The 144,179-nt window shown below is 40.9% G+C and overlaps 3 protein-coding genes, 1 long non-coding RNA gene and 1 other non-coding gene across 9 annotated transcripts; 3 read left to right on the top strand and 2 right to left on the bottom strand.

The window, feature by feature from the left end:
• The first annotated feature begins 46,907 nt into the window (after nucleotides 1-46,907).
• ZBED5 (zinc finger BED-type containing 5) lies at nucleotides 46,908-52,299 on the top strand. Of its 5 annotated transcripts, none has more exons than XM_032853477.1 (2): nucleotides 46,908-47,026; nucleotides 48,817-52,299. In XM_032853477.1, exon 2 carries the CDS (start codon nucleotides 50,142-50,144, stop codon nucleotides 52,224-52,226), a length of 2,085 nt encoding a protein of 694 aa, XP_032709368.1. In that variant the 5' UTR covers nucleotides 46,908-47,026; nucleotides 48,817-50,141; the 3' UTR covers nucleotides 52,227-52,299. The 5 variants fall into 5 exon arrangements, with proteins under 5 accessions (XP_032709368.1, XP_032709365.1, XP_032709367.1 ...); XM_032853474.1 differs by lacking the exon at nucleotides 46,908-47,026 and adding an exon at nucleotides 47,035-47,252; XM_032853476.1 differs by lacking the exon at nucleotides 46,908-47,026 and adding an exon at nucleotides 47,035-47,406.
• A 29,970-nt stretch (nucleotides 52,300-82,269) lies between these two features.
• LOC116865205 lies at nucleotides 82,270-83,794 on the bottom strand. The gene is made up of 2 exons (XR_004382160.1): nucleotides 83,260-83,794; nucleotides 82,270-82,776 (listed from the first exon to the last, which is right to left on the bottom strand). It is a non-coding gene; the product is annotated as an uncharacterized LOC116865205 (long non-coding RNA).
• Nucleotides 83,795-84,685: 891 nt separating this feature from the next.
• EIF4G2 (eukaryotic translation initiation factor 4 gamma 2) lies at nucleotides 84,686-95,591 on the top strand. Its single transcript, XM_032852728.1, has 22 exons — nucleotides 84,686-84,839; nucleotides 85,129-85,255; nucleotides 85,576-85,641; nucleotides 86,284-86,424; nucleotides 87,020-87,122; nucleotides 87,906-88,037; nucleotides 88,126-88,192; nucleotides 88,279-88,430; nucleotides 88,807-88,917; nucleotides 89,107-89,190; nucleotides 89,274-89,372; nucleotides 89,872-90,013; nucleotides 90,122-90,282; nucleotides 90,645-90,758; nucleotides 91,305-91,430; nucleotides 91,536-91,640; nucleotides 91,733-91,948; nucleotides 92,033-92,291; nucleotides 92,623-92,827; nucleotides 92,951-93,162; nucleotides 93,243-93,364; nucleotides 94,765-95,591. Exons 1-22 carry the CDS (start codon nucleotides 84,686-84,688, stop codon nucleotides 94,828-94,830), a joined length of 2,964 nt encoding a protein of 987 aa, XP_032708619.1. The 3' UTR covers nucleotides 94,831-95,591.
• On the top strand, nucleotides 90,811-90,953 carry LOC116865441. Its single transcript, XR_004382183.1, has one exon. It is a non-coding gene; the product is annotated as a small nucleolar RNA SNORD97 (small nucleolar RNA).
• Nucleotides 95,592-112,106: 16,515 nt separating the features above from the next.
• On the bottom strand, nucleotides 112,107-141,356 carry CTR9 (CTR9 homolog, Paf1/RNA polymerase II complex component). Its single transcript, XM_032853473.1, has 25 exons — nucleotides 141,130-141,356; nucleotides 139,755-139,853; nucleotides 137,294-137,533; nucleotides 135,951-136,068; nucleotides 135,276-135,365; nucleotides 131,888-132,036; nucleotides 130,065-130,172; nucleotides 126,762-126,869; nucleotides 126,386-126,622; nucleotides 126,060-126,149; nucleotides 125,819-125,947; nucleotides 125,532-125,715; nucleotides 123,882-123,970; nucleotides 123,206-123,391; nucleotides 123,005-123,092; nucleotides 122,675-122,823; nucleotides 120,834-120,950; nucleotides 120,499-120,644; nucleotides 119,328-119,399; nucleotides 118,714-118,849; nucleotides 118,412-118,558; nucleotides 117,841-117,998; nucleotides 116,635-116,731; nucleotides 115,892-116,004; nucleotides 112,107-113,196 (listed from the first exon to the last, which is right to left on the bottom strand). Exons 1-25 carry the CDS (start codon nucleotides 141,172-141,174, stop codon nucleotides 112,770-112,772), a joined length of 3,522 nt encoding a protein of 1,173 aa, XP_032709364.1. The 5' UTR covers nucleotides 141,175-141,356; the 3' UTR covers nucleotides 112,107-112,769.
• Between the last annotated feature and the right edge of the window lie 2,823 nt (nucleotides 141,357-144,179).

Genomic DNA, 144,179 nt, shown 5'->3' with positions numbered 1-144,179 from the left:
CAGTCAAGCCATACCAAAAACTGTTCGACTATATTAGGCCCTGAAAAAAAGACATTTTAAAGGTTGAAGCATGGAGTATAGGAAAAAAAAAGTTAAGCAGCCACAATGTGTCACTGTGTCCAGAGCTCCTCTATGCAGGCAGTCAGAGCCTTCCCATGGATTTCATACCAACATAAATTCCGGATGGACTAAAGAGACACTCCTCAAACTATATGAAAAACTAGAAGAATAGTAAATGTACTATGTAGATAACCAGTGGGACAAGAGGATTTTTTTAAAAAGCAAAGAAGGAGGATAAAAGAATTGATGGATTAGACCATGTACAAATTTAAACTTCTAGGCATAAAAAAGCATAGAAATAAGAGACAAAAGTATTTAGAACAAAGAACATAAACATGAAGCTTTTTAAATATCTAGATCTCAGACCAATTGATTTAAAAAATACTTTGAGGGGCGCCTGGGTGGCTCAGTGGGTTAAGCCTCTGCCTTCGACTCAGGTCATGATCTCAGGGTCCTGGGATCCAGCCCCACATCAGGCTCTCTGCTCGTCAGGGAGCCTGCTTTCTCCTCTCTCTGCCTGCCTTTCTGCCTACTTGTGATCTGTCAAATAAATAAATAAAATATTTTTTAAAAATGCTTTGAACCCCAAACTAAAAAGCCTGAATCAATAATTCATCAACAAAGAATTATAACCAGCAAGCAAACCCATGAAAAAAATGTTCATTCTCCTCTGCAAACAAATGAAAATTATAAGTTATCTATCCCCCTACCTGATTAGCAAAGATATCATGATTGTTTTATTTGGGGCTGGTGAGATGTGGTGGAATGGCTACTAACACATATCTGATGGTTCTGAAAATTTGTGTAAATCCTTTGATAGAAATTTGCCATAAAAAGACTAAATAGAGTAACCCTACACCTGGGAATCTATTCCAAGAAAGAGCAAAAACACTTGTCATAGAATTATTTATAATCATAAAAAAACCCTCAGTTTCCAAAAAAAAAATAAGGAAAGGCGTAAGTAAAATATGAGATAGTCACTCAATAAAACATTACGTAGCCAATAAAAATGTTTGCTCAGACTATGTACTAACATTGAAAACAGGCTATGATATTATATTCAGTGAAAAAATCAGAATTTCAAATTGAATATACAGTATGATTAGAACTGTAAAAATTGCTTATTCTTAAAAAGAAGGACATGTTGGTTGTGTTTACCTTCCAATAGGCAAACCATGAGTTGTATTTTCTCTCCTTTCTGTTTTTCTGGACTATATTTGATTATTGCCTTATGAATGAGTATTCTTAGGTTGAATAGTATGAATGAGTATTGTAGACTCCCCCAAAGATGACCGTGTCCTGATCCCCAGAACCTGTGAATACACACCTCAAACGATGATAAAAGGGACTTTGTAGATGTAATTAAGGATCTCAAGACAGGGCAATGATCCTGGATGTCTGTGTAATCTTGTGTAATCACAGGGGTCCCTCTGAGAGGAAGGCAATGTGATGACAGAAGCAGGAGGTCGTGGTTAGAGGGAGAGATTTGAAGAGGCTGCCCTGCGGGCTCTGAAGATGGAGAAAGAGGCCATGAGTCCCGGAATGCAGACAGCCTCAAGATGCTGGAAAAGGCAAGGAAACGGATTTTCCCCTAGAGTTTCCAGAAGAAACACAGAGCTGTTAACACCTTGATTTTAGGACTTCTGATCTCCAGAACCCTAAGATAATAAATTTGTGATGTCTTAATTTGTGGCAGTTAGTTAAAAAGGCAACAGAAAATGAATATAAATATATACCATTTTTATAGTGGAAACAAGCTTTATTTGGTTACAGGAAGCTTTAAAAATAATGTGTGGGTTAATATTTGTAGTTTAGTACGACTTCATCATTTAGAAGTTGCAAAATATAAAAGCAATAAAGCTTAATATGTTTCTGATGAACGTGTCTCATCTCTTCATTCTCCCTGTCAACACAGAAATGCCTCACTACAGAGCTATAAACATTGGATTGGGGGTAATTTGCTCAATAATGAAATCTAGTACACAAATGTCTGAGAAGCAGACAACAAGCGGTAGGAAAGAAAAGCTAAAAAAAAAAAAAAAGGATAAAGCTGATGAATCATAAATAAAACACCCCCTGAGTTGAGCAACTCCAGATTTATGCAAATTCAACATTGCCCAAAATTTTCCAAAAGGCACATACTACAATTTGAAAGAAATAGAAAAGTATAAGGTAGTTCATGGGCAATGGAAATTCAGAATAGTATTATCTCATCACTTGCTTTCAGCCTGTTTTCCCTTCAGTCCAGTCTCTTATTTCATTCAGGTCTCCTGGTTGACAGCCCCTGCTCCTGCTGTTTCCATCTCTGTGTTTTAATCACCCGACTGACTATCTGGTTCCTGGCCTTCAGCAATTCCTCCAACATCCCCTCTCCTCAACACTCTGGCTTTACTCTACCCATTTTCTCCATTGGGCACTATTTCTGGTCTTAACTATCTCACCTCTGAAGACCCAGCCTCCAGTCTGGGGCTCTAGGAGACGAAGGTGAGGAGGCGGATAATCTCAGACCAGTAGGCAAAAAATCTTTGCAATAAAAGTAAAGAGAAAGGAAGGAAGGAAGGAGAGAGTGGGGTGTAGGGGAAGAGAGGAGGAAGGGAGAGAAAGGAAAGGAAAAAGGAAAAAGAGGGGACAGAACTAAACAGTCAGCAGTCACCTTAGGGGAAAAAATATTCAGAAGGCTTGGAAACCATTCCATCATACATGAAATGTTTTGACAAATACTAATTTTAGGTAAATGGCTCATTAGCTGTCTTGGCTTATGGGCAAACTGGTTTTAGTGAGTTGGCCTATTTTCCAAGCATGCCCCAGCACCACACACCTATGCGTACCACATGGAAGTTTCTGTGTATCCTGAACGTGGAGAAAAGTGCCTTCAGGCCCTCATAGTGTGGAGACAGTCTGCTCAGATCCCTTACTTATTTGGTTCTGCCTGCCACTCATCAGGGAGCCTTCTCATTATAATTTGGCTTCCCACGTAGATTTTCCGACTAGGAGAGAACAGACTGACCCGTGAGCGTGAGGACTCTGGTCCCAATGGCAATTAGTCTGCATGGAAATTAATAAATCAACATTATCTTGGGAATTTGACTGACATGTCTGTTCTCTGGAGTCTAAAAAATTTTCCTGCTCTCAAAAAAAGTTACGTTCATGTCTTAGTTAAAGCCTTTTGAGTTGCAATTCAAAGAAACTTTACCTAGCACCAATACGATGTGAGGCTTTATTATAAGATGAGAGTGATGTGTCATGGAACTCCGGGCTAGAAAGGACAGGACAAGAAAGCAGTCAGGACTGAGGCTCCTACTTCACCCTGGGTCTGCATCTTACACTCCCGCTGCCGCTCCCTTTCTTTCTCACACTCAGACTACATGGACTCTCATTTCTATCTCCCTCTTCACACCTGCTTCATTTCCCCCTCTCCACTTACAGATTGGCTTCCTCTGCTTCTCAGACATGCAGCTGAGAAAAACTGCTTCTCACCTGCCTCAGTGCCAGCAGCCAAGACAGACAGCTGTGAATCCCAAGTCTAAATTCCCACAAGGAGAATCTGACTGGCCCAGTTTGGGTCAGATTTCCACCCTGACCAAATTCTCTGTGTTTGGGGGTTGGGGGATCCTGGGAGCGAGAGGACAGGGTCATGCCCAGCTCCATGAAGTTGAGAGCCATTTTCAGAAGGAGAAGGAAGATTATGGAGGAGACGAGCATCCCCCAAATTGCCACAGGACTGCATACTCTGAGAGAAGTGTTTCAGGATATAGAGTTTTTTATACTCTAGAATATGACCATGTACCTCACCTACCGCATCCCCAGCGGCGTCCAAAGCAGCTTCCTGTAATCAAATACGCCAATAATTTTACAATGAAGACATGAATATTCATACAAAATAAGAAATAGGGATTATAGATAGCCTCCCATTAGTTCAAACCAGGTTTTGCCTCTAAAGCAGCGATGAAAATGCCTTTGGTGTTCAGAGCTTCTGGATTTCAAAATCACAGATGATGGATTTAGACTGCACTCTGGGCTTACAAAGCTGAGAACCGGACAGTGACGGTATCAAGACACTTCCTCCAAAAGGTCCCCTAGGTCATTGCTCTGCCAACTGTAGTCTCTGGACCAGTGGCATCAACGTCACCTGGGAACTTGTTGGAAATGCTAGATCTTAGGACCCATCCCAGATATATTGAATCAGAATTCGCATTTTAAAGAGATCCCCAGTGTCTTAATCTGTTCCGGCAGCTATCACAAAATGCTGTAGACTGAATGTCTAAGAAACAACAAATTTATTTCTCACCGTTCTGGAGGCTGGGAAGTCCAAGTTGAAAACCCCAGCAGATCAAGTATCTGGTAAAGGCCTGCTTCCTGGCTCTTAGTCTTTTGGGTGTCCTCACTGCCTGAAAGGGTTCATGAACTCTGTGGGGGATCTCTTGATAATGTCATTAATACCATTCATGAGGGTGCCATCCTCATGACTGAAACAACTCCCAAAAGGCCCCACTTCCTAATGCCATCACGTTGGGGCTCAGGTTTCAACATATGGACTTTGAGGGGCCTTCAACATTCAGTAGCAGCCAGGTACTCTGTATGCAAATTAAAGTTTGAGAAGCATTGCTCTACATGGCGGTCAGCCTCCCTAAATCACCAGTCTGCAACACACATTTGGCGGTTTTTTGGTTTTGTTGTTGTTGTTGTTTTAAAGATTTTTATTTATTCATTTAAGAGAGAGAGCAGGAATAGGAACAAGAGGCAGAGAGAGAGAGAGAAGCAGACTCCCTGCTGAGATAGGAGACTGATGTGGGGCTCCATCCCTGGACCCCAGAACCTCACAACCTGAGCCAAAGACAAACCATCTGAGCCACATAGGACCCCAGCAACACACATTTGTATAATCATCCCTTCTTATTCATTTTTTTTGACAATAGCTCCATAGAAAAACGTGTATCCATTTTCACAGTTAACAAACCATAATTTTTACAATAACAAAGAGCTCCAAATCTGTGCCGTAACCACTCACCACTCTGTTCAACAGATGCACAGGCTCTCTCACTGCCACCCAGCATCACTCAGTGAACACTTCTTCCTACACAAATATTTAAGCTTGTACACCTGGGTAGAGGCTTCTTTTTAATGAAACTATATCAGAGAATATTTGTATAATCCTTCATGAAAATGGATCTGATATGATATAAAGCAGCTAGAGCTATAATTAAGAAATTATTCAATGAAGAGTACAAGCAAGTAAAACACAGAGCAGTAGCCAGAGTATTCATTCTTTCTTCCTCTTGCAAATGGATAGAATTTTCTAGAAGGACATACAATACAGAGCCCATACCCAGAATGTTTTTGCAATATGGCAACAGCCTTTTGACTTTATACCTGCACGTGGTTGTTTTGGAATTCATAAGGATAGTAAGAAGAGTAAATACAGTTTTCTCAGTAAGATTTAGTCATTGAATTTACTTTCAGCTTCTTTGGGAGTAGAAGAAACCTTCAAATTCCAAAGAAAATTAAAAAGTTATAAGCACAGAAGTGCCTCTCAGACTGTAATTACTTCCTGCCTGCCAGAAGCATCAAGAAGAAAATCATTAAAAGAACCAACTTGTGGGGGTGCCTGGGTAGCTCAGCTGATCAAGCGTCTGCCTTCAGCTTAGGTCATGATCCCAGGTCCTGGGATCAAACCCCTCGTCGGGCTTCTTGCTCAGCGGGGTGTCTCCTTCTCCCTCTGCCTCCCTGTTCCTCTCCTGGCTAGTGCTCTCTCTCTCTCCCTCTGAAATAAATAAGTAAAATCTTAAAAGAGAGAGAGAGAGAGAGAAACAACTTGTGAAATCGGGAGCTTTTAGGAAAACTCAATCATGGTGGAAAAAACCCTGAGAATCTGCTATAAGTAAGTGATCCTTCAGCAAACTACTGTCAGTGAAGGGTAAGTGACCCAAGAACAAGAAGCAGAAGCATTCCACTGGATGCTTATCTACCCTGAGTCTCAAAGGGCATGGTGTGTTTTTGCCACACCACCTGTCTGCCACAGCTTCTAGCAGTTTTTCAAAGCAGTTTGTGACCCTGTTCAAGGGGAAGCACTAATCTGCTTTAATTCTGAGCTATTTATATTTCCCACACCTTTTTGTGCTTGTACCACATCCTCTGCAGAGATCTCTCTCTTTTTTTTTTTTTTTTAGGATTTATTTATTTATCTGTCAGAGAGAGAGAAAGGAGAGAGAGCACAAGCAGGGGGAGCAGCAGGCAGAGGGAGAAGCAGGCTTCCAGGTGAGCAAGGAGGTCCACGTGGGGCTTGATTCCAGGACCCTGGGATCGTGACCTGAGCCAAAGGCAGATGCTTAACTGACTGAGCCACCCAGGCATCCCATCTTTCTTTCTTTTTTAAAAGATTTTATTTTTAGTTAATCTCTACACCCAACATGGGGCTTAAACTCACAACCCTGAGATCAGGAGTCACATGCTCTACCAACTGAGCCAGGCAGGCACCCAGAGATTTCTTTTATAAGTTCACTCTTCTGAATGTCTTCCGTGTGCAAGATGCTGGGAAAACCACACTGAACAAGGTGAAAGAAGTTTCTTTTCACCATTTGGCATCCAGCTCTTGCCCACACTTCAAGCCTTAGCTCAGGTCTCAGATCCTCCAGGAAGGCTAACATACACCCTTCATTTTTGACCTCTTGATGCTTACTACTTATCTCGGCAATTTTATAGTGAAACTATCAGTTTACGTGTCTTCTTCCCTGCTATAAACAACATGCAGGCTCAAGCTAACTTTGTGCTCCCTGATGTACAGCTCCTGGTGCACAGTATGGGTTCAATGAACATTTGTTGAACTGAAAAAAAGAAAAAAGAAGAAGAAGAAGAAAAGAAAAAGTTCAAGATCAATTTTTTTTTCCTACAAAATGGAAACAAATGGTCCATTCTCTACTGATTTCCTGAGAGTACTGAAAAAGTCGCCACAGGATAGAAACTATTACGAGACTCTATACAGAATGAAGATAAATTTCACAGTTAGATGATTTATCTTCCTACTAATCTCTAAGATCTGAGTCAACAACAAAAAAATGCCAAGGATGATGGTACTGCTGGTAAACGTGACAGCTACAGAAGAAGCCTTATGCTTGAGACCTGGTGCTGTCAAATGACCCAAATTGTATGTTTTCATGTGAAACGGATCCAGGAACAGGGTCTGGGATCCTGCAGAGTGTGTCCCTCCAGCTCTGGGGAGAAAGACCTCTGGGGGCATGACCTGTGCTCCCTTTCACTTTTTACCTGCTCCTAAGCCATCACCCCCCATGGCAGGTGGCAGTGTTCTTTGAAGGCTTGATGCAGTAAGACTTCAAACATAATCTCCGAATCTCCAATCTCCACATCTCCGAACAAGACTCCAAAAATGGGTTGATGAAATATTTCAGTAGAGATAGCTAGGAAAAAACCAGCACTTTGCCAAAGCTAAGCTTTTTTGACAGAAAAAGGGAGAGAAATGGCTGAAATTCAGAGGGCAACCCCTTAAGGGAATAGGGTAATGTTTGTTCATTTAAAAAAAAATTGGGGGTGCCTGGGTGGTTCAGTCGGTTAAACGTCTGGCTTCGGCTCAGGTCATGGTCCCAGGGTCATGGGATCAAGTCCTGCATCAGGCTCCCTGCTCAGCAGGGAGTCTGCCTCTCCTTCGGCCCCTCTCCTGTGCTCATGCTCTCTCTCTCCCTCTCACTTGCTCTCTCTCTGTGTGTCAAATAAATAAATGAAATCTTTTTTTTTTAAAATTGACCACCCTACCGAAATGTTGACCAAATATAATGAAGCCTTTAAAATTAATTTCCAGTTTACAGAAAGTGTCAGGCTCTGTTAAAAAAATAAAAATTAAATGAGGGGTTCCTGGGTGGCACAGTCAGTTAAGCATCCAACTCCTGGTTTCAGCTCAGGCAGTGATCTCAGGGTTGAGACGGAACACTGCGTTGGACCCGCGCTGAGGGCAGAGTCTACTGAAGTTTCTCTCTCCCTCTTCCTCTGCTCCTCCCTGCCTCATGAGTGTGCGCACTTTCTCTTTCAAATAAATAAATAAATCTTTTTAAAAAATTAAGTGATGGCATATGGAAGTGATCAGATAAATCAGAAGGTGAGACATACTACATGACAACTAGGCCAATGTGATTTTTAAAACATGTCGGGAGGGGGATTATTTTAGACTAAGAGAGATTAAAATCCATAACAACTGGGCACCTCGGTGGCTCAGTGGGTTAAGCCTCTGCCTTTGGCTCAGGTCATGATCTCAGGGTTCTGGGATTGAGTCCCGCATTGGGCTCTCTGCTCAGCAGGGAGCCCACTTCTCCTCTCTCTCTGCCTGTGTCTCTGCCTACTTGTGATCTCTCTCTCTCTCTGTCAAATAAATAAATAAAATATTTTTTTAAAAATCCTTAACAACTAAGTACAATGCATGAACTCTGATTGGATCCTGCTTCTAAAGTCTCAATTAAAAGTTCATGCTTTTGTGGCAGTACCAGGCTGTCTTGGTGATCACAGCTTTGTAGTAAAGCTTGAAGTCAGGCAACATGATGCCCCCAGCTTTGTTTTTCTTTTTCAACATTTCCTTAGCAATTTGGGGTCTCTTCTGATTCCATACAAATTTTAGGATTGTTTGTTCCAGCTCTTTGAAAAATACCAGTGGAATTTTGATCGGAATGGCATTAAAAGTATAGATTGCTCTAGGCAGTATAGACATTTTAACAATGTTTACTCTTCTGATCCAAGAGCATGGAATGGTCTTCCATCTTTTTGTGTCTTCTTCAATTTCTTTCATGAGTGTTCTGTAGTTCCTCGAGTACAGATCCTTTACCTCTTTGATTAGGTTTATTCCCAGGTATCTTATGGTTCTTGGTGCTATAGTAAATAGAATCAATTCTCTAATTTCCCTTTCTATATTTTCATTGTTAGTGTATAAGAAAGCAACTGGTTTCTGTGCATTGATTTTGTATCCTGCCACATTACTGAATTGCTATGTGAGTTCTAGTAGTTTGGGGGTGGAGTCTTTTGGGTTTTCCATGTAAAGTATTATATCATCTGTGAAGAGAGAGAGTTTGACTTCTTTGCCAATTTGAATACATTTTATTACTTTTTGTTGTCTGATTGTTGTTGCTAGGACTTCTACTACTATGTTGAACAAGAGTGGTGAGAGTGGGCATCCTTGTCATGTTCCTGATCTCAACGGAAAGGCTGTCAGCTTTTCCCCCTTGAGAATGATATTTGCTGTGGGTTTTTCGTAGATAGATTTTATGAAGTTGAGAAATGTTCCCTTTATCTCTATACTTTAAAGAGTTTTAATCAGGGATGGATGCTGTATTTTGTCAAATGCTTTTTCTGCATCAAATGAGAGGACCATGTGGTTCTTCTCTCTTCTATGGATTTGTCCTGTCACATTGATTGATTTGTGAATGTTGAACCACCATTGCATCCCAGGGATAAATCCCACCCGGTCATGGTGGATAATCTTTTTAATGTACTGTTGGATCCTATTAGCTAGGATCTTGTTGAGAATCTAGTGGAACAGAGTAGAGAGTCTAGATATGGACCCTCAACTCTATGGTCAAATAATCTTTGACAAAGCAGGAAAAAATATACAGTGGAAAAAAGGCAGTCTCTTCAATAAATGGTGCTGAGAAAATTGGACAGCTATGCGTAGAAGAATGAAACTCAACCATTCTCCTACACCATACACAAAGATAAACTCGAAATGGATAAAAGACCTCAATGTGAGGCAGGAATCTATCTCCTAGAGGAGAACATAGGCAGTAACCTCTTTGACATCATCCACAGCAACTTCTTTCAAAACATGTCTCCAAAGGCAAAGGAAACAAAAGCAAAAATGAACTTTTGGAACTTCTTCAAGATCAAAAACTTCTGCATAGCAAAGGAAACAGTCAACAAAACAAAGAAGCAACCCATGGAATGGGAGAAGATATTCTCAAATGACACTACAGACAAAGGGCTGATATCCAAGATCTATAAAGAACTCCTCAAACTCAACACTCAAAAAAACAGATAATCATGTCAAAAAATGGGCAGAAGACATGAACAGACACTTCTCCAAAGAAGACATACGAATGACTAACAGACACATGAAAACATCATCATTAGCCATCAGGGAGATTCAAATCAAAACCACATTGAGATACCACCTTACACCAGTTAGAATGGCCAAAATTAACAAGACAAGAAACAACAAGTATTGGTGAGGATGTGGAGAAAGGAGAACCCTCTTACCACTGTTGGTGGAATGCAAGTTGGTGAAGCCACTTTGGAAAATAGTGTGGAGATTCCTTAAGAAATTAAAAATTGAGCTACACTATGACCCTGAAATTGCACTACTGGGTATTTACCCCAAAGATATAGATGTGGTGCGAAGAAGGGCCATAGGTACCCCAATGTTCATAGCAGCAATGGCCATAATCGCCAAACTGTGGAAAGAGCCAAGATGCCCTTTGGCAGATGACTGGGTAAAGAAGATATGGTCCATATATACAATGGAATATCATGCCTCCATCAGAAAGGATGAATACCCAACTTTTGTATCAACATGGATGGGACTGGAGGAGATTATGCTGAGTGAAATAAATTATCATTTGGTTTCACTTACTTGTGGAGCATAAGGAACAACATGGAGACATTAGGAGAAGGAAAGGAAAAGTGAGTTGGGAGAAATCAGAGGGGGAGACGAAGCATGAGAGACTGTGGACAATGAAAAACAAACTGAGGGTTTTAGAAGGGAGGGGAGTGGGGGTTGGGTGAGCCTGGTGGTGGGTATTAAGGAGGGTACGTATTGCATGGAGCACTGGATGTGGTACATAAACAAGGAATCTTAGAACACTGAAAAAATAAAATTAAATTAAAAAAAAAAAGGAAGGCAAAATGAATAAAGTAATTTAAAGAATTTTAAAAATTAAAAATAAATAAAAAGTTCCTGCTGGAGACAATGGGGAAAATTAAATGTGATTTATGTTAGATTATATCAGCAAATTATTATTAATTTTCTTAGATGTGATCATGGTATCCTTCTGTAGAAGAGCATCCTTATTCTTAGGAGATGCAAACTGAACACTGAAGTGTTTAGGACGAAAAGCCTACAGTTTACTTTGAAGTGCTTCATATCTAAGATTTCCTGTTAAAGTAAATATGACAAAATGTTACAATCACTTTAATTCAAGATCAAGCGCATGCAAGTGTCACCATTCTGTTGGTTTTTTTTTTTCAACTTTTCTGTATGCTTGAAGGTTTCTGTAATAAGCAGTTGAGAAAAATATCTTGAAAAGAGAACAGATGAAGATCTCCAGATCCATTGAACATTGGAGTTGCCATGGGTGCGAGTTCGAGGGTCTGGAAAAGGAATGCAGTAAAGCTTCTAGGACTTAAAGGGGCTGCAGGAAGCTGAGAGTGAGCATCAGGAGGCTGTTCCAGCTGGGCCCCAGGGAGCATGGTCAGTTGGCAGGACCAGGTTGCCACGTGGGAGCTCAGTCCAGAATTCAGCGGATGTTTGCCTGTGTGGATGAGCCCCTTCTGCTGCACTCATTGTCCTCAAGTGAAGGCATGCCACCAACAGGTGCCTCTACGTAGCCACATGTGGTCCAGCAACAACAGCGCCCACCCTTGTCTTAGCATTTTTCTTAGCCCAAGAGATCTACCTAATGGAAAAAATCCTTTTTGCAACAGCTCAGGACACTCATAAGCCCCACCAAAGGAAAGATGGGACTCCAGTGGCTATACTGGAGTAGGACTGAGTGGAACCATTTCAAACAAAAGTAATTAATACCCACCCACATGACACATAGAAAAACCCAAACATGGTCCTGAAGGAAACTAACAGAGAATGGCTCAGAAAACAAGACAAAACAAAACTTGTCACCGGGGCAAACACCCCTTCAGTTCCCAGCCGTCTAGGACAGTGATAAATGAAGCATGGGAGGAAACGGGGATTGCAGTCAGTTCGGCTACTCCAGAAGTGGAGAGTGAGTTAGCAAACTTCCACACAGAAACATTACATTCCGTAGGTTCCAAGGTTCTCTTGCCTCCTGTTTTCTCAGTCTTCTTGTTCTCCGAAAATGTGGTTAAATCCAAAATACAGGCTACAATCATGATGATTTCACGGATTCTTCATGCATTTCATAAACAAGCCAAAAGCAGGAGGTGAGCAGCCCCAACATACAGGCAATCTGTAAGCTCTGCTTGAACTATTTTTTTTTATAATTTTATTTTTTATAAACATATATATTTGCTTGAACTATTTTAAATTAAATGACATTAACAAATGAGTAATCATCAGAATAAACCACATAATAATATCATTATTAACAAATCAAAACATACATAACCCAAAGGTTGCTGACCTGCACCAGCCAATAGGTACAGCTAGGGTCATGGCCACATCAATGTCTGACTCTCAGTGGCCCAGCCCCCAATCCAGCCCGTGAAGAATTACAATCTTATGAACTTTTCCTTCAGGACTTTACAGGAGTCTCCAAGGGACTTCACATAGGAACATGAATCAGCTCAGGCCTCCTGTGCTGCAGTGATGCAAAATGAGCTGTCCCTGTGCCCTCCCCCAGCCCTGAGATCTGGAATCCCTGCCTGCTTCACGTCATCCCAGCGCCTAAAAAGCCCACCACTGTCCCTGCACTGACGCTGCTGAGCAGGATGAAGACCCTCTCTCTGACACCAGTTTGATGAGACACTGAGGCCCACCACGGTGCTACTCCACTCCCCAGTCACTGCCACGGGGAAGAGGAGAATAGCCCCCGTCGTCCTGCTGGAACGTCCTTGACAGCTTTGCATGGGTCCCAAAGCATTACAGAGCTTCCTAGTTTTCTAATTTTTTTTTTTTTAACCTGGCCCTTTCTCCCGGGTTGCTGCTCCCCTGGGGCGGGGAGCGCTGGGTGTGGATCCCTAACCCAGCCTGCATTTTCCCTTTCACTAATCCCCGCCCCCCCACCTCTTGAGGGTCCAAATTGCCTTCCTGAAAACTGGCTTAGGTCAGAACCCAAACCATCAGCTGTGACCCTGAGTGCTTGACCCCCATTTGTGGACGTGGTTTAAGTCTCCTTCCCCAGAAGTTCTCCAGTTCCCAGGTAAAGTCATCGGTTACAAAAAAACACTTGGGAGGAAGAGTGTTGCCCAACCACACATTCCAAATGTTGCACACTCTCTCAGCTCCTGGCCAGCTGAGATTCAGATACAGATACACAATGCATTTTCTTTCTTATTTACAAAAGGCGCTTTGCAGTTATAAACAGCACCTACAAACTTGTAACTGTAACTGTAGAGCTGTAACAACACAACACAAGAAAGCAGATATATCTATTCAGACTTTCCCCCTTCATTTCTCATAGTGCTGGGGAAAATGTTGGCTTTAAAAACAAAATAAAACAACCTATTGCTTAAAAGTTTCTGGGACTTATCTCTCTGAAAAGAAGCAGACGTGGATGATGCTGGACAAGATGCTAAGTGAAATAAGCCAAACACAAAAGGACAAATGTTGGATGATTTCACTTATATGAAGTACCCGGAGTGATCAGATTCATAGGGACAGAATAGAATAGAATGGCAGTTGCTAGAAGTGGGAGGAAGGGGAATGGGGAAATACTGCTTCATGAGTACAGAGTTGCAGTTTGAAAGTTATTAAAAAAGAAAGAAAGAAAGAAAGAGAGAAAGAAAGAAAGAAAGAAAGAAAGAAAGAAAGAAAGAAAAGAAAGAAAGCAAGCAAGCTTTCATTTATTTGTCAGAGAGAGCACAAGCAGGGGGAGCAGCAGAGGGAGAAGCAAACTCCCCACCAAGCAGGGAGCCCCATGTGGGACTCAATCCCAGGACCCTGAGATCATGAGCTGAGCCGAAAGGTAGATGCTTAACCGACTGAGCCACCCAAGCATCCTCTTATAGAGCTCTCTTAAAAACAAAAACCAGGCAGCTGCAAAGGTGTTGTGAACGGAGTCAAGGCGTTGGTCCAGCTTGGGTCCAGAGTGAAACAATTTGCCAAAAATACTGAAGAAGCATTCCCCACTGACAAGGCTAAGTTGAGTGTGAAGAAGGCTGAAGAGAAGAAACACCAATTTTTTTTCTTTTTTTTCTTTCTTTTTCCTTTGGCATGGTGTATAGTAATGATTACCCCTCTCAGAAATGTAGCATTTTAGCTTTCAAAGCATTTCCACAAGTGATCTAATTTGCTGTCATAACAAGCCTGGGAAGTGAAGGGCTGGGGTTCAGACTCCAGAGCTACAAAGGGGGAAGCCACCCTGTCCCACAGATGCTCTCAGCTTCCTCAGGGAATTGACTCCCCCCACACACATTTGCCAAGGAGGAAGCTAATGCTCCGAGAGGTGAACTGACTCTCCCCGAATCTGCCATCACCGAGCAGAGTGGAGACCTGACCCTAAGTCTCTCAACTTACTGCTTCGTCTTCTTCCTGCAAGCATGAATGACAACAGAATGAAACTGAAAAAGTTAAAAAAAAAAAAATTCCTAACTGTGTCAAAGCATGGAAAAACCCCTCGTCTACATTAAAACTCAAGAGAAAACAGGATATAATTTGGGGATATATTTTAGGCTTTATAAAAATCCTCCCACCCCCGCCTCTGAGTAGGAAAGTGGGTAAAAACAGAATCCGGGGTGAGAAGTCATCTGATTCATCCATGATGGGGTGGAGAAGAATCTGTAAGCAAACACCCCGCATTTATTTCCAGTACTGTGTCTCATTCTGCCAGCTTTGGCAGCCAGCCCACGCCGTTTGCTCCAAGGGCCCCACTTTGGAGTCATGGTCACATCGCTATTCAGGGATGATAAAAATGGCCTAAAACCTTCGGCCGGCGTGAAACTAGGATTTAAAAGGACAGACATGTGCACAGGGCAGATTAAGCTGTCTGGCTGCTGCAGCACATCAAGGGTTAAGCCTCCAGATGTGTGCTGAGGCCTCGCCTGGCAGGGCCTAGGACCCCCCCCCCCACAGCACATCCTCCCAGGCTGTTCCAGGAAGCAGCTGGAGTCGAGGGCAAGAGAAAGCACGTGGCCTCAGAGGTGAACCAGGGACAGCCTCAGAGGTGCCAAGGATTCCTCTGAGCAGCCAAGTGTACGCTGACAGACAGGTCTGTGTGTGCTGGAAAAGCAAGTTCCACCCCTCAGACGAACCACTCGCTGAGGAATTCACCCACGAGGGGAAATGAGTTAATGACCGGGGTGGTCCACCTTCTGCCTGGATGCGTCATCAAATCAGCTTGTAAGGCCTGGCTGCGAGAATGCGTGTGCTCACCCAAATGTTGTTCTGTGGGGCTCCAAACATCTCCGAGAGGGATCGCTGATGGAGGAGAAAGTTCTGGGGCTTTCTCTGTGCCAGGAACAGGGCCAGTGGCCTGAGCCTGACAGCTGGTCCAGGAGTGGTCAGATCTGCAAAGGAGAAGGCCAAAGCTGCCAGCTGCATCTGCTCCACATCTGGGGCTGGTGACTCATGGGCCCCTCTCTCCCGAAAACCACATTCTCAGGCAGGCCTCAGCATGCAGGCCCCACCACACCGAGGTCCCAGTGCTCAGACTTGTTCCTCCACCCTCATACCCATTGAGGTTTGTCCTTATCTCCAATACTCGCCTTGCCTTCCTCTGCCCCACAGACTCAGCTGGCCCGCCAGCTCCAGGTCCAGGGCAAAGGGTGCCCAGACCATCTCAGACCCACCCCAGACTACTGAGTCCTGGCCCTTTAAATTTAGCAGACCCATACCCACCATGCCCCAGCTGGCCCACCACAAGCCGCACCTGTTCTAGGCCAATCCTGTTTACCCTGGAACTACTATTTTTGCTCTCACCTCCCCGTTCTCAGATTCCTGGCTCCATATCCCAGCTGCCATTGCTGCTTCTGGCCCCTTCACTTTGGTGACCCTGTGGGCTTCCCTTTTTAGACCACAACCTCTCACATGTTTCTGACTCAACTCTCTCGGCAGTGCTGGCTTGCCTCCTGGTCTCAGGTGAGGACTCCGTGATTCAGCCCCAGCCCCTGGATCCTCTTCCTTCAGCCAGATCATTCCCAGGACAGGCAGAGGGTGAGGATTTTCTCCTATGGTCCCTGTCTGCTTCTGACCCTCGGCCTTACTTTGACCTCCAATTGTAGTAGTTGGGGGTTCCCCGATCAAGCCCCTGGCAGCTGGCCCCAACTTGAGTGCTAATTCCTGGAATCCCTCCCTCACCAGGAACAGCTCTGCCCTGGGCTCAGCTTCTGATTTCATGCGGGCTTTGCCTGGATCCACCAGGCCCACCCCTCCCCCACCACCGCCCCAACTGTCTCACTGCCATCAGAGGGAGGCTCCCCGACCTCTGGGGGAGGGGAGGTCTGAGAGAAGAGGGCAACACTGCCTCCTGCAGAGCCCTGACAGCACACGGATGGTTCGGATGTTTCGTATTCAGAAAGGGGAGGCTCACGCCTGTCTGCAAACATTTCTGTCTACAAGTTTGGGGTGACTGACGAGGGGAAACGTAATGAGGCATCAGAAGGCAAGGTACTTGCCATCTTGGGGGCCTTGTTTCCTACTCACTAAATTCTGTGTCTGGGCTAGGGGAGGGTATGTCGTTCCCAGTATCTCAAACAAGCATCCAGTTCTAAGTCCCTGGAAGTTAAGAGTGGCCCCCCTATGGTTCAGAGCCTTTTCTTTGCCTGCCAGACTGCAGTCTGACTTGAGCTGCATGTCTGTCATGGACATTCTCCACCAATGAATGAATGAGTTCAAGGTTCCCCTACTCCCAGCCTCTCTGTTCCCTCACTCCAGAAGGTGCAGAGACACAACGGCCAGAGCCAGCCTCTGCTCCTCTCTTCTACCTCTCCAGACCCTCATCATCCCCTTCCCTAAAGGCTGAGGGACCCAAAGACCAACTTCCGCTAAAAGCTCAGCTGGACATTTGGTTTTCTTTTCTATAAGCCGGCTTTCCTTTATGAGGATGCACTGTGATAGAATGAGGAAGAGCGAGATTTGGGCACCTGATCCCAGGGCGATTCCTGTTATGCCATTTACTAGTGATGTGACCCTAGACAAGAAATTTAACTTCCCTATGCCTGTTTCCCATCTCTAAAGTTGGGATACTAACAGTCCCTCCCTCACTGCATTGTCATGAGGATTATAAGGGTTCATTCATAGAAGAGTAGTACCTTGTATATAATAAATGGTGATGCTGTAAGCTCTTATTTATTGATCACTCTACGTCAGGCCTTATTCAAAATACTTAATATTCAATAATTCATGTTCCCTATGCAAAGTAAAACAAGAGCAGGATAATGCCATAATTCTAATGTACATTTTAATTAAACATTAATAATAATTAAATATATTTTATTTAATATTGATTTAAAATATTGTTAATTAAACATGCGTCCATCAGCAGGAGTTAAAACGCATTATCAACACTTATCACGATGCCTGTTTCCCCAAAGAATCACATTGTTTTTATTTTTTTAGTGCCCTCTCTATTGGCCCGGATAAGGTTTATACATAAAAAATACTCACACCTGGTCAAAAAATAAACTGAGTTTTAAAAAGTTAGGGAATGTCCCCATCTGAATACAAACCTAGTGTGTAAAGATGAAAAAATGAAGCACTTGGGAAACAGAGATTCCAATTGGGCCCTGATATGGACACAAGCTTGTGTCATGGTGTGTTGGACTATAAACACAGTTCTGTGTGTCTCTTTTAATCTACCGGGTTTATAATTTAATAAATTATATTAAATAATATTTTAATGTTGCTGTATAGTCTTTGAAGTTATCATTTCAAAGACTGCAGGATAACCCTAGTTAATTACCATAACTGAACTGACCTCATTATCACATATTGGCAGGGTTTTTTTTACCATTATAAATAATCCTGTAGTACACATTTTGGCGCAAGCTACTTTTTCTTTCTTTTAGATTATTTCTTAGGCTAAGACTCAGACTTGGGGTTATGGGATCAAAGAAGCTATTTAAAAGTCTAATTGCCTCCATCCTCCCATACATCCCTGCTCAGTTAGTACAGAATTCCACTGGAGGGAGGAAACACTCCTGGGGAAGAGTGAAGAAGGAGATAGGAATTAGCATTTGCTATTGAATGCCAGGCATAGTGCTGGCTTCAGACTCAATGTTCCATGTACCACGATCCTGACCTGCCCAGACCCGGCATCATTGATGTTGCTATGGCCATTTATGAAGACATTTGCCAAGCAGTATGCTAGAAGTTTTGTTCATTCGATCTCATTTAGTACCCCCAACCATGCTCTGGGGAAGTTATTATCTCCATTTTACAGAAGAGGAAACAGGAACTCAGGAAGATTAAGCAAGGGTTGCACAGCTAGCGAACAGAAGAATCTGGGTCCAAGTCTGTGCTCTGTGTGCTCTGCCACATGGTGCTCCAGCCTCCCTCCGCCCCCCAGCCCTGTATTTACAGATGGGATTTTTCACTCTCTGCTCTCTATGGACGGGGAGAATGCTGGAGATGGAGACAGGAGAAGGTCAAGATGCAGAACTGCTCTGAAGACTGAATCTTCCTAGCCCTCTGCCCACAAACTATTTCCCTTTTCTTTCTTGCTGGTGAAAAGCATAATAATAAAGGACACGTACATTGTTCCAAAGAGAGGGCTGTAAATAGAGGACACACCACCTATCAAAGATGCTGACTTATCAAGCATCCTTTGAGGCAAAGTATCTCTCAGAACAGGTGTTTCTGAAGCTGAGCACGTGACCTGAGCTTTATGTTAAAATAGTTCTCCCACGGAATTATGTGACCTGGCCCAGCATTTATAAACTTTGCTCACATTTCAGTAACTCAATTAAATCTTCTAACCTCAGGGACACTGAGCTGGCTCAGTCAGTAGAGTGTGTAACTCTTGATCTCAGGTTTGTAAGTTTGAGCTCCATATTGGGTATAGAGATTGCTTAAGCTAAGATCTTTTTAAAAATAAAAAAAGGGGTGCCTGGGTGGCTCAGTTAAATGGCTGCTTTCGGCTCAGGTAATGATATCACGGTCCTGAGATCGAGCCCCACATTGGGGTCCCTGCTCAGTGGAGAGTCTGCTTCTCCCTCTCCCTCTGCCTGCTGCTCTGCCTACTTGTACTCTGTATCTCTGTGTCAAATAAATAAAGCCTTTAAAAAAATTAAAATAAACTTAAAAAGCAAATAATCTAACCTCAGTCTAGATTCATTCTAGCCTTTTACCCTATCAAAGGAGACCTCCTTTGAAATAGTGCCTCGTATTTTGAAATAGTGCCTCTCCCATACTGAATACTGTCACAAACACATTGGATTCATAGAATTCCAGATGTCCCATGATGCATCTGGGTCAGGAATACCCTGGCTATCTCAGGACTGCCAAGGAACAAGCTACAGCTACAGAGCATTGTGGAAAGACAGGGGCTGGCAACCGCAAAGTCAAAGAGAGCAGATTTAATGAAATGAATAGGTTAGAAGCAGCTGCTGGGTGTGGCAGGAGATCATCTGCTTGGTTCCAGCAGCTAAGTTGTGCAGTACACTAACCTGCACAGACTGTGTATTCATCAGGCCTCTTTCGAATGCAAGTGTGGAAATATGACTGGCTGAGAGAGGGGAGGTTATTGGCGCCTAACTGAAAATCCTAGGGGTAGTCGTCAAGTGTAACTGGATCCAAGCTTGTCATCACTTAAATTTTTAAAAAGTAATGCATCACTTAAGTGGTGTCATTGGGAATGTGTCCCCATCTCTTCGTTTTACTGTCCTCTCTCTGGAGTGATGACAAGAGGACCCCCAGTAGCTCCAAGCTTCTTTTCCACAGAGATCCCAGTGGAAGGAGAGTACCTATTTCCTACTTGTTCCATCCGAAGTTCCAGGATTGGCTGTCAGTTGGCCTGAATTGGCTCATGGGCTGAACATTTCAGCTTGACCTTCAAATCCATTCTCCACCCTTCTCCCTGCTCCGAAGCTGAGAGGCTGGTCCGTGTGGATACATCAGTAGCTTCTTTCCCCTATGCTCTCCTTTGGGCATTGTCGTTGGAAGACCAGCAGGAGACTTAAGGAAGAGAAAAGAATGAGATGAGGGCGTTCATTCCCTCCAGTTCCCTTAGCAAGAGTATGTATGGATTAGCTACATCTCATGGTCAATAGTCACAGGTCCTGCCTCAGCTTTCTCTGCTCACCCTTCTCCCTTTGAGCTCGAGTAATGGCTCCTCAATCATGTCTCTACAGCCTACGTGTTGTACCAACACTCTGCTCTGATTAAGCCCAGGAACTGTACTTTCTCTTAGGGTTTTCTTATACTCTGCCCACACCTCTGTGGGCAGGTTATTTGATAATCCAGTTTGAGAGTTTCATATGTTTGTAGGATCCTGACTAACACAGCTAACATGCCCATGCCTACGTCAAATCCATGTTTCTTATTGGACAGGCCTGAGTCACATGCTTACCCATGAAACCAAGGTCTGAAATCAGCTCCATTCACTGGAGTGGAGGAGGGGTAGTCTGCCAAAGGGACAGGCAAGAAAAACCTATGGTCACTATGTTGAGCAAAGTAGATAAGAAGGAATTTTACTCATGAGCAAGTGTCAAGACTACTCATGTTTCTTCAGAAGCAGTACTCACATATAAATAAGGATGAGATTCAGAGAGTAAATGCATGCTGAAACAGCAATGAGCATGCCTTTCATCCTTGTACGCTCAAACCAATGCCTCCAAAAGAGCTGGCTACTCATTTTCTGATCTCTGGGCCTGTTGACAACTCTCTTCTGGAACAAATTGAAATTTCTATCATTGATTCGTGTTGAAATGTCATGAAACAGCTTAGGCCTTGGCTCGCTGAGCAATAAAGCAGGTCCTCTTGGCAGCCTAAATGAGCTGCCCCTGACAGCAGGACAGGGGACAAGGCATTAAACATTGCCAAGAATGGGCAATTTGGAAGCTGCCTGGTGACAGAAATGACAAGGCCAAAATCATAACCACTTTGAAAAAAAATGACATCAGTTGAAGGATAAACATAAAACAGGGCAAAAGCAACCTCATCACAGAGCTATAAATGCTTCGATGAACATTTAGCCTGATAATCCATGAAACCCCTATATTTTAGCAGAGAATTCTTTTCAGATGGATTAACCCCCATTATCATGACTGGTTCTGCCTTGCAGGTAGATGGATGAGTTGCCTTGCAGTTAAAACCATGAACCACCACTCCAGTGAATCTCTGTCCTTTACCATTACCCAGAAAACTAGTAACAGAGGTTAGTTACCACATCCTCCAACTCCATGTTTTGATGTGCCTTTTTAATGGACACGTTGACATTTAATGACATGTAAAGGATATTTGGTTTTCCTGGTCAGTTTCCTCAACAAAGCCCAGATGCTGTTTTGGTTGGAGTTCAGGAAGATACATTTGCCAGCAAGACAGGCCTCCTGAGCCAGTCATGTGCCTCTCCTAGTCACACTCATAATTCCTTTGTGCTACAATCCCATAACAGTTCTCTTCATCCATAAGGACACTTGGATATCAGCTCTCTGGAGGGAAGGGGATCTAAAGAACCAATTTGCTTCAGTGCCTCTGGAGTCCAGGAAATGAAGAGTTTGGGGCCCAGAGAGAGAAGAAATCCAAGGGCTCGAGCCAGTGGAATCCCTTAGCCATACTTGGGCCCTATGGCTATAATGGAAAGATCATGGCATTAGAGGCAAACAGACCAGGTTCAAGTCCTAGTATGTGACCTTGAGCAAGCCATACCTTTGTGGGTTTGTTTCCTTCCCATCTTGTATTATTGTTTCCAAGACACTAATGATATGATAAGCATTAAAAATAAAGAATGAGTTCTCTGAGCCAAGGCAGATCTGACTGGTACTTCCAATGGCATTCCTGCTTTGAAGAACCCATTTAAACAGAAGTGATCAGTAAACTTAGAGGACAGAATAGAGTAGGGGAAGAATGGCATAAAGGTTTCCTCTCACCAGCTATCTCTGTTTGATTTGTAGTAGCTCCCTGGAATGCCATATTCACAAGGATTCTGAGGTCATATCTGGGTTCAGTGGAGAAGAATGTCCTGATCAATGGGTACAAGAGGAGAGTGTGGCACCATGCACAACATCCTTGTTTTGGAGATTGAGAGCATCGAGCTTGAAAGTCAACTCTTTTTTTTTTTTTTAAGATTTTATTTATTTATTTGACAGAGATCACAAGTAGGCAGAGAGGCAGGCAGAGAGAGAGGAGGAAGCAGGCTCCCCGCCGAGCAGAGAGCCTGATACACGATCCCAGGGTCCTGCAGATCCCAGGAGCAAAGTAGCTAAGATCCCTTAGCAAGGGAACTGATCCTGCAGTTCCCTGATCCTGCAGATCCCAGGACCCTGGGATCGTGACCTGAGCCAAAGGCAGAGGCTTTAACCCACTGAGCCACTCAGGCGTCCCTTGAAAGTCAATTCTTAGAGGAAGTCATGGGTCTTAGCTCTTCCTTCAATGTCAGTGAAAAACAAAATTCCAGTGGGTTATAAACAGAAACATTTATTTCTCACTTTACAGAGCATCAAGTTATGGGTTAGATTGGTTCTGTTCTATATTTCCTCTTATTCCAGGACCCAGCCAGAAGGAGCTGCCCTCATTTCGGATGTGCTGTGCTCATGGCAAAAAGCAGAAACTCAAATGGCCAAGCCAAATCAGACAATCACATTTAAAACTTCTCCTCAGACATAATGTAAGTCATATTATTCACATCTCATTGGCCAAAGCAAGCCCTATGGCCAAGCTTCAAGTCAGTGGGGGAAGGGATATATAATATTCCTGGCAAGGAAAGAGTGAAAAACAGCAATCAATGCACTCTACCAGATGGTGTTTGAGAAAGATACTTTCAGTATACAGATGCTGTATCTGTTTTTTCTTATTTATTTTCTACAATACGCATGTAATATACGTGTAATTTTTTAAAAAGTGAAAAGTTGTAAAATGCTAGTGTATCTTATGAATATTGGGATTCCCCAAGGAGGGAGTAAACTGATACCTGGAGAGAGGAGGGTGCCTATGCTGATGGAAGTAGAGGGAGGGGGGAAATGCACAAAGCTGGGAGTTCTTCAGAGAATATGTGAGTGAGTTTATAGGAGGAGATAGCAAGGAAACTAAGTACACAACAAGCAGATCCACAAGGGAAGCCCAAGCAAAGCATCAACAGCAAGTGGATAAGAAAGTGGACTGTGTCATTTGGATAAGCAAATCAGCTCAAGACTGCCGAAGGCACAAACGTCTCAGAAGAAGGAGATGAAGTGATGAATGAATGTTAATGATATCTGGAAAATAAGGACTATGGAATACTGGTTAAAAAAAAAAAATACAGGTGGGGCACCTGGGTGGCTTAGTGGGTTAAGCCGCTGCCTTCGGCTCAGGTCATGATCTCAGGGTCCTGGGATCGAGTCCCGCATCGGGCTCTCTGCTCATCAGGGAGCCTGCTTCCCTCTCTCTCTCTGCCTGCCTCTCTGTCTACTTGTGATCTCTGTCTGTCAAATAAATAAATAAAATCTTAAAAAAAAAATACAGGTGTCTTCTAAGATAGCAGTTTCAACAGGGAGTCAGGCATTATTAAATCATTGAATATTTATCGAGTACCTACTAGGCAGTGGGTACCATGCCAGATACTGCAGATACAGTGGTCCACAACAGAAAAGACACCATTTCTACACTCTCAGAGCTCAGAGTTGATTGGTAGAAATGGGCAACAATCAAGGGGGGCCTGGCTGGGTCAGTCAGTAGAGCATGCAACCCTTTTCTTTTCTTTTCTTTCTTTTTTTTTTAATATTTTATTTATTTGAGAGAGAAAGAGCATGAGAGAGAGAGAGCATGAGAAGGGGGAGGGTCAGAGGGAGAAGCAAACTCCCTGACAAGCAGGTAGCCTGATGTGGGACTTGATCCCGGGACTCCAGGATCATGACCTGAGCCGAAGGCAGTTGCTTAACCAACTGAGCCACCCAGGTGCCCCAGAGCATGCAACTCTTGGATCTCAGTGTTGTAGATTCAAGCCCCACATTGGGTATAGAGATTACTTAAAAATAATAATAATAAAGCTGGCACAACAACTCTGGAAACCAGCATGGAGTTTCCTCAAAAAGTTGAAAATAGAGCTACCCTATGACCCAGCAATCGCACTACTGGGTTTTTACCCTAAAGATACAAATGTAGTGATCCAAAGGGGCATATGCACCTGAATATTTATAGCAGCAATGTCCACAATAGCCAAACTATGGAAAGAACCTAGATGTCCATCAACAGATGAATGGATAAAGAAGATGTGGTATAAATATACAGTGGAATACTATGCAGCCATCATAAATGAAATATTGCCATTTGCAATGACATGGATGGAACTAGAGGGTATAATGCTGAGCGAAATAAGTCAATCAGAGAAAGACAATTATCATATGATCTCCCTGACATGAAGAATTTGAGAGGCAACTTGGGGGGGTTGGGGAATAGTGAAGGAAAAAAATGAAACAAAATGGCATCGGGAGGGAGACAAACCATAAGAGACTCTTAATCTCACAAAACAAACTGAGGGTTGCTGGGGGAATGGGGGTAGGGAGAGGGTGGTTGGGTTATGGACACTGGGGAGGGTATGTGCTATGATGAGTGCTGTGAAGTGTGTAAACCTGGCAATTCACAGACCTGTACCCCTGGGACTAATAATGCAGTATATATTAATAAAAATAAATAATAATAGTAATAATAAAATAAAATCTTTTAAAAAAAGAAAAAAAAAGAAATGGGCAACAATTAAATCTCAAATGGATACTTAAGCTTCTTTCAACCTGATAACACTTCCCCAGTGTGTTCACTTTCTATCATTCAAAACAACTACTTCCCATGTTCTCCTTCTTCAAATCCATGACTCCCAATACCTCTACCTCTACACATAGCAGATAACCATCCATTATATCTCATTTTTTTTAAAAGCAACTAACAGTTCTCTCTAATCTTTCTACCAACAAAATACCAACCTACCCACTCAATCCACATTCTCTTTGCTTCTGCTTTCTTATGATGGGAATCTCTGCCCAATCTTGATCCCATCCGCTTTTGCATTCAGTCTTCACTCTTGCAGTTATGGTTTTTCCGTCCTGCATTCTCCTTCCCTGCCGCATCATTTGCATCGTTAACACAAACATGTTGTAGTTGGAAAAGGGAGAAGGAAGAATTTTCCCTTCCAAGAAGAATTTGGAAATGGATGAGAATTCATTTTGGCTGTCATAATGAGCAGAGAGCCCTTGTGGCATTTAGCTGGGGCCAGAGATGCTGTGTTCTATCTTATTTAAAAAGAAAAACTCCCTTGAACCTCACAACTTCCACCAGCTATTACCAACTACTCAAATCCTCCACAAAAGAACTTCTTAATAGAGTTATCTGGATACACTGTCTCCACTCCTTCATCTCACAATCTCTGGCCATTCATTCCAGGCACGTTTCTGGCCCCACCACTCCCCAGAGACTACTCTTATCAGAATTACCAATGACCCCCACATTGCCAATGCAGACGTCACTGCTTGGTCCTCATCTTATTTGATGTCACACAGCATTTGACCCAACTAACTACTCCTTCTTCCTTGAAAGTTTACCTAAAATAGATATCTCTAACAAGACCAAACAAAACACTTTTGATCTATTCTTCACCCCAAGCAAAAAACCAGTCGACAAAACAAAAAAAGACCTGCTACTACTCTTCCTTTTGTCTCAGGAAGGGCTATACAGATATTCAAGCCAAAACACAGAAACAACAAACTAACAAATAAAAACCCCCCAAAACTACACTAAGCTATTTTCTACTATTCCCCACATAAATCCATCAGCAAGTCCTATCCACTCTATGTCTAAGATATACCTCCAAAGTCTATACATCTCCCCATCACTATTGCCCCACTGGTCCAAGCCATTGACATTCCGCCCCTTTCTCTGCCTTCTACTTGTGCCTGTCTCTGATCCATTCTTCATTCAGCTCCCAGAGTGAACTTTTTTTTTTAAAGATTTTATTTATTTATTTGACAGAGAGAAATCACAAGGAGGCAGAGAGGCAGGCGGAGAGAGAGGGGGAAGCAGGCTCTCCACTGAGCAGAGAGCCCGATGCGGGGCTCGATCCCAGGACCCTGAGATCATGACCTGAGCCGAAGGCAGAGGCTTAACCCACTGAGCCACCCAGGCGCCCCAGAGTGAACTTTTTAAAATGTAACTCCTATGCTTGAAACCCTCCACTAAAATTTCATTTCATTAAGAATAAGTTATACATTTCTTATCCTTATCCTATCTTACAAAGCCCCTATGTGATCTGACATTTGCCTACCTTTCTGATTCCACTTGATACTCAAATGTAAGCCACACTGGCCTTATTTCCATCCTTGAAATATCCATCCCATTCGTATTTTTTGTGTAGCAAATGTTAAGGATTTATTGCATAATGCAATTATGCTTAGAGCAGATGTTAGTGGGTAATGATATAGGTTGCATATCTAGTTTACAACTCTAGATCAGAAAGAGCCTCTGATCAGAAAGACAAAGGAGGATATTATATATTGATAAAGGAGGCAATTCATCAAGGAGATGTAATAGATATAAACACATACACACCTAACAACAGAAACCCAAAATATATGAAGCAAAACTGACAGAATTGAAGAGTAGATAGTTCTACAGTAATAGTTGGAGACTTCATACCCCACTTCCAATAATGCATAGAACAATTAGAAGACCAACTGAGAAATAGAGGACTTGAACACCATAAACCCACTAGACCTAACAGACAAATGCAGAACATTCCACCCAACAACAGCCAAAAAACACATTTTCTTTTTTTTCCTTAAGATTTTATTTATTTGACAGTGGGAGAGAGCACAAGCGAGCACAAGCAGGGAGAAAGGCAGGCAGAGGAAGAGGGAGAAGCAGATTCTTGGCTGGGCAGTGAGCCTGACTCAGGGCTGGATCCCAGGACCCTGGGATCACAACCTGAGCCAAAAGCTGATACTTAATTGATTAAATCACCCAAGTGCCACAACACATTTTCTCAAATACACAGGAAACAGCCTTCAGGATAGATCATATGCTAGGCCACAAAATAATAAATTTAAAAGAATTTAAATCATAAAATATCTTTTCCAACCACAGTGGAATGAAACTAGAAATAAATAACAAAAACTAGTCTGGAGAAATCACAAATACATAGTCATTAAACATACTCTAAAAATCAATGGGTCAAGGAAGAAGTTCCTGGCAAAATTTAGAAAATTCTGTTCTCACATAGCAACCCAGTAATTATAGTACCTACTTACTATCTTAATATCCTAGAGAAAGTAATTGTATGATGTCAAGGAAAAGCTATAAATCTCTATACAAATAGGCTTTTGCTGCATAAGGAACCACCACAAAACTGTCTTGGAACAATAAGCATTTTTTCCCCCAAGTTCACAGGTCTTCAGATTGGTTGAGACAGGCTGCTTTAGGCTGTATATATGCAGGGAAGCCGGGACAGTCAGGCTGAAGGCTTAACAGCTACCTGGGGACATTTTCTTCTCACACAAATCACAAAATCTCCCAGAGCAACGAGCAATGATGCACACAGTTCCTCTTAAGGCTTAGGCTCAAATGTTGTGTTATCACTTCTGCCCACATACCATTTGCTTTAACGAAAGCAAATCAAACAGCCAAGTCCATCATCAGTGAAAAAGAGAAGAATATTTACCCCTATCATAAGGGTTAGAAGCAGGGGTGGTGGGGGGGTGATGGAAGGGGGGCGCCTGGGTGGCTCAGTCATTAGGCGTCTGCCTTCGGCTCAGGTTGTGATCCCGGGTCTTGGGTTTGAGACCTGCACTGGGCTCCCTGCTTGGCAGGAAGGCTGCTTCATCCTCTCCCACTCCCCCTGCTTGTGTTTCCTCTCCTGTCTCTCTGTCAAATAAATAAATAATTTTTTTTTTTTTTAAAAACAAGGGTTAGAGGGGAGGGAATGAAGAGTCACTGAACAATAGCCTACTCTTCCACAGCCCCCCTTTGGAGAAGAGTGTCAACTGTGGTGCTATTGTTATTGCTTGTGGGCACTAAACAATAATGTCTTCTTACTAGCCATGTTGGATGTATCATGAATGAATGACTAATACTCATATTCCTGCTGTATCTGCTACTGTTGAAAGCCACATAGAAATATGAAATTCTTCAAAGCCATTTTACCCAGATTCAGTCAACACGTGTTGACTTACTAATTTATTCTTAGTGGAGCAACATTATCATCTCGAGAACTTGTACTTCAATACAATTTCTTTTCCAGTCCTCAACGATATCTTCTAAGATGTCCGTACGATATATCAAAGCCCTAAAAGTTAATCTGACACCATCAATGGGAACAGAATGAATATACCTTCTTTGAAAATCTTCCTAAAAGAAAAATCCCTTTGACTCGTGGAAAACTTCAACTTTCTGGAGGAATCTTAATGAGCTTTATCCCTATTAAAGTAAAACATATCCAGTGTAAATACAATATAGAGTCTGACCTTCCCTGGCCTTGAAGACCTTGACACACTGCTAATATTTTCACATGCAAAAAAATGATGAAGCCGAGGGTGAATGAGGACGTTATCCTGAATTCTGCACTGTTCAGCTGACAATACACAGCCTCTATCCTGTAACCTCCCTTCCAATAAACATCTCTCCCACAAGATTTTCATCTTATTTGTTTGATTTACAGCTCAGTGGAAAGAAAGATATTTTTATCTTAATTTCATGCCAGAAAATATGAAGTCATGAAAACATACTGAAAAGGATAGACATTTTTTAAATGGGATCTTAAGGGCCAGGCCCAAAGCCTGTTGCCAAATTCAATGAAGAATTGTTTGGAGTAAGAAGAGAACATTGCTCTGGGACTGGGCCAACTAGAAAGGCTGATACACTGTGACATCTCTGGCATGTATAACCTCCCTGCCCTTGAAATGAACTCTGGAGGGAGGCAGCACAGCCAAAGTCGGCAAAGAAGTGAAGAGTGAAACTCCAAGTCCTAGAGTACCCAAAACCTCACCGTGCAAGTCAATCTAGTTGGGGGAAAGATCCATCTAAGTTAGTGAAAAGTCAGAATTCCCATTATTTCCAAATGCAAGGAGTGCTTCTGGGTTTAAAATATTGACAAACAAAATCAAAGTTTTTTCCACTTCCTCCAAATGCCATTGAAATAACAAAGATATAAAAAGAAAAACAAAGTGGTACTAGAAAAACTGAGAGGAATGCTATCACCACCAAAGAAATTTTGATGAATTTCTGAAAGATACGAAGCAGATAGGATAAATATAACTTGGTGTATGCTTTGTAAATTATACCTTGATATAAATATTTGACTTACTGATCAAACTGATAAAGAGGCAATTAATGTCAGAGTTGAGCGCCCAATACAGGCAGAAGACGATAGGAAGAGACTTCCCCCAAAAGAGTCATAGAAAAAAAATCATCACAGCAAGGACATAAAGAAGAGGAGGCTGAGGAAAGCTCAAAATAATTACATTAAAAGACTTAAATTTTAGGGGCACCTGGCTGGCTCAGTCAGTACACCATGTGACTCTTGATCTGGGGGTTGTGACTTCAAGCCTCATCTTGGGTGTAGAGATTACTTAAAAACAAAATCTTTTTAAAAAATTTAATGAGGTTATTATTGTTATTTAAAAATAAATATTTTTAAAAGATTTTATTTATTTATTTGAGAGAGAGGAAGAGTGAGAGGGAACATGAGAGGGGAGAGTGTCAGAGGGAGAAGCAGACTCCCTGCTGAGCAGGGAGCCTGATGCCGGACTTGATCCTGGGATTCTGGTATCAGGACCTGAGCCTCAAGCAGTTGCTTAACCAACTGAACCATCCAGGTACCCCATAAATAAATATTTTTTAAATTTCTCTTATTTTAATTTCTAACATAAGAACTACCAATAGATATAACCCACACACAAATGCTCTTTGGGATCCTCAATAATTTTTAAAAGTATAAAGTGGTCTAGACACCAAAATTTTGGAGAATCAATGCTATATTCTCATGTTTGCCATCTGTTTCTTTCTTTCTTTCTTTTTGTAATTGTATTTTATTTTACTTTTTAGGTTTTATTTATTTATTTGACAGAGAGAGCGAGATTGCACAAGCAGGGGGAGCAGTACAGGGAGAAGGAGAAGCAGGCTCCCCACCAAGCAGGGAGCCCGACATGGGGCTCGATTCCAGGACCCTGGGATCATGACCTGAGCCGAAGGCAGATGCTTAACCATCTGAACCACCCAGGAGCCCCAGTCTTATTTTTTTAAGAGTTTCTTTTTAAATAATCTCTATAGCCAATATGGGGCTTGAACTCACAATCCCAAGATCAAGAGTTGCACGTTGTACTGACTGAGCCAGCCTGGTGCCCCACCATTAATTTCTACCTGCTGAGGTGAAAAAAAGGATGAAGAGGTGGAAAAGTGAACACTGATAGTGTCCTAGCTGCCACCAAAGTGAAAGAGAGGAGACACATCCTATCAGTGATGTTCCTTAACTTTATCTCCTCATATCTTTCATAAGTCTAAAGGCCTGAGGAACACGGACACCCAATGATCCATCAGTAGATTCTGGAAAACTCACAGCTTGAGAGTAGGCTTGGGGAGGCAAGGGGAGGGTTTCCATACAATCTATTCACTCATGGAACTTGTGGCCTGACCCCATAGGAATTTGAGGAAAAGGTGGTGGTGGGAGGGACATTAAATAAATAACTTATAATAAAAAAGGAAAAAAATCACCTGATTTCAGTTTATGACTCCCCATCCTTAAGCAAACATACTAGGTGTTTGTACACTGTGACAGCCACTTTCTTCATTTAGAAATTATAAGTTCGGGCCTGGCTGTAAAGATGAGGAGCAGTGATATGCAGGGTTTGAAGGCACAGGCACAGCCTCACGACAAGCACCCAGATTCTCTCAGATGATTATGGTTAAGCATTTAGTCATCTATTGGTTCAGCAAGAGTTCAGTATATTAACCAAGGCTTCCTGAATTTTGGATCAGGAAAGGGTTGGTATCCAATTTTTTTAAAGTTGAGATATAAATGTATCTGCTGTAAGATTGCTGTCCTTCATCTACTACAAATTTTCTTTTCCTTTTAGAAATGCCTTGTTATTCTCAGTCTAGTAAACAAATTATTACTAAGTCAGTGAAAAGGTAAAAGCAATTCAATTAATGTTTCTATACTTCAAAAAAAACCCATAAATCATTCTACTAAAATTTTCAGTAAAATGACTTCACTCTCCAAAGGTCCAACATAGTTTCTTTGATGAGTGATAGAATTAACCATTTTCTCCATTTCAATTCTGGTGACTTAATTTGGAATTTTAAGAAGCACATATTTGATAAAGTTCTAAGTCCTGGGAGAACTAGAAAAATGGCTAATGGTCCTAACTGATAACACACTTCCTTAGTTTCTTCCACAATTTCCCCCATTTCTCATTTTTATTCCTGGTAACTAGAAGTTAGGGTTTGAGAACACCAGGCCCTGGTCTGCAATCTTTGAAATTCCCACCTCCCTAAAGTGATTTGTCAATGATACAGCAGCCAGTGGTAAAAATATTACAGGTCTGGAATGCAAACACTTCTCACTTCCTATGGTAATCCCAGCAAAGTAAGACTCCACATGTGTTTATGAGAGAAAAAGTGGTAAAGGGACACAATTAAAGGGTGATTGAAGGGTGATGTTATGTCCATCTCAATGCCAATTATCTTCCACTATCATTCTTGGGCTACAGAGGACAGACACCATAGAGCAGTCCCAGATCCTAGCATCTTCTTCACTAATGTGTTTCTTAATGATTTAGGGGGAAAAAGCTTCCTTTGGGACTTGTTGGGACACCAACAAGAAGATGATACCAGTTAAGTAGGAAAAACTCACTTTGGTGTCTCTTTCTTTCTTACACCACTACCACCACCGTCCCAACACGTCTGACACCAGAAGTGAGGGTTTATTCCCGCACCAAGCTAGTCTGTGACACTAGCTGTGTGTCCTGAAATTTAATTCAATTCTGACACCATTTATCTGGACACAGCATCAGATCCCACAGGTTAGGAGCCCACTTCCACATGACTGTCCCCCTCTTCAGATGGCAATCATAAGTAGTAGGTCCTCAAGTTATGCACAACTCTGTCTGACTTGACTAGAAATCATCCATGACCTCCTCCCTTTTGGATTCAGTTATTTACTAGAACAGCTCACAGAACTCAGGGAAACATGTTTCCCACTTTATTGCATAAGAAAGAATATGATGAAGGATACTGATGAACAGTTAAATGAAGACGCACATAGGGCAGGGTGTGAGAGGGCCTTGAGCACAGGAGCTTCTGTCCTCATGTATAACCTTCCCAGTACATAGATGTGTGTTTGTCAACCTGGAAGCTCCCTGAACCACTTTCTTTTGAGTGTGTGTGTGTGTGTATGTGTTTAAAGATTTATTTGAGAGACAGAGAGAGAGCCTGTGAGCAGGGGCAAAGGGAGAGGAAGAGAGAGAATCCTCAAGCAAAGTTCACACTGAATGTGGAGCCCAGTGTGGAGTTCAGTCCCAGGACCCTGAGATCATGACCTGAGCCAAAATCAAGAACTGATTGAGCCTCCTTTTGCATTTTTATGGAGGCTTAATTACATGGGCATGGCTGATTAAATCATTGGCCACTGGTGATTGAACTCATTCTCCAAACCCTCTACTTTCCCTGAAAGTAGAGGGCTAGGGCTCTAATCACACCTCTAGTCACACAGTTGTTTCCCTTGTAGGGAAACAACTAGCCCCCATTTGTAGGTGCTTTCCCAAAACCACCTCATTAACATAAATCTAGGTGTGGTTGAAAGGGGGTTGTTACAGATATCAAAACACCTTTATTGCTCTTATCACGTAGAAAATTCCAAGAGTTTTAGGAGCCCTGTACTATAAACATGGATGAAAACTAAATATATATTGCTTTTATAAGTCACAATATCACAGCAGGGACATTCTGGCACCAGATTTCACTGAATGTGCGCCATCACTGAGTCTAAAATATAACCATCCAAGCCAACTATTAGAGCCATTTCCAGCTTTACCTAACCCATACCTAACCCACTTTAAATCCAGAAGATCTGATAAATGTACCTATATCAATATATTAATCCTGATACAAAACTATATTTTGTTCTTTTTGGCTTAACATCCTTAGAATCTATTCTCACACATATTTCTTGGGTTTCCACCAATATGAATTGCAAACTCCTGGATTTATTTTGTACTTATAAATTAGGCACAGTAAGAAATTCACAACAATAACTAATAATAAAATAGAATAATTATAACAATATACTGTAACAAAAGTTATATGAATGTGGCTTCTGTGTGTGTCTTTCTCTCTAAATTTCTTATTGAATTGTACTTACCCTTCTTTGTATGATGATGCGAGATGATAAAATGCCTACACGATGAGACAAAGTGAGGCATTGTGATTTAGCATTAGGCTACTACTTACCTACCGACAATACATTAGAAGGCAGATCACCTGCTTCTGGACCCCAGTTGACCAGTAATAACTGATACCATGGAAAGCAAATTGTGGATAAAACGGGACTACTGTACACTGAAAATCCTAAATTGAAACCTACATAATGGTTCTAAATAAATGGGAAAACACAAAATATCCCAGAACGTGAAGACTAAATAATATGAAAAATGTTAATTCTCCTACATTTAACCTATTAAGTCTAAGCCCAACCCAAATCCTAACATTATCATATATGAAAAGCTTGTTCTAATGTTATTATTGAGAAAAATGCACAAGATAGAGCCCTATAATTTGGGGGGGAAATAATGAGGGGAAACTTTCTATACCAGAGATCAAGATAGATGATAAAGTTGTGTAAATAATTAAAATAAAATAATACAATATTGATGTAGAAATAAGCAAATAGCTTTATCTAGAAAGAGAATTAAGAATTGTAAATGTTTAAAAAAAAAAAAAGAATTGTAAATGTTTGGGGCACCTGGATGGCTCAGTCAGTTAAGCGTCTGCCTTCGGCTCAGGTCCTGATCTCAGGGTTCTGGGATAGAGTCCGGTATCAAGCTCCCTGCTCATTGGGGAGCCTGCTTCTCGCTCTCCCTTGAACTGTCTCCCCCACTTATGCTCTCTCTCTGAAACAAATAAATAAAATCTGAAAAAAAAAAAAAAAGAATTGTAACTGTTTGATCATTCTGAAAGATGGCATCTCCTATCATTAGGATGAGAATGAACTAGCTAGCATATGACTTGAAACAATTGGCTAAATGTTTGGGAAAATATTGAAGTAAATCCCTTTCTCACAGCTATTCAGAATATACTTCATAGGAATTAAAGAGCACTTGGTGCTTTAAAAAGTACTAGAAAAAAATAAAAAATAATTTTGTTTATAATCTTGGGTAGAAGCGATGAAAGAACGTCCTTCTTCAGGAAGACACAAGTCCCAGAAGCCATCAGTGGAAAGACCAATTTCATAAAAATTAAAAACTTTTCCTCAGCAAAAAAACATTAACAATGTATTAAAAGAAAAACAGTAAGCTGGGAAAAAACATGCTTAATACAGAATTCATAATCATAATGTTTTAATAGATTTTACATATCAGTAAGAAAGAGAAAACTTCCCAATAGGGAAAATCAGAAAGCTTCTGAACAGCAAATCACAGAAGAGTAAATATGGTTGATAAACTTATAAAGAGATGCTTAGCCTCATTAATAATCAAGGAAAAGCAAATTAAAAATCAGAGTTCTAATCTATCAAATTGCAAAATTTAGAAAGACTGATAATATATAAAACAATGTTGGCACAAGGATGGGAGATAGGTACTCTCCTGAGCTGTTTGTAGAAATGTAAATTGGTGTAGGCTCTTGGGGGCACAATGTAACAGGTACATACATTTGAAGGCTTAAAGTTTAAACTAATGACTCTACATTAGGACTCTAACCCACAAAAGTGCACATGTAGATGCACAAAGATGTATAAACAAGGACATGTATTGTAGCATTGTTTCTAATATGAAGGATTAGACAACAACTAAAAGTCTTTCCATAAAGGAACAACCAAATAAATTGGAATACTTTGCAACTGTTAAAATTAAAGAAATAGAATTTTATATGCTGACATGAAAATGTCTTCAAGGCATATTGATAAGGCCAAAACATGTTGCAGAGTGATTTGTAAAATATGTAGATCAAACATACATCTGTATGTATACATATATATCTGTGTACACAACAAACTTTTAACTGTGATCAACTTTAATGAGTGAGGGGAATGGGGGTTGGGAAGAGATAAAGTAAGATCATACTTGTATTTTTTTGTTGAATTTTCAATTAAAAATTATAATAAGAATAATTTTGGGTCACCTGGCTGGCTCAGTCAGTGGAGCATGTAACTCTTGATCACAAGGTTGAAAGTTCAAGACCCATCTTGGGTGTAGAGATTACTTAAAAATAAAAATCTTAAAAAAAAAAGAATAAATTTTTTGTGAAATGTTTATAATTACAGGTTTTTTAAAAATACATATGACATGGGAAACACTCAAAGCTTCTCAGAGCATTGGTACTGCATAAAAGAAAGACACTGATATCATCGTTATTATCAGTGTCCTTACCCTTCACAACTGTCAACACTGATACGCCTTTGTCAGAGAAATTTAAATGAGATTTACAAACAGAGGTTCATTTATTCAGAAAGCACACCTTGGAAGCAAGGCTATAATTCCAAAATACAGACATAAGAAATGACTTGCCTAGATTTTCAAACAAGTCAGGAAATGATCCAGAGCCAGGATTCCACTCATGTACGAATAAATATATACACTAGCTCCCAGCCCAGCACCATAAATAACCCCATCCCCTGGCATTTCAGTCTCTCCCTGAGTAACTGAGTGTTTAACTGACTTGCAAACCTTCACTTTGGCTTTAAAAATTGCCTATGTCTGGCATTCTTTTTAAAGGGATGGCTTTTAAAGTTTAACATCAACCTTCCAAAGAAAGCAAGAGAGTAAGATTAGTGTTCACCTTCCATAAGAGGACAACTCTAGAAGAACATAGTGTTTTTCCAAATGACGGCTTGGGTTGTGTTATTTAGCCTAAGATCGATAACTTAGCAGGGATACTCTGTAACTGCATTATCTTAATTCTGAAAACTTTCTGAAGAAATGGATTGATCCAAGCATTGCCTCTGCCAATAACCATATGTATGACCTTGCACAACTCCATCAACTCCTCTGAAGTTCAGATTCCTCATTTCTAAAGTGGGAGGAAGAGTATCTTCCTGCTTCACTACGTGGGTTGTGTTGAGGCTCAAATAAGAGAGATTGTGACATATGAAGTTCCAGATAAACCGTTATTAACGTACGAAACCTGAACTCTCAATGCAAGTATATTTCCTGCCTCACTCCTTCAATTCCAGAATGCGAGGGGACGTTTGATTTGCCATATTCAATCCTCTCGATTTGGGCTGAATAAATTTGTTTTTTTCTAGACCAACAGGTCTCCACTACAATGTCTACGAAAAGAGCGACGTTTGTAAGGCAGCATTTGCTTGTAAGGTATGTCACAATTGAAAGGGACAAAGTGACGTAAGCCTTTTAAATTAAATTAAATTGGATTATACTAAAGCTGTTACTCACTGCAGTATCTGCCATATTCCTTTTCTGAGTAGACCGCCTCCTCTTTCAGCTTCTGCTGCTCACATAATGCTTCCTCAACCACAGCCAGAGCCAGATTGAAAGGTGGGTGGTTGGGCAGTTGCCCAAGTCCTTATACTATAAGGGGTACTGAAAAATCACTGGAATAATTAGTAACTATAGAAACAGCGAAGGTTTTCACAGGCAAATTCTTACACAGGTGGAGGAATAGAAATTTGCCCTTGCTGGAAATATAGAACAAGAAAGAGGAAACTAAAAACAATAGTATTATCTAACAGCTATTCAATGCTTATTACATACCAGGCATATTATCAAGTGCTTTACATGTACGATTTCATTTAAACCCAGCAATTATTTGTTTGTATGTTATTGTTTTTAAACCCATTTCTCAGATGAGGAAATTGAGATGTGCCCAAGATAGTGCAAGTAGCAGAGAGTGGAGGGGCCCTATGAAACCAATCTTCTTCTAGGACCTATAGTCACTATGCCTCACAGCACCCCACCCCCAAGTCTAGCTGAGTCTGTCATATGCTTTTGTGTCTTGGATTTATGAAAGAATGATTAGATTAAATTGATCAGGCAGACTAGTGCTGTTGGCCAGGAACCAGTGATCAATTTTAGAATACAAATTCCAAACTTTTTAATATGTCTTCCAAGAACATGTCTGGTTCAGAAAATTTGCAAGTGAAAAGAGAATAGAACCCTTGAAAAACCATGAAATATATTGCCAAATTGCTTCAAAATATTGACATTCCTTAGGGACCTGTTTGTAATTTTAACTGATTGAAAATGAAGTTTCTCTTCACCCCCCATCAAATAAGGGTTGAACAAATATTTTAAGAATACTCTAGTATTCTTTTTTTGAAAGGTGCCTCACTTAGAATTCAATTGTAAATAAGAGATTTCACTATAGCTAACTTAAACAGAAAGTGATTTTCCAGGAGGTATTAGAGATTTATAAAATCAATGGAAGGACCAGGAGAACAGAGTTGAAACTATGCTTTCAGGAACAACTTCCAGAACTGGTCCACCATGGGCACCATGCTCCTGCCACACTTACAGAGTTGGGAAATCAGGAAGCCATCTCCATAGCTGTTGGCTATGACATTATCTGAATCAGCAAAGTGGATATGCTGCTCTGTCCCTCATCACCTATGAAATTTAGGGATGGAACACTGGAGCCAGAGCTGGCTCAGAAAAACCAATATCTGCCAGTATAAATAACGAAAGTGCTAGAAATATAGCCTCCACCTCAGAATGTTCACTTTTAACTTGCCTATCTCATTAAAGTACATCTGTTTTATGGAAACTAGGTTTCATGATCAAGGAAAAAGTAGGTTTCGGTCCAAGCTGTAAGGACTTCTGGAAAATATTGTCTCTAGGTTTCCAGCCTCAAGCAATAAGACTTGCTGGAAGGGAGTTATAATTGAGTCGAGTGCTTCAATTTGTGATGTCTGCCACAATTAGACGCCAACTTATTAGGGCCAGCCTAGAGCATCCACCCATCTTGTTCCACCCCTGGCAACAGTTTAGGGTAGGAATTCAATTTAAGGGCAGCCCACCCATGGGCTGGCCAGTGGTAGGTGACTTGATGAAAAAAACATAACTTGGGACCAGATTCTTCCCTCAGGGTTTTGGAAATGGGACACTGAAGGACTGAGACAATGAACTGAGGGCTTTAGTGATTTTAGGTAAAGTAGATTAGAGTCAGAATGATGATGGGCCATGTGCAAGCAAACAGCAATATTTATACACACATTCACTGAGAAATATGGAGGCAAATACCAAAAGATATGGCATAAAATGTTACAAGTGGTTGGTTGCATGGGAAGGAGCTAAAGAATTACTGTTGTTATGATTTATAATCCTTTCAGGCTATTTGAAATTGTAAACTCTATGCTTAGCATAAAAATTATAATGAAAATAAAAACAGGGGCACCTGAGTGGCTCAGTGGGTTAAGCCTCTGCCTTCTGCTCAGGTCATGATCTCAGGGTTCTGGGATTGAGTCCCACATCGGGCTCTCTGCTCAGCAGGGAGCCTACTTCCCTTCCTCTCTCTCTGCCTGCCTCTCTGTCTACTTGTGATCCCTGCCAAATAAATAAATAAAACCTTTTTAAAATAAAAATAAAAACAACAAAATAAATACCTCTAACTTTGGCCTTTAAGCCAGAACAACTAACCTAGATATTACATGATCACTGGCGAAAGAAACGGGGGGAGCTCCAGACAATCCAATCCTTACTTGCCTCACTTCCCACCTGGGCTTGAGCACCACTCACATAAGGCTTCTTGCTCAGCAGGGAGCCTGCTCTTCCCTCTTCCTGCCCCTCCTCCTGCTTATGCTCATGTGCTCTTTGACAAATAAATAAAATCTTTAAAAAAAAAAAAAAGTTGAAAAATTGAAACCAGTTTAGTGAGAACCTTGAATGCCAAGCCAAGGAGTTTATCACCCCAGCAACAAGGATAGCTTTGAGTAAGGGAATGACTTTAATGTGTGTAAATAGAGTGCTTATCTGCATGCAAGATAAATTTGATAGAGACTGATAGTAGCCAATAGATTGATTGGGAGATTAATAATATGATCCTGAACTAAATGGATGGCAGTGGAATTGGAGAGAAAAGGTTGAACAAAGAGATATAACAGTGGAGGACTTCTTGGCAGCTGATCAGATATGAGGGGCAAAGAGAGTAAATTTAGTGGGTAGTTACTTTTCCAGAATCTCTTTCTTCTAGGGACTACCTCTCAAACATTCCTTGAGATTCTGGTGGTCAATCAGAGTAAATTCATGTTCTCAAAACTCAAGGAGGTAAGTGTCCCAAGTTGACCTCTTAGAGTACTCCTTCCCTTGATAGTATTTGGTTCACAGGTATGGCCCAAACAGAATGAAAGACCTTTCCAGAAACCTTTCCCCCAGTGTTATTATGGAAGATACTATCTTTCATCATAAGTTTTGGGATGACAGAGGCATTACACCTGCCATTCAGAGAAGGCTTATTAAAACATAGAGTCCAATAGAGCCCCGACAACATCATTTGAGCCATTGAGCCCATCCATACCTGTTCCAATGGACTTTTTAATAATGTGAGCCAAAAAAACAACTTTTTCACTTATGGGTTGGATTTCTATCATTTGCAACAGAAAGAGGATTTTTTAAAGATCTTATTTATTTATTTGACAGAGAGAGAGAGATCACAAGTAGGCGGAGAGGCAGGCAGAGGCAGAGGGGGAAGCAGGCTCCCTGCTGAGCAGAGAGCCCAATGTGGGCTTGATCCCAGGACCCTGAGAGCATGACCTGGGCTGAAGGCAGAGGCTTAGCCCACTGAGCCACCAAGGCACCCCCAGAAAGAGGATTTTTAACAGAGAATTTAAAAGGGCTTGATTTGCAATACTTACAGTATATCTGCCAAATGAACAGTTTTATGTCCAGTACAATGGGAGGTAAAAAGGAATTCTAAAACATGCCCCATACAACTGAAGATCTTATTCCAGTTTTGTCACCAATTATCAATGTGACATCAAAGTCATGTAATAGATCTTGGATTGATTCTTCTCTTTTATGAAACTGAAGGAAAGGGGGATTGATTACATTGTCTTATTTTTAAAAGATTTTTGCAAATCAATCAATGTTAGAACAAATCAATAAGAGAAGAGAGAAGAACCACATGGTCCTCTCAATTAATGCAGAATAAACATTTGACAAAATCCAGCATCAGTTCCTGATTAAAATGCTTCAAAGTATATAGATAGAGGGAACATTCCTGAACTTCATAAAATCTATCTATGAAAGACCCACAGCAAATATCATCCTCAATGGGAAAAAGTACACAGCCTTCCCGTTGAGATCAGGAACATGACAAGGATGCCCACTCTCACCACTCTTGTTCTATATAGTATTAGAAGTCCTAGCAACAGCAATCAGACAACAAAGAGAAATAAAAGGTATCCAAGTTGGCAATGAAGAAGTCAAACTCTCTCTCTTCGCAGATGACATGATACTTTATATGGAAAACCCAAAAGACTCCACCCCCAAACTACTAGAAGTCATACAGCAATTCAGTAACGTGGCAGGATACAAAGTCAATGTACAGAAATCAGTGGCTTTCTTATACACAACAATGAAAATACAGAAAAGGAAATTAGAGAATCGATTCCACTTACTATAGCACCAAGAACCATAAGATACCTGGGAATAAACCTAATCAAAGAGGTAAAGGATCTGTACTCGAGGAACTACAGAACACTCATGAAAGAAATTGAAGAAGACACAAAAAGATGTAAGACCATTCCATGCTCTTGGATCAGAAGAGTAAACATTGTTAAAATGTCTATACTGCCTAGAGCAATCTATACTTTTAATGCCATTCCGATCAAAATTCCACTGGTATTTTTCAAAGAGCTGGAACAAACAATCCTAAAATTTGTATGGAATCAGAAGAGACTCCAAATTGCTAAGGAAATGTTGAAAAACAAAAATAAAACTGGCGGCATCATGTTACCTGATTTCAAGCTTTACTACAAAGCTGTGATCACCAAGACAGCATGGTACTGGCATAAAAACAGACACATAGACCAGTGGAACAGAGTAGAGAGCCCAGATATGGACCCTCAACTCTATGGTCAAATAATCTTCGACAAAGCAGGAAAAAATACACAGTGGAAAAAAGACAGTCTCTTCAATAAATGGTGCTGGGAAAATTGAACTGCTATATGTAGAAGAATGAAATTCGACCATTCTCTTACACCGTACACAAAGATAAACTCGAAATGGATAAAAGACCTCATCATGAGACAGGAATCCATCAGAATCCTAGAGGAGAACATAGGCAGTAACTGCTTCAATATCAGCCACAGCAACTTCTTTCAAGATATGTTTCCAAAGGCAAAGGAAACAAAAGCGAAGATGAACTTTTGGGACTTCATCAAGATCAAAAGCTTCTGCACAGCAAAGGAAACAGTCAACAAAACAAAGAGGCAACCCATGGAATGGGAGAAGATATTTGCAAATGACAGTACAGACAAAAGGTTGATATCCAGGATCTATAAAGAACTTCTCAAACTCAACACACACAAAACAGATGATCATGTCAAGAAATGGGCAGAAGACATGAACAGACACTTCTCCAATGAAGACATATAAATGGCTATCAGAAACATGAAAAAATGTTCATCATCACTAGCCATCAGGGAGATTCAAATTAAAACCACATTGAGATACCACCTTACACCACTTAGAATGACCAAAATTAGCAAGACAGGAAACAACGCGTGTTGGAGAGGATGTGGAGAAAGGGGAACCCTCTTATGCTGTTGGTGGGAATGCAAGTTGGTGCAGCCACTTTGGAGAACAGTGTGGAGATTCCTCAAGAAATTAAAAATAGAACTTCCCTATGACCCTGCAATTGCACTACTGGGTATTTACCCCAAAGATACATATGTAGTGAAAAGAAGGGCCATCTGTACCCCAACGTTTATAGCAGCAATGGCCACGGTCGCCAAACTGTGGAAAGAATCAAGATGCCCTTCAGTGGACGAATGGATAAGGAAGACATGGTCCATATACACTATGGAGTGTTATGCTTCCATCAGAAAGGATGAATACCCAACTTTTGTATCAACATGGACGGGACTGGAAGAGATTATGCTGAGTGAAATATGTCAAGCAGAGAGAGTCAATTATCATATGGTTTCACTTATTTGTGGAGCATAACAAATAGCATGGAGGACAAGGGGAGATGGAGAGGAGAAGGGAGTTGAGGGAAATTGGAAGGGGAGGTGAACCATGAGAGACTATGGACTCTGAAAAACAATCTGAGGGTTTTGAAGGGGCAGGGGGTGGGAGGTTGGGGGAGCCAGGTGGTGGGTACTATGGAGGGCACGTATTGCATGGAGCACTGGGTGTGGTGCAAAAACAATAAATTCTGTTACGCTGAAAAGAAATTAAAAAAAAAAGATTTTCTTCAGCTCTAAAGTTTTATGTTTCTATACCATCATAGAAGAGAATTAGTGAGTCACTGAAGATACTAAAATATAGAATATTGGTATACAAAACCAATTAAATGGAGAGAGACTGGAAGCCAGCAAGACTATAGTAATAATTTAGAAGGAACATTTCTGGACCTTGGTGTAGAGAACATGCAAGAGCAATGGAGGGAAGGGAATGCACCTAAGCAACATTCAAAGAAAGTAACCATTTTTTTATTAACATATAATGTATTATTAGCCCCAGGGGTACAGGTCTGTGAATCATCAGGCTTACACAGAAAGTAACAATTTGATGTCTGTATATATGGAGTATGAAGGTGAGTCAAGAGTGGCTACTATTGACTCCAAGTTTGCTTATAATATTATAAGAATAATAAAATCTTTAACATAAATGAGGTCATGGGGAAGGTACAAGTATTAGAGAGAATTACTAAAGTTTTAAATATGCTTAGGGGCGCCTGGGTGGCTCAGTGGGTTAAGCCTCTGCCTTCAGCTCAGGTCATGATCTCAGAGTCCTGGGATCAAGCCCCGAATCTGGCTTTCTGCTCTCTCCCTCTTTGCCTGCCTCTCTGCCTACTTGTGATCTCTCTCTGTCAAATAAATAAAATCTTAAAAAAATAATAAATATGCTTAATCTGAGCTGTTGGTATATATTCAAAGAAAAAGCCTACAGACTTGAAAATCAGGAACTGAAGATCAAGTGGGAAGTCAGTTATGTAAGTGTTATATTTTGTGAATCATTGAATATAGAAGGAATAGTCAAAGTCCTAGGAGAGAATAAAAGCTACAATAAACATTGATAATTGGCATGATTTGTTTATTAATAGGCAAAATATATTAAAATTGTAAACTCTTAAAAAAAATAAATTGTAAACTCATTTAAGCCTTTAAGCTCAATTTATAAATGTTGTTCATCTATTTATAAATCTCCTCATCTTAGCCTAAAAATATGGACAATCACTTTCACTTATTCTCTATGATTTAATTAATTCACAGGCTTAACAGACTAAATACTTCCTAAATATTTAACATAATTTGCATGCTCAAGTAGTCAGGTTTTCTTAGCAATTTTAAACTACAATTAGAAATATATCCATTAGGGGCTCCTGGGTGGCTCAGTTGTTAAGCATCGTCTTTGGCTCAGGTCATGATCCCAGAATCCTGGGATCGAGCGAGGCCTGCACTGGACTCCCTGCTTGTCAGGAACCCTCCTTCTCCTTCTCCCACTCCCCCTGCTTATGTTCCCGCTCTTGCTGTGTCTATCAAAAAAACAAATAAAATCTTAAAAAAAAAAAATATATATATATATATATATACACAAAATATATATACAAATATATATATACACAAAATATATACACAAAATATATATACAAAATATATATACTATATATATACATATATATATATATATATATATACACACACACACACACATATATGTATCTAATAGCTAGCTGGTGAAATCTTTATAAGCACCCATGTAACTCTTGTAAATATAATACCAATAAATCAATCTCTTACATATGGTCATTAAATTCTCTTAAGTGTTTCATACATCTTAAAAGCTGACAAAATACACATCACAATAATGATAAATTTCACAAAAATAATGAAAACTGTACTAATTTACCACCTTTATAATAAAGGTTATACACAGTGCCAGACATGGAGATGTACTACTGAGATCCTTTTTTAAGAAGGACTTGCTGCCCTGCTCAGGAGCAAGTGTAAGATCAGCAGATGGGCCCCAGCTGTCAGCTCACTCAGGCCTGCCTTGGCTGCCATCTTCCCTGGCCAGGGCAGCCCACATATACTGAAAGATGGAGGAGTATGATGGGCAGGGGGTGGGACACTCTGACCTACATTACTGGCTCCAGAGCTTCCTGTCTCATCACACGCTTCTGGTAAATCTAACTGCAAAGCAAATTAACTCATGCAACCAAATCAAATAGAATTGCTATCTCAGACCTCTTATAGCAACAGGAGCTGCAAATTTGGGGTATCAGTTGAAATTCTTGCCACTGCTTCCAGTGATGATTTTACTTGAGCCCCATGCAACAAACGGAGTTCCTTTTAAAAATAAGGCTCTACCTACTTACCCCATATTTTTCTATAGTCTTATTCACATTTGTTTTCTAATGCGAGTTTGCAAGTGCATGTGCACACACACCATCTAGACCCACAGGGTTATAGTTCCTACAACCAGCATCGCACATAACCTAAGCTCTGGTACCAATTAGATTTGGGAACTTGAGCAAGTTATTATCAATCTGCTCAATTTCCTTATCTGTAAAATAGGAACAATCATCTGATAGGGTTGTTGTGTGTGAAGAGTAAATGAGCTAATTAACCTTAAAAAGTGTGTAGAACAGCCCCTGGCTTGTACTATGTACTCAGTAAATGTTAGCTATTATCATTATTGGTCTGAGTACTACATTGTTTATATATATTCTAACCTGACTCATCGACCCACATTACATGATAATTTATTGACTAAGCAATTACAGAAAAAAACTCTTATGTTTCAAGTCCTTAATTATCAGACTCTTCAGATGTTTAAGACATAGGTTAAGTCCTAGACTTTAGTTGAACTTGTTTAAGCGCTATTTTCCCCATCAACTGAATGTTTTAGATTTTCTCAGTTCTTGAAGATGGAAATCAGATGTGAAGATTAAATGGAGAACTTATATGTAAAAGTTTATTCTGAAATATAAAACATATGAAATTATGGGATACTCTTCCAATGTTATTATCGAGTTAGACAACTCCTGCAATGACAAAAGGAAACTCTTTGCTCTTCAAATAGACCTGTATTGCCCTTCCCAAAAATGATTCCCACCTTTTTTTTTTTTTAAGATCTTATTTTTTTATTTGAGAGAGAAAGCACAAGTAGGCAGAGCGGCAGGCAGAGAGCAGGGAGCCCAATACAAGAATCGATCCCAAGACCCTGGGATCATGACCTGAGCCAAAGAAAGCCACTTACCCACTGAGCCACCGAGGTTTCCCCGATTCCCATCCTACCTTTGACCATGAAGTTCAAACTTGAAACTTTATTTGATTCCACAGAAATAATTTTTTAAATAATAAAATAAACTAATAATAGCTTATTATAGGTTAAAAATCTGAAGACGTTGAACTGGCTTAAAAATATTTAGGACCAAATGCTGTCTTCTATTATCGTCCTGGAAGATAATCTATACCTTCCTCCTGAAAATTTTAAGGGGTAAGCTTCTTCCTACACCTAAGAGATTTGTTCACATATGGAAGAAGCGTGTTTAAGAAAAACAGAAGCTGCCCTTGCTTTTGACCACAAGCCGGGGATTTTGTCTTTGAGTGCAGTGCCTGAAAACATGACCCAATATTCACTTAGCTATTTTCAGGGGCTGAAAAAGGCAAAAATATTACAGTGGGACCTACTGTTCAATGCTACTCGTACTTAAATTAGACGCGTATATATTTTAAGGGGCCAATTTGGAAAACCCAGCTCGTGGTCTCCACGACAGATCGCCAAGGGGAAAACAACACAGCCCGCAACCTCTGCTATGCTGTTTTTCCTAACAGCCGAGGGGCGTGGGAGAGCAGCAGGCTTAAAGCGTCCGAACGCGACAGAGAGCAGACGGTGTAGTCCTGCGGGCTGGCCCGCGCGTGCAGGCGGCCTAAGCCCCCCCTCCCGGAGGGTGCCAAGCCGACCCGCCGTAGGACACAGCGGAGACGCCGCTATCCCTACACACTCCTACACGGCGGCCCCGATCGCATCCGGGGTCACCCGAGAGCTCCCGCGCGAAGCTCAGCTTGCCCGAGGGCCCCCTACACAGCAGCGTCGGGAGGGACGGGGAAAGGAGAAGGCGTCTCCTGCCCCACTCCAGAAAGAAAACCAGGGAGAGAGAGGGGGCAGCTGCGAAACCTGAGCCTGGGGTGCGGCTCGGAAAACAAAGAGGTCGTGAAAGCAGCCGCAGTCGCGGCTCTGCGCGCGCCTTAGGGGTAACTGCGAATCACACAAATCACCGCCGCCCGGGCAGAACGCCAGTGCTACAAGCATGCAGATTCCTGGAGGCCAGTCCAGCCTCACGGGACAACTAACTCTGTCTGGCAGTACCCGGGAACCTGCATTCTAAACAAGCAACCGGGCTACAAGGAACCCAGGGAAGTTTGAAAACAATCGCTTCAGGTCCTGCACCAGCTGAGACTCCCCGCAAGCCCGAATCCAGCACCACGGCGGCCGCCGGGGCGCGCATCAACCGAGCTTGGTCCTTTCCTTTGGTCCCGCCCCCACTGCTCCGCGTGGATTGGTGGCGGAGAGCAGCTCTGGAGCTGATTGGGCGGCAGAGGAGCCGCTCGTGGAGACTGTAAGTTCGTTTGCTCCAGAGTGCTAAATTTATCTTCAGAGGAGCGACCGCGCCAGCCGCGAACCGGATCTCTATGGAGGTGGCATAGGCGGTATCCCTGAGCTGAGAGCATCACCCTGTCCCCGAATCCTTCCTCCCTCTGTTTTGTTTTTCATTCCCCCCTCCCTCCCTCTCCCCTTCCAGTCCGCGACGACTGGCTCTTGACCCCGTTCAGGCCTCGGTGAAGGTGAGGACCAGAGCCGCCACGGCGGCTGAGCGGTGCGCTCTGAAATGGCCGCTGCCTTGAGCTGTTTAAAATGGCGGCCGCAGACTCAGCTGGGGACCGCGGCGCTGCCCAGCAGCCCAGCCGCAGCGAAGACCGGTCTCCATCACTGATGGAGGTGACGTAGAGAGATAGTGTTGGGTGCTGAGGAAACCGCCCGGGGACGCGAGAGTAGAGTTTTGGAGGCGAGGGTGGGCGAGCCCCCAGATGTGGCGGGTCTGCTGGCAGCGCGCACCTGTGACAAGGAGGCATAGCTGGCCCAGGCAGCACATCGAAGTGACCGTTTAAAGAAGCATGTAGGTGCTGGAAAGGGCAACCACCCCCACCTTTGTCTGGGCTTTCTGACTGGACTGCACTCTTAACCCGGCCCTCCTGTCCCTGAGGGTGTTGTTCACAGCTGGAACAGCCCGAAGGTGGGGGTGAAGGGATGGTGTTACCTGTCAGTTTAACCCAGAGGAGAGACAAAAGAACAGGGTTTCTCCCCACCCCTCACCCCCTGCCAGCCTTTTCGGGTAATGGAATAGAAACTTGACTCTCGAGGGAGTCTAGACTCTTTGTCCTCGAGAGATTCGGGGAAGCACCTCTAGAAGAGGTGGGGATGAGGCCTTCCGTGAGGAAAACAAAGCTTCTTACTCCATTGTGTCCTCCTCCGGTAGCCAGGGAGAGGGCTTCTAACCCCAACCAGCAGCTCCACGAAGTTCTCTGTTGCTAAATTAAAATCGGGATTGTGGAAATGAAAATCTACTGCTCTTTTGCTCCCAGTAATGGAGTAGGGCTTTCTACTGCTGCAGTTTGAAACCCTCGACTGTCTGGCAGTTGTAATCCATTTCTCTCTGCCACCCGTTAATGCTTGGGAAATTTTAAAGTATTCAGGCACACACAAGGAATGGCTAGGTGTGTGGGCTCTGCAGCGCCAACTTTTTGGGTTCTGTTCTTAGTTTTTCACTTACAAGATGTATTAAGTTAGCAGATGACTTCTCAGTCCATTAGTTCATCTCTTAAATTCGGTCAATACTAGGCCCTGACTCTGGAGTTTAAGGATTAAATGAGATAATCTGTATGAGGGATCTAGCAGTTACAAGCATAGTAAACAACGATCATTCTATAAACATTAGTAACCTAACAGGAAATTGGCTGAGGGGACAAAAATGGCTATAGCAAAAATGCATACTTCATACAACACTTCCCAGTATAACTCTATTTTAGATTACTTTCAATGCTTGGTTTTAGAGACATTAAAATGTGGCCACTTTTAAAAGTTAGGTTTAGTTTTTGAAAGTGTTACGTGTTTCTATGAAGTCCGTGGTTGGGAGAGTGTCTCAAAACGATGATAGAACAAGAGTATTAAGTGAGATGAAAATATTAGCATTTTTACTGTGCTAGGCATCTTCTGTGTCAGTCCACTGCACTGCAGTGAAGAATCATTTGCACTGCCTGGATCTAAAATAAATTGTAATGAAGGATCATCTTAGGGGTTTATAGTTAGTTCTGCTTTTACAGTGTCTAATTTTAATTTTTCTCATTCTAGGCTTTTGGTTACTCCCTTTCCACCCCATCCCTTAATTTTATTCTTTTGAAGAGTCTGCATGTCAAGCTGCCAAGGTGGAGAGTGTGATTGCAGAAGGGAGTACTCCTCATTTCAGGTATCTTACCATCTAGCTATTAATAGGAAAACCATTTGCTGTAGGATGTGACATGAAAATTCAAAGCTTACTCTGTAGCCAAATCATAAAATATGAACCAAAAGCAGATATATTTGGATATACACTAAATATGTATGCCTTAGCTTGCAAAGTTACTAGTCTTCTTTAAAGGATTTAAAATTTGCATTACCCTTCTTTTAATTATGATTTTAAAAACTATATGAGGAATAAACCTATTAAAATAAGAGTTTATTTTTTTTTAGGTCCTGATAAGTCTTCACCTATAGTATAACAGAATGTACTATAATAGAATAATCAGTAAAATATACATTACTTTCAATGGGTCTTAATTTGGATGATATAAATATTTATGTGATTTTAATTCCAGAGAATTAGTAGCTAACTTTTGGTCTACATTGTATTTTTCAGTGTTAGCACAGTATTTAGGATATAGAATTCGATGTCTTCCAAAACTTTGAACTGTGTTTGTGTGTCTTTAATATAGTTTATCAAAATAGTCACTAGTCCTGGTAGGAGGCTTCAGATGTATAATAGTATCAATAGTGAATGTATCTAGTGGCAGTAAGTATCTGGAAGCTAAAAGCTATATGCCATGAGAAGGGGTTGGTAAATTATGGCCCATGCTGTCTGTTTTTGTAAATAGAGATTTACTGGACCACAGGTGTGTCCATTCTTTTTGTATTATCTATGTCTGCTACCATGCTGCAACTACAAGGTTGAATAGTTGCAACAAAGACCATATGGCCCATAAAGTCAAAAATATTTACTGTATTGCTCTTTACAGAAAAAGTTTGCCAACCCCTGCCGTGGGACATATTCCTCAAGGTCCCTTCGTTAAAAATATACTTACCAACTCTTCATTATTTCTTAGCCCAGTGATTCCCAAGATGTGTTTTATAGAACATTAATACTCTCTACGTTAATAAGTGTTCTGAGAAAAAGATCAATGCTAACAATAGTTTTCTTTATAGTTTATTTTCAAATATAAGTTTAAGACTACTAAACTCATTTCTATAGCTTTATTTTTATGTGATAATCTACGTTTAAGAAAAGGTGTGCCATACCTGAGAGCACCAGGAAGTCGCTTGAGAAATCACCTGATACACGAACGTGTGATGTTCCATCTGCGCATTGATGCATAGGCAGCATTTACAAATTAACTGATGTGTTGCTCTGTATCATCTCTTTGATGATTGCTCATCTTCTGTGTATCCTGTTGTATAATTTCAACACATTTGTGATACTCGATGTTTATTCTAAATTAACCATGTTTTGTACCACAAACACATTGCCTATGGATCTGTTGTTGAAACAAGGAAGTCTTAAACAAGAAGTAGAATCTTTCTGTTACCAAATTGTGTCTGAATCAAAGGATCAAAAGGTTGGAATATTACAAAGCGAGGATGAACAGTTGCAGCCTTCAGTTTCTAAAAAATCAGAAGGTGAGCTTTCCAGGGTCAAATTTATGTCCAATTCCAACAAAATAACAACATTTAGTAAGAAACCAAAAAGAAGAAAATATGATGAAAGTTACTTGTCTTTTGGATTTACTTACTTTGGAAATAGAGATGCACCTCATGCTCAGTGTGTGTTATGTAAGAAAATTTTATCAAATAGTTCTTTGGCCCCTAGTAAACTTCGAAGACATTTGGAAACTAAACATGCTGCCTACAAAGACAAAGACATAAGCTTTTTCAAGCAACATCTTGATTCACCTGAAAATAACAAACCTCCAACACCTAAAATTGTCAATACAGATAATGAAAGTGCTACAGAGGCATCATACAATGTAAGTTACCATATAGCCCTGAGTGGAGAGGCTCATACTATTGGAGAATTGCTTATCAAGCCTTGTGCAAAAGATGTTGTGATGCGAATGTTTGATGAACAATACAGTAAAAAAATAGATGCAGTACAACTATCAAATAGTACTGTTGCACGTCGAATTAAGGATCTTGCTGCTGACATTGAAGAAGAGCTTGTTTGTAGACTGAAAATTTGTGATGGGTTTTCACTGCAGCTAGATGAATCAGCTGATGTTTCAGGCCTGGCTGTGCTGCTTGTGTTTGTTCGTTATAGGTTTAATAAATCTATTGAGGAAGACCTACTCTTATGTGAATCTTTGCAAAGTAATGCTACTGGTGAAGAAATTTTCAACTGCATCAACAGTTTTATGCAGAAACATGAAATAGAATGGGAAAAATGTGTTGATGTTTGTAGCGATGCTTCTAGGGCAATGGACGGGAAAATTGCTGAGGCTGTCACCTTGATAAAATATGTGGCTCCCGAAAGCACCAGTAGTCACTGCCTATTATATAGACATGCACTAGCGGTTAAAATAATGCCTACATCTCTGAAAAATGTGCTAGATCAGGCAGTACAAATCATCAATTACATTAAAGCTCGACCACATCAATCCAGGCTACTAAAAATTTTATGTGAGGAAATGGGTGCCCAGCACACAGCGCTTCTTCTGAATACAGAGGTGAGGTGGCTTTCCCGAGGTAAAGTTCTTGTAAGACTTTTTGAGCTTCGTCGTGAACTATTGGTTTTCATGGATTCTGCTTTTCGACTATCTGATTGTTTAACAAATTCATCTTGGCTGCTAAGACTTGCATATCTTGCAGATATTTTTACTAAATTAAATGAGGTTAATCTTTCAATGCAAGGAAAAAATGTAACAGTTTTTACAGTTTTTGATAAAATGTCATCATTGTTAAGAAAATTAGAGTTTTGGGCTTCATCTGTAGAAGAAGAAAATTTTGATTGTTTTCCTACACTCAGTGACTTTTTGACTGAAATTAATTCTACAGTTGATAAAGATATTTGTAGTGCCATTGTGCAGCACCTAAGGGGTTTGCGCTCTACTCTGTTAAAATATTTTCCTGTAACAAATGACAATAACACTTGGGTTAGAAATCCATTTACAGTAACTGTTAAACCAGTCTCATTAGTAGCACGGGACTATGAGAGCCTGATTGATTTAACATCTGATTCTCAAGTGAAACAAAATTTCAGTGAACTTTCACTAAATGATTTTTGGAGTAGCCTAATTCAAGAGTACCCAAGCATTGCGAGGCGTGCAGTTCGTGTACTTCTTCCTTTTGCTACAATGCACCTGTGTGAAACAGGATTTTCATATTATGCCGCAACAAAAACGAAATACAGAAAAAGACTTGATGCTGCACCTCATATGCGGATTCGACTTAGCAACATTACACCTAATATTAAACGGATATGTGATAAAAAGACACAAAAACACTGTTCTCATTAAAATTAAGAGGGTTTTGCATGTCTCTTGATAACCAAATACAAGATGAAAATAAAAGATGATTTCATCTCTGCTATTTCGGGGTTTTAAATAAAATGATTCATATTTTTTATACTTAGATTTTAAGCTAAAGAATCAGAAGTTTTAAGTATGTATTATTATTGGTATTTCTTCTTCACATTGTGATTTCAAAGAATCCATGGTCTTAACTGTGGGAAATGTTGATCCACAAGACTTAATGTATATGTCTTAGCATAATGTATCTCTTTAGGATCTAATCACTATGAATCCTGCTAAACCCCCAGCTCTCCAATCACATGGAATGCCTTGCCATTCCCTGAACACATCACACTGTTTCATGCTTTCAGGTCTCAAAAAATATTCCTTCCCTTTGCTTCCTGACAAACTCCTATTTGCTTTTGAATAGTTTGACCTAATTTATCATTGGTACTTTGATTCTCTATGTCTTTCTGTTTTGGCCCTATTTTTTGTGCGTATCCCAGCTGTGAACTCTTGGTGGCCTCATGATTCCCAGTGTTAAATGGACTAAGCTCTTACAAGGTCTTACTCAGCTCTGTGTGCCCATTGCCTAGCAAAAGGCCTTATTAAAGTAAAATTCCCAGTAAAGGAAAAAATTTTGGTGAATCAACAAAAAATGGAATAGGATATGGTAGTTTATATTTGTATATCTGCATGTGTAGAGAATGTTAGTTACCCTTTGTCGTTTTGGCTCATTTATTCTTTTACCTAGAATTCAGGTCGTTAGGCAGAACTCACTAAATAATATCACATCTTTTTTATCTAAGCTCAGCTATTGGGGGAGGGAAGTATGAAGAATGTTACCAGATATTTTTGTTGTTTCTCAGTTCTATGTAGAGTATTGTAAATTCCATATACTGTAGACAAATGAGGTTTTACTGTACTTGGAGAAAATAATTAGATATGAAACCCCTATCAATTTATCCTTAGAATTCTATGAAGAAGTTCTGACTTTGCTGTCCTTATGATCTCTGCATCACATCACATATCTCAGGTCACCAGCTCAGTGTCATATATTTTGTGTTTCTCCTATGTAAGTAGCTAGTATATATTTAATCTCACTTATTCAAACCCAGTTCCCATTTTGGAGAGTAGAAGGACCTCCCCGCACTAAGGCAGAATGTGGTAGCATGACTACATTGGGGTGCATGCTCCTCTATGTAGCTAGCTGTTTAACATTGGGTAGTTTGAGCCTTCCTGTACCTCAGTTTTCACATCTGTAAAATTATGCCTTCTTTGAGGGTTATTAGTAGGATTAAATGAGTATGTATCTAAAATTCTTAACAGGTCATAAGAAAAGACACACAACGTGTATTAGTTCTCTTCTATATCCAATCATGTCCTGTTTAAACTTCACTTACACATTCACTTCTAGTCTGGGTTTTTGTTCTCTGGCATCTTAACAGTCCTCCAGTCCATGGGACCTGACCTAATCTAAGGCAGCAAGATTAAGCATTTCTAGCCCAGGTTTTATCACGTTATTAATCACCCATTTTATCTTACTGGATGCTTGTATGTTCTCAGTAATCTTTACAGCAATCCTGTGGGATTAAGTAATTTTTGAATTTGCCTAAGGTCACACATGAAGTAGCAGAATGTAATTTAAAATGTTGGGGTCCCTGACCGGCTCAGTCAGTACAGCATATAATTCTTGATTTCAGGGTCTGTGAGTTCAAGGCGCACATTGGATGTAGAGCCTACTAAGCAAAACAAAACAAAGAACAGTGTTTTCCCATAGATGGTACTTTTTATGGTCATTGCCTTTCAAACTTTATAAAGAGCATCAAACAGTGACTTTGGAGCATAGCTAAAACTCCCTACTAAAGTCTGGACATTTCTTTGAAATCCTGTATTTTCTTCTCTAGATTCACCTAAAATTAGCTGTTTACTTCAAAATATGACGGCTTACTTTAATATAAAACTGTGTAAAAATAGGGATTAAGTTGCCGTCAAGGAAAATTATTCTCAAGAAAGATTCCTAATTGCTCTTACATGCAGTACTTTTTGTCAACTAATCCTAGAATTAAATTTACCCTAATTTGAGAGGCACACATAATGCCATAATATCCCTGTCTGGCTAATATGTCAAGTTTGATAATGAGACTCATGATTACTGAACCTGAGCCCTTAAGTTATTTGTTCAGGGTATCATCCTCTTGAGCTACAAGACCTCTCTTTCTTTCCAGTTCTTTACTTGGAACCTCCTTCTCTGAGGCTCTAGATCCTTGAGTTAAACCCAAGTCTGTTGACTGGGATCCTGCTATCTGATAATAAACCACTTTATTGCCAACACTACCCAACTTGATTCTCAATGCCAATTTCTCATCTGTTCTGTAACCTCTCAGATTAACCTATGGATACCATGTATGGCTAGTTGAGAGTGGACTTTTAGCACCTGAAGGTGGGCCTGGGACCTGTTGGATGATGGGCAAATGTAGTTCCAGATAGCAACTTATTTATTACCCTAACCTACTGTAGGTACCATGACTGAATCCCAGAACAGAAGATTCTTATCCTTCATATTTAAACCCTACCTATCCTTCAGACTTTGCCTTTCTTAAATAAAAGCAAAGCAAATCTTGAGCACTGTCAGTACTCCCTAAGACTCCAGATACTAGAGGCTCTTTCTGGAGCTAGAGGGAAGTCTCTTATAAATCCTTTCACCCAAAAGAGGAAACGACTCTTAAAGGAAGAGATTTGGGGACTAAAAAAAGACTCTTAGGGCATCCTGAAATGACAGCTACCCTTTCTGCCTATGCATGAAACATAGTTCACCTAGTGCTATCTAACCCAAAAGGACTTTTCCACTTTGAATCTAAAGTAACTGAAATTGTAGGGTTCCTAGCTGGCTCAGTCAGTAGAGGATGCGACTCTGTCTCAGGGTCATGAGTTTGAGCACCACATTGGACATACAGTTTACTTAAAAAATACTAGTAATGAAAATTAAGGTAATTGAAATTGCCTTGATTTCTTAATGAGGATTGCTTCCTGGTACCACACACATATAAATCCACTGTCATTTTTTGTATCTAGGACTTCTTTAGAATCATTCATAGAACTTAGTAAGCTTCTAATCGTACAAAAAGTGCTCAGTGATTGAATTCCCTACCTTAAAAGGTAAAGTATTAAGTGAAATACAATTTATACTGTAACATTATAAAAATCAGCTTTAAAGTTCTTTGGCTGCCTTAAACATACAGAGCAATAACTGTTCTTTGCCTATCAAAGACCACAGAAGTGACATTTTGTAAGTAAGCTCCCATGTTTTCTTAAAAATGCAGTATTCCAAAAATATAATTTACCTACAGTTCTTGAAAGAATCCCTCAACAGTGTAAATCTAGGTGCCTCTGGAATTTACTCATGTTCAGTACTTTCATTTTTTTTAAAGTTGGTATAGCTACACTATTAATTAGTACAATGGAAAGAATTCTGAAGCAGGTGTCAAGAGACTTGGGTTCTGCAACTAATTAACTACCTTAGATGAGTTGATCCTCTGTAGTCCTTAGTTTTTGATTAAACTAAAATGAGCTCTAAATTTCTTGTCAAATAAGATCTAAATTTTTTAAGATTTTATTTATTTATTTGGCAGAGCAATCACAAGTAGGCAGAGAGGCAGGCAGAGAGAGAGTAGGAAGTAGGCTCCCCGCTAAGCAGAGAGCCCGACGTGGGGCTCGATCCCAGGACCCCGGGATCATGACCCAAGCCGAAGGCAGAGGCTTTAACCCACTGAGCCACCCAGGCGCCCCTAAGATCTAAATTTAAACCTCGATAAAGATTTGCTCAGTTATTTGGAATATGGGGGTTTTTTCCCTAGCAGTCAAGCTTTTTTTTTTTTTTTTTTACTTATACTTTTTTTTTTTTTTAATTTCTTTTCAGCGTAACAGAATTCATTGTTTATGCACCACACCCAGTGCTCCATGCCTTATGTGCCCTCCATAATACCCACCACCTGGCCCCCCCCACCCTCCCCCCCCCGCCCCTTCAAAACCCTCAGATTGTTTTTCAGAGTCTATAGTCTCTCATGGTTCATCTCCCCCTTCCAATTTCCCTCAACTCCCTTCTCTCCATCTCCCTATGTCCTCCATGTTATTTGTTGTGCTCCACAAATAAGTGAAACCATATGATGATTGACTCTCTCTGCTTGACATATTTCACTCAGCATAATCTCTTCCAGTCCATGTTCATACAAAAGTTGGGTATTCATCCTTTATGATGGAGAAGCCAAGCTTTTCAATGAATCTTTAACTATAATACTTTTGCCAACCAAATGATAAAAATTTATATATTGCCCCACCATGGAAACTTAACTGGGAAGGGAATGAAGTGCTTTTTTTTGGAAGGGAGGTATACTTTGAAATTGAGAAAACATTGGAAGAATTAAAATATGCTTGGTTATGACTGTATTGGGATCCAGTATAGATTAAATAATTAAGTGTCAGGCAGGCTGCAATAGAAATTGTTGACCCTATCCCCAGCATCTATTTTCCTCTTCCAAACTGTATCAGTTTTCTTTCAGGTATCCATTTTTTCCTTACATAATCCGTGTACTTAAGCGACAGCTAACTAACTCCACTACAGTTTAGGGAGTGAACCTACTTTGCCTAAGATGGTGGCTTTCAAACATTTTTGACCCCAATTCATAATAAGAAACAGATTTTACATTATGATCCAGATGTGTATGTGTGAGCACCAGTTTCATAAAATAGTATATGTGCAATGCAATCTCAAATCTATTTAATCTTTTAAATGATGATTAGGACCCAAAGATTAATTTCATGATGCATTCTTGGGTCACGGTCCACCATTTGAAAAACATTGGTCAGTGTAATGCCATTGCACTTACAAAAATTGTTCAGAAGCCTGGATCAAAGTTTATTAAGGCATAGTATTACTCTGACCACACAAATTGGTCCAGAGTATCATGTGACCCAGTACAGTCTAGTGAAAAGCAAGGGCAGATTGTTTATTATATGGACTTTGAGAAAAGATATTTCCTCAGCTAAGAAAATAAAGGTCCTATGTACTTGGGAGACCTAGAATTGCATCTCTCTAGCTTAAAGATAAACCCAACACAGAAGAAGGGAGAGCCAAAAACTTAGTAAGAAATTAAACCAGAACCCTGACTGAACCATGCTTCATCACTATCCTGCCTGTAATTTTTTTGTTATGTAGGCTAATAAATGCCCTTTATTGTTTAAGATAGTTTACATTGGATTTTCTATTAATATTGGCACAATCATCATAACATAGTAGTCTAAAGGGAAAGCAATATAAAACTAGAAATTATTGGTCACCTTAACCACAATGATGAGATGAGTGCCATCCCAAATGGATAGCCTGATCTCTGGTTATTTAGCCATCTACCATAGTTTTATCATTCAGAATTCTGGGTAGTATTTTATAGATGAGAAACAAAATCCATGCATATATTGACATTATTAGGTATCATCAAATGCCATTTATTTATCTTAGTGGGACAGCTTGATAAATGTATTTTACTTACTAGCTAAGATTAGGCTAGTTGTGAATCAGGTATGTGATTTAAATTAGAAATTAACTTGAGAACAAACTTGTTTATTTTTCCTTTAATTTGTTGAAGACCCTGGTAAATACGGTATGTTTTTTTTTTTAAGTTTAATAAGAGAGTATTAACTGAGTTAATCTGAGAAGTCTTAAAGAAAGTGATATTTGAGCTGAAGCCTGAGCGATAAGGAGCCTCTCAAATGAAGGATTGGGAGAAGAATATTCCAGATGGAGAGAAAGCAAATGCAAGCACCGTGTATCAGAAAGAGCTTGGTATGTTTGAAGAACAGAAAGATTAGAATGTATGGAATAAAGAGCACCATGAGCATGATGGAAGTCAAAGATGTAGGAATGAATCAGATTTCTTACGGTATTAGAGGCCAGTATAAGGAGTATGGATTTTATTTCAAGTACAATGGGAAGCCACTGTGGTTCTCAAACAGGAGAAGGGGTTGGAGTTAGGTTATCATCTCCAAGGGGTATTTGTAAATATGTCGGAGGGCACTGAGGGAAGAGCTATTGTCATCATTAGTAAAGACAATATCCACTCTGTAGGACCCTATCTTTTGAAGAGCTCAAAGTTAGGTGATACTGGGCACTTCATACACTTCCGAGGAGACCCAGGACTTTAGAGACCCCGTTAGAAAATGTACGTATTTGTTGAAGGATTCTCCATTTCCAGTCTTAAGACCAGGGAACATATGTTGGACTTCTTTTCATCCCATATATCTCCATGCTAGGTTTTGTGGCACAAATTTGCCAACTATCTAAATTTGGAAGCCTGTAAAATTTAATGGTGATAATATTTTGTCATAAGTAAGTGTAATACATTAACCAAAGGTCCATGATGTATAAAAATGCACAGATTTGGCCTTAAATATATTTTTATTGAGTGAAGAGATGATATTAGGTCTTTAAGCCTCATCTAGTAAACTCTTCATGCTACCACCATGTCCTTTTTGCTGTTACCTTTCCCCTGTCCCTCAAGGAAGAGACTTCCAGAATTTTTGGTAGAAGAGCAAAAGGGACTCACCCTTGGGAATTTCACTGTTGGAATTATTTTTAAACTTAATTTTGAACTCCATTCCACCAGATGATTTCAGGATTTCTTATAAAGTAGTAGCGCCTACCTCCCTGCCCAAAATATGCAGGGAAACTCTAGTCTTAATGATAGAGCACCAGATTGGTTTGGGAATAACAGAATAAGATTTTGTTCCAAGGCTTTTCACCATGCTACAAAAACTATATCCTATTTTTAAAGTTTTATTTATTTAAGTAATCTCTACACCCAATGCAGGGCTTGAGCTCGCAACTTCAAGATCAAGAGTCACATGCTCTTCTGACTGGGCCAGCAAGGTGCCTCCAAAAACAATACTTTAAAAATCACTGTTGGAGGACACCTGGATGGCTTAGTCATTTAAGCATCCAAATCCTGATTTTGGCTCAGCTCATGATCTCAGGGTGGTGACATAGAGCCCAAGATTGGGCTCTGTTCTGGGTGTGGAGCCTGCTTAAGATTCTCTTGTTGCCCTCTCCCTATGCCCTCCCACTCTTGCGCACGCATGCTCTCTCGTTCCCTCTCTTTAAAAAAAAAAAAAAAAAAAAGTCACTGGGGTCAGCAGTCTGGCTCGGTGGTGGAGCATGCAACTCTTGATCTTGGGGTGGTGAGTTCGAGTTCCACATTGGATATAGAGATGATTTAAAAAGAAATTATTTTTTTAAAGATCGCTCTTGATGGCAATTTCCAGAGCACTTCATAAGTGTTAAGCAATTCTGTGGTAGGTTATATAACCATGATACAGCTATGGAATAATTAATTGCTAACGTAGAGTACTTTGGGTTTACAGAAGGCCCTTTAAAATGCAAATTTTTTATTCTACATAAATGAAAAGGTTAAACATCATCTTTTATAAGAATAGGAAGTCTTGTATATTGTCAAAGCCTCAAATAGTTTTGGAAGCTCCCATGTTCACTCAGCAACATTCATTCACTATCTTTATTTAAGGAGGCAGCAGTAAAGATCACTCTAGAACACGTCTACTTTAACAGCAATTCACTTTCAAGTACCCATTCCAGCTTTTAAATATAAATATGGTCTATCAAAGCACCATAAATTGACCAGACAGTTGTCATTGGGAACTAAGCCAATAGCCCTTTCCCGGAAAGCTTTGGAAAGAAATTTTTCTCTGACACACTGTGTACTTGTTCTAGAAAACAAGGTACTCTCAAGGCTTCAGTGTCAAGTCAGGTACAATACAGATAGAGCTCTAGTCTGTTGTGAGCTTGATGTTCTGAGTCTTACTAATTTTACAGTAAATTGATTACCACTTAGGAGGTTCTCAGTGTTCCTGAAATCATCTAATAAGTCCAGCACTCCTTAATTAGGGCAACACCAATAAATCGTACTTGTTTCGCTTAATTTTGTACTCTAAAAAAGCAGACTCTTATCAACTAAACTCTGCCAAAATGAGAGATGAATAGAGCTTATGAAAGAAAGGCCTGAAGTTCAAACTTTATTTTCTTAAACCCTGTTATGAAAACCACTAAAGAATTGTTTGGTATATGCATGGAGCATACATATCTAATATTTAGCCAGTCAAACACTGAAACAACCGTGGCTCTACTCATGGAGATAGTGTGTCAGATTCCACAGTTAAGAGCTCAATCCTATAAGACGGATCTTCAGACACCAATAGCAAGTCCACGTTGTCAACCTAGCAGCTGGCTAAAGATCATATATTCCCACAACCCTCTCCTCCAGTTCAATTACTTTGCTAGAGAGCTCACAGAGCTCAGAGAAACATTTACTTACCTTTACCAGTTTATTATAGAAGGATGTAAGTAAGGAACAGCCAGATGGAAGAGATGCACAGGGCAAGGTATATAGGTTGGAGCAAGGAGCTTCCACGCTCTCTTGCGCAGCCCGTTCTCCCCACATCTTAATGTGTTTACTTACCCAGAAGCTGTTTGTTCACAAGTTTTTACAGAGATTTAATCTGTAGCCTTCCCCTACTTCTCCCTTCCCAGAGGTCAGTAGGTGGGTGTGAAAGTTCCAATCTTGACTACTAGGTCTTTCTGGTGACCAGCCCCATCCTGAGGCTATCTGGGGGCCCTATCTAAGTCACTTCCTTAACATAAACTGAGAAGGGACTCCTAATGAAGGACAAAAGAATTTCCTGAGTTTTAGGAACTCTATGGCAGAAACCCAGGATTGAAACCACATATTTCTTATGCCACAGTTTTAATCATGTTCCTACTCTGAGAAATAAGATATGTATGTAGCACCACTATAAAATGCTATAGCATTATTAAAAATCATTATTTTAATGTCAGTAGTGTTATAACAAGACATTACCCGGTAGAGATAAAATTTAGTGGACTTGAGTTAATAGTTACCTTTTTAAATGTAACTATTATCACACCAGTCAAAATGGCTAAAATCAGTTAAAGTCACGTGTTGGCAAGGATCTGGAGAAAGGGGAACCCTCTTTTACTATTGATGGGAATGCAGGCTGGTGCAGCCACTCTGGAAAACAGTATGGAGGTTCCTCAAAAAGTTGAAAGTAGAGCTACCCTACAACCCAGCAACTGCATTACTAGGGATTTACACCAAAGATACAAATGTAGTGATCTGAAGGGACACCTGCACCCCAATGTTTATAGCAACAAAGTCCACGATAGCCAAACTATGGAAAGAGCCCACATGTCTATTGACATGAAGGGGTAAAGAAGATGTGGTGTATATATACACAATGGGATATTACTCAACCATCAAAAAAATGAAATCTTGCTATTTGCAAATGATGTGGATGGAACTAGAGAGTATTATATTAAGCGAAATAAGTCAACCAGAGAAAGAAAATTATATGATCTCACTGATATGTGGAATATAAGAAACAAAACAGGATCATAGGGGAAGAGAGGTAAAAAGAAAACAAGTTGAAACCAGAGAGGGAGACAAACCACAACAGACTCTTAATCATAGGAAATAAACTGAGGGTTGCTGGAGGGGAAGGTGGTGGAGGGATGGGGTAACTGGGTAATAGACATTGAGGAGGGCATGTGATGTAATGAGCATTGGGTATTACATAAGACTGATGAATCACTGACCTGTACCTCTGAAACCAATAATACATGTTAATTAATTGAATTTAATTTTTAAAAAAGAATAAATGGCAGAAATGGGAGGAAAAAAGTTTAGGACGATAGTTTTTCAAATTTTTAAAAGGGAAACATAAGTTGAAAGTTTGCAATTCTAGTGCTGTAATAGTATCTAACCTGGAGAATAAGTCCTAATACTTAGTAAATGTTAATATATGCTAGACACTCTTCTAAGTATTTCACACATATTTTATGAAATGTTTATCACAAGGGTATGAGTGATGTCCTGGTTACTATTCCTGCACAATAAAAACCCAAAACTTAATGGTGGTAAAATAAATATGTATATATTTTTTAAGGATTTTAAATTTTGCTGTTTTTATAGCAGGATTTTGGCTCTTACATGCATTTTATAATTTTAAGAGGGTGGTGTGTATTATAGGCACTATTTTCCAGAGATCTTCAACTATAGAACTTCTTTTTTTAATCTTCTCTTTTTTTAATTATGTTCAATTAGCCAACATATAGTACATCATTAGTTTTTGATATAGTAATCAATGATTCATTAGTTGTTATAACACCCAGTGCGCATCACATGTGCCCTCCTTAATACCCAGTTACCCCATCCCCCATCCCACTCCACCCCAAAAATATATATTAGGTGCCAAATGCTTTATATTATTATTTCATTTAATTATGATACCTCTGTGAGGTAGGCTATCAACTCCATTTTTAGAGATGAGGAAGCTAGGGCTTTGCATTGTCTGCTATATAACAAATTATTACCTCATAATTTCTATAAGTCAGGAATCTAGGTATAGTTTAGCTTCAGACTCTGCTTCAGTCTTCCACAGGCTGCAGTGAAGTTACTGGTCAGGGCTACAGTCATGTCAGGGCTCCAGTCGAGAAACATCCCTTCCAAACTCACTCATGTTGGCAGGGTTCAGTTTCTCACAGGCTGTTGGACTGAGTGGGAGACTGCCCTCAGCTTTTTAACACATGGACCTTTCTATAGGGCTGCTTACAACATGCCAGCTGGCTTCATCAAAGTGAGCAAGTGAGACAGTGCCAGCCAGTGAGACAGAAGTCACAAACTTTTACAATCTAATTTTGGAAGTATTATCCTATCACTTTCCTTGTCTTCTCTCCATTAAAAGCAAGTCACTAAATGAAAAGGTTGCAGGCTCTCACCAGTCACTGAATCTGTTAGCACCTTGATCTTGGATTTCCCAGCCTCCAGAACTGTTAAGAAATGAATTTCTAGGGGCGCCTGGGTGGCTCAGTGGGTTAAAGCCTCTGCCTTCAGCTCGGGTCCTGATCCCAGGGTCCTGGGATCGAGCCCCGCGTCGGGCTCTCTGCTCAGCGGGGAGCCTGCTTCCTCCTCTCTCTCTGCCTACTTGTAATTTCTGTCTGTCAAATAAATAAATAAAATCTTTAAAAAAAAAAAAGAAAGAAATGAATTTCTATTGATTTTTAATGACCAAAAACAAGCTACTAGATCCAGCCCACATCCAAGAGGAGAGAGTATTACAACAGAAACGGACTCATAAACACAGAGAACCAACTGGTGGTTGCCCAAGAAGAGGGGTTTTAGGGGAATGGGAAAAATAAGTGAAGGAGATTAAGAGATACAAACTTCTAATTATAAGTCACAGGGATGAAAAGTAAAGCATAGGGAATATATCCCCCACCCTTACCCCCCAAAAAAGTATTACACAGAGGCATGAGTATCAGGAGGCAGAGAGCACCGTGAGCCATTTTAGAAGACTGCCCTCCCACAGGCTCAAGAGTGTTTGAGTTGCTTATCCAGTCTGATAAAGCCAGTAAGTAGCAAACGAGTCCAAATCACATCTACCAGACAAAGCCCACAGTGTTCTATTACTCTTTTCCCATTGAATACATAATAATAATGTAGGGTTAGCATAAACTTGTCTAGAAATGAATCATTCTAAAGTGTTAAAATTATCTATTCTCTAAGAATAAGCCATTTCCATCCTAATGGTTTCCCCTAGGATTGTTCATCCTAATCACTTTCTTCATACATAGGACGAGATAAACTTTTTTCATTTTTGGTCCATTGCACCATAAATTTCAAATTTTAGTAATATCAGAATGTTTATCATCTAAAAAGGACATGAAGTGTAAGTCACCTCTCAAGACTACATAAAGAAAATAATCTGGTGGGCACACTAGTGTCATTGATAGACCTTTGGACAGCATATCTTTTATTTGTTCATTTATTCAGTTTAGTAGGAATGGACACAGACTTGTAAATAGCAATAAAGGTGTATACAAGAAACTTTGTAAATTCAGAGAAGAAATATGGTTAAAGAATTACGAATCGAAGAAGAAAATGTACTTTGAGTCTTAATGTATGAATCTCAATTTGCCGGGTAAACCAAGGCACAGAATTGTAAAAACAAACAAAAAAACCCAATCAAGATTATTAAAGATTTTTGGAGCCCAGGATTGCCAGCAGATTTGGAATTTTGAGGACTCCCTGAAAGTCAGAGGGCATATGAAATAAGAGCAAGAGTCAGGCTTCAGAGCCAATGGATAACAGGGAGCTGGGGTGTAGGGGAAGGGCACAGTGTTCTAGAGCAACCAGAAGGGAATGGAATTTGAAAACTCTGGTTGAGTTGGCTTCTCCTTCCATTCATTCTTCAAAGTTAGGGGTACTCTGGAATGGTATTTGCCCCTAAACTAGCTCAGTGACTCTAGAAACTTGTAGCAGATGAACCAGGCAGTACCCCAGGAGGCTATATCCAAGAAAAGAAGCCTCATTTCACATCCAGAATATTAGTTACTGTGCCCTCCCTCACAATCACCAGAGCGAACTATGGCAGAGGAACAGCATCATGCACAGAGAACAAGGAATACCAAGACAAAGAACCACCAAATACCGAAGGAAGATGAATACAAAATCAAGAACCACCAAATATCCAAGGAAAACCAACGCTGTGAAAGGTTGACACCAATCAACAGAAGAACTAACACCCAAGCAAATAGTTATTAGACAAAGCAGAAGAGGATCTTAGAAATAATAATTATTTACTGCATAATAGGTGTGGTATCAGGCATTGTTCTAATAAACACCTTACATGTACTTTAAAATTTGAATCCTTATGCAGAATATGCCCAGAGAAATATGAGAGCCTGTGAGAGAATATTGTTTCTAAATTTCCTGAAAAAAGGTTGAGTTAAAGATTGTTAAAATTAAAAAATTAAAGCATGGTCTAAGCTGCAAGTGGACTTTGATGAAGAACAAATTAGCAAAACTGAAAGAATAAGTGGAAAAATTATTCCAAAAGAACAAAGATACTGAAGGAGAGGTCGTTTAAGATGAAAGAAAAATCCAGAGATTCCAATATTTCTCTCACAGTTCCAAAGAAGAGATGAGAGAGAATTTTAAGGCAGCATTAACTGAAGAAATAATAGAAGAAAATCCTGGTATAAATAGTGTAATTTAGAAAAAATATTTAATGACATTTATATTTTTAAAAAAGGTCAAACATTAAGTAAGTGCATCTTATTTTTTATTGCCAGGTTGCATCTAAAATTTTAACACTTTATGTATTTCTAAATTGTAATACATATGTTTTTATGACAATTGTGCTTTTTAGCTTTTTATTTTGAAATAAATTTAGACCTATAGAAAAGCTGCAAACATAGTACCAATGCCCTTCACCTAGCTTCTTATAACGTTAACATCTTATATTCACCATATTAAAATTACACAAATTAATAAATTAATATCAATACAATACCATTAATTAAACTGCAAATATACCTTATATCAAGTAAGATGAAAACATGTCAATGGGTATGATTAATGTATATAGATATATAAAAAACAGAACAAAGGAGATGGGTAGCTACTATATCCTCATTTCTATAACTGGTCTTGAGGCTTTTTTTTGTAACATCTATCATTATTTCATATTCATTTTGCCAGCATGTACAGCTGGTTGAGGTTGTCACATGATGCGGTAATTTTCATTCTTCAGGAATGAGTCCTTGGTGCTTCTGCTTGAATTTGATTACTATAGTTTCCTGTTTTCCACTGTACATAGCAATGCTAGGAGGTGACCGAAAGCATCTCCTGGGTTTCAAGACATTCTCATCCTTGCTCCTATAATGTAGCAGCAGTCATACTTTCCCTTGGTATCAAGGGTAAGTTGTCCCAGCCTACACTATAACCTCTTTTTCCCCCTATTGTTCTGTTAAGAAAAGCCCAAAAATAATCAATTTGTAGTATAAACTTCCAGTTATGTGGAACCATTGTTTTCTGGGGAACATATTCCTCCCTTGGATACTGAGCTCTTTAAATGGTCAAACCTCAAAATTATGGGAATTGGAAGCAAAACATTTTATGAGTAGATCAATAGGTATGAGCGGGAGGTGTCTATCCCACTCAAGGGTCCCCAGCTCCTGTGCTGCAGATAAGGGAGAAACAACACTCTGTGTTAGTTGCTAGTTCACAGTAATACTGTAGAACAGGAGTTGGCAAACTTTCTCCTACAAAGGGCCAGATAGTAAATATTCTAGGGTTTAAGGATCACATATGGTATCTGTCACATATTCTTTGTTTTTGTCTAAAACAAAAAATGTAAAAGCCAGGGTACATGGGTGGCTTAGTCAGGCATGTGCCTTTGGCTCAGGTCACAATCCCAAGGTCCTGGGTTGAAACCCCATGTTGGGCTCCCTACTCAGTGGGGAGCCTGCTTCTCCCTCTGCCCCTCCCTCCTGCTCATGTTCTCTCTGTCTCTCTCTCTCTCAAATAAGTAAAATGTAAAATGTAAACAAGTGTAAAAGCAATTCTTAAAAACTACAAAAACAGGATGTGGGCCAGATTTAGCCCTCAGATTCTAATTTACTAATCTCTGCTGTAGGCCAGTAATTTGCAAATTTTTCCCTCTCTGATGACATTGGAACTGAGTCTTCAGAAGACCACTCAAGAGTTCTAAACGCAATCCGCTACTGAATGATGAGGATATACAATAAGACCAGTGAGTCTTGTGTGCATAGTATTCTGGGTCACAAGGGATTAACATCATTGTCCATGTCTTCCCTTTTCCCACCTACCAGTGCAGTTTTATGCTAGGAAATAACTGTATGTCCCTTTGGGGAAAGGCTGAGAGATTCACACATCATTCTTTTGATGTTATCACAAGATCCTTTCTCATAGGTACCTAGCATATTCTGTCTTCGAGGGCCTCTAGGTTTGTGAACTTTCCAGAACTAGGAAATGGGTGAAAGCTACTGCATTACTCTTAGTGGTATCTCTAGCCACTGTTTTCCCAACCTAGGGATTGTTCAGTCACACAAATATGTATGACCTTAGCCAGCTATCCTTCTATTTTAATACTGGAAACTCTATACATAAAGTTAACCACCACCAAAGATCTCCGTAGGTCAAAACCTTTCAAGTACTACTCTTGTACAACGTTTTATTGGTAATTGTGCCCACTGTGTCTATAGCCGTTACGTTCTGCTACCTGACCTTGATTAGAAAACCCATTTGAATGGCAACACATGCAACCTTCATCCCCAGAAGACAGCTATTACAGTAACATTCAAGGATGCTTGTGCTGGACTCATCAATCTATTTGTTCATGCTATAGAGTGAAGAGAGGGTGTGCTCTAGTTCCTTTTGGGGTTATAATTAGGGGTGGATGAGCCAATACAAATAACAACCCTTTTTAATATTTCTTTCTTCACAAACCTTTTCCTGGATTTCATACTTCTGTCTTTTATGGCCTGCAGTTGGAAGCCATACATCATCATTTCTGTAATATCCTATAGGTTATAAAGGTCAGCCATATTCATTGTTGGAAGGGACTACCAGGGGCATTTAATACTAACAGGTACAAATCACTGAGATCTTCTTGGAGATTGGTTACTATAAGGTCTCTAGAGTTTCCAAGGAAGATAGACCGGGGCAAGAAGGGAGCTACTTCTCCAGGCAAGGGACACTCAGTGAAGTTTGGCAGCACAGGATACCATTTTTGTTTGGAATACAACTCTCTGTCAGTACTGAAACTTCCACATCAGAGATCAAGTGAAGCTGTTAATTCTACCTCTATCATAACATAGCATTTTACTAAAGATTCTGTTTCTAATTTTTGGTGTGTTAGGCCTGCGGCTCTAAGAGATTAAGGATGTATGGGGTACCTGGGTGGTTCAGTGGGTTAAACATCTGCCTTTGGCTTGGGTCGTGATCTCAAGGTCCTAGGATCAAGCCCCACCACAGGCTCTCTGCTCAGCTGGGAGCCTGCTTCTCCCTCTCCCTCTGCCTGGTGCTGTGCCTGTTTGTGTGCTCGCTCTCCCTCTCTCTCTCTCTCTCTCAAATAAATAAATCTTTTTTTTTTTAAGTGATAAAGGATGTTTTTAGGGCAGTCATAGAAAACCCCTGGTTTTTTAAACATATCCTGAGCTAAAAATGTGAAATCTTGAGCCTATAATTTTCTTTAGGTTTTTCTAGCACAATTAGACGTAATCCCTACCCTTGTATTCCTTATGCGTTTCATAATAATCTGATTTAGCAGCCATTTGGTCCACCAAAGTCTTACTTTTGATAGGCAGTTAATTCTAGATAACACCAGATGATAATTTTGGTACTTTTTTTTAAGAAAGAGCAAGGGAGGGGCAGAGAGAGAAAGAGAATCTTAAGCAGGCTCCATGTGCAGTGCAAGCCTGATACAGGGCTCTATCTCAGAACCCAGAGATCATGACCTGAGTTGAAATCAAGAGTTGGACACTTTACTGGCTGAGCCACTCAGGGTCCCCAAATGATGATTTTTTTAAAGCAAAAATGGAATATACTTTCTAATGTAACTGAAAAGTCTACAGATAGACCTGGATCCACACTCTATAACATCTATAAGAATCTGTCCCTTGCCTTCACTTGACTCTGCCTTCCTCTGTTGTCTTTATTCTCAGGGAGACTTTTTCCATGTGATGGCAGAAGTGGTCTTTGCCTTATATTTTACTAGTTTACTAGTCCATAGGTGATAATTTAAATAACTGTTTCTTTTCTGTGTATCTTGGACTACCAGTCTCCGCTAATAGTAACCAGATTCTCACTGCCTTCAGATACATCCAAGTCAGATAAGGCATCCCACATTCCTATTTCCTGGAAAATCATTCATTAACAACTGTTCTTATTACTGTATCAGTGTTCAGTTGCATAACACAGAATCATCTAATTTAGGCAAAAAGAGATTTAAAATGAGGAAGTGAGTGCTTACAAAATCATTGAAAAAAGTAGAGGAGCAACTTCTAGGCCCAACTCCTTGGAATAACCTTCAGCCTTTACAACCATTCCATTTCCACCATGATTAGAAATGTCCCCTCTACTGTGGCTCTGGGAAGCTGCTGCCATTGTTATGGAACCGCATTACTATTGCTGCTGCTGCTGCTGCTGCTGCTATTACAGGAAACTGCTAACTCCAGAATCACATACATCACCTCTGCCAAATCCACACAAGCAAATTAGATTCCATGTTTCTTTCCTTTTTCCTCACATGGCTCAGTTCTGAATTCATTTCTCACAAGATCCATTGAACTGAATCACATCTGGAATCCTAACTGAAAAGGAGTCTGGGAAATGTCACATACTAGCTTTCCAGGTTTTTCAGATTAGAAAGAGGTTGAGCATCAAGCCATAGCTCTCATAGCATTTTGTTCACATCAAGTATTATTATTATTCTGTAGAATTGGAAGTTGTGCATTCATCAGCACCTCCCTCAACCATAATCCCATAATTAAATACAATACTATTCTACAAATTTGCATTAAATGTTTGCTAGGAATCTTTGTATGTATAGGTAAAGACTCATCCTTATACAATTCCTCTTTCAGCCAGAGCCTACTCATTTCCCCCATCCCTACCCCGTACTGAAACTGAAATTTCATTCACATCACTTCTTTTCTTATCACACCTTAGAAGACACTGTGGTGATTGGAAAGGCCAGAGTTTTGGGGGGCAGACAAATTTGGGTTTGAATTTTGGCTTAGCTACATACTATCTGTATAACCTTGGGCAAGTTATTAACTTCTCTAAACCTTGGCTATACTATGAAGATAGTAATTCGAAATTGCTCAAAGAACTAAATGAGGTAATGTTTTTAAAGTACTTGGCACAGAAAATAAATAAAATCTTTAAAAAAAAATAAAGTACTTGGCACATAGTAGACGCTAAGAAATATATATTTAATAATATATGTTATATTATATATATATTAAAATGTCTTCCCTTATCTCATATCTGTAACTTTAGAGTTGAAAGAGTTATCTAGCCCAGCTCCCTAACACCCATGAATAAGCCCAAACCTAAAAGAAGGGGTTTCACATCTGTGTCTGCCTGCCCCAGTTCTTCATGACTTGACCTGTTCATTCCCTATATGTTGACACAGGTGTACAGTAGATCCCTGATACTTGTTTCAGTAGATTTTTATCTTCCCTTTGAGTGAGACTTAGTATGAAATTATCTTCCCTATTCAGTTGGCCCATAAATAGCCATCTAGTCCTGATCATTGGATATTTAGTCTCAAGGACAGTTGAACCCATAATGTCTCATACTGAAAGGGAAGTTTTTGCCTGGCATTCTGGAGTCCAAGACACTCCTCCTAGATATTAGAATGTGTAATCTTGATGTCAATTACTTATTTCCTCATGACAGTAGATCAGCCCATCTTTGGCTACTGAATCTCCCCTGTATTGCTGAACCTGCATATGCCATGAGCAAGGCTCCACATGCTATCAGGGTCTAATGTAGTGGTTCTCCGCTGGAGGGTGACTTGCCTCCCTGGGGACATTTGATAATGCTAGGAGACATTTTTGGTTGTCATAACTGAGGGGAATGTTGCTGCTGGATGTGACAAGTAGAGGCCAGGATTGCTGCTAAAAATCCTAAAATACACAGGACAACCTCCTATAACAAAGAATTATCTGGCCCAAAATGTCAGTAGTGTTAAAGTTGATAAATCATGGTCTAATTTTAAGCCCCAGGCTTGTACTCTAAGCCCTGTCTTGAGGTGTCATAACTCACCAATAAGTTCTAAAATAGGACATCTCCACCATGGCTTTAGTCCTTATCATTACTGCCCATAGCAATTTCTTCCTCTGCCTTCTGTAAGGCTTTATTCATTTGTAGTCTCCTGACGAACTGATTGTATTTCTTTCATTTTTATACATTGTCTCTCTAGGCTATGAGCTCTTCTGGACAATAACCCTGTCTCCCACATTCTATACTCCTATTGCGTATAACAGTTTTAATTAATCCATAAAAATAATAAGAGAGCCTGGATTCAGACCAAATCTTTCAGAGTGCTCCCACTGTCTCTAGACAAAGACCCCCCCCCCCGCCCCGCAAAAAAAAGGGTTCTTACCTTATTGAAATATTCAACCTACTTGATGTCAAAAGAATAAAATCTTAACTTCATGGATCTCCATCTATTCCCACTTATTCTTGAGAGTTCTTGGTTTTTATTTTGGCTTTTGATTTCTTTCCACTGAGAATTTCTGTTCGGCTTATGTCTAATTGCTCTATCCACAAATGCCCCTAGCAACTTGTACTTCCTCTTTCATAACACATCACATTTGAATTTCTTTTTCAGCGTCTTTCTTCCCCAAAAGACTTTTAGCTACATGAAAGGAGAGACCATTTCTGCCTTCATTATCATATCCCTAGCACTCTTAGAACAATGCCTGGCATATAGTAGGTAATTTCCTTGTTAGTGCCTTTGAGGTGTTTTGTTTTTCCCAAAATGAGTTTTATTAAAACATAATGGGTTCCAAAAGGAAGTTCAGCAAAGAAACTATAAAAAGGAAAATTCCAATTTAGAAAGTACAACCTTGTGTTCTAACACAGGTTAATTGATGACCAGACTCATGGTATCTGTTCCATAGCCTCCTTGAGGGTGCCACTCACCTCCTTTGTCCCCTTCCTTCCTTGAGGTCTCAGACTTGTAAGTCCTGGGGGAAATTGCATATGAATGGCTTATCAGGCCATTTTAGAAGAACTATTGCCCTTATTCTTCACTTGTCCAAACTGCCCTATCAGTGGTTTATCTGTGCATCTACTTATAGATTCTGTGGATTTACATGTAGCAATTAGACCAAGGGTGATTGCAGGCCCCTTTAGTCAGTGAAGGAAAAAAAAAAAAAAAAAATCATGTACTTACTCTTATCTACCCAGGACAATTTCTAATTAAGTGTTTCCTTCGATTGTTATACTGCATAAAATTTAAAAACTCCAAGTCAAGTTAAATTTCATATATTCCTTCTCCTTCTAGTCTTTCTGTCATAAGATTGATTTGAGGGAGATTGATTCTTTAAAAAACCATGTTCATTTTTACTTGTTAGTATTTATATTATTCCTTTGATCAAAAGGAACAAGGCTTTTTAGGAGCAGAATTTGAGGAATGAAGGTAAGAGGAAGCTTTTGAAACTCCCTGTTTGAGCATACTTATCAACTTCTGGCTCCATCTCCCCTTTCTCCCATCCCAGTTTTTGTTCTTGGCTTCTAAACCCTCCTTCTCTTTCCCTTTCCCTCTCCACTTCTCCCCCCACCCCACTTTCCCCCCTTTTTCTCTCTCCTTTTCCAATTTCTGTACAACATAAAAGTAGCCAGACAAGTGGTCTGAAAGACCCTTCGAAGATCTAAAATCTACTAATTCACTATCCACTAACCAAGCTGTGGATCTGAGCAAGTTTGTCCATCCCTCTCCGTAAGCTTGCAGAGGCCCTTTCTGATCCCCAGGGCTTACTATCAGCCAACTCCTATCTATGGTAATTCCCCAGCCTAGTGGCACACTGCCTCCTCTTATTTCTTGGGTCAGGCTGGTACCTAACTTTGCTTTAATTTAGCATGGAGTTACCCCGAGGCAATATACGTGGTGGTATAGCTTTTGAGATTTAGAACCCATGCTACCTAATCTCAAATTCTGATTCTCCCACCTTGTTTCTCTGTGCCTCAGCTTCCTTCTCTGTGAAAGAGAGAAAAGTATCCACTACCTCCTAGGACTGGTGTACACTTGTAAAATATTTAGAACATAGCTTTGTAAGCACAGTGTTGTTAATTATTATTATGACTTGACCCATGGTGGTGTTGGGAAGAGACCTGTGTTACTTCTACCACACTAATAATTCAGCACATGTTTATTGAATGACCACAGTGTGCCAGACACGGCTAGGCAGAACACAGAGTTGAAGCAGAAATTAACATTAAACATTGCATTTGTTTCTCAATGAGCTGCATTTGGTCTACAGATGATAATGATGGAAAAAGGTAGCTGTTCATTTAGATAGGCCCTCAAGGTTTTCTTCATTGATTCTTATATGCAAGAAAGAATATTTATCCTTTGCCTTCTAGCATTATCTTATATTCTGTCTTCTTTAAGAGCTTAGAAGTACGTTTTATAATCATAGATCTTGATCTCCCTTAAATTTACCAGGGATTGTCAAAATTATATCTTTTCCTATTTTCCTGTAATTAAAAATAAACAATACTTTCTCTTTCCCAAATCATCTGTTCTCCAAGTTCTCAAAAATCATTACTTTGGACCTTGAAATGACTCTGGTCCTTTTTTTTAACCCCTCTGGTTTTGATTTGGTGGTGTGTCAGTATATATGTGTTTGCCCTTTGGCTCTAGTGAGATTTGGAAAGGTGAGCTGAATTAGAGAGATGTGAGTGAATTTACCATTGAATAATTGTACTTATTTAATTCTCACCAGTTATTTCCCGATCCAGCTGGATTTTATCTCTGCCTTGCAATCACAGGGAATGAAGGCAGAAAGCAGACAAACTTAAAATATTCTGTCCAGAAGAGAGTAAGAATCCTTTCTAAAACAAAATACGTAGTTCTAATTTAAATGATGGTTGGGGGGGGGATCTAAAAAGGGATATAGTGAATTACCTAAAAATAAGAACAATCCCTTTTTTTCTGGTTTATCATTCTACATCTCAAACCGAGATTTGTGTTGACTTGTGCACTCCGAAAGTTACTCTCTCTTTTAAGGGAGGGGAGGAGTCATGGACCGGCTCTGAGTTCAGCTGCAGGGATGTACAAATGAAGATGCGCAGGGCCGTGAGACAAAGAGTGAAGTCTCTGAGGCAGCATTGTGTAACTGGATCAACGTTGGTTCACTATGATACTTTGCTTTCTGTTTTGAGTTCCTTGGTTCACAAATGTTCTTTCTCTCCACCCTTTATCTAAATCAGCCACAATAAAATATAACTCAACCAGAGAACAGTATATTTATAGCCAAGGAAAGGTAAGTATTTGGTGCAGGAGCAACCAAAATTCACTTTGTTATGCCTAGGTCTGCAGCACTATCTTCAAATTTCTTTCCCTTTTATAATTGGCTCTCTATTCTTTTTCTATAGAGCATATCATTATCCAATCATTGAGGATATAAGTTATTTTTAGTAAGTCATTAATATTATCTTTAGGAGCACAAAAACTCTCCTACCGTAAGTATGGATAGTATGGCTACTATACTTTGAGCAGTTTTTACATGAACCAGAGCAGTCACATTTAATGAATTTATAATCTGATGGGTAAAAATATACACTTTTACATTTCAATTTCATTGCCAAAATTTAAGTTTCAAAACACACACACGCAAAGTACACAGCTAGTTAAGCTATAAAAACTCCTTTACCTGACATCACAGAACTTTCCCATTTCTCATTTTCTCAGATCTTTCCCATGTTCACTAATATTTTTAGTCTAAAATTAGAGGCCATGATGAGTACTAGAGTACTCCAGGTCCAGATGTGCTGGAATTCTTAACAGTATTCATAAATCTTTGAAATTTTCACTCCATCATTGAAATAGTCCTTCAGGGTTATACTACAGTCTGTGGCAAAATTTCTAGTAATATAGAGTATTTAAACATACAGCAAGTACAGCTCTGGTTTTCTGCCTAACCCTGCAGAAGGATCAGAGATCCTGAATTCCCAACCCAGGAAACATATGAGACAAACAACTTTAAAAGAAGGAAGAGTACTGGGCCGGGAAACTGAATACCCTAGTTTCTAGACCATGCCTGGGGCAACTTCAGGGGCAAGACCCTAAGTATAGATCTTGGAGTGCCTCGGTTGCATCATCTGTAGAATTGTAATATTACTACCTATCCTTTACCATCCCCCTCAAAGATTCTGTAATCCGACTACTCAGAAAAATAGTACTGCACAGCTATGAAGTATTATTACCATTATGCGTATTGTCATCACACTTATACCGGGTCCTTATCATGATTGGTGCTTCTTTCACCAGAAAAAGATTTATAAAGAGAAACATTTATTCATATAGCATATCTCTAGGAAAATTCTGTAATTCTCAGTACTTTTAAGTAACTTACGTAACTTTTCAAACAAGTTGGTAGATGAACTCCACTCCAGTACATATAAATATATACACAAGTTCTCAGAGTAACAGCATGAATTAACCCATCCTCTGGCATTTAAAACTCACCACCCTAGTAATTGTGTGTTTAAATGTCTTGCATATCTGTAGTTCCACTTTAAAAATTACCTAAGACCAGGTATTCTTTTTAAATGACCAGCTTTTAAAGTTAACCATCAACCTTCCACAGAAAGTAAGAAAATGTGATTGATCTCTAGGAAGACAACTCTACCTGGTCAGAATAGTTTTCCAAATAGCTGCTATATCAGTCAGGGTTCTCCAGACAAACAGAACCAGCGAAATTTGTATTTATATACAGAGAGAGATTTATTTTAAGGAATTGGGTCATGTGATTGTTGAGACTTGGTGAGTCCAAAATCTGACGGGGCAAGCTGGAGACCAAGGGAGGAGTTGCAGTTTGAGTCCAAAGCAGTCTTTTGGCAGAATTCCTTATTTGGGAGAGGTTACTCCTTTTTCTATTAAGGCTTTCAACTGATTGAATTAGGCGCACCCACATTATGGAAGGTAATCTGCTTTTCTCCAAGTCTACTACTTGAAATGTTGATTTCATACAAAAAGCACCTTCACAGAAATATCCGGAATGTTTGACCAAGTAACTGGGCACCATGGCTTTGGCAAGTTGATACATAAAATTAACTATTACAAGTAGAGTTCCAAGAATTTAGTTCTGCACTAAAAAGCTATGAGCAATTTAGTGGACTGAAAGTGACCCCCTCCCCCAAAAGATAGGTCCATGTCCTAATCCCTGAAACCTGTGACTATTACTTTATGTAGCAAAAAATGAACTTAAGGATTTTTTTTTTTTTAAGATTTTATTTATTTGACAGCACAAGCAGGGGGAGTGGCAGGCAGAGGGAGGAGGAGAAGCAGGCTCCCTGCTGAGCAGAGAGCCCTACACGGGGCTCCATCCCAGGACCCTGGAATCGTGACCTGAGCCCAAGGCAGACGCTTAACGAATTGAGCCACCAGGCACCACAAGTTAAGGATCTTGAGAAGAGTTTATTCTCAATTATCTGAGTGCAATCATATGTATCATAAGAGAAAGTCAGAGAAGGTTTTGTGACACAGAGGAGAAGGCAATGTGAAGACAGAGCAGAGGGAGATGCAGCCACAAGCCAAAGAATGCCAACAACCACCAGAAGCTGGAAAAGGCAAGAGATGGATTCTAGAGCATTCTCTAGAACCTCTCTAGGAAGTACAGTCTTGCCAACACTTTGATTTCAGACTTCAGACCTCCAGAAGTACAAGGAAGTTAATTTATGTTGTTTTCAACCACCCACTTTAGGACAGTTTATTAGAGCAACCACAGGACACTATGCAAGCATCTTAAACATTGCATGCAAAAGTGACCAAAAAAAGGGATGTCTGGGTGGCACAGTCGCTTAAACATCTGTCTTCTGCTCAGGTCACGATCTCAGGGTCCTGGGATTGAGTCCCCCATGGGGCTCCTTCCTCAGTGGGGAGCCTACTTTTCTGCTTGCCGCTCACCCTGCTTGTGCTTGCTCTCTCCCTCTCTCTCTGACAAATAAATACAATCTATAAATAAATAAGTGACCCCCCCCAAAAAAAGGAATATCCCCTTTGTAGTTAGTTAGTAATGTTGCTGTAAAAGAGAGAGAGCTTGGTGTACTTGGGAAAGTATGAAATCCTACCACAGTCTAACTTAATTACATTGGAAAAGTCACCTAACTTTCAATTTCCCTATCTTTAAAATGGGGGAAATGACACTTCCCTACCTACCCACATGATTTGTACTGAGACTCAAGTGAGAGGAATATATATTCTTATATTCAATAAATACTGATATTTACCATATGCCAAAAACTATTCAAAAGCACTGTATCTAAGGGATATAACAGTGAAAATGATAGGATTCCTGCTGTCATGCAGCTTACATAGTAATGCAGTAAGCAGACAATATACAGGAAAAATGTAAAATCATTTCATATAGTGAAAGGACTATAAAAAATAAATGGAATCATAATGATAGAATGGCTGGAAAAGACAATATTATATAGGGTGATCAGGAGGGAAGGCTTTTCTAAAGAGGTGACCACAAGTTGATAAAGCTGAGTCCTAAATTATGAAAAAGAGCCAGCCATGGAAAAAAAAACTGGAAAAGAGCTTTTTGGACAGTGGCACTTGAAAAAGAAGTAGCTGTAGCTTTTGCATGTTTGAAGAAAAGAAAACTTTGCAGGAACTTGAAATGTGTGAGGAACAGAAAAAAAGACCAGTTTGATTGAAGTGTAGAGGACAAGGAGAAACATGGTAGATGAAGCCAGAGTGATATTCAAGGGCTGAATCATGTAAAGCTATCTAAGCCACAATGAGAAGTTTGGATTTCACAGTGAATATAATGTATATCCATGAACAAAAGGTTTTAAACATGGAAGGGGTATTATCTGATTTTCAGTTTTAAGAAATGACTGGCTTCTGGGTAGAGAATGTGTTAGAGAGCAAGAGATGAGTAATCCAAGCTAGAGATAATGGTGGTTAGGTTAAAGTGACAGCAATGTAGACAAGAGAAGTGGACCAATTCAAGAAATATTTTGGAGATAGTGCCAGTAGAACTTTGATGCATTGGATATGGGACAAGAGTAATCAGAATTAAGACTAATTCTTAGGGTTTTAGCCTTAGCAACTGGCAGATGGTGAACAATGGAGGAAAAACTATTCTGAACATGTTAAATTTGAAATGCCTTTCAGAAACCCATGGGGAAATTTCAGTAGGCAATTTGATTTTTATATCTATAGCTTGCATGGGGGGAGGGCTGAATCAGAGATGGAGTTATGAATGTGGAAATCATCATTATGTAAATGGTATTTGAAGTCATAGGATAGGGGGAAAGTAATCAGAGGGAAGAGAAGAAGGTCCAGAATAAATCCTTAGGTACTTTAATATTTAGAGGTCAAGCAGAGGAGGAGAAGCCAGAAAAGACAGCTGAATTGGTGAAGGAGACAATGAGGTGGGAGGAAATCCTGGAAAATGTAAAGTTACCAAGGCCAAGAGAAAAATGAATAAATGTCAACAGGATACTATGCATAAATATTTTCTCAGCTCCTGCTGTGTACAAAGAACTCTACTGGAAATGCAAAAGAAATGTTCCTATCTCAAGGACCTTTTGATTTTAAAATGGAGATAAAAATAAGCCCCATAAAAATAATAAGAGTACATAACCTTCTAACTGATTTCCCCATCTTCAGGTTTGCCTTTCAATCTATTCTACTCCAGGCACAAGGTTGATTTCCCTAAAACAACACTCCAATCAGTTAAAACTGATCAGCTTTAAGCTAAAAGTCATCAAAGTTCTGATCAGCTCAGGAACTTTCTTTGCCCATATGGAAGTGCCAAATCATCATCTGACACTCAAGGAACGATGGCCACAGCCTCATGAAACCTTAGAGCACTTTTTCGTGGTGGCTCCCTTTAGCATTCATTCTATCCTTTCCTGTCCTTGTATGTAATTGGTGTATGTATCTTCTGTCTAGATTGTGAGCTCCTTAAAGACAGATAGAGCCCAAGCTCCAGGTCTAATATGTTAACTCAGTAGCTTTTTTTTTTTCTGCCAAGTAGACAAAGACCTCCAAATTTTAGTCATATGATATAGAACACTGGTATAATAACAAAGCAAAATTTGAGTACCATAGAACTAGTTATGGATAACTAGGAATGGAGGAGGGATGTCCCTAGGAACAGGGAAATCGTCTAAAACAAGTTTGCAAAGGGCCTTTTATGCCAAACTAAGGAGTTTGGATGTTACTCTGTTATGGGAAACCTTACTGAGGTTTTTGAACAGGGCAATTATATTCTCCTATCTGTGCTTCAGAAATTAATTGATAGAGGGTTTAAATGAGGGTGGCCTCAAAATTGGGAGCAATGGAGAATCAGGACAGTGAATTTTTTGAGGCAGCAATACCGGTTTAACTGGCTCTGTGAGAGAAGATTGGGTGTCTGGGAGTGGTGAAAAATGAAGCCATCAGAGAGGTAGGGTAGGGCCCGAATATGAAAGGCTTGAAAGCTAGGGAAAAGCATTATGAACTGGGATCCTTGAGTTCTAATGCTTGTTTCCCTACTTAGGGAAAGTCCTTTACCTTTTCTAGAACCCAGTTTCCTTTTCTTGGGTTTTCTTCAGCTGTAAAATTTTCATTTCCTATAAAACTCTGACCTGTTATAACAGTTATTCTCAAACCTTAACTGTACATTGGAATCACATGGAGAGCTTTAAAAGTGGTTGATGCTGTGGGTTAAGCATCTGCCTTCAGCTCAGGTCATGATCCCAGGGCCCTGGGATTGAGCCCCGCATCGCATCGGGCTCTCTGCTCAGCAGGGAGCCTGCTTCCTCCTCTCTCTCTGCCTGCCTCTCTACCTACTTGTGCTCTCTGTCAAATAAATAAATAAAATCTTCAAAAAAAAAAAAAAAAAAAGTGGTTGATGCCTGGGTCCCACTCTGAGAGATTCAGATTTATCTGTTCCTGGATGCACCCTGGACATTATTTTAAAAGGTCCTCAGGGGGGTGCCTGGCAGGTTCAGTCTAGAGTGTGCAACTTTTTTATCTCAGGGTCATGAGTTCAACACCCCACATTGGCTTAGAAATTACTTAAAAATAACATCATTAAATAAATAATAATAAAAGGTCTGTGCAGTGAAGGTTGAGATCAACTGATAGAAAATAGTGAAGCTCTTTTTTTTTAAGATTTTATTTATCTGACAGAGAGAAACATGGAGAGAAGGAATACAAGCAGGGGGAGTAGGAAAGGGAGAAGCAGGCATCCTGCAGAGCAGGATGGCCCATGTGGTGCTCAATCCCAGGAGCCTGGGATCACCAACCAGAGCCAAAGGCAGACACTTAATGACTGAGCCACCCGGGCTCCCCAAAGCACCAATATTCTTGAGCATGGTTAATATGTTGTAAAAAAAAAAAAAAAAGTGTTTTAAGGAGGACTAATATGAGTATACAGAGTAAAAGATTATAGGAGACCAACTGGAAATTTTCAATAATTTAGGAGAAAAATATACTAAGGCCTACATTAGCATGTATGCAATGATATTGTAAGGAAGAAGATGAATTTAGGGGAAGTAACACAAGGACTTAGTATTTAATTGAATATTCATTTGTTACTTGTGGAAAATAAAAGGCATTTTGTAGTAGGGTGAAATCTGTGTTCCTGATCAAAAGGAAAGAGAAAATGTAGTCAAGTTTCTGGTATAGAATAATAGTGGAATCCTTAGCAAAACTACAGTACTTGCAAACAGTTGGTTAATCAATATTATTGATAATATGGTAACAGACATTAAGTAATTATTACGTCTGGGACTATGTGCTTTATATAATTATCTCATTTAATCTGTATAACTCTATAAATACTTTTATTCCCATTTTACACATTTAGAAACTAATAGGAGAGAGCAGTTAAATAATTTGCCCAACATTACACAGTAAGAAGTAGAGAAGGTAGCTGAACAAGTCTGACTCCTTTTCCCTATAATAGGATGATGATCAATTACATACCAAATTGAGTTTGAACAAATAACTCAGAAAAGCAAAATGGCTTGTAGAGGCCAGACAGGAACATAAATGAATGGGTCAAGTCAGATTTAACTGTGTGAAATGAAAACATTTAAATAAGGGAGTCACTACTCAGCTATACTTAAATGTTGCCCTGTTGGAATTTCAGGCCCAGTATTGCCGTATTTTAAGATTTTTCATGAAAAGATGTATATCTAGACTTCTGTGTAAAATCTCCTAAAATTCAAATGTCAACTAATTCAAATGTTTAAAATTACCATGTGGCCCAAATGAAATATTGGCTGCAAGTTTGCATCGCTGATCAGTAATAGGCTGTTAGAAATTAAGAGCTGAACTTCGAGATGTGAGCTGGAGATGTATGATTATGGGGAATCCTTAAGCTGTTGTGGAGTTGTATGTGTAGGAATAATAACAAACATTTGACATGATTAGTTAAAAGAATGCAACAATATATGAGTTAACAAGTCAGTCAGGATTCTAAGAGTTTTGCAGTCTTACAGAAAACTGACATAAAATGGAAATGTTAAAACTAGCAGATTGAAGTGGGTGTATTTAAAATTCAATTTTCTATAAACTAAAAGCTAAATTCCAGATAATGACTTGAATTTTCATACATCTAGGATGTGATGGAAACATTTCAAAACTGTGAATATCTCTCCTACTGATTGAAAGATAATTGAAAGATTATGTTTTATCCATAGTTCCACCTTTTTATATTGGGTTACTTTTTCCCAGCCCAGTTTCTCACACACACACTGCAAAGTCCACAGCAGCCGCGTTCACAATGATCAAAGATTAAGTAAAACCTTTTTTATTTTTGAGTTTCAGACTCCTCAAAAGACCACCTTGGTTTTAGAGCTCGGTAAATATTCTCTTTGAAATCTAGTGGTTTTGAGCATTATTCCATCAGATTAATGTGTTATCAGTTATGAAGAATGTAAACCAGTTATTTAAAAATAAAGTATCACATATATGAAAGCATTTTTGCAAACTGTAGAGCCCTGTAATAATATTATAAAGAAATGCTGTTCAGGTGTTATTTTGAAGCGGCAGGGGTCCTGAAATTACAAAGTGAAACCTCTCGTATCTGGAACACAATTTTCACCCTTCCCCAAAATGTCTTATTTTCCACATGTAACTAACTCCAGGAATGAGGTATTTTCCACTTGTTTAAGTTCAAGCTATTAAGTCAATAGCAATAACTGTAGTAATATGAGGGGCAGTGAACCCCCTCATATATGACAAAGATGTAAAAGATGCTGGAATTGTGTTAGAAATCTTCAGAGACGCACCACACCCCTCTATTATCAGGTTTTAAAACGTCCTAGGACAAACTGCAACTTTCATGAAGACTGTATTACCGGCTAGGTGCTTTCAACACCAAGAGCTGTTTTGACATGTCAAACACAGGCTGGTCTTTGAAAATCCAGCCCTTTATTGGACACTTGCTTTAAAAGATATGCATGTTAAAACAGTTTCTTGCTTTTGATACACAATGTATCAAGAACTGCATGTTCAAAATGAAGATGGGGAAATTTCTGCTAAGTATATGGAAATATGACTCCATTTTTGTATAGCCGGGACTCCATTTTTATGTAGCTAAAATGTCGCAAACGATGGAACACTTCATTTTAAGGTAGCCCTCCTTTAAAATATTACCTGAGGAGTAAAAATAGTTCATCTGCTGGCTTTGAAAAGCCTAATCCTATTTTGTTATGGTGGACCTTACATAAAATGGAAATACACAGCTGACAGTCTTCAACGCGCTTAAAAACAAAACCCCAAAAACAAAAACCAGCAGCTATCAATTAAAATCCTCCAAATGCCCGCGCTCCGCAAACACTTCTTCCAAAGAAGTCTGGTATGGTCTGGGTATTCCTCCGTGACCGCTGGCCGGACATTCCTTCGGGAAAAGCTGCTTCTCCTGTGAAGTACAAAGACCATAAACCCCTTCCTTTTATCCTTTTCTCATTCACTCTGCAGGGGGTGGAATAAATAGGGAGCTGAATGAAGCCTTCTTTACCCATCTGGGTGCACCGTCTAGTTTCCTGAACCCTATCCTCCCGGCTCACCCACCTAAAGCTGCCGACGCTGAGCACCTGGAGACTGATAGTTATTCCAGGCACTGCACCCCGGGGGCGCCAGGCCTCAACCCTACAGGCCCGTCCCGGGGAGGCCCGCCCTGCGAGAGGCAACCACGGCGCCTTGGGGGCGCCAGGAAGATCAATGCTCTGACACGCCACGGACAGGAATCTGGTAGGGTAGGGTAAAGGCGAATCCCTCGCACCACCCCACCCCCCATGCCCGCTGAGAAAATGAGGTAGAGGGGAAGGGGGGTGTGCAACTCGAGCATGTTGTAGAGTCAGGGAACAAAGACACAGGAGGAAGATGAGACATCCACATCAACGCAGACTCAGAAGGGCTCTCCGACTTTACGCAAGTGGCCCGCAACTCGACAGTGCTCAGCTCCCCTTACGCCACCAGCTTGGCCTCAGAGCCTTCGCGAATATGGCTTTGCGCACTGCGGCGGGGCTGCGCTGCAACCGAGCTTGGCCCTGTGGCTCCTCCCCGCCGCCCTGCGCGGATTGGTGGCAGACAGCAGTCAGGCTGCTGATTGGGCGACGAAGGAGCCATTCGGGGCGGCTCTGGTGGGTTCGGCTGCCCCAGAGTGATAAGTTCGGCTTCAGACACGCCTCAGCGCCAGCAGTGAGTTGGAGCTCTATGGAGGTGGCGGCGAGTACCGGGTGGTGGCTGCAGCAGCGACTCCTCTGAGCTGAGCGTTTCCAAGCCGTTCCGACTCCTTCCTCCCCCTTCCCTCCCCCTTTTTTGTTTTCCGTTCCCCTCTCCCCTCCCTTCCCTGTCCCCGACGACCGGATCCTGAGGAGGCAGCTGCGGCGGCAGCTGCTGGGTTCTCGGTGAAGGTGAGTAGAGCCGCCGCCGCCGCCGCCGCCGCCGCAGCCGAATAGAGCGCTCTAAAATGGCCGCCGTGTCCTGACCGCTTCTTCTCGAGCGGTACAAAATGGCGGCCGCAGGCGGAGACGGGCGGGGCGACTCTTGGCGTTTTTTTCCGCTCTTTGGGCACCTAGAAATTTTTCACCTTTGTTCTCCTTTCCCGTTGCTCTCGGAGTAGAAGGAAACTGGTAGCAATGGCGGCCCCTAGCCTTAGTCGTGGCTGTCGGTGGCCGGGGTCCGGGCGGGCCGAGGCGCTGGTGTGCTCGGACGGGGAGAGAGCGTGGCGGGGCAGCGCGCGCTGCGGCGGGGAGCGACGTGCCGGCCGGCGAGGAGGGCCCGGCCGTTGGCGCGGGACCAGCCGAGGCGCAGGAGTCCTGGAGCCCGGCCTCCCGGCGGGGAGGCGGTATGTTGAGGCCCCCAGTGTCGGCGGGGAGCGGGCCCCGCCTGGACGGGAGAGGGGAGAGAAAGCAAGAATTTGCGTCCTTTTGTCAGCTGGGAAGGAAACGGAGAGGCGGCTGTCAGTCCCTCGGGGATTTATGGGGAGGGAGGGGGTCCGCTCGGAGGCGGCGGGTGGGAAGGAGGCCGCCTTCCTGCCTGGAGAACAAAGAGCCGGGCGCTAGGCCGGCGGGGGCGGCCTCCGCTCCTCCCCGCCGAGGCTTGCCCGCAGCGGCTTCGCGGGGAGGTTGTCGGAAGCACTTCCCTAACTCCAGCCTGGGTGGGAGGAATCCAGTGCTCTTTTGTTCCCAGGAAGGGGGAAATGGGGCGGAGGTTCCTGCTGCCATGTTGTTGCCCGTGTCTTCCGCCTTCTGAGTGCCAGCCACTGTACACCCATGTCCCTCTCGCATCTTCCCAGATGCCCTCTGTGCGGGGGAGTTGAAAGAATGGGCAGTGAAGAAAACTGCTCGGCAGTGTTTAGTTATTTCTTACTAGTCCGCAGGGCTCGTCGTCAAGGCAGTGAAAGCTTAGGACATAATGTGCTCATGTTGATGGAGTTAGATTTTCTGTTACCGATCTTAGTGCTCAGTTCTCAAGAAGGTAGAATGTGGCTCTCTGAAAAGATTTGTTCGCAGTCAGATGTTCTCCTGTTCCTGTGAAAGGCTCTTTGCATCTTTGAACATAAAAGGAATTTTCAGGTGGCTAAACAAAATAAAATTTTACTGTCCACTTGTGTTTGAGTACATTCTATTTTAGTCTTAGGAGATCTGCAATGCAGTGAAAGTTCAGTCAACTGCAGTGCCAAGATCTAAAATAAATTACAGTTGAAGGAAGGTTTATAGGTTCGTTTATTAGCAGTGTCTAATTTTGGTACTCTTTCTCATTCTAGGTTTTTCATTTCTCCCATCCTCTTCCCTCCCCACCCCATCCATTAATATTATTCTTTTGAAGATTCTTCGTTGTCAAGCCGCCAAAGTGGAGAGTGCGATTGCAGAAGGGGGTGCTTCTCGTTTCAGGTATGTGTAGATTTATTTTTGGTAGTTGTTATGAAGAGTCCTAATCACAAGATTAAAAGAATTACCACACCAAATAATTCTGAATGTGTTGCAGGTTTAATGTATAATATACTGTGTACTTTTTAAAAGTTTTTAAATTTTCATTATTTTTGCCATCTGGAGGATAAATGTCATTTCCAGTTGGCCCAAGTTCAGTCTTCCATCTGTGGTGTTATTTCTGAAATACTTCTGAAATAATTAAGGATATCCGTTAGTAGCCCTTTTTAGGTGAGATAATTGGCATCTACTTTTTAAAAAAAAACAAATTTTTTTTTAAATAGTGCTTCTTCGGGCGGAGGAGGAAGTAGGGGTGCACCTCAGCACTATCCCAAGACTGCTGGCAACAGGTATAGTAAGTGTGTAGTAACAGTGAGCTTTATAAGGCAGATTTAGATTAAGTCTTTTCTCATGCATAAGAGTACAGCAGCAGATACTACTAGGAATCCTAATCCTACTGGGCACAGTTTCTGCTGCATATCCTTAATTTAGAATATTAGTTCTTGATTGTTCTTTTTGCTAAATCATCTGAATTAGCGCTCTCAGACTGCTGTTTATCCCCTTAACTCTTTGGATTATTTTCACTAATGTTATTTCTGAAATCAGTTATTATCAGCTGTTACCATACTAATCCGTAGGAAAGCCCTATGCATGCAGCATGGTCATAAGACATTAGAAGATATTCTAAAGGTGTGGCTCTTGGGGCAGCAGCATTGGCATCATCTGGGAGTTAATAAGAATGCAAATTATCTGGCCCTTGCCCAGCTCCACTAAAACAAAACTGGGGGTAGGTCCAGCCATCTGTTTTAATAAGCCCTTAGGTGATTCTGATGCATACTGTTGGAGAATCACTGATTGTGAGTTGCTTAGTTGTACAGGAAGTTGAAAAAAATGTAAACTTTTTATTTAGAAAGATGTCTGATCGGTATGACGTTTGATATGTGACAGTAAGGTTTTAAGTTGTTTTGATTATAAATATCAATTTTTACTAGCGAGTTCCTGGGGAAAACCCCAGGGCAAAACGCTCAGAAATGGATTCCTGCACGAAGCACTAGACGAGATGACAACTCCGCAGCAAACAACTCCGCAAATGAAAAAGAACGACATGATGCAATCTTCAGGAAAGTAAGAGGGTAAGTGTGTTAGATCCCTTTTGTCTTTTTACTAAAAGGTGGGGAGATGAGTTGGCCATGGTTTTCTTGTGTATATGCTGTATTATCCAGAAGGCAGTGTTCATGTCCAAAGTGTGTATTTTAATGAATTCCAGTGGTGTTTTGTTTTTGTTTTTGTTTTTTCGGTTTTATCTTAAACCAAAGACTGCAGCATATAGGTTTAGGTTTAAGTTTCTTGAGGCTTAAGAGTTGCTTACAGTCAGTCATTGGGTTAAAATCCACAAGCCTTTTGTCCTGATGTTTCCCATGCCTGGTGTGTAACCCACTGAAGCATGGAACATATGGTATTTAGTTCCTGGAATTTAGCCTTGATGATGAGATTCTTGTTTTCTGGGTTTTGAGGTAGCGAGAAAGAATTGTCAAACAGCTGGGGACCCCCAACCAGGTACAGATATGATCTAAATAATAGAGGTTTATTTTAACATACTCTTGGCTACATGGGTAAAAAGATCTTAGATAGTCAATGATGGAAGAAAAAATTAACATAATTTAAAAGTTGTTTTTCAACTCTTAATTCTTTGTTGCCTGACACTTAGTGCAATTCCTTTCTCCCCAGCATACTAAATAAGCTTACTCCTGAAAAGTTTGACAAGCTATGCCTTGAGCTCCTCAATGTGGGTGTAGAGTCTAAACTCATCCTTAAAGGGGTCATACTGCTGGTAAGTTAAAAGTTGGCTTAACTGAAAGAAAAATAGTTAACAGATCCAAGGGTTTTTTGGTACACTTGAATTGTTGCTTAAAACTCAGATGTGAGCTAGATACATTTATTTTTGAATTGTGGTGGTGCTTTTAAAAAAAGAACCACTAAGTTTTGAAAGCATCAGATTTAAGAGGTGGATGTTTATTTTTATATTGAAGTATAGTTAGACATACAGTGTTAACATTAGTTTCAGGTGTACAACTAGTGATCTGATAATTTGATACATTACACAGTGCTTATAGCAAGTGTGGTTGTCCTGACATAAAAGGTGCATTTTAAATTGTTCATGCTAAAAAATACATATATGTTCATACTATGTGTGGAGAGTTAGGGGCTAAGCACAGGCTAATCAGGTTTTGGGGGGTGGTGTTATGTTTTTCTGTGGAAAGCCTCCTTTGGTCTTGGAAATGAATCGTAGAGTAAGTTGATAGTAAGATTCCAGTGTGTGTTTATAGTTTCAATATCCAAGATATTTTCAACTCTTGGTGGTGTGGTGTGACTTATATGAAATCTGTACAGTTGGACTTTTTGGTACCATCTTTGAGCTAATATTTAAGTGCTTGTATTTTTCTGGGGTGTGTGCTAATTATTTAACATGCATAAGGTAGATAGGCCGAGATCTTTTACGACATGTAAGTTCTTATGACATTTAAGATCCTTAAGACTTGCAAGGAAGTATTAAGTTAAAGCAAGGGTTCTTTCAAAAAGTAGTATTTAGTTTTAAAAATGTCATTTTCTGTAGATTGTGGACAAAGCCCTAGAAGAGCCAAAGTATAGCTCACTGTATGCTCAGCTATGTCTGCGATTGGCAGAAGATGCACCAAACTTTGATGGCCCAGCAGCAGAGGGTCAACCAGGACAGAAGCAAAGCACAGTAAGTGGTGGTGTTGCTTGCTAACTTTTTAAAGTTGATTTGAAAGATTTCATTAACAAAACCTGCCAAATGTCTTTGTTTCCTACAGACATTCAGACGCCTCCTAATTTCCAAATTACAAGATGAATTTGAAAACCGAACCAGAAATGTTGATGGTGAGAGTTTATATTTGTTACGTGGTACTGTGTATTTTCAACTTTATTCTGGAAGTTGACTTTTTTCCTTTGTTGTATATTTTCAGTCTATGATAAGCGTGAAAATCCCCTCCTCCCCGAGGAGGAGGAACAGAGAGCCATTGCTAAGATCAAGATGTTGGGGAACATCAAATTCATTGGAGAACTTGGAAAGCTTGATCTTATTCATGAATCTATCCTTCATAAGTGCATCAAAACAGTAAGTATGGGAATTTCGGTTTAGATCAGCCACTGGGTACACATCATTGTATGGGGGAAAGTCCCATTATAATTGCTTCGTGCCATTGTAGAATGTTGGAGGGCTTGTTAAATATTCCAGATGGCTAGCAGAACTTACTTAAATGTTATAAATAGGTATTTAAAGTACACCACAGTGTATTTTGTAAACTAGGGGTAGAATTACCTACCTCTGTTAAAATTGCTTTAATTTGGAAGGACTTCTTGTATAGTGGCCAAATAGTACTGTTCTTAGTACTGTGTATGAGTGTGCTCCATCAGTGCACACATGAGGACAAGTGTTAAAACTATAAACCAAACAAGATTTTGTCAACCTGTGGCATTTATTTCTTTGGTAGCTTTTGGAAAAGAAGAAGAGAGTCCAACTCAAAGATATGGGAGAGGATTTGGAGTGCCTCTGTCAGATAATGAGGACAGTGGGACCTAGATTAGACCATGAACGAGCCAAGGTATGTGTGTGGCTGACGAAAGTGATATAAGTAGCCTGTCTTAATTTTATTTAAATCAAAATAATTGTTTTTGTGATGTAGGGGATTGTCCTATTCTTGATTATAAAGGAAGAAGTCTTTAAAAGGTTTAAGTAATAGTACATATCTGCCATAACACTTTTTTCTAATTAGGTATTTCTGTTTTATTAGTCCTTAATGGATCAGTACTTTGCCCGAATGTGCTCGTTGATGTTAAGTAAGGAATTGCCAGCGAGGATTCGTTTCCTGCTGCAGGTAGAACTGGTTTAAATATGTTGATAAGCTTATTTCTTCTCTTCGGGAATATTAAAACTTACTAAAACTTTTTTAAATTAAAGGATACCGTAGAGTTGCGAGAACACCATTGGGTTCCTCGCAAGGCTTTTCTTGACAATGGACCAAAGACGATCAATCAAATCCGTCAAGACGCAGTAAAAGTAAGAGGCTGGTGGTTTTGCTCCTCTTTTTTTTTTTTTTTTTTTTTTTAAATTTTATTTATTTATTTATTTTTAAAGATTTTATTTATTTGAGAGAGAGGAGAGCATGAGAGGCGAGAAGGTCAGAAGGAGAAGCAGACTCCCCGTGGAGCTGGGAGCCGCATACGGGACTTGATCCAGGGACTCCGGGATGTGACCTGAGCTGAAGGCAGTTGCTTAACCAACTGAGCCACCCAGGCACCCTGGGGTTTTTGTTTTTTTAATCGGGTGGTTAAGTTTATGAAACTGCAACGATCGTGTTAACATTTGAGTGAGACTCCTCTCACTGGTGGAGCTTAGTGTCTTTAGTTCCTTGTATAGTGTTATGGGAAGAAGTTATATATAGAAATTACATAATTAGCACTCTAGTAGTCTAGAAGTTGTTTTTCTCAGTATAAGGATTTTAGTTTCAGGTAAAATAGTGTCTGGAATCAGGTGTTTATTTGCTTTATTTTTAAAGGATCTAGGAGTGTTTATTCCTGCTCCTATGGCTCAAGGAATGAGAAGTGACTTCTTTCTGGAGGGACCGTTCATGCCACCCAGGATGAAAATGGATAGGGACCCACTTGGAGGACTTGCCGATATGTTTGGACAAATGCCAGGTGATTTTTAACTGAAACTGGTTTTAGTTTACCAAAAACAAAAAACCCTTCACCATTTTAATAGTAGCAGAGTTGTAAAGAATTGTTTGTTCATCTATGTATTTTAAGGTAGCGGAATTGGTACTGGTCCAGGAGTTATACAGGATAGATTTTCACCCACCATGGGGCGTCATCGTTCCAATCAACTCTTCAATGGCCATGGGGGACACATCATGCCTCCCACACAATCGCAGTTTGGAGAGATGGGAGGCAAGTTCATGAAAAGCCAGGTAAGAAAACATGAAAATGCTTAGGTAACAAGTATTAAATCCAGTAATGTATGTGATTTACTTTTTGCTCTTTTAAAGATTCAAATATTTTACAGTCATGTATGTTTTTCTAGACCAAATACATATGTATGACAGTTATTTAAAATTGGGTAAGATGCTTATCTTTAAGTTTAGTAAAATTGAAGCACTTTTATTTGACAGTTAGGCTAGATTTTTATTCTTCCCTTGTTTTCATCTTTTGCTTCCTCTGGGCAAGTTCAGTTTAAACTTTTCCTTATGGCTTGGCTCATCCCTTTGGTACTTGATTACCATAATTGTGGACCCCTTTTTATCTAGACTTTCTTTCTCCCTTTCTAAAATAGGGGCTAAGCCAGCTCTACCATAACCAGAGTCAGGGACTCTTATCCCAGCTGCAAGGACAGTCGAAGGATATGCCACCTCGGTTTTCTAAGAAAGGACAGCTTAATGCAGATGAGGTACATTTGCCTATGTTACTTATATACCAAAGTTTGTCAATTTAGAAATCTATTGCCCGATGATTATAAATAAGACGCGTTATTAAGAGGACTTGATGCTGGAGTTCTTCACCTTCTTCTTTCTTTTCTGTACTACTTTTTCTTTCTTTGGATGTCCAGCGTCCTGTGAGCGAAGATTATGAGATATGAGGGCAAGTCTCTTAAGTCTTGAGTTAGAGCAAAGAAAATGGTTGTCGAGATTTTGATTGTGATTTTCCTGTAAATGAACTAATTTTCTGATTTTTAATACTTTAGTGATGCTTCGCCTAGGAGAATTCTAGTACAAATATAATTTGTAACAGTAATCTTACTTTCGTCTGGATCAGATCTTTAGTGTTCTTGCTTGAAGTTATGTTAACATGGAGCAACTTTTTTAGCCACCAGTCTCAAATTTCTGTCTTAGGTTCTGGGATGTTTGTTTATGCTGAATTAATTGTAGGATGTTGGATTTAATGTTTGCCATCTCCATGTTGTCAATTTTTTGTTGTGATCTGTTTTTAATTCTAGATTAGCCTGAGGCCTGCTCAGTCGTTCCTAATGAATAAAAATCAAGTGCCAAAGCTTCAGCCCCAGATAACTATGATTCCTCCTAGTGCACAACCACCTCGCACTCAAACGCCGCCTCTGGGACAGGTAGGTCTATAATACAACAACATTTTCTCTTGTTAGAGTACTTTCTGAAGACGTTTTACTGTCTTCTTTTTAACTTCATGAGGGTTTTTGTTGTTGTTGTTTAAGACCCCTCAGCTTGGTCTCAAAACTAATCCACCACTTATCCAGGAAAAGCCTGCTAAGACCAGTAAAAAGCCACCACCATCAAAGGAAGAACTACTTAAACTAACTGTAAGTTTCAAATAATCCCATAGTTTAATTCATGGAGTGTATCTATCTGAACTAGGGAAATACTAAAGGTACTTGGATTATATTCTTTTCAGGAAACTGTTGTGACTGAATATCTGAATAGTGGGAATGCAAATGAAGCGGTCAATGGTGTACGAGAAATGAGGGCTCCTAAACACTTTCTTCCTGAGATGTTAAGCAAAGTAATTATCCTGTCACTAGACAGAAGTGATGAAGATAAAGAAAAAGCAAGTTCTTTGATCAGTTTGCTCAAACAAGAAGGGATAGCCACAAGTGACAACTTCATGCAGGTAAATGCTTGTCTGATTCTGTGAGGACTCTTCTGCATTTATATGTGAGGACTGATAAACTGACTGTTGTGTATTCCTTCTAAGGCTTTCCTGAATGTATTGGACCAGTGCCCCAAACTGGAGGTTGACATCCCTTTGGTGAAATCATATTTAGCACAGTTTGCAGCTCGTGCCATCATTTCAGAGCTGGTGAGCATTTCAGAACTAGCTCAACCACTGGAAAGTGGCACCCATTTTCCTCTCTTCTTACTTTGTCTTCAGCAATTAGCTAAATTACAAGATCGAGAATGGTTAACAGAACTTTTTCAACAAAGCAAGGTCAATATGCAGAAAATGCTCCCAGGTAAGAGAATGCTGGGGATTTTTTTTTTTTGTTTTGAATAGTAAGTCTAGAGAGTTTTACTTAGTACTTTGAGTGGATTTATGTAGATCTTCACAGTTTTTATTATCCTGTCCAGCTAGTGATAAGCATTACCACAGACTAGAGGTCACCTTTTGTAAAAAGTGATTATGATTTAATGACTATTTGAGCCAAATACTAAGTGTTGCCTTTGCTGGGTTTATTTTTATGTTAATCTCGTACATTTGGGAAATAATTGGTGAAGCTGTTCTCTAGACAGGCCAGCTGGCTAAAATGAACTACCTAATGATGCAGATGGCTCTTGTCTCTTCAGAAATTGATCAGAATAAGGACCGCATGTTGGAGATTTTGGAAGGAAAGGGACTGAGTTTCTTATTCCCACTCCTCAAATTGGAGAAGGAACTGTTGAAGCAAATAAAGTTGGATCCATCCCCTCAAACCATATATAAATGGATTAAAGATAACATCTCCCCCAAACTTCATGTAGATAAAGGATTTGTGAACATCTTAATGACTAGGTAAGATAAAGTCCAGAGTTAATGCTTTATTTACAAGAAAAAGTCTAAGGCAAGGGACTAAGAGTGGTCTTTCTTAAGCTGGAAAATTTTGCTTTTGGGTTCTAACACAATCTTTCTTTGCAGCTTCTTACAGTATATTTCTAGTGAAGTAAACCCACCCAGTGATGAGACAGATTCTTCCTCTGCTCCTTCCAAAGAACAGTTAGAGCAGGAAAAACAACTGCTTCTTTCTTTCAAGCCAGTAATGCAGAAATTCCTTCATGATCATGTTGATCTGCAAGTCAGTGCCCTGTATGCTCTTCAGGTGCACTGCTACAACAGCAACTTCCCCAAAGGTGAGTGGGAGAAGGACGGTGAGGGAGGGCCATGTCTCCCTACAGTGCACTAGATAACGGGATTGCATACTGTCTTGTAGGCATGTTACTCCGCTTTTTTGTTCACTTTTATGACATGGAAATTATTGAAGAAGAAGCTTTCTTGGCTTGGAAAGAAGATATAACCCAAGAGTTTCCTGGGAAAGGCAAGGCTTTGTTCCAGGTAAATGTTTTGTTAGTCATTTTAGTCTGTTTTTTTCAATTTACATGGTACTTTGCATCCTATAGTTCAGTTTTAAAGGCTCTTCATTACTTAGATTTATCTGTACCTCTCCTTGTACTGTTGGAATCTTTGGTAAAGTCAGCAGTTAGCACAGTGAGGGAGAGCCATGAAGTGATGAAAGGCTTCAGTCTAGTGATATGCAAGAGGTTATTGATGGCTAGCATTTTTTAGAAATATACTTAGAAAGGTTGTGAACAATTACACAAGACTGAATTTAAGCTTTTTTTTTTTTTTTTAATGTTAGTAAAGGAGAGATCGCTTCTAATTTTTCACACCTCAGTTTTAGATCTTAGTGGCATTCTAGCCCTAGGTGAAGAACTTTATACTTCTGGGGATTTTATTTATTTATTTTATTTTATTTTATTTTATTTATTTTTTAAAATATTTTATTATTTTTTTTAAGATTTTATTTGACAGAGATCACAAGAAGGCAGAGAGAGAGGGTGAAGCAGGCTCCCTGCTGAGCAGGGAGGGAGCCAGATGCAGGGCTTGATCCCAGGACCCTGAGATCATTACCCGAGCCGAAGGCAGAGGCTTAACCCACTGAGCCACCCAGGCACCCCTGGGGATTTTATTTTTAAAGATTTCTTTATTTGACAGCAAGCAAGAAAGGGAACACAAGCAGGAGGAGTGAGGAAGGTAGAAGCAAGCTTTCCAAAGAACAGGGGGCCCAAGGCAGGGCTCAATCCCAGGGTCCCTGGGATCATGACCTGAGCTGAAGGCAGATGCTTAATGACTGAGCCACCCAGGTGCCCCACTTCTGGGGATATTAATATCACTGTACAGTGATCACTCACAGAGTGGTTTAAAACCAGGTTTTAGAGAGATTTAGTGGGTCTGTGGTTTTCCAGGGGATCAGGCTTTGAGAAACACTGGTCTCTACAGTGTCTTTATGAGGAGTATCCGTGAAGCATTTATCATTAGCCCTGTCCTTTAGGAATCTGATTGAGCAATCCTGAGGTGGGGCTGGAAATCTGCTTCAGGAATCTTCTCCCCTCTTCCTCCCCAGTCCTGCTAAACTTAGGTTTGGGAGGAGCCCCTGTCCCTTACTGAACCTGAGAGGTAACTGGAAGCAGTGTCATGGAATGACACCCAGGCTCACAGACTGTAAATCGCTTCCCAAGTACAACTCGTTCACACCTTTTTAAAGTAACTCCCAGCCAGTAGACAAGTAATAATTAGCAATATCTTCTGAAGGCTTTTGCAATCATAAAAGGTATAGACTACTTAAAAGTTCTCCTTTGGTGGGTTTGGTAGCTCTGTCCTAAATCAACTATTGGTTTGAGTTTTTCTATCTTGTGCAAGTGTGGCTTAACTTTGTGGAATGACAAATTTCACAGGTGAATCAGTGGCTAACCTGGCTAGAAACTGCTGAAGAAGAGGAGTCCGAGGAAGAAGCTGACTAAAGAACCAGCCAAAGCCTTAAATTGTGCAAAACATACTGTTGCTATGACGTAACTGCATCTGACCTAACCACTGCGAAAATTCATTCCGCTGTAATGTTTTCACAATATTTAAAGCAGAAGCACGTCAGTTAGGATTTCCTTCTGCATAAGGTTTTTTTGTAGTGTAATGTCTTAATCATAGTCTACCATCAAATATTTTAGGAGTATCTTTAATGTTTAGATAGTGTATTAGCAGCATGCAATAATTACATCCTGAGTTCTCAAGCAGAGGCAGTCTATTGCAAGGACCTTCTTTGCTGCCAGTTACCATAGGCTGTTTTAAGTTAGAAAACTGAATAGCAACACTGAATACTGTAGAAATGCACTTTGCTCAGTAATACTTGAGTTGTTGCAATATTTGATTATCCATTTGGTTGTTACAGAAAAATTCTTAACTGTAATTGATGGTTGTTGCCGTAATAGTATATTGCCTGTATTTCTACCTCTAGTAATGGGCTTTATGTGCTAGATTTTAATATCCTTGAGCCTGGGCAAGTGCACAAGTCTTTTTAAAAGAAACATGGTTTACTTGCACAAAACTGATCAGTTTTGAGAGATCGTTAATGCCCTTGAAGTGGTTTTGTGGGTGTGAAACAAATGGTGAGAATTTGAATTGGTCCCTCTTATTATAGTATTGAAATTAAGTCTACTTAATTTATCAAGTCATGTTCATGCCCTGATTTTATATACTTGTATCTATCAATAAACATTGTGATACTTGATAGTGTTGTATGTGTCTTTAAGTAGCAGCCACACATTTATGAAGAATTACTGTGAATTTAATTGTGTAGCAACAAACTTGGAAACATTTGCCTAGTTAGATTTCTAAGTCAAAACAGTAGCCCTGGCCTACACTGCCCTACATCTGATCTAGTTGCCCTCCTGTCCTTACCCAGTACCCAGTAAATCTGATCAGATTTTCTTATTTTTGCCCCTTGTTCATTCTGCCCTGCTTCCTGGGATGTACCATGCATTCCTCCCCTCACCCTGTAGTCTTCCCTAAGCATTGGCTCAACTGTCAGGTTAATTAGTAAGGGCCTGTCTTCCCTGTGAAAACAGCCCTTGTTACACCTCTTAACCTCCTTTACATATCGCCATGTCCACCATTATTGTGACTATGTGTTTATATCTGACTCTCCAGCATGTGAAGAGATGGAAATTTTTTTGTTCACTGTTTCCCCAGCACCTAGAACAGGACCTACACAGTAAGCATATTTATTGAACCCAATCACAAATTAGTAAGTTTATCCTTTGGGGCAGGATCTGGACATAGGTGGCGGTTTTTCGGTGTATTTTTGTTTAAGATTTTATTTGACAGATCACAAGCAGGCAGAGAGGGCTAAACAGGTTACCTGCTGAGGAGAGCGCCCAATTGGGGGCTTGATCCCAGGACCCTGAGATTATGACCTGAGCCGAAGGCAGAGGCTTAACCAAGCCACCCAGGTGCCCTTGGACATAGGTCTTAAGTTCCTTTCAAGTTCTAAGACTGCATTCATCCCTACTTCTACTGTGCAGTGTGATCTTAGGCAAGATAACTTACTTTCATTCCTCTGGTTTTTTTTTTTTTTTTCTTAAGATTTTATTTATTTGGCAGACCGATCACAAGTAGAGAGGAGGAAGCAGGCTCCCCGCTGAGCTGAGAGTCTAATGTGGGGCTCGATCCCAGGACATCATGACCTGAGCCCAAGGCAGAAGCTTTAACCCACTGAACCACCCAGGCGCCCCCTCTGGTTGATTTTAGAAAATGGAGCCAAGGCCTGATAGCAGAAGGTAATAGAAATGGTCACTTCCTAGCAAGAGAGCCCTCACGCATGAGGAGGCCTTTGACACATGTGAACTTGTGCTTTACCTTCTCAGTAGCTTTTCCGACTTCTCAGGAAGAGCCGCTTCCATCCTGAGCTGCCAATCAGCAGATGAATCCAAGGGCATTTCTCAGTCTTAACTGACCTATCAAAAGCATTCAGCAGTTATTTCTTGGCCTTCTAGCTTCTTCCATCTCCTTTTAAGGCTCTCTTCTAGCCTGCCCCACACATGCTATTGTACGACTCCCCTCCACACTCCACTCCTAGAGTTCCAGGTCTGTCTACATGCCGAAGACCTCTGTTTTACAGAGTCCAAACCTTCCCAGGTCACCAATGGATGCGTTCAGCCCTTTCTAGACATTTTATCTGAATGTGCCACAGGCACTTCAAGCTCCCCCATACCAACCTGTCCTCTCCTGGCCCTGAATGTGGCCCCCTTCCCCCAACCTGAGCCCTCCTTCCCAACCAGTCCCCCACATTCTGTCCGTTTCCATGATCACTATCTGAAGTCCGTGGCTTCAACGCCATCTCCACTGCACAGCCCAGTCTAGCCCCAACTGTCTTATGCTTGAACTATTGCGACTGACAAGGGTTGTCCTCTAGTTCATCTTACTCTCCTTCCAGTCCATTCTTCAGATCACAGTTATAAAACCCTGGTCCTTCCTCTGCCCTTCAGTGGCCCCAAGTTTTCCTAGAAGAAAATACAAATTCCTTAATTTAACAATGGAGTTACCTGCTGTTTGCCCCTTTATATATTTTTTCTTTCCAGCTCCTGTCTGTGGGCCTTCTTTACTCTTCCCACCTCTCCCTCCCTTCATCTAGCCTATTACGCATCCCTTCAGGTATTAGCATAAAATGTCCCACATTTGGAAAGCTTGCCTTCCTCTGCCAAGATGGAGGAATCTGTACCAATCAGAGCTCTTGGTTGCAAAGAGACACATTCCGGACAAAGTCGAAAGGGAATTTATTGGCATCCCACTTAAGGGATGCAAAGGAAACCCTGAGAACTAGGCTTAGAAGCGAAGGGGGATGAAGGGAAGCTGGGTAGGCTGAGTCACAGAACTCCTCTAGAGCAGTGTTGTGAGTATTCCCATCAGACCCCAGGGCCTCCTGTGCCAGCGTCAGACTTTTCCAGGGACACCAGGTCCAGGTTCAGAGCTCCAGGCAGAAGCCCACAACTGGCTGGGCTTGGATCACATGTCTACCCTTTACTGCCTTTGTTCACTTGAACAGAGCATGGATCTGGCCTTTTGGGCCCCTGCTGTGTCAGGCAGGCCCTGCATCCCATGAAGACTGACCGTGTAGGAGGGAACAAAGAACTCTGGAAGGGAACTTGGGTAGACAGCCAAAGCAGAACTTGGGTAGACACCCTTAGCAGTCTGCTATGAGGCCTCTCCTCCCCACCTCCCCCTCTAGCACCTACGCTGCTGCACTGTGACCACCTGCTTACTGCCTGCCTTTCCACTGTGCTAAGAAGAGCTCCCAGAGGGTGGGGGAGTGTCTCTTCTTCATTCCTCCATTCCCAGGGCTTAGCACAGTGCCGGACATGAGTGCCAACAAACAGAGATGGAACGCAACAATGCATCCAGGTTTCATGGGGCCCGAGTTTTCTATAACTGGGGCATGAGGAAGAAGGTCCAATTACAAGTCAAGCCTGTCCATCGTGGTGCTAACCGGCTGAAGTCTGACCTAAGCCTTCAATCTTGCAGAGGAGCGAGCTGGGGGCCACTGTGCAGCTCTCAGAGTCCTGAATTCTTACTAGGTTGGCAAAGATTCCACATATGGATTCTTTGAGGTTATCCTCACTGATCCATTCCATAAAGTTAACAGAGGAAACCCTGACACCCATGGATCACCAAACTGGTCCACAAGCACAGGGAGATGCGAAGACAGACTTCTGCAGGCCATGGGAGCCATGGCCTTGGAAAGGATCACAGGTCCCACCACACTCGGCGGTCCTCCCTGAGCAGCCTGGAGAAGCACAGTGCGCTCTGGCTACACCATTACTGCTGATGGAAGGAAGGTTTGTGGAATTCTTACCTAATAAACAATTTAGGACAGTTTAAAATAAAAGTGGGGGTGTGAAACTCTTAAAGGATACAAACTACAAACTTGGGGTCAGGATCCAGATAGATTCTCGTGTAAGAGTCCAGTCTGGAACTTAGCTCATTGACTCCAAGGTGACTCTAGGAAGAAGGGACCACAGCTGACACCTGCCCGCCTAACTGTCCTGCTCTGTACCAGATCCGCTTCCAGTCCAATGACAAAGCACTCAGCTTGCCACATTCACTTACTCATTCAAACTTTCAGAAGTGAGCACCCCAGCACTGCCAGCCTTGCGCTGGGGGCCGGGACATGGCAGGAGTCGGACCCCATCTCTGTCCCCACTCCGCAAGCATCCACGGTCCAGCGGGGGAGATGGACAGGAGCTGACCATGCCGCCATCATGGGCAGGTGATGGGCTGCCTCAGCCAAGAGGAGGAAACTGGCTGGAGAAGCTGGGGCTTCAAGAAGTGTCACTCTCCTGACAAGAGCATTTGAGGGAGGGTTCACTAGGCAGAGGCAGGGAACCCGACCTCACCTACACCTGGCTCCGGGGAGTTCCCATCTCCTTCTCCCCTCAGGAGGACAGGGACTTCCAAGCTCCCTCACCGCACTGGATTTAGAGACAGCCTTCCAAGGGGTGTCCTCCAAGGAAGCCCTGGGCTCTGGCCAAGGAGACATCTGAGCGCAGAGCAGAGAGGAGCAGGAAGAGGACCCTGAAGCCACACAGGCTGCCAAGGCCCACAGACTGTCCTCCCACACACCTCCCCTGGGCTTTAGTCCAGGAAGATGGGGCAGAACCAGGATCAGGCTTCCTGTCTCTGTCGCGCTCTTGCTGGGCTCCCAGAAGACACCCCACCGCTGTCTGGGGGAGGCTACAAGGGTTACTGGTCTTGAACATCCCAAGAGAAAGAGGACCAAAACCTCCTGGACATGCTCATCTGAAGGTGGGGGAGAGTGAGCATTGGCTTTGGGTTGGTCCCCCTGTCCGCGGCAGATGACACCGCAGTGTGACTGAAAAGCAGTGACTCCTCGAGGGCTGCTCATGCGTGCATGGGACTCAGAGCCTGGTCTGGTCTGTGACTCAAATTACTAGTTACTTGGGAATCCCGGCTTCCCAGGTGATTAGTCCCATGAGTTTAGGCCAACTGCTTCTCCTCTCTGGGCTTCATCTGCCATATCTATGAAAGAATCCTTGGTTTGGCCACCGCCTAGCGTCACTGCCAGGAGCCAGACAGGTAACAAGAAACTGTGTTCAATGGCTGTGGGTTGGCTCTATGGGTCCATTCGGCTCAGCTCCTCAGTTAGGAAGACCAACTACATGCTGGGCACTACCGCAGAGCTAAGGATGGGAGAGTGAATGAGGCAAAGGCTTTTTATGTAGCACACATTCTGGCCAATAGGAGAGAGAGAATAAAGGGTCTGTGAGAAAGTGCTACATGTAGAGAAATAAAACAGTCACAGGGAGTAATGTGAATGCTTGCTGAAATGGGGCGTTCAGGGAAGGCCCCATGTGCAAGTGACCCTTTAGCAAAGATCTACAGAAAGTGAGGGAGTGAATTATGCAGCTGTCTGGAGGAAGAACCTTCCAGGCACAGGGGAAGGAAAGTCAAGGGCCCAGAGATGGAAACACACATGGGGTATCTGAGGAACAACGAGGGAGCCAGTGCAGCTGAGAGCAGGGGCAAGGGCTAGAGAGAGGCTGGGGGACACGTGATCTAGCTAGACACAGTGAGGACTGTGGCTTGTATTCTAAGTGGGATGAACTGCCTTTGGAGGATTGCTAGTATTATTTATTAATAATATCAATCATTCATGAGTATTATCCATGCTTTATTATGGCGCATTATTGTGATTATTCTAGCTAACATTGCTTGAGCAGGTAACATATGCAGGCTGGATTAGGTCCATTAATCATCCCATTTAATCTTCCCAACCTCTCTGAGGCAGGTACTTTCGATCTCCATTTGACTGATGACGAAACTGAGTCCCAAAAAAGTGAAGGAGCTTGTCTAAGTTCTCTCGTTGATTTAACAAGTAGTGATGAGCACCTTCTGGGGGCTCTTTTGATGCTCTAGGACACAGTGTTGTCATGGGGCTGTCATTCAAATGCTGCACTCATTTCAGGAGCTGGCACTCATCACTGCTAAGCCTGACTGGGTGGGGGGGGTGGTATAGAAGGAAAAGAACGAAAGGAAGAGATTCGCCCAGAGGCAGCGAGCTCCACCTTCCTGGGAGTGTGCAATCAGAGCACCAGAAGGAACAGGTGCCCCCAAAGGTTGTGCCACAGGACCTGAGGTGAGGAACAATCAGCCTCCAGATCCCCCTATTGGGGGTTGAGTTGTGTCCCACCCAAAAGAGATGCTGAAGTGTTAACCGCAGGTACCTGTGGATGTAACTTTGTTGGGAAATCAGGTCTCCCATCAGATGTAATCAAGATGAGGTTGTTAGGGTGGATCCTAGTCCAATAGGTTGGGGTCCGTATAAGAAAAGAGACACACCGGGAGAAGGAGACAGAGGTGGACATTGGAGTGACGTCTCTACACAAGCCAAGGGAAGCCAAGGACCACCAGCAACACCAGAGGCTCGGAGAAGAGCCTGGAACACATTCTCCCCTATAGCCTTCAGGTGTCCAGCCACCATCGAGATTTCAGACTCCTGGACTCCAGAACTAGGAGAGAGTACATTTCTGTAGTTTCACGGCACTCGGTTTCAGCCCTTAGCAACTATTGTGCTACACCTACTCTAGCCGCAGCCCCATGGCCACCACCATGATGCCTTCTGGTCCCCACTTCTGGTCCCTTCCCCAGAACCTGCCTCACTGCTCAGCTGGGTGCAGAAGGAGAGGGAGGCACTTGGATGAACAAATGAATGAACTATTTAAATCTGAGAAAAATCAACTCTGAAGAAAATGACTGAACATCCTGATAATCCATTTTAGCACTGAAAACTTAGAAAATAAAAATAAGTGAAAAGATATAAAGTTAATCATATCAAAGGTTTTCTCAATTTGGGGCAAGGTGATCATTCTAAGTAGGATATCGGTGGCAATTCCAGATTCTGTGGGGTTTGAAGTTTAAATCATGTGAGGGGCCCTTATCGGGAAGAGAATACAAAATTACAAATTCAGAATTAGGTTCAAGGCCAGAAGAGATGGGGGACCCTGAAGCATAAGCTTCTTCAACTTCATGGAAAATCCACCTCTGCGTGGAAAAGAAAAATAATCCAGAAACCACAAAGGAAAGTATTGATGGATTTGTCTCATTAACCTGCTTTTCCCAAAACAAAAGACAAAGAAAAATATTTGCTGTACTCACAACAGGAAGTCAACCAGTAAGAAAAAGGCTAACTTTGGGGAGCCCAAGTGCCTGGCTCACGGCATACATTATTGGAGTCTCAGAGCAGTCCTGGTGTGCAGATATTCTTACCCCAATTTAGTCAGCAGGAAATCAGGGCTAAGGGACTCAAAGCCACCATTCAAATGAAGCCATGATTTAAAGTCACATAGTTGGTCATTGGAAGATTAATCTAAAGTTCCTATGTCTTCCATCAGACATGGTCAAAACTGGCGCTGATTTCCAAAGATGGGGAAAATAAAAGATGACAGCCCTGCAGTTTTCTATCCCCAGATTATCCCCAAGAGAGGGCAGGCCTGGCATTTTAGTGCTAACGATTTATTTCCAGTCACAACAGACCCTCTCAGTTTGTGCACAAGGATATACTGTTTGGGGAGGATACATGAACCCCAAATGGTCCTGCCAATGCTCGTTTTTAACATGGATGGAGATTCCCCCCTTTGGGCTTGGTGAAGAAAACAAAACCAAACCGAAAAAGTACAGGGAAATTTAACACAGATTTAATTGTTATTCCTGGGGGCCTGATCACACCATCTAAAGAGTTAGCCCCACATCCAGCTCCCTGCTCAGCAGAGAGCCTGCTTTTCCTCCTCCTTCAGCCACCAGTACCCGCTCTTGCTATCTCTCTCTCTCGTAAACAAATAAAATCTTTAAAGATAAATAAATAAAAATCAGTATGCTATATCAGGACAACACACACCTACTAGACAAATACAGAGACCAAAAGTCTTAATGTGATGTAACTGATCACGTGGGGTACATTTCCGGCCAAACATAGTCAGATTCTCATGCCTGGATCACAAACCATATGCCATGGAAGGGAAAGAAAGCTACGTTCTCTTAAAAACCACATAGGAAGGGGTTTGGACACAGCTGGAGACCAAGACTCTGTCAAACATTTTGTGATGAATTTGAGTAAACTTATGAGTAAAATTATTAATTTATAATTACTATTATTTATAGTGCTCTTTAAAAAGAGCACTAGCTCTTTTTACTTTTTTTTTTTAAGATTTTATTTATTTCACAGAAAGAGAGAGCATAAGCAGGGAGAGCAACTGAGGCAGTGGGAGAAGCAGGCTCCTCGCTGAGCAGAGAGCCAGGACATGGGGCGTGATCCTAGGACCCTGGCATCATGACCTGAGCCGAAGGCAGCGGCTTAACCCAGTGAGCCACCCAGGCGCCCCAACCAGGCTGTTCCTTGAGCTGATCACTTCCCCTTGCTGTCTTCCTTCTCATGCCACTGGCTGCCTTGCTTCCCACCAGCACTTTCCAGGCACTTCTGTCCTCTTTTCTCCCCAGGACCCAGAACCTTAGAAGTTGACCCCATCCGATTACTCCTCTGGGTACGCTCACTCTCCTGCTCTTCCAAGTCATGACTTCCTCCCTTCTCCTGTTTCCCTGAGCCTTCTTGGACTCTTCCCTCTCCCTTCCCTGTCTCTCCACACCACAGCCCCCATGAAACCACGGTGGGTGCTCCCCCAGCAAGGGCACGCTCGTCATGACGGATGACCTGGCTACTCACATGGGATTGTTGGACTAGTGTCGTCTGGGAGCCTCACTCCAAACCTCCTGGATCCGAATCCCCAGGTGATTAGTGAGCCCTGATACACAGCATAACACAGGCTCCCTGGCTGGCCACCAAGGATTACTCTGCGTCCCCGGGTGTGGTGGCCTGGACTCAGCTTCTACTTCACTGACAAGCAATTCGATCTGCACCCCCTCCGTCCCATGCCTTCCACCTTCCAAAAGACCAACTCACCAACAGCTCTCCCCTCCTTTTACTATGGATGGAGTTCCAGCTCTTTCCAAAGTCCAAACCCTTTCCCCATTCTCAGACCCCATTCCCTGGGGCCAAATAACTGTAGAGCATTTTCTGTCCCCATGACAAGGTGCAAATGGCAGGGCCAGTGGCCACAGCAGAGGTGACTGGGAGTCAGTGGGAGTCCATGCCAGCTCACAGGACAACTGAGAGCCTCCATTCTACCTGGAATCGAGGTTTTGACAAGATCAGCCATTCACAACGTGAGATTCCAACATGAAGAGTGCCTGAGTCTTCCTGGAGGAGGATGGGACAGGTGAAAGCTGAGCTCTGTGATTTCTGTGAACTGTGCAAAAGAACGGTGTACACAATTCCAAGGCCAGAGTGTTCAGGGTAGACCACAAGAGGGCCACTGGCGCTAAAGCAAGGCTTTACCATTCTTCACACCAACCCCAGCACTCATCTCTCACTTGTTTGCTCAACGTCAAGGAATATGGCGATGCTCCCTTTTCACCCCTCCTTGGTCCAAGAGTGCACCTTCCCATTGCTTCTGCTGCCCCTTCAAGCTGGAAGCAGCAGGAGGAGAGGTAGGGAGGAGCATGTCTACACACACAAGCGGGCCAGGACAATCCAGCAGCCGTTGAAGGCAGGAAATGAAGTGTCCCCTTCTCTCCAGCAAAGGAACTTGGAGCACTGGCTCCCATTGGAGAAATCAAAGCAGCATTGTTCCCGAGAACAAAACAGCCCAGGAGAGAACAAAGGTTTTGGCATTGATCCCTCTCAGGCAGAAGATGCTATCAGAGACACTCCACCCTTCTGAGATAAACCCAGCCAGTCCTGCACTAGAGACTGACACACAGGTTCATTTATTAAGATCTGCTCAAGAGCAGTGATCTTTCATCGGTTTGACGAACATTTGGTGCCTTCACTATTGTAAAAATCAGAACAAAATCTGTTGAGCAAGAACGGTTTCTAAGAAACAACCACCTTCACAACTGACAGACACAGAGATAACCAGGCATCGCCCTGGGCGGCGGCCACCACGTGGGTGAGGGGCACCTAGATGCGGAGAAAATGGCTGCCAGTCACAGGTCAAGGGCAAGCAGGACTCCTACAAAGTGAATTTGCTGGAACTCTTGTACCAGAGACCTCAGAGCCAAGCCCTGTCCTTTTTTTTTTTTTTTTTTTAAAGATTTTATTCATTTATTTGACAGACAGAGATCACTAGTAGGCAGAGAGGCAGGCAGAGAGAGAGGGAGGAAGCAGGCTCCCTGCTGAGCAGAGAACCTGATGCGGGGCTTGATCCCAGGATCCTGAGATCATGACCCGAGCCGGAGGCAGAGGCTTTAACCCACGGAGCCACCCAGGCGCCCCTCAGTTTTAGATTTTAAGAACAAAATATAAATGAGTACCTACTTCTTGCCAAGTCTTAGGTTTGGCCCTTGGGAAATGAAAAAGACAGAATCCCTGCTCTCGAGTTCACTCACTCATGTGGACCTATGAAGAGATTATTTCAATCCATGGAGTCTGAGGTGGTTTGGGGCAAAGGCTGTTCACAGCCTGAGGTACCTCCCTTTCTACAGGAGCACACGACAATAACCAATGTTTGAATCATGACCCCGGATCATCAAAAGAGGGGTTTAATACCATTTAGAGGTATCATATGTGGGATGGAGTGGGGCACAAGTGAGAAAGGGTATACAGGCAGACTCTGCGAGGGCTAGAGGTATTGTGTTCATATTTCCTACATCACACCTTCTTCTATATGCATCATACATGAATGAATGAAGCAGAGTTTTTGACAATATGGTCTTCTGAATGAACTGTCCCTTCCTCCTCCCACCCCCACCCCACATGTCCAGCTCAGGACACAATAATCTTAATTTTTAGAACAGTTTGAAATAGCATTTTCTGTGGTTTATCACTGAAAGCATCCTAACTGCAAAGGACTATAGAATTCAGCGTTTTCCTCACTTACATGGCTATAGAATTTTTTTTAAGGAATCTCCTTTGGGACTAGTGTTTCGGGGACAACACACTGGGGGGACACACACTGGATTAGAGATTTTGGAGACAGAATTGACCAGAAGGTGAATTCGCTAATTCAGTGACTTCTGGATAAGACATTTCAAAATCCAGCCCCAGTGGCTTGCACCCAGTAAGCGTTCTCTTCACACCTTAGCTGTGGACAGCACGAACACGTACGATGGGCCCCCGGAGGGCGACCATGGTAGCAATCTAGAATACATCAGCCAGGTCAAGGAAAATGCATAAAAATTTGAGATATTTTCTAAAACTCAGTATGTTCAGAAGAACAAATGTTACAAAAACATTTTGACTGTAGTAAACAGAATAAAGAAAAGCAAAAATCAAGAGCAAATATATAATTTCATATGCAAAAAAATATAATCTGTATCTATGGAAAAACTAGACTTGAAATAGCAGACATGGTTTCCAGTTCCTTGGAACAGAGAGACCTTGTTACCCAGACATTGCAGTAGACTAGACAGTCTGTTCAAAATTCTCTGCCATGACCCTAGAATGTTTAACTTAAAAGGAACTCAAACATTATTACTATTATTATTTTTAGATTTTATTTATTTCAGAGTGAGAGAGAGATAGCGTAAGCAGGCAGGCAGAGGGAGGGGGAGAAGCAGGGTCCCTGCCTAGCAAGGAGCCCAATGCAGGACTCAATCCCAGGGCCCCGGGACCATGACCTGAGCGGAAGGCAGACGGTTAACTGACTGAGCCACCTAGGCACCCTCAAACAAGCTTAGTGTATAGATAGGGCTGCTGATGCTGAAGAGTGAAGTGCTTCGTCCCATCAGTGTGAGTGTCAGAGTAGGGCTGGAAGCCAAGGCCCGATGCCAAGTGAGGCCCCACGACAGTCTGTAGGTTTGCTCTTCCCACATCAGCGGAGGCACTGAGGTCTGGATGAACTTGAGGGATCTGCAGCATATACCCTTCCCTGTGGTCCCAATGCGTGCGCTGAGCTTGTGACAGACCTGTACAGTGCAAACACTCCCCAAAGACCAAGGCATCAGAAACTACCTTTAGGGGGGGAAGAAATGCACCGGGCTGTGCTCCAAATTCTGGTTTTAGAAGTGGATACTAATCTCCTTTAAGAGGTCTATCTTGACTCTATTGGGTACTTACTTTCCCAGGGAAGAAATTGTTTGTTAGTAGAATCAAAACACGGAATACTTAGAAAGCTCCAGGAAAGTCACATTTCCTGGAGATTAAAAATATTTTTCTCCGGGGCGCCTGGGTGGCTCAGTCGGTTAAGTGCCCAACTCCTGATTTCAGCTCATGTCATGATCTTGGGGTCCTGGAATCTAGCCCTGGATCAGGCTCTGTGTTCAGCCCCTCTCTCCCTCTGCCCCTCCCCCTACTCATGCTCTTTCTCTATTAAACAAAATCGTTAAGAAAATAATTGTTTCCAGAAGAACTAGGCAGAAGCCAAGAATTTGTTTTTATAGATGATCTATGAAAGCGTAGGTGACCTAGTCCCCACTTAGTCTCAACAAGATCAGCGAGCTTGGCAAACAGGTCGAGACCTTCAGATCTCATTCAGACACAGGGAGGACTTTCCTGGGAGTTCCTCACAGGCTCACTGCTGAACCCGCCTTCATAACCCTCATAGCAATCGCAGGAGCTATGTATAGCCTTTCGCTATAATGGCAGAGCTGCCCGCTTCAGAAAACCCACGCCATAAAAATAGCAATTTTTTAAAAAAGATTTTATTTATTTGACAGAGAGAGACACAGTGAGAGAGGGAACACAAGCTGGGGGAGTGGGAGAGGGAGAAGCAGGCTTCCCACCGAGCAGGGAGCCCAATCCCAAGACCGAGATCACAACCTGGGCTGAAGGCAGACGCCCAATGACTAAGCCACCTAGGCGCCCCCCAAAATAGCAATTTTAGCAAAGGAAGTGATTGCGATTCAGTCAGAATAACAAAGAGGGTTTTCTTGCCTAAACTTAAGTAAAATTTGTTTTAAGGTTTAATAGCTCCAGTAGTTGTGGTATTTCGTCTAGTTCTGAATTAACTTGAAGGCCAATGCCAATCACATTCTCTAATTATACAGAGCCATTTGAAGTTCTCAAAAAACTTACCGTGTAGGAGAGGGGTGCCTGGGTGGCACCGTCTGTCAAGTGTCTGACTCTTGATTTTGCCTCGGGTTTGAGTCTCAGGGTCGTGACCTCGAGCCCTGTGTTGGAGGCCCTGCCGTGAGCATTGAGCAGGAAGGCTGCTTGAAATTCTCTCCCCGCTCTCCTCCCCACCATGCATGCTTGCTTGCTCTCAAATAAATAAATCTTAAAAAAAAAAAAAAAGAAAGAAAAAAGAAAAAGAACTTATGGGGCAGAGATGGATTTTTTATAAAACGGAGAGTGACTCAACTGGGGAAGTAACTTCCTCAAGGTCACAGGGCTTGTCAGCGTCACAAAGGGAGATTCCATTCGAGGACACCTGGATTCCAGGATTTCTGCTCCTAACCAGCTATCCCTGGCCGCCTCTCCTGCTGACAGCCACTCCCACTAAGAAGTGGAAGGCTGAGGTGTGCGCTCAAGATGGCGACGTGGGAGAATTCTGAACTCACCCCCCACTTTGGATACACTAAACCTACAGTTACCCATGGAACAATGTGCTCTGAAAAAAAAAACCCCAAAACTAGCAGAGGGACCCCTTCACATCTAGCACATGGGGGAAAAAAATCACATCAAAGTGGGTAGGAAAGGGTGAGAAACCTCACCATTACCCCCCAGCCCCCGACCCCCTCACCTCCCCACCCCAACCCTCTCAACCCCTCAACCCCCTCACCCGCCATCCCTCAACAGCAACGGACAATTGGGAGGGAACTCAAAAACCCAGAGTTTCTCCCTGAGTTAGTACCCCATATTGGGCTCCCCAACTTTAAGACCTGCTCCTGAAAGACGAGCCCCCCGAAACAGCTAGTTTTGAAAACCAACAAGGTTCAAGCCCAAAAGACCTGTGGGGGGTTGCCACAAACTGAGAAACAGCTCTTAGAGAACTCACACGTGGACTCACCCCACAGCCCAGTGCAGAAGAGCCTTTGGAAAGTACTCCGTCCTTCCGTGAGAACAGCTCATTTGCTAGTTTTAAAGTGTGGGACCTGGGGGCAGGGGCCTGCTGGGGTTCCCTCAGGACAGAAGGAAACCAGTGGGCGCTCTCTGCTGTCTCCTGGGTATCTTTGGGGCACTGTCTTCACGTCCCCCCTCTGCTCTGCGTCCTGGAGACGAGCTTCAACCTGCATCTGGTGCATGGTTTTTACGGTGCCCCACTTTTTACGCCGGTAGCCCAGGGGCTACCCCTTGATCTGGCTCTGGGTGCCAGGGGCACCTACGTTCCTGGGGCTCGGGGGTCTGTAAGCTTCAGAGCTGTTCTGGCCACTGCAGAGAGCACACTGCAACACAAACCCGTCTGAGAAAGACGGCTGCTTGCTTGTTCCGGAGCTTGGGTCTGGCCACTGATTGCGGTCTCTGGAATGGAGGCCGGTGGAAGCAATCTTTGTTCTCTCTGCTTGGCTACAGCTGTCTGATATCATAAGTAGCTACCAGCCGCAGGGCACAACAACAGGCAATGGACCCAGAACTCAGTCCTCCTGTGAAAGAGACCAACTAGCTAGTCATCATTGCTGCCACCTGAGGCTCTGGCTTCCAATCAGCCTGAATCTAGGTGTCCTCTGGGATCATCCCCTTTAGGACACGGACAGGTCTTGGCACATCCCAGCTACCGGGAGCTATGAAACATAAAATAGGTGGCTTGGATAATAAGAAAGGCTAGAGAGAAAACCAAGAACTAGGGCAGGATTCAATGATGAGTTTCAAGAGTCATCGGATATAGTTAACATTTTTTTTCTTGATGGTAACTTTTAAGATATAGTATTATTATTTTTTCCTTTTTTTAAAAAAAAAAAAAAAGAGTTTATTTACTTATTTGACAGAGAGGGAGGGAGCACAAGCAGGGGGAGTGACAGGCGGAGGGAGCCCAAAGCAGGACTCAATTCCAGGACTCTGGGATCATGACCTGAGCCGAAGGCAGGCGCTTAACCGACTGAACCACCAAGGTGGCCTTATTATTTTCTTTCTTTTTTTTTTTTTTTTTTTTTAAGATTTTATTTATTTGACAGACAGAGATCACAAGGAGGCAGAGAGGCAGGCAGAGAGAGAGGAGGAAGCAGGCTCCCCGCTGAGCGGAGAGCCCGATGCGGGGCTCGATCCCAGAACCCTGGGATCATGACCTGAGCCGAAGGCAGAGGCTTAACCCACTGAGCCACCCAGGCGCCCCGGCCTTATTATTTTCTTAAAGACTTTATTTATTCACTTGAGAAAGAGAGACATGTACTAAAAAGCACCTTTCGAACCAAAAACGTGAAATAGGGAAACAGCATTACGTTAAATCCCTCCTCCACAAATAGCTCTCTGAAGGACTTTCTACCAACATGCTTTCATTACTGCTTGATGTTGAGTCATTGGTTGGGAAATGTTTTTAAATTTAGATTTTTGGGGCGCCTGGGTGGCTCAGTGGGTTAAGCCTCTGCCTTCAGCTCAGGTTATGATCTCAGGGTCCTAGGATCGAGCCCTGCATTGGGCTCTCTGCTCAGCGGGGAACCTGTTTCCCTTTTCTCTTTGCCTACTTATGATATCTCTGTCAAAAAGTAAATAAAATCTTTAAAATAAATAAATAAACTTAGATTTTTGTCACTTGGGGATTAAGCAGTGTACCTTGTTATACGTGACATTGGAAAGAGCAGAGAGGCCTGGATTCAGGTTCAAATCTCCCCTTCACCAGCTGCATGAACTTGTGAATCGCAGGCCCTTCACCTTTCAAAGGCAGACAGTCATACCGCCTCTTACATTCTAGTTCCGCCTCCCATGGCCTCAAACGCCCTCTCTTGACTCTTCACTTGCCTGGTCCCTTGAGTTAGTGAAGGTCTCCCGAACTCCAGGAAATCTTGATTTGACTTCCTCCCTTCTGCACCCACAACCTGCGCAAACATGACCTTCACACCATAGGGACAATGAACTTACTTCTTCACTATATTTTTGGCAGGAAAGTCATTTTATCTCTGCATTCTCAATGACCAATATACTTATTGACTAAATTACAGCTTCCTTTTTAAAGGTTTTTATTTTTTTATTTTTTAAAAAGATTTTATTTGAAAGAGAGAACAAGCGGGGGGTAGCGAGGCAGAGGGAGAGGGAGAAGCAGACTCCCCACGGAGCAGGGGGCCCAATGTGGGACTCCATTCCAGGACCCTGAGATCATAACCTGAGCCAAAGGCACTTAACTGATTGAGCCACCCAGGCGCCCCAAGAAGTTTTACTTATTTTGAGGGAGAGGGAGAAAGTGAGAGGGGAGGAGGAAAGAGAGAATCTTAAGCAGGCTCCATGCCCAGTGTGGAGCCTGACGTGGTACTTGATCTCACGACCCCGAGATCATGACCTGAGCTGAAATTAAGAGTCAGAAACTTAACTGAGTCGCCCAGGTGCCCCTAATTACAGCTTTTTACAAACTATGGTGCAATATAAAAATGTTATTCATAAATTATTAGTCACTGAATTATTGAAAATAAACTAGTAGTATGAAATTAGTACTAGTATGTATCTTAAAAAAAAAAAAGCCACAAATCTATAAAGAATTATAGAAGTTTTAGGGCGCCTGGCTGGCTTGGTCAGTGGAGCATGAGACTCTTGATCTCCGGGTTATAAGTCTGAGCCCCATGTTGGGTTTAGAGGTTACTTAAAAATAAAATCTTTAGGGGACGCCTGGGTGGCTCAATCTGTTAGGTGTTGGCTTTTGGCTCAGGTTGTGATCCCGGGGTCCTGGGATCAAGTCCCACTGGCTCCTTGTTTGGCAGGGAGCCTGCTTCTCCCTCTACCTGCCGCTCCCCCTGCTTGTGCTCTCTCTCACAAATAAATAAAACCTTAAGAAAAAAAAAGAAAAATCTTTAGGGGCAACTGAGTGGCTCAGTCAGTTAAGCGTCTGCCTTCAGCTCAGGCCATGATCCCAGAGTCCTGGGATCTAGTCCTGCATCCGGATCCCTGCTCAGTGGGGAGTTTGCTTCTCCCTCTGCCCCTCACCCCTCTTGTGCTCTTTCAAATAAACAAAAATCTTAAAAAAAAAAAAAAATCTTAAAAAAAATGATAGAATTTTCCAGTAAACCTTCAGCTTAGTTCAGGTTCTTCCAAATATTTGCATAGTTTATGCCAAATTTTCATATACAAATGTACTGAGCAAATACAAATGACACGATGTTACCCATAAAAGTTGGCGAAAAAATTTTATTGTGTGGCTTATGTAGGTCTTTGCATTCTACTAACAGAAAAGCATTTTTCCACATCTTATTCGACCTAACAAATCATATATTTGTGATTTTATCTACATGGCTGCAGCATTACACTACTAAAGAAAACCTTCCTTTCGCTTGTACTTTGGTGCAATTATACAGTAGATATCTCCTTGCCCAGAAAATAAAAATATTCTCAATCTCAACTTAAAATGGAACAAAGACATTAATACCAAGTTTCTTGCACCACTCGGTAAAAGATTGCAATAAAAACCAAAACAGTATGCTGCTTAACATACAAGATGATGAGACGTCTGGTAGTTTCAGTCAAACCTCTGTAGGAATGGTTTAGCATCTGGGTTTATTTTTACTGCAGTTTTCACATATGACAGGTGGAAGTGTACCATAATGAAGAATAGTCACGTTCTTCATTTGCTCAAGAGACTCAAATATTGGACTCCAGCACAGGAAGTATCTCTTGGGGCTTAGTAATATACAAATGGGTAGAAAAAAAAACTGCCTTAGGAAAAATTTCACAATTGTTTGACTAAACATCTGAAACGTTTTTATCACAGCTTTCATATATTAAAAAAGTTTCCTTCCGAGATGAAGCTTATTTGTGAAATAAAACCTAGTCGCTATCATCTGACGCATGTTCTGAGCCCTGATCTGAGGCCTCGTTGTTGGATCCCTCCGGTTCGGATTCATTTCCAGAGCCCTGGCCGGAGCCCTCATTATCAGAGCCTCTCTCGGACTCACGCTCGGACTCGGCGCTTGGAGAAGCAGGGCGAGAGTCCACGTCTGAGCCTCCGGAGCGGCTTCTCCCGGACTGCACAGACTCGTTGTCCGACTGCTCCGAACCCGAGGGCCTTCTCTTTCTGGCTGGCTGGTCACTGTCTGAATCCTCATCCGACTGCCGTCTGCGGGGCCTCCGGGGACTGCCGGCCTCGCTGCCAGACTTGCTCTGGTTCCCATCGGAATCGCTCTCCGAAGAGGCGCGCTTCTTCCGAGGCTCTCCCTCGTCCGAGTCACTATTGCTGTTGCTGGTGCGGTGATGTCTGGTAAAGACAAGCACTGGTTAGACTGGCCCATGGGAGACTCAAAGAGCAGAGAATGCTTTGAAAATGTCAGGGCAGTAAATGTTCTATTTATGACCTGCATGGTGTCTACCCAGATGTTCATTTTTTTGTGTCCTGTTTTGTAAATTTGATCTATTTCACAGTTTAAAAAAAGGATTAAAAGGAAAAAAGAATAGGGTACTTTGATTATAACACAGCATTTAAACAGTAAACGAGGACTCTCATTGGCTTATACCAGGCACCCTTCATCAGAATGAAGCACCTCTCAATTTCATACATAAAATTATGAAAAGGGATAATTAATTTTCATAAACAAGTTCAGAGCAGCTGAAGTGAAACCCAGGATCTTGCTTGGCTGTCGACTCTGAGCAATTAACCCTCTCCCAAAGCTGGATAAGTGGGACTCGCCGCCATCCTGTCAGACACCTGAAGAGCAAAGGCACCATTCCTATCCATGATCCGCGGCTGCACTAGGGCCTTCCACCAGCACAAGACTTACTTCAGAGAAGAAGCTGGGGCTAAAAAGGCTTCTGTAGCTTGCTTACTTCCGCTCGGAGGTCCCCCCTACTTATCAGCTGATGGGTTAAAAGGAAGGAACTTGTACCTATGCTTGGAATGGTGGTGGCACCCAGGAAATCTTGGCTTCCTGGAGGCTCTGGAGCACAGAGCATTCCCTTAACTGCTGTGACAGGTGCTCACAGGCTAGAGCTTTGCACAGGAGGACATACTTCTCTTGTGGCATACTTCCTAGTTTTGGTTTCCATGACAAATATTCCAGGAAAAGAATATTAAATCCCACAGGGTTCAGTCTAAGAAGGGAGAATACGATGAAATATATTCCTCTGTTTGGAAATGAAACCATCTCCCCGTGATTGAAGAAAGGTTCTCTGTGCTTAAATCTGAAAGAAGAAACCTAGATGTACAATACGTAACTTGGGTCACCCTGAGTGGACATGAAGAGTGACTGAGAGGAGGACGCTGTATATTCATTCTGTAAATATGCTAAAGGCCAGTGGGCCTCTCACAATTCAACTCCTATCATTCTACCTGGCCAAATAAGCAAACACTCTGTGATGGTCAGGACCCAGTTTAACTGATACAAAGGGCTCAAATCAACTTGGTCTTGACCTCCGGTATAGTTTAGCAGTAGCTCAGCCTCTCACACGGACCCTTCTGCCTACACATTTTAACAATGCTCATTCTAAAAACACACACCTCATTGCTCTGCTCGTGCATGCCTCTCAGCACTGGCTGGGGTAACACTGTGGGCAAAGGGCAAGGCAACCACAGTGTAGGTCAGCCAGTGTTTTCAGAGAAAACAGGAACTGCAAGTCTTGACAGATGGTTCCCTAGAGCTCGCTACCCAGGAGGGCAGCACTCCGCCAGCATCTCAGCTCCCTCAACATGCTGACCAAGACTCAACTCAAACAGCCTTCCTCTCGCAAAGCCTGTCTCCTACAACCCTCCCCTCAAACTCCAGAGTAGGTATTGTCCCTGGAGAGCAATAAATGAAACCGTAAGTGAGAACACTTACCCCACGATAATGTGGTTTTTGGCTTATCTGTTATTCTCCACTGCTTCTAAAGCATAAACTTGAGGGCAGAGTCCATGACTCTCTCCTCTGTATCCCTCAGATACAGTGTGCACTCAGCACACTATCTCATGGAATTTTTAGTGAATGTTCAAGTGACTGTGGAATGAATGAATGAAATGATGGCCATCAGAAGAAATACAGTGTCGGACAGCATTCAGAGTCCCCGTCTACGAATTCAAGTTGGGGAACTGAGGGACAAGTTTAGGACAAGTAAACTCAAAGACTGCTTCTCCGGTGCACCATGAGCAAAGAATAGTGGACAAGCGGTCTAGGAAAAGCCCCTCCGGGAGCTGGCAGGGCTGAGTCACCACTGCCCGACAACGAAGGAAACGGTCAAGAAAGTCCCATCTCCACGTGGCCAGGAGCAGGCTACTCTAACAGTTTTAGCTGGCCCGGTAGTGTAGCAAAGCAATACATTTCATTTAGAAGGATGCCATCCAGAGCTAGAACACGTTAAGCTAGGTGAAGTAAGTCGGTCAGAGAAAGACAAATACCATACGATCTCACTCTTATGTATAATTTAAGAAAAGAGATGAACATACGGGAAGGGGGAAAAGAAAAAAGGAGAGGGAAACAAGCCATAAGAGACTCTTAATAACAGAACAAACTGAGGGTTGATGGAGGGCTGTGGGTGGGAGATGAGCTAGATGGGTGATGGGCATTAAGGAGGGCATTTCTGATGAGCACTGGGTGTTGTACCTAAGTTATGAACCGCTGAATTCTACACCAGAAACCAATATTCCACTGCCTAAAATTCAAATAAAAAAATAAAATAAAACAGCAAAAAATAGTAAGAGTAAAATATTGTAAAATAAAATAAAATGTCACTATTAAAAAAAATAGAAGGAGGTTATCCAGGAAATTTCAGCTAATATCCACGGAGAAAAAAGATCTCAAAATAGGTTTTCTTCTCTGAGGGACAAACATGTGACAGGACAAAAATGACAGGGTTGGATTAAGATGTGTGCTGAGGTTTCTGCCAGCTTTGACAGAAAATTCTAAGAAGCTGGAGAGAAAACATTTTGGCACAGCCCACTCTTATCTTTCATTAGGAGAATACACGAAGGGAACAATTCCTACCCTTCATCAGCAATTTTAAGTTTATCTTCGTCTGAAGAATCATCACTTGACGATATTATGGCTTTCGACTTTATTTTGCCCTTCATTGAAGGAGGCAGACGTTCTGGCTTGGGCTAAAGAAAGAAGACCAAACATAACAGATTATTTAAGACTCTTAGGTTACATTACCTTAGGATGTCTTGTTCAACTAAGTTTGCAGTGTAATGATAAAACCAAACAGCAATGAAATCTTGCCATTTGTGACAACCTGGATGGAACTAGAGGGTATTATGCTTAGTGAAATCAGTCAATCGGAGAAAGACACCCATCATATGATCTCCCTGATATGAGGAAGTGGAGATGCAACATTGGAGGTTTGGGGGGTAGGAAAAGAATAAATGTAACAAGATGGGATCGGGAGGGAGACAATCTCACAAAATCTCACAAAACAAACTGAGGGTTGCTGGGGGTCGGGGGGTCGGGAGAGGGGGGTGGGGTTATGGACAATGGGGAGGGTATGTGCTATGGTGAGTGCTGTGAAGTATGTAAACCTGGCGATTCACAGACCTGTACCCCTGGGGCTAATAATACATTATATGTTTATAAAAAAAATTAAAAAGTTAAAAAAAAAAACAAATAGCAGCCATTACACTTCAAAAAGAAGCATTTCTGCTTGAAGAAACTGCAAGGAAAGAATGTATTCTGGTGCAGTGTGACCCTTCCTGCCAACAACGGGGATGAAAACCACAGTGTTAGAAACTTACAGCCTTTTTCTTCTCTGCTCTTGGGGGACGGCGCTTTTTTGGTTTGGGGCCATTTTCGGTTTCATCATCGTCGGATCCTTCTTCTCCCTTTGTAGGTCTTATATAGCGGACATCGAGAGAAAGTCTGTCAAGATTCACTCACACCTAGAAAGTCTAAGACTGCTTTGTCATCGCCACATACTCATTCTGAATACTACTCTCTACGGGTGCTCCCTCAACCACACTGTCCTTCCTCGAGGGCAGAGGCCATCATTTACAATTGCTGTACACAGCTCAGGAGTCTGCAAAAACCATGGATTTATGTGATGTCTACCAAATAATTACGTCTCTGTCGAGTCCTCCTATTAATCTAAGATAACCTTGACTCTTGTACTTGGTGGAGCGATAGAAAATGTGATGAAAGACCCAGGCTCCAGATCTTACATCTTTCCTCTCCTCTTCCTTCCTTCCTTCCCAGTTACTCATTCTGGGCCTAATGAGGCCCTATCATAGCTTCCATTCCACACGTCTGTGTCTGGATGAATTCATCAGGTTCTTCCCCAAATACAGGTAGTGAAGGGCTGAGAGGAACAGGTCTCGCTAACTTCAGGGAAAGAATGTATTTTTAGAATACATAGCATGTATAGCCAACTGGAGGTTCCTGGACAGGGGACCACCATGAGAGAGGAACAGGACAGCTCAGGGGTACCTCCAGGTGAGGGATGGGAAGGGTACCGCTTATCTTAACAGCAAATGGCACCGGGAAGATTCAAAGGCCCATCTTTTACATTAATTCACACTTTATATATCTAGCAAAACTTGAGGTGGGCATCGTTACCGTTTTACACAAAGGAAACTGAGGCTCAGTGACTTTCCTAAGATTGCATGTGGACAGGTAGGGTGGATACACCCAGTTCTCATTCTACATAGCATACATTTTCCCATAAATATTACAATTTTGAAGACATAAGAGAGGCAGTGATGACTAACTTTCAGCTCTCACAGGAAAGCTGTGGAGATGTGTGGCAACTCCAAGTACTCAGGGGCTTTGGCGATGGGGTCTATCTTAGGATTATTATGATTATAACAGGAAGTGGGGAACAAAAGGCTTTAAGGTCTGGGTGGATCAAGTGATCACCAGGTTCCACAAATTCTAACACAAGGAAGATTCAGGTGAGAGGTTCTCTGTCCCCTTTATGAGGCTATTCGCAACACCCTGATTAATACCTTCTCCTCTTTTTCTTCTTTCTCTCACCACCCTCCTCTTCTTCGCCTTCTTGTTCACTACCACTGCCCTTTCTTCTCTTCTTCTTTTTGGATATAGGCAGGTCATCGTCGGTATCATCATTGACAAATTCATCAAACTCTCCTCCCTTTTTAGAACGCTGAAATCCAAACAAGACTGTAATCAGTTCTCTCCTGGCTGGTGGAATTCGGCCAGATCCTATCAGTCATTTGACAAACAAAGGATCTTTTTTTTTTTTTTTAAATCAAGTTGCAAGGAAGGGGTGCTTGATGAGGCCCAATGTTAAAGACTTCTAGTTAGGATGAATTGCTCAGATGTCAAAAATCATCAACTACTTAGGCCACTACAAGGTACAGTGTGCTGGACTAACACTGGAATGCATTTCTAAGTACTGGCTACCACTGAAAGCACTGTGTTGGAAGACTATCTCTTAGCAAAGAAGGAAGTCAAACTTAAGAACTGAACACTGAGTAAATACAGACAACAATATTCACTTCTGGGAGTCAAGTGCCAGACCTGCAGCCATCCGTTTTAGCAGGAGTGCCATCTTACCCTTCCACCACCGCCACCTCTTTTCTTTTCTTTTGTTGCTTCGGTCTCTCCAGTAAACATAAGAATATTTTTGGTCTTCTCTACATACTGGGCCCGCTGTTCCAAAAGTTTCTTTTGCTCTTCCTTTTCTCTGAGACGTTTCTCTTCCTATGAGGGAAAAAAAGTAGGAAAACACTGCATCAAAATATTATGTTGAAAAAAAAAATCCTGATGACCATCAGAAGAACTTCTTTTTTAACATACAAGATTTATGTATGCACACAATTCTTAAGTTCTAGTATAACTGCAAACACAATAAATACCTGTTCTTTAAGAAGTTTCTGCCTTAACAGTTCCTTTTCTTGCTCTTGTTTGGCCCGTAACTCCCTTTCCTCTTCGTCTTGTTTACGTGCCCGGGCCACATGGTACTGGGCCTGGCTCAGTAAGTCAGAGCACTGCCTACAAAATTTCAGATTCAGAGAGACATGAATGCAGTTAACAAACTTTCTGCTCAGAAACTCAGAACATCTCTTTTCCTTAGACGAACTAAAAAGTCTGAAGCAGGACTCTTAGCTGATATCTAAGGGATATTTTAATCAGCAAAATTAACTTAGTTTCTCAAAGTCAAGACTGTCAACTACAGTAACTTTCCAAAGTATAAGTGTCCTCTCCAAGCACAAATGTAAAGATTTTCAACATTATCTTTACACGTGACTCAAAGAGTCAAGATAGAAAAGTATTTTCTCCACACAACTTAAATACTTGTACGAAATTGACTGTCATATTCCCTGAAAGGACCCTTAGGAAAAAGCCTTGACCCAGGCTGGGGAGCCCCACAGAGGAGCGGGAAAGACTGACCCCTGAAAGGCCACCCAGAGCACACTGATTTCACTGCCTCCCGCCACCCAAAGTCACCTTCCAGAAATAGTAACATTACCTGGCTTCTGTAGCAGCAAGGGCCAAATCGAATCTCATTTTGTCTCCCACTTTACTCAAGTAACTGAAGTATCTAAATGGAATGAGGAAATACAATAATTCACTTAAAAAAATTTCTAAGGAAAGGCTCTTTACATTTTTAATCTGTTCTACAAAAATAGTCTGAGAATAGGTTTACATGTTTACATGTTTACAAACAAGTTTACTGACTTATACCAACCTGTTTGATACATGAAAGGCTATCATCTCAAGAAATTATATATGAAACTCACTTAAAAAAGACTCTCATCAATATAACACTCAATATGTTTAATAAAATACAAGTTCATGAAGTTAAGTAGTCATATTTAATATTACTGGTAAACCCATAAATAACCAAAAATCAGCTCAAGCAACAAATATTTACTAAACACCACATTTACTAAATATGTCAGCATGGAGGTTAGGAGATGCAGGCCATGAAAACAAAACCAATGTATCAGGCAAGGCAAGAAATGCCTATACATGAATTTAAATAAGGTTGGACAAAACCTGAAAAGATGTCAGGCTTTGATTTTACCACTAACTGAATTACCAAATAAATCCTATGAAGGTACATAAATTTTGAGCTAAGTTCAATAAACCTAATCAATATTTAAGAGGATAGGACTTTAATAATCTTAGCCCAATGAAAATTCATATCCCATGAAAGACACACCAGTATAAGTAGAAAAACCACATAAGTGAAGCCTAAAAATTTCACGTGTGTAAACTGCAGGGTCATTTTATTGTCAGATTAATAAAAATCTAGGGCAAGCTTGCAAAGCTCGTCAGCCAGTTCTAGGGGAGGCTACATGATCCAAATCTGGCAGGAACCTGGCCACAGTTTGGCGCCACCTGGTGGCAACTTTCTGCTTTGGCTTAAAAATCACTAGAACGCTTCTAAATAGAAAATGATTCTCTTGACAAAGTGTTTCTCCGCACCTTTTGAGACGGATGGACAGACTGACTGATTTATGATCTTATTTATTTATTGGCCAGAGAGAGAGCACAAGCAGGGGGAGCGGCAGGCAGTGGGACTCGGTCCTGAGCTGCAGGCAGACACTTAACTGACTAAGCCACCCAGGTGTCCCAAAACAAATTGATTTAAAGAAACAAAGCATTTCAAAAGTTGTTTCTACAAAATTCTTTACCTATGTGCAAGCTCCAGTTCTTTCACAGCATTAAGTACTTCCTTCAGATTACTCTTTTCATCTTTCAGAACAGAGGTAGCTAACCTTTGCAGGACCAAGGCCACATTAAACATAAGTACTGTATCACTGGGGGCCACATGTCTAGCCTATAAAAAAGAAACAAAGCAGATACTTCATATGATTGAATGATGTGAAAAGGATTTTAGTCAAATAGGGTGTTTTATATATATATATATATATATATATATATATATATGAACATGCATAAAATAGAATAAAAAAAAAACCACAATGCAGCACAGAACTAAATGAGAATAATAAGTTTTCCTTTTTACCTTTAGCAAAGTCTGTTTGCACTCCTGTAACTTGCCACACTTGAAGAGGGCCCGGGCCAAATACAGCACAACTTCAGTGTTCTGGTGCTTATAGAACTTTCTGAGGCAGTTTTCATACTGTAATAAAAGAAAAAGTTAGTTAAAATACAATAAGGGTTAAATAATGTTGTCATCATGTAACAAGATTTCAGGTGATTTTAAAGCTATGTGAAAAGGTGTTTTACCTTTTGAGTAGTTAATTTTAAAGAAAATTTGAGAATAATTTTTGACATTCACCAGGACAGATTTTCACAACATGAAAACCTGATGAAAAAAAAAAAACAAACCCACAACTAGATACTCAAAATAGTTTTTCCATTTGAAACTCGGACCAACACTGAAAGGACAAATAGACCGGATGGCCTTTTTCATGTCTCTAGCAATACTATCTAGAATCAGCTGACAACTTATTAAAAGTTACACACCTGGCTCCTTTGGGTTATACTACCACCTTTTCTTAGGATTGATGGAACCTACTGGCAATGAGCATGTGAAGACTCACAGTTCTGGTTGTTAACTTCTTGATAAAACCAATATATAGCAATACTGGTGTCAACTTTGCCATGAACACTTCCCTTTTTGACCATGGAACTTATCCTGTCATAGGTCAGATCTTTTTCATAGAAGGTGGTTAGAGAGCTTCCCCTTGAATATCCCTAGGAATTAATTTGCATTTTTTTAAAAAGATTTTATTTATTTATTTGACAGAGAGAGATCCACAAGTAGGCAGAGAGGCAGGCAGAGAGAGAGAGAGAGGGAAGCAGGCTCCCTGCTGAGCAGAGAGCCCGATGCGGGACTTGATCCCAGGACCCTGAGATCATGACCTGAGCCGAAGGCAATGGTTTAACCCACTGAGCCACCCAGGCGCCCTTAATTTGCATTTTTAAAAGGCAACATTATCATTCTGCAGATCAGGAAGGCCCACCTTCAAAAATACCACCTCTGAGACTACCATATGCAGTCTGGAGTCTATAAATCTTTGTGACTAGTGCCTTCAAATTTTCTGAATTTGATAATAACCAACCTTCTTAGGAAAAAGGTTAACCACTTCTAGGAGCTTGACTGCACTTGCCTTCTACCTCTGGTAAGAACCTTGTTTTTTCTAACCATACTATTTCCCATAGAGCCTAAAAATCCTTTTACTTTTTAATATGCTAAATATATATATTTTTAAAGATTTTAAACCCCTGACCCTGGGATCCAGAGTCATATGCTCTACCTACCGAGCCAACCACACACCCCTAAATGCTAAATATGACTCTTTTACTTCAAGCTCAAGCACTCCACAAATATGAAAAACCTAACAGAATTTCATAGTGATGAAAACTAATCCCCATGGAGTTTTTCTCTTTCTTTCCAAAATGTCTTTTAACCTTTCTGAAACTCAATTTCTCCCATGAGAAAGAAGAGTGTAAAACAAGCAAATACTAAACACTCCTATCTTCTGGGTACTTACTGATATACTAGGCATGTTAGTGCCAAGTACGGTGTCTAGTACTCTTCATACTGGATCCTCCTACAGTTCTGTGAATTTAAGGTACACGAGCCCCATTTTATAAATGGGGAAATTGGCTCAGAGAGGATGTCCCTTGCCCAAGGCATGTGATTAGGGTTGGAACTAGGAGTCATATCTCTGTCTGGACACCAAAGACCGGCCTTAACGTTATATGATTATAAGTCTCCGAACAGACATAGTATCACACGAGATAGCACAGAACTCCACAACAGGGTCAGAATGGTTAAGAACACATTTGTTCAACAACGAACACCATACAGAAGTACCCTGAATGGCAAACTCTTACCATCTGAACAGCACTGATATACTGCTTCTGTTCCACGTAGATGTGCGCGAGGTTCAACCACACATCACTGATATCTGCTGTTGCTTCTCTTACTTGGGCAAATACATCACGAGCTTCACGAAAATATCCTTTGTGGGCCAAAACAGCTCCTAAAATTATGAAAAGGCTCAACGTTTAAGAATTTTCTAATTGGAGCCAGAAAAACAACTTGAAGGTCCTGTTTTAAAACAACTACATTTATTACATTTAGGGAGAAATTATGATCTATAAACATTCCTTTGAAAGCCCTTATTTCACAGATCACTACAGATCCCCATGTCTTATAATCACCTATGCCATTAGCAGCATACAGATTCTTTGCATCATTTCTGAGTACTTGTTTATAGATGGCCAGGGCACGATCTTGATGACGCTTTTCCTACAAAAAAAAAAATAAACATCATAAAACAAAATTCAAACAGGAATCAAGTGTCAGTTTTGTTTTAAAGGGACGAAACAGGAAAAAAAAATGAAGAGACAAAAAGAAATTACCTTTTCTCGATCTCGGGTGGGCTGATGCAAAGTCTGGAGCCAGACGTTGCCAAGAGCCAGCATAGAATAAGTATCACTCTGTGTAGATGGTTGTTTTAATATCCTCTCAAATTTCTTCTGTCCTGGACCCCATTCTTGTTTTGCTAAATGAAGATTACCAATCAAAGACCAAGCATCTGGATGGTCCTAAAACATAGATGTGTAAAGAATCAAAATCTGTAATTTGAATTCAGAGACATCAATCACCTTTCCATGACAGCTGATTACTGAAGAGGTTTACAAGCTACATTTACAAAATTGAGAGTGGAGATGGACTAATTAATTGTAAAATCAATCTAGTGTGTAATTATCAGCATGAGAAATGCAACAGAATGGAATATAGGAAGGTCATCAGTGTACAGCACATAGCAACAGCATAAAAAGATTTACAAAACTTACATTTTAGTTGTTTCTATGCACACATGTGTACTAGGCTATGATGTAAAGGCTATTTCTGTGGGCTACAATCAAAAAAGTTTAGATGACTTCTACTCTCTAGTAGCTTTAGCAAGTAAAAATAAAACAAAGAGATGTTAAGATATTAGAAATATGATAGACATTAAAATGTAAAACTGACTTACTAGGGAAAAAAAGGTGAGAAAATTGTTTTTCAAACCTAGGAGTTAATACTACCAACCTGATTAATTTGAAGAGCTTCCTTAAACCAATCTGAAGCCTCATAAAAATTTCCTTTATCTCTAGCCATGGCTCCTAGGCGCAGATAGCCTGAAAATATACATTTAAATGTTTTTACATTTAAAATATTAGCTACTTTAAAGCCTCTGTCTTCAGCTCAGGTCATGATCTCAGGGTTCCAGGATCGAGCTCCATATGGGGCTCTCTGCTCAGCAGGGAGCCTGCTTTCCCCTCTCTCACTGGCTGCCTCTCTGCCTACTTGTGATCTCTCTATCTCTGTCAAATAAATAAAATCTTAAAAAAAATATTAGCTATAAAAGATCATTATTTTAAAGTCACACTTTTGAAATGATTGTATTGTGTTAATACATTCATAATATGAACAGAAATCCTACAGATGAAAAAATATTGAGCACCAATAAAATTAATTAATAATCTAACAAGTTAAGGAGCAACTCTGTGACCATCAATTCTCACTGTTTGAAATCTCAGATTTATCTCTGCCACTCTATTCCTAATGCTAGCACCCTACTCCAAGTCCTGATCTACACCAAAGTTATTTAAAAAGCTTGGAGCACTTTTTTTTCCAGTTAGTCTCTGATGCATGGCACTGTCACTTTTTCTTAAAAAGCTGCTAAACAGCAAAAGCATGGACTACTAGGGATTACCAGTTAGAAAATCTGGGCTCTAACTGTGGGCTACCACTTAAAGAACAGTAAGAAAGTGTCATACAAATATAAGTTGTTACTTTCTCCAGAAAATGTCAATGTCCTCAGGCCAACTAGCAACGGTTTACTATTGCCTATCAAACCAATTCAAGTTCAGCCTGGCATTCAATTAAAATCTTACTTGTTCTAAATCACTTTTGCATCCATAACAGCAGGATCAGGGCCAAGTTAATAGCTCCTGATTTAACCAGAGTCAAAATATCATAGCTTTAGGTGCTTTTAAGGGAAGTACAGTATTATAAATTATTTTTAATTTAAAACTTTCCAAATTTTACAATGTCTAGTGTGTAAAAACTCAAGGTAGGATATTTTAATAATAATTATTTCGAAGTAAAATAGTGTTTATTCTTACTAGTACAAACATTGCAAAAATGTTAATACGAAATCAGAGCAGGAGTATCATAAAGGTACACCCATCACCAAATAAGTCAAGGAGTTGTTCAAAGTGTAATAAAGGTAGTTGACCCACTAAGGAGAGCCTACCCTATGAAATATATGGTTCAACTGGTTTTTAGTTATTTCTTTTAGTTTCTAGCATAAATTTAAGTGAAGCTTCATTGTTCTGTTTTATTTTTTTAAGGCCATAAATTTGCCTTGAAGGAAAAGGGGATGTTATAACCTGCACAATTTTTTACTATTGGTTCTGAGAAAGATTTTTTTTCAGGCTGAATTTTTGCTGCTGTTGTGGGAATTTTAATTTATAAAAACAGTTTATAGTTCTTCGGGCGCGTGGGTGGCTCAGCTGGTTAAGCATCTGCCTTCGGCTCACGTCATGATCCCAGGGTCCTATGATGAAGCAAGCCCTAAGGAGGGAGCCTGTTTCTCCTTCTTCCCCTGTCTGCCACTCCCTCTGCTTGTGCTCTCTGTCAAATGAATAAATTTAATCTTTAAAAAAAAAAGAAGCAGAAGTTTACAATTCTTACAGTCAACATAATTAGGATGTTCCCGTAAGATGTTTTTATATAGTTTTTCTGCTTCATGGAATTCACACATTGCCTCATACAGCCTGGCTAAATTATATGATGTTGTAACAGAAATGGCATTATAATAATGTTCATCATGCTCAGCTTCTGCCTTTGCGCGATCCAATGAGGCCAAAAAATATTTCTATAAGAAAAGAAAATTACATGTTAAAAGACGGTCGATACATCTGAAAAGTGTGCATTCAACTTGACAGTATGTAAGAAGGGAGTTATTTCCAGTTTCCTACCTTTGCCTCCCCTAGATTTCCAAGTCTAAAATGGAGGGCACCCACATTATTCAGAATCTCTGGCGGCACATCAGCCTGCACTTTCTCCTGAAGGATCCGTGTAGCTGTTCCATAGGCTGAAAGGGCACCCTGTATTATCATGGTGGAGACAAAAAGGTGTAAGTGAAAATGAAAGGGAGAAACACTACACCATGCTTTCAAAAAACACATTTGTAGGAGACGAAAAACACTGCTAAAATACCTGTATATCAGTCTGTTCTAAGATTTGTGCCAATTCAATCCAAGCTTCAACGTCATCAGGATACTGTTCTGTGACCTTCTTCAAATGGCCCTGGGATAAAAAGAGATCACTAAGCTGAAGTAGGATTAATTCAGCAACTATAGGCTGTCAAAGTAAAAAGTGGTAGCTACTCTACCTTGTTTAATACGTCAACTGTTCGTTATTTCAACTGGAACAAGCTCGGCTAACAAAACTGCTTCCATCATATCTCTACTAGCAATAACAAGAATGAGGCATGACAGTCTAGTGATAACTATGAGAAAATAGCTACAATTTTTTAAAAGTACCTTGGCAATATCTCGTTTTTCTTGATCTTCTGAGGCAGCATATAGCGAGCCAAGAATTTTCATAGTTTCATAATTATTAGGATAAGCTTTCAAAACTTTCTCAAAGCACTGAGATGCATTTTCTTTGTCACCTCGATAAATGTACATTTGTCCCAACCCAAAAAATGGCAGCACAAAAGAGGATGAAGCAAACTGTGTGGCTTGATAGTAGTACTGGAAAGCTTGGTCATAATCTTCCTAAAAAATGAAAATTAAACAAGACCAACAGTATGTACAGAAGTTTATCTTCTTTTCCATGTAGAAAAGTTTTTAAAAGACTTGAAACACTATGAAATAACAGAATTAGATATTTAGAGAAGGTTTAAAATGATCTTACCTGAACATGGAATGATCTAGCCAGCTGATAACAACTTTCTGCTTGCATAGCCTCCACTTCTGTATTATGGAATGCATGGAGAGCCAAGTGTTGGACTTTGCTATAATCCTGAACAATGAGATCCAGAAATCAACTGAGTCAATTCAAACAACTCTTAACGATCTCAAACATAAGGCTTCCTCAAATTTCATTTTTAAAATGTGTTCACTGAATTACCAGTAACAGTGCCGTATCCAGAATTACTAATCATTTTTCTCATTCTCCTTGCAGATAAATTCACTTACCTAGAACTTAACATCTATCCATCACATCCATTACTTTATTTAATCCCGCAACAATCCTTTGAGGTACCAGCCCTATTTCTGTGATGAGAAAACCTAAGAGAGGTTAAGTCTCTTATTACTAGTAAAGGAAGCAGTTACAATTCATTGACTATTATACACTAAGCACTGAGGTAGGTATGATACTTAAAATTCATCAAGCCTCAGTCAAAAACCCTGCAAAGAGTATCATTATTACCATTTTATTGATGGGGAAATGGAGGCTTAAAGAAATAAAGTGTGTTGCCTAAAGTGGAAAAGCTAGAATCTGGATTTTTTTTCTGACTCCAAGGAAATGTTCTAACACACAAGGGGTAGGAAGCTTAAGTGACTGGATTTGAATTCAGCTGTCTTTGAATGCATGGGTCATGACTTTCCCATTAGACCTGACTTAATTTGAATTATAGAGCTAATCTAACAGTCTCGAAGTCAGAGTTCATACATCAGGGGGTAGGAAACATCTTTCTTGTTTTAATAGGGATATGTTTTATCCCTATGAGAAAATAGCCAGTAATCTGGTCTGGGAAGCCTTTGTTAGGTCAACAGTCAGTTTCAACTTTTTAAAAAAATATTTTAAAAATATTTTTTTAAATATTAGGAATAATAATGTGATTGCTATTTTTAACAGTAACTGTTTTCCATTAGATAAGTATTTAATATGCACACGACATTTAATCTTGACTGCCACTCCTCAAATCCTGTAAAATAGGTTTTATTACTGTTTTACAAGTAAGTAAATTAAAATTTAGGGGAATTATTTGCCCAAAGCCATAAAACAATAAAGGGGTGGTACCCGAATTTTGAACCAAGTGATTCAAACTCTACACCTGGAATTATGTTGCAAAGCCTTTTAGCTAAATTTATATATTGCTCCCTGGGATGAGGGTAAAGGTCAAATGTTGGGTCTGGAATATAATTTTTCTATTTTTATTATTCTTTGACTCATGATATATCTTTTAAGGAATAAAATGATTCCATTTTACAATTTAACATAAAATGTATTAGAGATTACATTCCATTTTAAAATCCTTATTTACATCTCTTTGGTTCCCCGTCATGCCCCAATTTTTGCCCCCAGTTCCCTCTGCATTCTAGCTGCTTCTCTTTCTGGTCAAAAACCAAGCTCAATTCTCAGTTCTTTCTGGAATTCTGTGTTACTTGCTCCAGGAGTCACCATAGCTCCCATCTCTAACCCCACCTCACTACTTACTGAAGTGTCTGGGATGTTAGTAATACCTTTTCTTCCTAGCTAAATGATTCTTCTATAGGGGAGACAATGTAGTGTGGTGGGCAGTTAATTAAAATACTACATCTCAACTATACTACCTGCTAACTGAGTGAATTTTGTCAAGTGATGTTACTTAACTTTGCTGAATCTCAATTTTCTTATCCATAGAAAGGGAAATAGATATAAGCTGCCTACCTCCTTAGGGCTGTCCTAATGACAGATGAAGAAAACATATGTAAGCATGCTCTAAACCTTTAAGACATATATTCAGTGCAAGATAACTTCATGGTGCTGATCACATAACAGGTATTCAGTAACACTGTAACAGATTGGCTTGATTTACATACTTCATGTACACAATCTAAAAGGTTTTGAACATGTTAAAAAGTAAGGCTTTGGGTGCCCTTGGCTCAGGTCATGATCCTGGAGTCCCAAGATGGAGTCCCACATCAGACTTCCCGCTCAACGGAAAGTCTGCTTCTTCCTCTGACCCTCCCCCGTCTTGTGCTTTCTCTCTCTCAGGTTCTCTCTCTCAAATAAATGAATAAAATCTTAAAAAAAAAAAAAAAGGCAAGACTATCTTCAGCAGTGGAAGGGAGACTAGCATTGAAAATTAAAAACTAGGGGTGCCTGGGTGGCTCAGTTGTTAAGTGTCTGCCTTCAGCTCAGGTCATGGGGATAATAATAACTACCTCTGACTATTATCTGACTCTTTTACAAATTCATGGAATGCATTTTTTTCAAGTTTTCTTTATTTAAGTAATCTCTACATCTCACGTGGGGCTCAAACTCACGACCCTGAGATCATGTCACATGCTCTTCTGAAGGATCCAGCCAGGTACCCCCACGGGATTCATTTTTAATAATACTTGGTATTTCATAACTATTGACTGCATATTAATAGCAATAATAATAGTGATATGCTAACATTAGTAAGGACTGATACAGTTCTGTAACTTTTACATAAATTGCTATTAAATTAAAGTTCCTGGTACAATTTAGTATCTGGTTTCTGTATGGCAAGTAAAACTTTCATACTTACTGTATAAAAACTTTGCCAATGCAATCTTGGATTTAGTATTCAAGAAATCTAAAATACCACTGCTTCTACAGAATTAGTGGCAACTTTAAAAATTACATCTTGATCAATATGCAAAAATAAACAAAAACTTCAATGACTTCTTGGCTGCCTACATAAGTAGGTCCAAACTCCTTATATCACACAAGTACCTCACTATCTGGACCTAATGCATTGTCTAGCATGAGCCCACCACATGCCATGCTTTTACTACGCACTATTTCCACATCTGTGCCTTTGCCCTTTCAACTACCCAAAGACCTCCTCCTAAAAACCTAGTTCAAGAGCTTTTCCTTCTTGGTGAAAACCCTTCTTAACCACTTGGTCACTTCCTCTTTCATTTCTCTACCACAGCAAGATAGAGACTTTTATTTCTATATTTACATTTGTTTACATGTCTGTGTTTTCTACAAAACTGAACTGAGTACAGAAACCACACTTTACTGATCTCCACATCTCTACTGCAGTGTTGGGTACAGAGTATAAAGGGTCAATAAATATTAAATGAGTGAATGAATAAACATACCCACCCCCATTTAACTAATACAAATTTTAATTTGAAAAAACTCTACCTTTTCAATGTCTTTCCAAGTTAAAAAAATAAAGTATCAATGGCAGAACAGAAAAACAAATCAGGATTTAAAAGCGAACAACTTCAATAAATTGACTTCTCTTACCTTTTTGAAGAAAAAGTGATTTGCCAAGTGGTTCAATACCATGGGATTGCTAGGATCAATAGTATAGGCTCTGGAAAGAAGTTGGACACCATTTTTGATGGAATCAGCCTAAAAGAAAAACAACAACAACAGGGTCATTACTTAATTAGCATTTTTCCGAAGTTTTCTTTATAGTCTGAAGAAGTAAGGTTATATAAATTTAAGTTCAGACCCCAAAATATAGCTCTTGTTTCAGTTAACCTTCAGCAGGGATTAAAAAAAAATTCAAATAATGAATTAAACTGTTAGAGTTTCCCTCACAAATAGCCACATTTGCCACTTTTATAGATCCTGGCTGTCTTTTTGATGCGGCAGATGTCTGTGGATTACCCAACAGCCAGTTTACCCCCTTACTCTGTTAATAGAGTCCCGACCGGACTTTGCAGCCTGTGATCTTTTAATTTCAGGAGGGAAAGTTCCCTCTTCCTCTTCTCAAGCCCCAGGGGATGAATGATGATTGATCTAAACCAGTCAAGATAATCTATCCCTTTCTCTTGGAATCAGTCTAAGGCAGTGGTTCTAAATTGGGGGTGATGTCATTTTTCATCAACACGACAGGGAGGACGTTAGCTGGCAGAGGTCAGGGATGCTGCTAAACATCCTACCAATGGGTAGGATAATTTCCCACAGCAAAAAATTATCCAGCTCCGTAAGTCAACAGAGCTAAGGCTGAGAAACTCTGATATCCCTGTCTAGACAATTATACACAAGAGAAAGCGTGATGGGGATAGAACTGCTCTAAGAAAAATCTGTTTATCCTTTCCCTTTCCTTCTTCTACATAAGGTTGATGAAATAATGAGAGCTTGGAGATACAGCAGCTATCCCGTAATTATGAGGTGACAGACACAAGGAGGAAAATCCACATATTAGGAAGGACAGAAAGATGTAAAATTCTGGGTTTGAGGATACTGAGGTGCTAAATCCAAGACCTTAGATGACTGGTTTAGTAGATAATAAAAACCTTCATGTTTAAGTCACAGCAGTAGGCTTTTTGTTACTTGCAATGGAAAGCATTCCAAACTGATGTACATCGTGAAGCTTTTTTTTTTTTTTAAACATTTTATTTATTTATTTGACAGACCGAGATCACAAGTAGGCAGAGACACAGGCAGAGAGAGAGAGAGGAAGCAGGCTCCCCGCTAAGCAGAGAGCCCGATGCGGGGCTCAATCCCAGGACTCTGAGACCATGACCTGAGCCGAAGGCAGAGGCTTTAACCCACTGAGCCACTCAGGCTCCCCATCGTACAGCTCCTTATCTGAAATTCTGAAACCCAAAAACCTCTTAAAAAACATGTTGTTTGGTAATCTTAGAACAAGCTTACATAGGGGCAAAACTTCACCTGAATTGTGAAGTTATCCTACTAGTGTGAACAGTCACTCATTATTACAGAGAAATGTAAGTTTGCATTTGGGGTGGTGTCCTAATACCTGGGTGTTAATATATTATGCAGTGCAGGCATCATATTGCATTTTTTTAAGGACTTTATTTATTTATTTGATAGACAGAGATCACAAGGAGGCAGAGAGGCAAGCAGAGAGAGAGAGGAGGGGAAGAAGGCTCCTCGCCGAGCAGAGAGCCTGATGCGGGGCTCGATCCCAGGACCCTGAGACCATGACCTGAGCCGAAGGCAGAAGCTTGAACCCAGAGCCACCCAGGCACCCCTCATATTATATTTCTATTCTCTGCAGTCTTGACCTCTAAAACACTCTGGTCTCAAGAGTTTAGATAAGGAATAGTGAGCCTGACAGATCAGTCACGAAAGCCTTTTTTTCATTCACATACCTCTTTATTGTTGAGTTCTAGTACAGCCAGTCCAACCAATGCTCCCACACATTTGGAATTGAGTTCAAGGGCTCTGCTGAATGCCAGACGAGCTTTCTCCAGTTTGTTAAGTTTCACAAAGCAATGGCCCATTCCTAAACGAACTTCCGCTAAAAAAAAATAGTCCATCTGTCAAACTAGGGCAATTTTAGGGTTTAATTAAACAAAATGCTTTAACATTCTCTATGAGTTGCAAAATCTCAAAATTAACCTCAGTATTACTACACTATAAAATCTTTTGGTGTATCACAAATTTGGTTTCAGTGGATAGTATATCATATTGTCCATCCCCTTTCTCGCCATAAACAGAATACCTACAATACTGGTATTTTTCTTGCACTCCTGGCTATACTGTACCTTCAGTATCTAATTTTCAAAGAGCAATTAAAAAAATATATTTTTTATTTGACAGACAGAAATCACAAGTAGGCAGAGAGGCAGGCAGAGAGAAAGAGAGGGAAGCAGGCTCCCCACTGAGCAAAGAGCCTGATGCGGGGCTTGATCCCAGGACCCTGGAATCATAAGACAGCAGAAAGTTTCACGAAGGCCTTCAATACTGTGACTGACTACATGTACAAACTCATTCCCTTCAGAGCTGTGCTTATTATACATGCTATCCAACTTCAAGGCCATGTCAAAACTCCACCATGTTCCCATGAAGGGCCAACCTCCCCACTGGACACTGGATTTTACCCCTTCTCATTTATTTAAGGACACTGCTCCAGGAACTCTCACCTATTTTTCCTGCATTATCAAATTTTCTCTATGTATACATCATTCTCATCCACATACATTCTCCCATCTAAAAAAAAAAAAATCCTCTCCATTCCATTTTTCTCTCCAATTGTCAACCCACTCCTATTCTTCCCTTGATAGCAAAACTCCTCGAAAGATCTATCTATAGTTGCTGCCTAACTTTCCTCTTCCATTTTCTCTTAAGTGTATCCACCAAGCATCTCACCCCCACCATTCCAATAAAACTGCTTTTATCAAGGTCACTAATGATTACTATACTGCTGAATTCAATGATCAGTTCTGGGTTCCTATTTTACTTGACCTAACAATAGAATGTGACAGTGTCTGACCTTGTCCTAGAAACATTTTTATATTTTACTTCAAGGACATTGCCTTTACTCTCTTTTCCTCTTACTTGTCAGGCTCCTTTGTTGGTTCTTCTTCATTTCCCTAACCTCTACAATGTCACAGTGCCCTAGAAGACCATCCCTGAACCTCTTTTCTATCTCTACTCACTCACCTGGTGACCTCATAGTCTCATGGCTTTATATACCATCTATATGTTGATGATTTCCAAATTAATTGCTTCAGCTCAGACCTCTTTCCTGAACAATAGCTCTCCTGACCTCAAGTGTAGGTCTGAAAGGTATTTTAAAATTTTCATGTCTAAAACTAATTCATCTTGGAACTATATTTTCCAAATGTGCTAAAATGTAACTCTACTCTTACAAGAAGTTACTTTTGATTTCTCCTTTGTCTCATACATCACATCTACTCCATCAGTTCTTCCTTCAAAATATACAGAGATTCCGAACACTTGTACCTCTATTATTACCATCCTAATGCTAGCCACAATCATCTCTGACCTACATGACTGCAACAGGCTTCTACCCGGTCTCCCAATTTCTATACTTGTACCCCACCCCACTCTAGTCTCAACCCAGAGGCCCAAATGATCCTTTTAAATATAAGTCAGATCATTACTTACTCCTTTGCCCAAAGCCCTCAAATAGCTTCCTATGTCTATCAGAGTAAACGCCCAAGTCTTTTTAATAATCTGTGATGCCTGACATGATTGGTCCCTGGTTCTATCTTTGACCCAGTTCTTACTGCTTTTCCTCCTTACCTTCTCTCTCCACTCCAGATACACTAGCTTCCTCATTATTCTTCAAACTTGCAAGACTCACTCTTTCCTCAGGACCTTTGTACCTCCTATTCCCTCTCTCTGGGAATAATCTTCTCCCATATATTTACATGTCTATTATTTTAAGGTCTTTACTTAATTGTTACTATTTTCCTCATCAACATTTCTTTTTTCTTCTTTTTTTTGGAGGGGAGGAGAAGCAGAAGAGGTGAGAGAGAATCTTTTTTAAAATATTTTATTTATTTATTTGAGAGAGGGACAGAGCATGAGCAGGGGAAGGGGCAGGGGGAAAAGGGGGAAGCAGGCTCCCCACTGAGTACAGAGCCCAATGCAGGGCTTGATGTCAGGACCCTGAGTTGAAATAAAGTGTCAGATGCTTAAACAACTGAGACACCCAGACTCCCTAAGAGAATCTTAAGCGGGTTCTTTGCCCAGCACAGAGCCCAACGCAGGACTTGACCTCACAACCCTGAGATCATGACCCAAGCCAAAATCAAGAGTCAAATGCTTAACCAACTAAGCTACCCAGGCGCTCCCTGGTCAACCTTTCTAAGTAATCTCCCAATTCTTCTCATACACCTTTACTGCTTTACGTTCTTTTTGCTGATATCTTACAGTATATATTTTACTCATTTTCTCTTCCCCACTGCGAAATGAATTCCATGAGGGAAGGGATTTTTTCTTTTTTAAGATTTATTTATTCATTCCAGAGAGAGAGAGCAAGCAGGGGAAGGGATAGAAGGAGAGAGAGAATCTCCATCAGACTCCCTGCTGAGCATGGAGCCCGACATGGGGCTCAATTCCATGACCCCAAGATCATGACCTAAGCCAAAACCAAGAGTCTGACGCTCAATCTGCTGAACCACCGAGGCACGCCAAGACAGAGATTTTTGTCTCTTGGGTTTACTGCTGCATTCCTTCAGTCTCGAACAATGTCTGGCACATAGTTGATCTCAATAAGATTTGCTAAATGACTGAGATTTTCAATAGAAAAATAGAAATAAAGCAAATAGAAGAAATAGAATAGTATAGCAAATAAAGAAATAGAAAAATAGTATAAAGCAAAAAGATTATAATATGGTCTAAAAGAGATGCCTGGGTGCCTCAGTTGGTTAAACTTCTGAATCTTGGTTTCAGTTCAGGTCACAGTCTCGTGGGTCATGAGACTGAGCCCTGCATCAGGCTCTATACTCAGCAGGGAATCTGCTTAAAGTTTCTCTCCCTCTGTCTCCCACCCCCATTCATGCATGATTGCTCATTCTCTCTCCCTCTCTAAATAAATCTTAAAAAAAAATAAGATCTGCTATTCAGCTTTCGGATCAAACATAATATATATTTTTTAATTTCAATTCTGTCATTTCAACAACCTATAGCATCTTTTCACAATAACTTCATAGTCAACTGCCAAATCCTCAATATTTTCAGTTGGGTCATATGCAGCTTAGACTTCAGAAAAAGTTTTTCTCCTACCTGGACATCCTGGGTTGGTACGCAATGCTTTCTTATAGTAAGCAAGAGCTCCTCTGTAATCCTTCTTGTTGAATGAAATGCAAGCTTTACCTATTGTAATTTTTAAAAATAAACATTCACTGACTAAAGAATACAAGTCTCATATGTTCTACATGAACTCACCCAAATCAAACACATATCTGAATAAGAAATACTTGAAAATAGTGAAAATGATTTCGTATTTAAACTTGTTTTCCATAAAGATATATTAATTTCACCTATAAATAAATAGTCCTGTTAAATAGGATAAAATAATTAAAATAGCTTATAGTTGTCCAAATAGACATTGCTTATTGACTCTTTAGAAGTGGATAACAAATTATTAACTGGTATATGTGTGTGTGTGTGTGTGTGTGTGTGTGTGTGTGTGTATTTTAATATTTTGAAGTGACTTTAATGGTAAAGGGAATTCTTTTTTTTAATTTAAATTCAATTAATTAACATAGAAGGCCTTATTTGTTTCAGGGGTACAGGTCTATGATCGGAACTTCAAAAGAAACAATGATCTATTGCGGATAGCTTCATTTTTATAAAGTAAAGCGCTTCTACATTGCTGTCCAACCCAGTCAATGAAATATACTACAGGCATATGATGGAAGATATAGTTTCCTAAGATGGTTGCCAAAAATGACTTACCAAGAAGGGCTGGAATATTATTTGGAGACTGGTTAAGCACAAAATGAAACTGTGCATCAGCCTGATCCATTTTGTCCCCTTCAAGTAGGCAGAAGCAGGCTCTTCCCAACAAATGATTCTGAAAAAGTGATATATCATCTTAGACTTGACTTTACCAAGGAACAACCACAATTTAACATAAATGTGTAACACTAAAATGAAAACCATATAGGAAGGAGGTAGAGTATCACACAAATACCTCTATCAGCTATAATGTGTTACAACTATAATGTGCAAACTACCAATGGGCAATTCTTAATTACAAATCAAGAAATTATCCAGAAATTCAAGTCCTCTGTGCCAGGAACAATGACAGAAAGAAAAGCTCATTCTTCCACAATAGTGAGAATATGGAAAGAGCCCAGATGTCCATTGACAGATGAATGGATAAAGATGTGGTGTGTGTACACACACACACACAGGAATATTACTTAGCCACCAAAAAGAAGGAAATCTTGTCATCAGCAACAACATGGATGGAACTGGAGGGTATCATGCTAAGTGAAATGAGGAAGACAAACACCATATGATTTTACCCATATGTGGAATTTAAGAAACAAAACAGATAAACATAGGGGAAGGGGAGGAAAAATAAAATAAGATGAAAACAGACAGGGAGGCAAATCATAAAGACTCTTAAGGGTGGGTGGGGGGAATGGGGTAATTGGGTGATGGGCATTAACGGCATCACATCATTTGAAGTAATGAGCACTGGGTGTTATATGCAACTGATGAAACACTAAATTATACCTCTGAAACTAATAATAGAGTATATGTTAATTAAATTGAATTTAAATGAAAAAAAAAATTTAAATATGTTTGAAATTCACCTGGAGATGATGGAATTACAGACTCAACCCGTGAATAAGTCTCATTTATTTATTTATTTATTTAAAGATTAAGATTATTAATTCTTTTGAGAGAGAGTAAAAGCACAGAGGGAGAGTAGGAGGGAGAAGCAGACTCCCCATCGAGCAGAGAGCCTGACATGGGTCTCAATCCCAAGACCCTGAGATCAAGATCCAAGTCAAAGGCAGATAGATGCCTAACAGACCGAGTCACCCAGGTGCCCCACGGATAAGTTTTACATATGCTAAATTTGCCTACATTATATCAACAGTACAACAACCAAAGAAATTCCAATTTTAACAGGGAATTCTTCTTCTGATACTTTTATAATCAACCATGTTATTTTAAGAAAAGTTCTTTCCAAAAAAAAAAAAAAAAAAAATCTCTTGCCTATCACACATACATTTTATTCTCATGAGGTATTTCATAAATTCAGAGAAATGTGATTTATTTACCTGATCATACATAATAATTTTATCAGCCATGGTATACAACAGGGTTGCCTGTGTAATAAGATCTTTCTTATTGTCCTTATTCTTTTCCTTCCGAGCCTGTTGAACATAATAGGCCGCCAATGTATCCAAGCAAGTCATCTGGTCTTTTTCATGGTCTCTATAGTCCAAATTGCCATCTATACGTGCTGCTTCCAACAACTTTACAAACTCTTCTGTTTTTCCTTGCTTGTAATATTCCAGCTAAAAGGTAAAGAATCAAATTAGAATTTTTAAAGCATATGTCCATACACAAAGCTGCACAAAAACAGCTACAGCAGTTCCATTTATAATAGCCCAAAACTAGAAACAACTCAATTGTTGATCAACTGGTGAATGGACAAACAAGCTGTGGTATATCCGTACAATGGCTGTTGCTCAGGAGAAAAAAGAACCACTGATACATGCTACAACGTGAATAAGTCTCAAGATAATTATGCTGAGTGAGAGAAGCCAGACCAAAAAGAATACATACTATAATGATTCCATTTGTATAAAAACTCTAGAGCATGCAATCTTTAGAAACAAAAAGCAAGGGTTGGCTGAGCACTATGGGGCGTGGGGAAGAGTTTGGAGAAAGGTTTTGGGGATGATGGATTTATTCATTATCTTGATTGTAGTAATGATTTCACAGATGTGAAATATGCTAAAAAATTCTCAAATGGTACATGTCATATGTGTACAGCTTATAGTAGGTGAATTATTTTAAGAGTTGAATTATTAAAGTTGTTAAAAAAGTGATAATCACCATAAATGTTTCCAAATTACTACTGACCTAGCAATAGGTGATTTCAAACTAAATCAGAGCCCAAGAGAAAAAGCAATAATAAGAGGGATATAGAATTCTAAACAGAAAACTTAGGATCTGGTTCTAGATCTATGAAAATTATCCATGACTTTGGGCCTGCTGAATAACTTCCCTGGCATCTGTCATTTATTAATACTAAAAGGAAGATCCATCTTTTTTTTTTTTTAAGATTTTATTTATTTATTTGACAGACAAAGATCACAAGTAGGCAGAGAGGCAGGTAGAGAGAGGAGGAAGCAGGCTCCCCGAGGAGCAGAGAGCCCGATGCAGGGCTCGATCCCAGGACCCTAGGATCATGACCTGAGCCGAAGGCAGAGGCTTTAACCCACTGAGCCACCCAGGTGCTCCAAGATCCATCTTTTTTACCCACCTACTGTGGGCCATACATTATGGCAGGAGCTTTATATACTTATTACTAATCATTATGCCAGTAGCTTTATATACTTATTTCTAATCTACACAATCACCCTTAAAATGAATGCTAACATCCGCACATTTTATATGAGAAAACAGGCTCAGAAGGTAATCATTTCTGGAAGGCCACAGCTAGTTAGCAGCCAAGTAGGAATCTGAAGAAAGGCCTCTCCAGTCCAAAGCCTAGACTCTTTTCTGTTACACTCTAGAGCCGACAATGTTTCATCAATTTTACCAAGGTGCAAATAATCCTTCAATCCTCCATTTTTTCCTGTAAGTGCTGTTAAAAGAGGCATTTATACTAAAGAAAATCTAAATTCCCCTCTGGCTTTAAAAACTGTGCGATAACATTAACGGCTTGCTCTCCATAGACCAGGAAAACGTAACACTTCAGAAAGGTACTGTCACTAAAAGTATTTTTCTGTAAAACCTTATCTAAGAAATTATTTACAGTTAGGCTTGAGCACTGGATATAAGCCCAACTGCAGATCAACTTCTCCTTTCAAGAGAGGAGGAGCCTCCTATGTATCTTTAAACAAAAGTGACCTGGAGCACACCTGCTTTAAAAAACGATTTTAGCATATGCTATAATGCATTACCAGAATAATTTATTATCAAGTTCTCATAAAAAGAAAACATTAGGTAGGTGGTGCTGGGGAGAGTAAAGGGTGTCAGAATTTTAGGCTGAGGTGATTCTCTTGAGACTTTCCAGTCGGGTTTATGTTATGGAAGGGACCAACAGGACAAAAAACAAGCCTGAGATAAAATTCATCCAAAAGGGCTTTTGTGAGTTAGCCTGGAATATAATCACCTTCTAGACTGTTTTATTGGAAATGTTTTATTGTTACGGAAAACAATGTTAAGTAATAATGTTTACATGATGGCTCCTTGTTTTTTCTCAGATTATCCACAAATCATAAGCCAGTCTTCACTGAGTAATTAGTAAATAACCAAACACACAGTATAGACTACTATTTAACTTAAATGAATTTTGCCTTTACCAACATATAGTAATACCAGTGGAACAGTACATCATTTAGGAAACTGGCCTTCTTGTTCTATAAATGGTAATACAATTAACTTCCATACATATGGTACAATTTACTTATCCTGCTCCCAAGCTGGCTACTACTAATCTGAAGACAGAAGCCAAATATTTTTCCCAGTCAATGTATAAAAAATATTTGTCACATTAACACTAACCGCCAAAGCAATCCATATGTGCAGTTGTGTGTGTTCCTGTTTCAGAATACTGATAACTTCATCTCCCTCCGGTAACTGATCGAAGTCGAGTTCAATGACCTAAAACAGAAAATGCAAGTTTTTCTTATTTCTTATTTTTTTCTTATTTCTTATTTTCTTATCTCTTCCTTAAATTCACATTTCTTCTTTGCTGCTTTTCAGAATATACATCAATATGGATATACATAGGGTTTGTTTTCACTTGCTATGGGGCTGAGCAAGTATACGTTAAGACATGCTTAAGGCACACATGTCAAATAGGTCATATGAGAATATTAAGGTAAAAGCATAGAGAAGCAAACAAACACTTCTCGCTGTCTTCAAATCACCAGAACGATAAAATGTTACAAAAACTTTGTTAAAAAATAAAAAAAAAAGCTTTGTCAAAAAAGTCAAAACAAAACCGTGCCTAGCATATAATCCAGGTGAAGTGCAGATAAGCACCCCTGAGACTGATGCCACAGGCCTGACAACTTAAGAAGCACCATTCTAGAGGCAATGTGAAGTTCCATGCCACTGTACACATTCATCCAGGGAGACAACATTTGTGTGTCACAGGCACTCCTGAATGTGAGCACAAAAAGTAACAGTAGGCAAATGTTCTGGAATTCGATAGTGGCGATGGTTACACAACTTTACAACAATACTGCTAAAAATTACTGGATTTTATGCTAGGTCAATGATATCTCAATGTTGTGTCTCAAGTGAACAAAAATAAGAGTACGCGATTATACTGGATCTAGACGACATCAATGCTGAGGGCTTAACTGAGACAAGCCACAGGCTACCTACCCATGATGAGGTGTAGGGAAGGGAGAAGGTGAGTTCTATCAGCACACCCTGGCGGCTGTATCTCGGGGTCTCCTATTTTGCCGATGCAGCTGTGTGTGGGGGACACAGAGCATCACGACAGACTCGAGTTTCTAAGGGATAAAGGGTGACATCCTATTTATTCCTCAGGGAAAGATAGTTTGAGCAGCAGAGACCACGGTGACATCAGCGCCCACCTCTTTTATCTGTGAAGCGCCTTACAATTTATCCGCACTCTCGCACCCCTGCGCCGACAATTAGGAAGAGAGCAGAGTACTGCCACATACGAACAGGTAGTAAAGGAACTTTCAAGAACTCCTCGAGGTGGCCCCGAGGCTGCGGGGACGTGATGTGGTCAGCCTGAAAAGGTGCAGGGGCAGGGGGTGACTGGGGCTTGGGTCGGGGATTTCGACCTGGGCTCCCGGGGGAAAAGGTGCTCTCGCTTCAGGGGCGAAGTCGAAAGAAGGGGAAAGGAGGGGATCATCCAAGTTCATGGCCCCCACCCTCCCCCATACTCGACACTTACCTCGTCAGTGTCCCGGAGGGGAATCTCGATGGAACCCCGCGACATGATGAGATCAGAAGGCGAGCGGGCGTCTCGCCCCTCCGCTCCACAGCAGGTACTCCTGGCTTCTGGCTCTTCCAGAGGCTAGCGGCGGCCCGGACTCAGGTCGTGACTGCCGCCCCGCGGCACCGCGGGAGCTTGGGCTTCTCCTTCCCGTCAGCCGCTAAACAACGAACAGCAGACGGCGTCCGGCCACTTCCGGCAGCCCCGCCCCCTGCCCCGGAAGCATTCCCCGCGGGGGGGGGGGGCCTGTCAGACTACCGGCTCATTCTGCGGCTCTGGCGTTTCCTTGACTGTGGAACGACGATGTCGATGTTTTCTTTAGCGTGGGTCTGCGACTTCTGAATGAGACCCGCACTGGCGCAGCCTGAATCAAAGCACTGAAAGCCTAGCCTCCCGGCCCCGCGGTGGGCGAGACGAAGAATGGGGCGCGGGTTCAGGGCCTGGCCACTGACTGACGTGGGACCTCCGGCCAATTCTGGCAGTTGTGTCGGCGCCGGACTCCGCCTCCGCGCCCCGGACTCCGCCTCCGCGCCCCGGACTTGGCGGATCTTTTTTTCTCCTCAAGATTGCTGTGAATAATTCAGTCATTCATCCCTCAGCCCAGTCAAGGGCTCTTCGTTTAGCAGATGTGATGTGCAAGTCATACCTGTGCTACCTTTGTGATCAGTTTAAATATAAATGTTAACAATGAATTCTGTAACCTTGTGAGTTCCTGTGTGTGTGTGTGTGTGTGTGTGTGTGTGTATTTTCGGTTCTCAGAAGGATATGAATCGGCTAGACTTGTGATTTTAATAAAATGGTTGAACAATTTGATTAAACCTGTAGTGAGTGTTTTGATTATAGAATTTGATTAAATACGTTTTAATTACTGTCTTCATTGTAGAATATGATAAAACTGTAATCAATGTTTTGATGCAATCAGATAATCTGATTAAATAGATTTTTAAACTTTTGTCAGTTTTATGTCCCAAGTTGTCTCTCAAATGTATCTTTTCTTCACCTCACTACCTCCATTCTAGCCCAAACCAATATCATCACTTTTCTGCCCGGTTTACTGCAGTAACCTCCCAATTTACCCCATACCCCAGCCACGCACCCTAAATTCCAATCCAGCTTCAGCATGTTACACACTTACTTTTAAAAATGTCAATTTGATGTTTGTATTTCCTCCCAACTCCCTCAAAAACTTTAACTGGAAACTTTGTAAGCCTTTATGTAGAAACTTTGTTAAATTCATGCTTTTAATTAGTTGAGTAATTATTTGGAGCTGTACTGTCCAACATAATGCTAACCCTATAATTAGCCATGTAATTTAAATTTAAAGTTTTCTAATAGCCACGTAAAAAAGCAAAAACAAATAGATGAAATTTATTTTAGTAACATTTTATTTAAAGCAATCTATCCAAAATATAATTTTGACATGTAATCAATATAGTAACAATTTACATGTTTATACAAGTCTTGGAATTTCAGTATGTACTTTACACTTATATTCTTTATTCTTATTTTTTAATTTAAATTCAGTTAACTAACGTAATGTATTATTGGTTTCAGAGGTACAGATCAGTGATTTATCAGTCTTCTGTTATACCCAGTGCTCATTACATCACATGCCCTCCTTAATGTCTATCACCCAGTTACTCCATCCCCCCACCTTCCTCCCCTCCAGCAACGCTCAGTTTGTTTCCTATGGTTAAGAGTCTCTTTTGGTTTGTCTCCCTCTCTGCTTTTGTCTTGTTTTAGTTTTTCCTCTCTTTCCCTATGATCCTCTGTTTTGTTTCTTAAATTCCACATATCAATGAGATTGTATGATAATTGTCTTTCTCTGATTGACTTATTTTGCTTAGCATAAAACTGTCTAGTACCATCTATTTGCTTAATTTGAATTAAAAATACTGGAACTGTATTAGATTTCATAAAATTTGCAGTTGAAAAGATAGATTAACATATTTGAGTTTTTCCAAATGCACTTAAAAATTTCCTATCACTGAAGAAATTATAGGCTTTAAATTTTAATTAAAAACAAATAAAATTAAAAATTTAATTCCTCAGTTGCATTAGTCATATTTAAGTGCTTAATAGCCACATGTGTTTAGTGGATACTGTTTTGGACAGCACAGCAAAGTATTTCCAGGAAATACAGTTTACTACATATTACGGTTTATATAGTGAGCTTTAAACAAAAATACACGTAGTGGTGAGTGTTCTCCATGCTCAAAACCTCCCTGGCCTTAAAGACACTAAGAATACATTTGAATTAGTCTTTGAGTTATTGACAACCAAAGGCATCCTAACTGATGATAAAGACACTATGCTTGGTTGAATAATAGTACTGATTCAGATTGGGATTTTTGACATTTAAGTAGCAACTGGGACAATGAGTAAAATGCGGGTAGGTAAAGGTTATAGGGGAGTGTGTACCAGAGAGAGGGAGTACTGTGCTTGGGAAGAGCTTGTGAACCTGAAAGAAGGCCAAGTGCCTGGAACATAGAAATGAGGGGGAGAGTAGCCCAAGTTGAGGATGAAGACATAAGAAGTAGCCAGATCATGCCCAGATTTATCCTTGTAAAGCAAAATCGGCATCTTGCCCTGCTTCCAATATGAGTAAGTGTAAATGTCACATACCACAGTCAGGAAAAACAGAACACTTTGTGCTCTGAGGCAAGCCAAAAAAGAACGGTGTCATACTATCCATAGTCTCCAAAGTGAATGAAACCTTTAGCCATTCTCACGTGTTTCTGGTTCCTTAACAAAAACAATTTAATCACTGGCTTTTGTAATGCTGACTTTTGTCTTATATAAGTCTGATGACACACAATAATTTGGGAGAGTATAGCAATCATATGAGAAAGTGTTATTTTCTCCATCATGAACCATATAAACTTGGGGTGTGTGTGTGTTTTCTGAACCAGTCCTTCTAAAGTTGAACTCACTTGTAAACTTTTGCAAGTGTTTTTCTAAGAAAAGTTTTTTTCCCTAAAGTCTCTGAGAATTCTTTTGACATAGGC

Source organism: Lontra canadensis, unplaced genomic scaffold (genome assembly GCF_010015895.1).
Source record: "Lontra canadensis isolate GAN:19392208 unplaced genomic scaffold, GSC_riverotter_1.0 scaffold7, whole genome shotgun sequence".
NCBI lineage: Eukaryota > Metazoa > Chordata > Mammalia > Carnivora > Mustelidae > Lontra > Lontra canadensis.
Note: the sequence above shows the minus strand (reverse complement) of the source record. Positions and strands in the feature narration are given on the sequence as shown.

Bases quoted from the DNA above. Each gene is read 5' to 3' on its own strand.
- ZBED5 (XM_032853477.1), top strand. From the start codon at position 50,142: ATGATTGCTCATCTTCTGTGTATCCTGTTGTATAATTTCAACACATTT.
- EIF4G2 (XM_032852728.1), top strand. From the start codon at position 84,686: ATGGGCAGTGAAGAAAACTGCTCGGCAGTGTTTAGTTATTTCTTACTA. The intron at 91,431-91,535 runs GTAGGTCTATAA...TTGTTGTTTAAG, and splicing joins AAACGCCGCCTCTGGGACAG to ACCCCTCAGCTTGGTCTCAA. The intron at 91,949-92,032 runs GTAAATGCTTGT...ATTCCTTCTAAG, and splicing joins CAAGTGACAACTTCATGCAG to GCTTTCCTGAATGTATTGGA.
- CTR9 (XM_032853473.1), bottom strand. From the start codon at position 141,174: ATGTCGCGGGGTTCCATCGAGATTCCCCTCCGGGACACTGACGAG. The intron at 136,069-137,293 runs GTAAATAAATCA...TCACTTTTTCAG, and splicing joins AAATTATTATGTATGATCAG to AATCATTTGTTGGGAAGAGC. The intron at 126,150-126,385 runs GTACTTTTAAAA...TTTTTATCCCAG, and splicing joins AAAAACGAGATATTGCCAAG to GGCCATTTGAAGAAGGTCAC.